Source organism: Pristiophorus japonicus, chromosome 29 (genome assembly GCF_044704955.1).
Source record: "Pristiophorus japonicus isolate sPriJap1 chromosome 29, sPriJap1.hap1, whole genome shotgun sequence".
Lineage (NCBI taxonomy): Eukaryota > Metazoa > Chordata > Chondrichthyes > Pristiophoridae > Pristiophorus > Pristiophorus japonicus.
This window is the reverse complement of record NC_092005.1, coordinates 1,139,093-1,283,271: the sequence shown is the minus strand read 5'-3', so window position 1 is coordinate 1,283,271 and position 144,179 is coordinate 1,139,093.

Genomic DNA, 144,179 nt, shown 5'->3' with positions numbered 1-144,179 from the left:
TTTCGAAGGATGAGAGGGTATCTCAAAGAAAAAGAAAACATTCTGACGGGACTGGACAGGTTAGATGCGGGAAGAATGTTCCCGTTGTTGGGGAAGTACAGAACCAGGGGTCACAGTCTAACGATAAGGGGTAAGCCATTGAGGACCGAGTTGAGGAGAAACCTCTTCACTCAGAGAGTTGTTAACCTGTGGAGTTCTCTACCGCAGAGAGTTGTTCATGCCAGTTCGTTAGATATATTCAAGAGTGGGTTAGATATGGCCCTTATGGCTAAAGGGATCAAGGCGTATGGAGAGAAAGCAAGAAAGGGGTACTGAGATGAATGATCAGCCATGAAATTATTGAATGGTGGTGCAGGCTTGAAGGGCCGAATGTCCTACTCCTGCACCTATTTTCTATGTTTCTTACTGACTCTTCCCCTCCTGACGCCTACAGGTTCTGAAACTGAAGCTTGAGGGCCCTCAGTCCCCACTCCCTGATTTGCCTCCCCTTCTCTCCTCCTCTTTCCCCCTTGGTTGTGTTCCACACTCTGGGCCTTGGTCCTTCCCCGGGGATTCTCAGTATGAAGAGGGGTCTGTGTGTTGAGACAGCATATCCCAGCTCTCCACCTTTAAAGGGACAAGGAGAGGAGCAGCTGGGCTGAATAACCCTGCTTTCTGACATCACTGCAGTGCCCAGCAACCAAACTCCCTGAGCCCTGCTCATTATGGGCTGGGTTGAGCTCATTGCTGTGACAGGAAGGAAACAGGAGCAGGATTCGAGCCGTGTGCAGCCCAGGATTAATGGGGAGAGGTACAGGATCAATGTTTACCTTATTGAGTGAGAAATGTCAGTGTCCCGGACACTCCCTGTCCCTCAGTATCTGTGTCGGGGAGCGACCGATGGGTTCACTCTGTATCTAACCCGCGCTGTGCCCGACTGGAGAATTTTTAATGCTGGTACGAGGTGCTCAGTTCGATAAGCACAACATTTAACCCAAAGATGATCAGATAACCCATTAGCTTCTCCCTGGGCACAGGTCCTGAACGACAGGAAATTTGTCTAATAATTTGGCTGGTGTCCTTGATCAAATTTAAACACCTCCGATCTTCTTTTAAAAATTGTTTATGGGTTGTGCGCGTCACCTCTCGCCTCTCCTTCTAAATGCTCGGGAATATAGGCCTGGTCTACTCAGTTTCTCAGGACAATCCCCCCATCCCAGGAATCAGTCTGGTGAACCTTCATTGCACTCCCTCTGCAGCAAGTTTATCTTTCCTTAGGTAAGGCGACCAAAACTGTACACATTGCTCCATGTGTGGTCTCACCAGGGCTCTGTATATTTGCAGTAAGACGTAAATACTCAAATCTTTTTGTACAATATAGCATTTGCTTTCTTAATTGCTTGCTGGACCTTCATATTAACTTTTAGCGATTTGTGTACAAGAACACCCAGGTCCCTCTGAACACCAACATTTCCCAATCTCTAACCGTTTAAAAAAATCTTATGCCTTTCTATCTTTACTATCAGTGTCCAACGTAACATTTCTTCACAATATGTTCCATTTGCCATGTACTTGCTCACTCACTGAGCCTGCATATATCCCCTTGAAACCTTTTTGATCCTCCTCCCAACTTGCATTACCAACGAGCTTTGCATCCTCAGCAAACGTCGTTATATTTAATTTGGTCAAAACATCCAAATTATTGATATCGTTTGTGAATAGCTGGGGCCCGAGCTCCGATGCTTGCAGCACCCCACGAGTTACAGGTCGCCAACCCAAGAGTGACCCGTTTATTCCTACTCTCTGTTTTCTGTCGATTTACCAATCCTTAACCCTTGCTCGTATATTACTTTCAATCCCATGATTCCTAATTTTGTTTAATAATCTCTTGTGTGGCACCTCATTGAATGCCGATTGTACATCTAAATACACCACATCCAGTGGTTCCCCCTTATCTATCCTACGAGTTACAACCTCAAAAAACACTAAGATATTTGTCAAGAACAATTTCCCTTTCATAAATCCGTGTTGATTCTGCCCAATCCTGTTATCACTTCCGAAGTGTCCTGTTACCACGTGCTTAATAATAGATTGTAGCATTTTCCCTACTAATGATGTAAGGACTACCGGTACTGGACGAGTTAGATACAAAGTAAATCTCACTCCAGCCTGTCCCAAACACTACCAGGTTTGATATAGAGTAAATCTCACTTACAATATCCCAAAAACATTCCCAGGGCGGGTACAGCACCGGTTAGATACAGCTTAAAGCTCCATCTTCACGGTCCCATCAAACACTCCCAGGGCAGGTACAGTACAGGTTAGACACGGGGTACATCTCCCTCTACCCTGTCCCAATCATTCCAGGGCAGGTACAGCATTTGTTAGATATAGAGTAAATCTCACTCTGCACAGTCCCATCAAACTCTCCCAAGGCAGCTACTCCATTGGTTAAATAATAAGTAAAGCTCCCTTTGTACTGGCCAAATAAACACTGCTAGATTAGCTACAGCATAATTTAGATAGAGGGTAATGCTCTCTCTAACCTCGCTCTACAATTGCACAGGACCTTGGTGAGACCGCACCTGGAGTACTGTGCACAGTTTTAACCTCTTTATCTGAGGAAGGATATACTTGAGTTGTTTTGATACAGAGTACAGCTTCCTCATCACTGTCCCACCAGACATTCCATGGGTAGGAGTTGGCCACCTGGCCCCTCGAGCCTGCTCCATCATTTAATAGGACCATGGCTGATTTGATCATCGACTCCGCTCCAGTTTCCTGCCCACTCCATATAAACCCTTATTCCCTTATCGCTCAAAAATCTGTCGATCTCCACCTTAAACATATTCAATGAATCAGACTCCACAGCGCTCTGGGCAGAGAATTCCATAGATTTACAAACATCTGATGGAAGAATTTCTTCCTCATCTCAATTTTCAATGGACAGCCTCTTATTCTGAAACTATATCTCCTTGTTTTAGTTTCCCTGATGAATGGAAATATCCTCTCTGCATCCAAATTTTCGAGCCCCCTCATTGTCTTATCTGTTTCGATAAGATCAGCTCTCATTCTTCTGAACTCCAATGGCTATAGGCCAACCTACTCAAACTATCTTCATCAGTCAACCCCCTCATTTCTGGAATCAACCTAGTTTACCTTCTCTGAGCAGCCTCCAATGCAAGTATATCCTTCCATAAATATGGAGACCAAAACTACACGCAGGACTCTAGGTATGGCCTCACCAACACACTGTACAGTTGTAGAGATACTTCTCTGCTTTTATACTCCACCCCCCTTGAAATAAAGGCTAATATTTAATTTGCCTTCCTGATTACCTGCTGTACCTGCATACTAACTTTTTGTGTTTCATGCACAAGTACCCCCAGGTCCCACTGTAATGCAGCACTTTGCAATTTTTCACCATTTAAACTGTAATTTGCTTTTCTATTTTTGCTGCCAAGGTGGATAACCTCACATTTTCCTACAATGGCCACCTTTTGAGAATTTTTTGCCAACTCACTTAGCCCGTCTATCACTTTGCACATTTTTTGTGACCTCCTCACAATTTGCTTTCTCACCCATCTTTGTATCATCAGCAAACTTGGATACATTACAGTTAGTCCCTTCATACAAGTCATTAACCTTGATTATAAATAGTTGAGAACCCTGCAACGATCCCTGCAGCTCTCCACTAGTCACTGTTTGTCAACAGAAAATTGACCCATTTATCCCGACGCAGATACACTGTCTACACAGCTCCATCAAACACTCCCAGGGCAGTTATAGTACAGGTTAGCTACAGCAATACGTTCTCTCTACACTGTCCCATCAAACACACCCAGAGCTGTAGGGCAAGCGTTAGATAAAGAGTAAAGCTGCCTCTACACTGTCCCATCAACCACTCCCAGGGCAGGTACAGCATAATATAGATTAAGGGTAACCCTCGCTCTAACTTCGTTCTACAATTGTACAGGGCTTTCATGAGACCACACCTGGAGTACTGTGCACAGTTTTGCTCTCCTTATCTAAGGAAGGATATATTTGCCTTGCTTAGATACAGAGTAAAGCTCCCTCAATACTTTCCCACCAGACATTCCAAGGGCAGGTACAACACAGGTTAGATACGGAGTATATCTTCCTCCCCTCTGTCCCAAGCATTCCAGAGTATATAGTGCATTGGTTAGATACAGAATAAAGCTCTCTATACAGTATCCCATCAAAAACCCCGAGGACAATTACAGCACGGATTACATACAAAATAAAGCTCCTTCTACACTGTCCCATCAATCACTACCAGGGCAGGGACAGCACGGGTTGGGACAGGGTAGAAGGAGAAGTGCTCCGTGTCTAACCTGTGCTATACTTGCCCTGGGAGTATTTGATGCGATAGTGTAAATGGAGATTTACTCGAAAGAAGAAAGCTCCCTCGACACTGTCCCTGCAAATCGCAGGTCAGGTGCAGCACGGGATAGATAGAGTTAAGCTCCCTTTACACTGTCGCATTAAATACTCCCAAGGCAGGTATAGCACGAGTTAGACACGGAGCACTTCTCCTTCTACGCTGTCCCAACCATTCCAAGGGCAGTTACAGTATTTGTTAGATATGGAGCAAATCTCCCTCTGCACTGTTTCATCGGACATTCCCAGGGCAGGTACAGCATGGGTTAGATACAGAGTAAAGCTCCATCAACACTGTCCCATGAAATATTCCCAGGTCAGGTACAGCACGGTTTAGACAGAGAATAACGCTCCCTCTGCATTGTCACATCAGACACTCCCACGGCAAGTACAGCTTGGGATAAATACAGAGTAATCTCTCCGTCTACACTGTCCCAACAACAATCCGAAGTCAGGTACAGCACAGGTTGGATAGAGCGTAAAGCTCTCTAAACTATCCGATCAAACACTCCCAGGGCAGCTACAGTACGGGTTAGATACAGAGTAAATGTCCCTCTACACTGCCCCAACAAACACTGCCAGGGCAGGGATTGCATTGTTTAGGTAATAATAAAGCTCGCTCTACACTTTACAAATCAACACTCCGAGGGCAGGTACAGCATAATTTAGCTTAAGTGTAACCATCTCTCTAACTTCTCTCTACAATTGTACAGTGCTTTTGGTGAGACTACACCTGGAGTATTGTGCAATGTTTTGCTCTCCTTTTCTAAGCAAGGATATATTTGCCTTGCTGAGATGCAGAATAAAGCTCTCTCATCACTGTCCCACCAGACATTACAAGGGCAGGCACAACACCGGGTAGATACGGAGTATACCTCCCTCTACCCTGTCCCAAGCATTCTAGAGTAGATACTGCATTGGTGAGATACAAAATAAAGTTCCCTCTACACTGTCCCATCAAATCACAGGGCAGGTACAGATGGGAGGAAAAGCAATCTGTGAGGATACAAAAAACCTGACAAAGGAAATAGATAGCCAAAAAGAATAGGCAAAACATTTCAGATGGAGTCTAATGTTGGAAATTGTGAGGTCATGCACTTTGTCAGAAACAAATCGAAGAGCTAATTATTGTTTAAATGGAGAAACATTGCACAGTACTGCAGTACAGCGGGATCTGGGGGTACTTGTGCAGGAAACACAAAAAGAGAGTATGGAGGTACAGCAAGGATCTGGAAGGCCATTGGCATCTTGGCATTTATTGCAAAGGAATGGAGTGTAAAAGCAGGGAAGTCTTGCTACGGCTACATAAGGTATTGCTGAGGCCACGCCTGGAATACTGCGTCAGTTTTCGTTCCATATTTATTAAAGGATATACTTTCTTTGGAGTCAGTACAGAGAAGGTTCACCAGGTTGACTCCGGGGATGAGGGGGTTGACTTATGAAGAAAGGTTGAGTAAGTTGGGCCTCTCTACGCATTGGAATTCAGAAGAATGAGAGGTGATCTTATAGAAACGTATATGATTATAATGGGACTTGACAGGGTGGATGCTTCCACTGATGGGGGAGACTAGAAATAGAGGGCACGATCTTAGAAAAAGGGGCCACCCATTTAAAACAGAGATGAAGAGAAATTTCTTCTCTCACTGGGTTATAAATTTCTGGATTTCGCTGCCCCAGTGAGCTATAGAAGCTGGGACATTTAATCAATTTAATGCAGAAATAGACAGTTTCTTAAACGATAAGTGGATAAGCAGTTATGGGGAGTGGGTAGGGAAGTGGAGCTGAATGCACGATCAGATCAGCCATGATTTTATTGAATGGCGGAGCAGGCTCGAGGGGCCATATGGCCTACTCCTGTTCTTATTTTCTTATGTTCTACTCTGCTTCATTCCCTCTGGTACCATCTCCCTGAACTCACTGATCATCACCCTGGGCATCCTGTCTCCCTGCTCTGCGCCATTCTCTCTGATACAATCTCCCTGAACTCACTAAAGATCACGCAGGGATCCACCAGTGACATACGCTCCCTGTTTCCCTGAACTTTGAGAACCCTGTCCTTCACCATCTGCACTTTCATTCGGAGCCACCCGACCATGGAACACTTACTGCGGTTTCTGGTCACACCCGAATTTCTTCCGGCAATTTCCATCTGATGCCACGCTGCTCTTCCTCTAAGCTCATTGGGTCCAGGCCTGAGGTCTCCTGTAGTGGAATAGTGCTTCGGGTTGGCGGGAGGTTAGAATTATCGGTGCTCCGGAAGAGGCTTGCAAGTTAATTTGGGAATGTGTTGAGTTGGGGACTCATGTTATATATCACCTATTGACAGATGTGAGAAGTTAGTATTGAGAAGCTTATTTTACACGTCATTAATTAATGAATGATAATTATGTTTGTAACTTCCTGTATATGCATGTATTGTCTGTAAAACTAGTTTATAAATGATAAAAAATGGCAGTAAAACATAAAATAGAGTTTAAAATGTCCAAAGGCTGAGAAGTAAAGCATCATGGTAAATTGAGCCATTATTATGTTATCCATTTTTTTAACTGCTGATACAGCTTCACTTAGAATTGCAAGGATCAATGCTAACGAAGATCGAAGCAGACAGATTAGCTGTCTCACCAAACAATTAGAGAAGTCATGGGGAGCAATGAGGGAGGCTTTGCATCGACCTCAAAGAGAGGAAGATGACCAACCTTGTCAGTCTACGATCCGACAGTTAAACAACTAGTTGGGAGCAAAAACATGCAGTTGTAGCCGCAGTAACGATGGACCATTCCTGCTCAGACCTTAATGAGAGACAGGCTCGTTCTGGTTGAAATTTGTATCCATTCCTCCTCGCTCCATTAATGCTAAATACCACATCATGTGGTAATAATGACACAACAATTATAAAGAATGAGAAAAAGACTACGCTGCAACCCCCGGCTATTGAAAACCAGTAAGTATCGTGAATTGAACTGATGTCACCTCAACGCAACACCAGATGACACTGCGGCAGATGCTGATTGAGTTGCAGCACCGGCACTCCCGTTTCGGAGGAGTTTATCAGCATTGTCAGCTGTCAAAAACTAAACTTAAAAAAGCCAGTTAGAAACCAGAAAACACCACACTCCTCTGCATATAGCATAGGAACTTGTGAAACAGGATAAACATGAAGTGCAGGAGAGAGAGTAGGAAGTTCTAAGAACTCAGCAAAGGAAGAAAAAAACAGGGAACTAGAAAATATGTTGCTGGAAAAAAACGAATCGAAAAAAAGTGAAAGTATGAATAAATTGAGCGTTAAAATATTCATTGTGTACTTAAAATTGAATTACATTTTAAGTTATAAACGCAGGTGCCTAGTTAGTTTAATTATGATTTATAAAGCGATGGGTTTGTAAAAAGGATGGGTTTGTTTAACAAAAGATAAAACTTAAGTCTTGAAGTTACAGTTGCTAAAAAAATGATTTGGAAGTTTTAATTAGATTATAGTAAAAAATAAATGCGTGATCTCATTTTAAATCAATACAGATTGTAACAAAGCACTGTCTTTAAAATTGTGTTATTAAAAGCTGAAAAATTCAGAGATGTTCACTTAATCAAAAGAAAACTTAAAAATTGATTATGTTGCTTTGAAAGATAAGTGCCTTTAAAAAACAATTCTGCATAAATTTCTCGAAGCCAGAAGCTAAGTGAAGATTCCCACTCTTTAGCCTTTTGTGTAAAATATGTTTGTGATATTTGTTCAATACAAAAACGAATGTTTCTCCAGTGACATTCAGAATTTTTCAAATTAACCTAATCAGCATAAAGTCGACGCCATTTGGACGCTTCCGTTGCCTGTGTCAAAGACAGCGCTGTGCTCCTTCTTGGGACTGATAGGATATCAAAGGAATTTAATTCTGCATTTTTCAAACAGAACCAAACCTCTGTATGAACAGTTGAAAAATGAGTATGAGGAAGATATACGGCCGGCCTGGGGAGATATCCAGAAAACACAGTAAAATGCTTTAAAACAAGCTATGATACAGGGTACTGCTCTTATCTCTCTAGATGGGATTCAGAGTGAACACCCACTCGTCTCAGCAAGCAGAATTGGGAACCATTATTCGATACAGTATCTGAAGCAAAAAGATTTGGTCCGACAGATGCAATGTATGCCATGCATTTATGGCCTTGCACCTATACCAAAAACTGCGTACTATTTGTTAGATGGTAAAATTCTATTACAATCTGGTCTCCTCCGTAAACTTTGGGAAGTGCTCCAGAAGCGACTCACCCTTGTCATACACGCCACCAGGAAGATTCCTCACCCCATAACAGTGGCAATAATGCAGCTGATCAGTTGGCTAAAGAATCCGCAATAATCGGATTAAATGTACCAGGATGCGTTTTTGAAACTCCCCAGATATCTGCTGTAGCGGCTGCCACTAAAACACAAGCCATCGACTTGCATAAACTCCAGTCCGAGCACGACACTACATGCGACGACGAGTAAGTCCATATGAGGCTGTGACTGGGAGACAAATGTGGATACCCATAGCCATAAACCTGGGGAATAACACACCACTCAAATGGATTGGTCCACATCAAATAAGTGATAAATTACATCCCGTTCTGTGCCTATTGAAACATACATAGAAGCATAGAAAATAAGTGCAGGAGTAAGCCACTCGGCTCTTCGAGCCTGCATTGCCATTAAATAAAGTCATGGCTGACCAAATGTCTTACCAAATGTGCTGCTATGACATTCTTAATACTTGATTCCATCATTTTACCCACGACTGAGGACAGGCTGACCGGTCTATAATTCCCTGTTTTCTCTCTCCATCCTTTTTTGAAAAGTGGAGTGACATTGGCTATCCTCCACTCCATAGGAACTGATCCAGAATCTATGGAATGTTGGAAAATGACTGTCAATGCATCCGCTATTTCCAAGGCCACCTCCTTAAGTACTCTGGGATGCAGATCATCAGGCCCTGGGTATTTATCGGCCTTAGATCCCATCAATTGTCCAAGCGCAATTTCCCGAATAATAAGGATTTCCCTCAGCATCTCCATATTACTAGACACTTTGACCCCTTTTATATCCGGAAGCTTGTTGTGTCCTCCATAATGAATACCGAACCAAAGTACTTGTTCCTTTCGTCAGCCATTTCTTTGTTCCCCGTAATGACTTCCCCTGATTCAGACTGCAGGAGACCTACGTTTGTCTTTACTAACCTTTTTCTCTTTACATATCTATAGAAGCTTGTGCAGTCCGTTTTAATATTCCCTGCAAGCTTCCTCTCGGACTCTATTTTCCCTGCCCAAATCAAACCCTTTGTCCTCCTTTGCTGAGTACTAAATTTCTCCCAGTCCCCGGGATCACTACCATTTCTGGCCAATTTGTGTGCCAGTTCCTTAGCTTTAAACCGATCCCTGATTTCCCTTGATAGCCACGGTTGAGCCACCTTTCCTTTTATATTTTTATGCCAAACAGGGATATACAATTGTTGTAGTTCATCCATGTGGTCTCTAATGTCTGCCATTGCCAATCCACTGTCAACCCCTTAAGTATCATTCGCCAATCTATCGTAGCTAATTCACGCCTCATACCTTCAACGTTACCCTTCTTTAAGTTCTGGACCATGGTCTTTGAATTAACTGTTTCGTTCTCCATCCTAATGTAAAATTCCACCATATTATGGTCACACTTCCCCAAAGGGGCATCGCACAGCGAGATTGATAATTAATCCTCTATCATTACAGAACACCCAGTCTAAGGTGGCCTCCCTCCTAGTTGGTTCCTCGACATATTGGTCGAGAAACCATCACTTATGCTCTGCAGGAAATCCTCCTCAAACCGTATTGCTTCCAGTTTGGTAAGCCCAATCTATGTGCATATTAAAGTTACCCTTGATAACTGCTGCACCTTTATTGCATGCACACCTAATTTTCTGTTTGATGCCCTCCCCAACATCACTACTGCTGTTTGGAGATCTGCAAACAACTCCCACTAAAGTTTTTTACCCTTTGGTGTTCTGCAGCTCTGCCCATATAGAGCTATGCGGAACGGAACTGAATCCACGATCAAATCGAATGGCAGAGCAGGATCATGTGTTTCAACAGTCTATTCCTGTTCCTATTAGTTATGGTAACCATAGTTGGCAGGATTCCAAACCTGCGCAGGCAAACCCAATGAATTTCTCGTCCATCGCCTGAACCACTCAGCCACGACTACTTGGTCTCTGACTCTATAAATGTGACTCAGGCAAAACTCAATCTTCCATCTCTCTGCAGCAGAAGGGCACATCTTCCTTAAACCTTCGGAACAGTCAATCACCTCTTGCTGTATTTGTTACTGTTCTATATTGCTCTTGAACATATTGACATAAATCTACACCAAGAATCAAACGTAAAATTCATTAGCTTAAAAATGTTTCATTCCCGTCAGGTAATTGAATTTGGGTCTCCCACGTGACAGGCAGGAATACTCACCACTAAACTAACGAGAAACTGATGGCGGCTAAATGTGTCAGAACAGTAATCGAGCTTCAAAGAGAACTGAGCACCGTGAGAAAGAGACAAACCGATTGAGAGACAGAGACAAACAGAGAACCAGCGAGAGGCAGAGAGCGAGATAGAGAGAACATGAGAGAAAGAGATCGACAAAGCGAGAGAGACAGAGCGAGATAGAGACAGACAGTCGAAGATTGACAAAGACTTAATGCTGGAGTTCTTTGAGGATGTCACGAGCAGGGTGGATAAGGGGTTAGCAGTAGATGCATAGTATTTAGAGTTGCAGAAGGTATTCGATATTGTGCCACATAAGAGGTTACCATGGAAGATAAAAACGCTCAGGTTTGGGGATAATATTTTAAAATTGATAGAGGATTGGTTAACTAACATGAAAACAGAGAGTCGAGATAAATGCGTAATTTTCCCATTGGCAAAGAGTGACGAGTGAGGTGCCACAAGGATCGGTGCTGGGTCCTCAACTATTTATCATCTATATCAATGACGTGGATGAAGGGACGGAGTGTAATGTGTCAACGTTTGCTGATCATACAAAGAATGGTTGGAAATCAAATTCTGAGGATACAAAAAATCTGCAAAGAAATTCAGACAGGCTAAGTGAGTGGGAAAAATTAGCCAGATTGATGATAATGTGGGAAAATGCGATGTTGTCCACTTTTGGCAGAAAATATAGAAAAGCACTTTACAATTTAAATGGTGAAACATTGCAAACATATTATCTATGGTTCGATGAATTGGTAGTATAGATTATTGAATGATATTAAAGGCTTGACGGCGGTTAGGCAATGACCAACATTTAAGGGTTACATGGATGAAATTCAACAATTGTACATCCTTTCTGGAGTAAAAATAAAACGTGGAACGTGTCCCAAGCGTGGTTAACAAGGAGATTTTACGATAGTGTTAAATCTATGGAAGAGGCATAAACACTGGCCAGAAAATGCAGCAACTATGAGGACTGGGAGAAATTTAGAATTCAGCAAAGGAGGGGAAAAGTTTTAATAAATAGGGGGGAAATAGAATATGACAGGAAGCTTGCTGGGAACATAAAAACGGACTGCAAAAACTTATATTGATATATGAAGAGAAAAAGATTGGTGAAGGAAATCCTAGGTCCCTTGCAGTCTGATTCTGTGAATTTATAATGAGGAAAGAGCAGACTAGTTGAACAGATACTTTGGTTCTGTCTTCACAAAAGCAGACACAAATAAACTTGCGGAAATACTAGAGGACCGAGGGTCTAGTGAGAAGGAGGAACTGAAGGGAATCCTTATATGGTCGGACATTATGTTCGGGAAATTGATGAGATTGATGGCCGATAAATCCCAGAGGCCTAATAGTCTGCATCCCAGAGTAATTAAGGAAGTGGCTCTAGAAATAGTGGATGCATTGGTGATCATTTTCCAACGGTGTATCGAGTCTGGATCAATTCCTACGGATTGGATTCTAGCTAATCGCACACGACATTTCAAAAAAGGAGGGAGATAGAAATCAGGTAATTAAATACCGGTTCGCCTGACATCAGTAGTGCGGAAAATGTTGGAATCAATTATTAAAGTTGAAATAGCAGCGCATTTGGATAGCAGTGATAGGATCGCTCTCAGTCAGCATGGGTTTATGAAAGAGAAACCATGCTTGATAAATCTTCTAGAATTTTTTGATAATTTAATTGGTAGAGTGGGCACGGGAGAACCAGTGGATGTGGTGTATTTGGACTTTCAAAAGGCTTTTGACAAGGTCCCACACAAGAGATTGTGTGCAAAATTAAAGCACATTGTATTAGCGGTAATGTATTGACGTGGAAACAGAACTGGTTGGCAGACAGGAAGCAGAGAGTTGGGATGAACGGTTCCTTTTCAGAATGGCAGACAGTGACTAGTGGATTGCCGCAGACCCCAGCTACTTACAATATACATTAATGATTTGATGAAGGAATTGAGTATTCTATCTCGACGTTTGCAGATGACACTAAGCTGAGTTGCGGTGTGAGCTGTGAGAAGGACGGTAAGGGGTTACAGGTTGACTTGGACAGGTTAGGTGAGTGGGCAAAAGCAAGGCAGATGCAGGAAAATGTTGATAAATGTGAGGTTATCCAATTTGGGATCAAACACACCAAGGCAGAATATTATCTGAATGGCGGCAGATTAGGAAAAGGGGACGTGCAACGAGACCTGTGTGTCATGGTACATCAGTCATTGAAATTGGCATGCAGGTACAGGTACAGCACACGTTGAATAAGATAAATGGCATATTGGCTTTCATAGCTAGTGGTTTTGAATACACGAGCATGGAGGTCTTACTGCAGTTTTACAGGGCATTAGTGAGGTCTCATCTGGAATAATGTGTTCAGTTTTTGTCTCCTATTCTGAGGAACGACATTCTTGCTATTGAGCGATTGCAGCGAAGTTTCATCAGACTGACTCCCGGGATGGCAGGACTGATATATTAGGAGACACTGGATCGACTGGGCTTGTGTTCACTGGAGCTTAGAAGAATGAAAGGGGATTTCATCGAAACATATACATTACTGACGGAACTGGACAGGTTCGATGCAGCAACTATGTTCCCGATGTTGGGGAAGTCCAGGAGCAGAGGACAGAGTCTTAGGATCAGGGCTAAGCCATTTAGGACCGAGATGAGGAGAAACCTCTTCACCCAGAGAGTGGTGAACCTGTGGAATTATCTACCACAGAAAGTTGTTGAATCAAATTCATTAAATATATTCAAAAATGAGTTAGATGTAGTCAATCCTAGTAGGGGGGTCAAGGGGTATGGCGGGAAAGCAGGAATGGGGTACTGAAGTTGCATGTTCAGCCATGAACTCATTGCATATCGGTGCAGGCTAGAAGAGCTTAAAAGCCTACTCCTGCACCTATTTTCTATGTTTCTATGTTTCTATATGTTCCCCTAAATTACCCAGTCCTCTAATTATAATTCTCACCTGTCACATAGAGTCAGAGAATGAGTTAGGCAGCATCTATCCAAAACTCACCTGTCACTTGGTATCAGAGAACAAGAGATGCAGTATCTATCCATCACTCACCTGTCACTTGTATCAGAGAATGAGAGAGGCAGTATCTATGCAACACTCAACTGTCACACAGTGTGAGAGAATGAGAGAGGCTGTAGCTATCCTAAATAAAATTGTCTCACAGTATCAGATAATGAGAGAGGCAGTATATATGCAACGCTCATCTGTCACATAGTGTCAGAGAATGAGATAGGCAGTATCTATCCTACACTCACCTGTCACATAGTGTCAGAAAATGAGGAAGGCTGTATCTATCGAACACTCACCTGTCACATAGTGTCAGAGAATGAGTGAGCCAGTATCTATCCAACACTCACCTGTCTCATAGTGTCAGAGAATGAGAGAGACAGTATGTATCCAACAGTCACCTGTCACATAGTGTCAGAGTATGAGGAAGGCAATATGTATCCAACACTCACCTGTCACATAGTGTCAGAGAATGAGAGAGGCAGTATTTATCCTACACTCACCTGTCACATAGTGTCAGAGAATGAGTGAGGCAGTATCTATCAAACACTCACCTGTCTCATAGTGTCAGAGAATGAGAGAGCGAGCATGTATCCAACACTCACCTGTCACATCGTATCAGAGAATGAGAGAGGCACTATCTATCCTACACTCACATGTCACATAGTTTCAGAGAATGAGAGAGGCAGTATCGATCCAACACTCACCTGCCACAGAGTGTCAGAGAATGAGAGAGGCAGTACTATCTAACACTCACCTGTCACATAGTATCAGAGAATGAGTTAGGCAGTATCTATCCAACACTCATCTGTCACTTGGTATCAGAGAATAAGAGAGGCAGTATCTCTCCAACAATCACCTGCCATTTGTATCAGATAATGAGAGAGGCAGTATCTATCCAACACTTACCTGTGACATAGTCTCAGAGAATATAAGACGCAGTATCTATCCAACACAAACCTGTCATATAGTGTCAGATAATGAGAGAGGCAGTATCTATCCAACACTCACCTTTCACTGAGTGTCAGAGAATGAGAGAGGCAGTATCTATCCTACACTCACCTGTCACATAGTGTCAGAGAATGAGAGAGGCAGTATCTATCCAACACTCAGCTGTCACATAGTGTCAGAGAATGAGAGAGGCTGTAGCTATCCTACACTCACCTGTCACATAGTGTGAGCGAATGACAGAGGCAGTATATATCCAACACTCACCTGTCACAAATTGTCAGAGAATGAGAGAGGCAGTATCTAACCAACACTCAGCTGTCACATAGTGTCAGAGAACCAACTAGGGGGGTGGCCATCTTAGAATGGGTGTTGTGTAATGAGAGAGGATTAATTAGCAATCTCATTGTGCGAGGCCCCTTGGGGTAGAGTGACCATAATATGGTGGAATTCTGCATTAGGATGGAGAATGAAACAGTTAATTCAGAGACCACGGTCCAGAACATAAAGAAGGGTAACTTTGAAGGTATGAGGCATGAATTGGCTAAGATAGATTGGCTAATGATACTTAAGGGGTTGACTGTGGATGGGCAATGGCAGACATTTAGAGTCCGCATGGATGAATTACAACAATTGTACATTCCTGTCTGGCGTAAAAATAAAAAAGGGAACGTGGCTCAACCGTGGCTATCTACGGAAATCAGGGATAGTATTAAAGCCAAGGAAATGGCATACAAATTGGCCAGAAATAGCAGCGAACCTGGGGACTGGGAGTAATTTAGAACTCAGCAGAGGAGGACAAAGGGTTTGATTAGGGCAGGGAAAATGGAGTACTAGAAGAAGCTTGCAGGGAACATTAAGGCGGATTGCAAAAGTTTCTATAGGTATGTAAAGAGAAAAAGGTTAGTAAAGACAAACGTAGGTCCCCTGCATTCAGAATCAGGGGAAGTCATAACGGGGAACAAAGAAATGGCAGACCAATTGAACAAGTACTTTGGTTCAGTATTCACTAAGGAGGACACAAACAACCTTCCGGATATAAAAGTGGTCAGAGGGTCTATTAAGGAGGAGGAACTGAGGGAAATCTTTACTAGTCGGGAAATTGTGTTGGGAAAATTGATGGGATTGAATGCCGATAAATCCCCAGGGCCTGATGGACTGCATCCCAGAGTACTTAAGGAGGTGGCCTTGGAAATAGCGGATGCATTGACAGTCATTTTCCAACATTCCATTGACTCTGGATCAGTTCCTATCGAGTGGAGGGTAGCCAATGTAACCCCACTTTTTAAAAAAGGAGTGGGAGAGAAAGCAGGGAATTATAGACCGGTCAGCCTGACCTCAGTAGTGGGTAAAATGATGTAATCAATTATTAAGGATGTCATAGCAGCGCATTTGGAAAATGGTGAATGATTGGTCCAAGTCAGCATGGATTTGTGAAAGGTAGATCATGCTTGACAAATTTTCTGGAATTTTTTGAGGATGTTTCCAATAAAGTGGACAAAGGAGTACCAGTTGATGTGGGATATTTGGACTTTCAGAAGGCTTTCGACAAGGTCCCACACAGGAGATTAATGTGCAAAGTTAAAGCACATGGGATTGGAGGTAGTGTGCTGACGTGGATTAAGAACTGGTTGTCAGACAGGAAGCAAAGAGTTGGAGTAAATGGGTACTTTTAGGAATTGCAGGCAGTGACTAGTGGGGTACCGCAGGGTTCTGTGCTGGGGCCCCAGCTTTTTACATTGTACTTTAATGATTTAGACGAGAGGATTAAGTGTAGTATCTACAAATTTGCGGATGACACTAAGTTGGGTGGCAGTGTGAGTTGCGAGGAGGATGCTATGAGTCTACAGAGTGACTTGGATAGGTTAGGTGAGTGGGCAAATGCGTGGCAGATGAAGTATAATGTGGATAAATGTGAGGTTATCCACTTTGGTGGTAAAAACAGAGAGACAGACTATTATCTGAATGGTGACAGATTAGGAAAATGGAAGGTGCAACGAGTCCTGGGTGTCATGGTACATCAGTCATTGAAGGTTGGCATGCAGGTACAGCAGGCGGTTAAGAAAGCAAATGGCATGTTGGCCTTCATAGCGAGGGGATTTGAGTACAGGGGCAGGGAGGTGTTGCTACAGTTGTACAGGGCCTTGGTGAGGCCACACCTGGAGTATTGTGTACAGTTTTGGTCTCCTAACTTGAGGAAGGACATTCTTGCTATTGAGGGAGTGCAGCGAAGATTCACCAGACTGATTCCCGGGATGGTGGGACTGACCTATCAAGAAAGACTGGATCAACTGGGCTTGTATTCACTGGAGTTCAGAAGAGTGAGAGGGGACCTCACAGAAACGTTTAAAATTCTGACGGGTTTGGACAGGTTGGATGCAGGAAGAATGTTCCCAATTTTGGGGAAGTCCAGAACCAGGGGTCACAGTCTAAGGATAAGGGCTAAGCCATTTAGGACCGGGATAAGGAGAAACTTCTTCACCCAGAGAGTGGTGAACCTGTGGAATTCTCTACCACAGGAAGTAGTTGAGGCCAATTCACTAAATATATTCAAAAGGGAGTTATATGAAGTCCTTACTACTCGGGGGATCAAGGGGTATGGCGTGACAGCAGGAAGTGGGTACTGAAGTTTCATGTTCAGCCATGAACTCATTGAATGGCGGTGCAGGCTAGAAGGGCTGAATGGCCGGCTCCTGCACCTATTTTCTATGTTTCTATGTTTCTTTGTCAGATCTTGACGTGATGTTTGGTTTGCGTTCCCCGCCTGCAAATCCTGCCCCCCGAATATCCTGGAAAAGGAGTTTACAAAAATCATTACTGCTAGTACAGGACAGAAATTCAGAACAGACAATTCTAGATTCTAGAGAACATTCTTTCCTCTCTTGTTCCAGAAAGCAGTAAATTTCCACTCCATACTCTCTTCCCCATTCCTGTCGTGAAATTCAGCTTGTCCTCTGCTCCCAATTTTCATCACCAAATCTGACTGGGTTCAGTTCTACACTCACTGTTTCCCCTCTCCTGAATGTGCTGACTCTGTCTCGGTTCAGTTCTACACTCACTGGTTCCCCTCCCGTGAAGGTGCTGTCTCTGTCTGGTTTCAATTCTACACTCACTGGTTCCCCTCCCCTGAAGGTGCTGACTCTGTCTGCGTTCAGTTCTACACTCACTGGATCCCCTCCCCTGAAGGTGCTGACACTGTCTGGGTTCAGTTCTACACTCACTGGTTCCCTCCCCTGACGGTGCTGACTCTGGCTGGGTTTACTTCTACACTCACTGGTTCCCCTCCCCTGAAGGTACTGACTCTGGCTGGGTACAGTTCTACACTCACTGGTTCCCCTCTCCTGAATGTACTGGCTCTGACTTGGTAAAGTTCTACACTCACTGGTGCCCCTCTCCTGAAGGTACTGACTCTGGCTGGGTAAAGTTCTACACTCACTGGTTCCCCTCTCCTGAAGGTACTGACTCTGGCTGGGTTAAGTTCTACACTCATTGGTTCCCCTCCCCTGAAGGTTCTGACTCTGGCTGGGTTCAGTTCCACACTCACTGGTTCCCCTCCCCTGAAGATGCGGACTCTGGCTGGGTTCAGTTCCACACTCACTGGTTCCCCTCCCCTGAATGTGCTGACCCTGGCTGGATGTGTTCAGTTCCACACTCACTGGTTCCCCTCCCCTGAAGATGCTGACTCTAGCTGGGTTCAGTTCTACACTCACTGGTTCCCCTCCCCTGAAGATGCTGACTCTGGCTAGGTTCAGTTCTACACTCACTGGTTCCCCTCCCCTGAAGGTGCTGACTCTGGCTGGGTTCAGTTCCACACTCACTGGTTCCCCTCCCCTGAAGGTACTGACACTGGCTGGGTTCAGTTCTACACTCACTGGTTCCCCTCCCCTGAAGATGCTGACTCTGGCTGGGTTCAGTTCTACACTCACTGGTTCCCCTCCCCTGAAGATGCTGACTCTGGCTGGGTTCAGTTCCACACTCACTGGTTCCCCTCCCCTGAAGATGCTGACTCTGGCTTTGTTCAGTTCTACACTCACTGGTTCCCCTCCCCGGAAGGTACTGACTCTGGCTAGGTTCAGTTCTACACTCACTGGTTCCCCTCCCCTGAAGGTGCTGACTCTGGCTTGGTTCAGTTCTGCATTCACTGTTTCCCCTCCCCTAAAGGCGCTGACACTGGCTGGATTCATAGAAATATAGAAAATAGGTGCAGGCGTAGTTCATTCGGCCCTTCGAGCCTGCACCACCATTCAATAAGATCATGGCTGATTATTCACCTCAGTACCCCTTTCCTGCATTCTCTCCATACCCCTTGATCCCTTTAGCCATAAGGGCCATATCTAACTCCCTCTTGAATATATCTAATGAACTGGCATCAACTGCTCTCTGCAGAAGAGAATTCCACAGGTTCACAACTCTCTGAATGAAGAAGTTTCTCCTGATCTAAGTGCTAAGTGGCTTCGCCCTTATCCTTAGACTGTGACCCCTGGTTCTGGACTTCCCCAACATCGGGAACATTCATCCTGCATCTAACCAGTCCAGTCCCGTCAGAATGTTATATGTTCTATGAGATACCCTCTCATCCTTCTAAACTCCAGTGAATACAGGCCCAGTTGATCCAATCTCTCCTCATATGTCAGTCCTGCCATCCCTGGCATCAGTCTGGTGAACCTTCGCTGCACTGCCTCAATAGCAAGGACATCCTTCCTCAGATGAGGAGACCAAAACTGAACACAATATTCTAGGTGAGGCCTCAGCAAAGCCTTGTACAACTGCAGTAAGGCCTCCCTGCTCCTATACTCAAATCCCCTCGCTATGAAGGCCAACATGCCTTTTGCCTTCTTCACCACCTGCGCCAACCTGTGTGCCAACCTTCAATGCCTGATGTACCTTGCCACCCAGATCTCGTTGCACCTCCCCTTTTCCTAATAAGCCGCCGTTCAGATAATATTCTGCCTTCATGTGTTTGCCACCGAAGTGGATAAGCTCACATTTATCGAAATTATACAGCATCTGCCATGCACTTGCCCATTCACCTAACCTGTCCAAGTCACCCTGCAGCCTCTTCGCATCCTCCTCACAGCTCACACCGCCACCCAGCTGTGTGTCATCTGCAAACCTGGGGATATTACTCTCGATTCCTTCCTCTTATTCATTGATGTATATTGTAAAGAGCTGGGGTCCCAGCACTGAGCCCTGCGGCACCCAACTAGTCTCTGCCTGCCATTCTGAAATGACACATTTATCCCGACTCTCTGCTTCCTGTCTGCGAACCAGTTCTCGATCCACGTCAAAACATTACCCCAAATACCATGTTCTACACGCACTGGTCCTGTGAAAAGGGATTGATATTGTTTCTGTCACTCAGTGGGACTATGGGGAAGTTTTAAATTGCTTGGTTCGGGTAGCCTAGACACTTTATGAGTCACTTTCTGGCACTGTGTGTCAGTGTGGGATTGACAGGTGTTTATAGGACAGACACTGCCACTCACTCTTTGGTACTTGTGTGTCAGTGTAGGATTGACAGGTATGTATAGGACAGAAACTGTCACTCACGCTCTGGTACTGTGTATCAAATTAGGATTGACAGGTGTGTATAAGACAGACACTGTCACTCACTCTCTGCTCCTGTGAGTCAATGTGAGATCGACAGCTGTGTATAGGACAGACACTGCCACTCACTCTCTGGTACTGTGTGTCAGTGTGTGATTGGCAGGTGTGTACAGGACAGACAGTGCCACACACTCTCTGGTACTGTGTGTCACTGTAGGATTGCCAGGTGTATATAGGATAGACACTGTCACTCACTCTCTGGTACTGTGTGTCAGTGTGTGATTGACATGTGTGTATAGGACAGACACTGTCACTCACTCTCTGGTACTGTGTGCCAGTCTGGGATTGACAGTTGTGTATAGCAAATAACTGCCACTCACTCTCTGGTCATACATATCAGTTTGGGTATTGTTGTTGACTATTGGATAGATAGTGCATCTGTCACTCTCTGTTACTTTGTGGCAGTGTTTGATTATCAGTGGAATACAATATGCAGATACTTTAACTCCCATCTGAAATACAGTGTGACCAAACTGATAAATATATTATTTTTCCAAAAACGACCTATGTTTTACTTTCTGAATAAATGCGTCAGTGTGGGATTGAGGGAGAATATACAAAATACCCTGTCACACACTCTCCGGTACTGTGTGTCAGTGTGAGATTGACAGGTGTGTATAGGACAGACACTGTCATTCACTCTTGGTACTGTGTGTCAGTGTGTGACAGGTGTGTATAAGACAGACACTGTCACTCACTCTCTGGTACATTATGTCATTGTAGGATAAACAGGTGTGTGTAAGTCAGACACCGTCACTCATTCTCTGGTATTGTGTGTCCGTGTGTGTTGGACATATAATGCCTCTCTCATTCTCTGACACTATGTGACAGGTGAGTGTTGGATAGATACTGCCTCTCTCACTCTCTGACATTGTGTGACAGGTGCGTTTTGGATAGATACTGCCTCTCTCATTCCCTAAATCTTTCTGACAGATGAGTGTTAGATAGACACTGCCTCTCTCAATCTCTGACACTATGTGACAGGAGAGGGTAGGATAGATACTGCCTCTCTCATTCTCTGACACCATGTGACAGATGAGTGTTGGAACGATACTGCCTCTCTCATTCTCTGACACTATGTGACATGTGAATGTAGAATAGATACTGCCTCTCTCGTTCTCTGACACTATGTCACAGGTGAGTGTTGAATATATATTGCTTCTGTCATTCTCTGATACTATGTGACAGGTGAGTGCTGGATAGATACTGCCTCTCCCATTCTCCGACACTCTGTGACAGGTGAATTTCGGATAGATACTGCCTCTCACATTCTCTGACACCATGTGAAAGGTGATTGTTGAATAGGTACAGCTTCTCTCATTCTCTGATACTATGTGACAGGTGAGTGCTGGATAGATATTGTCTCTCTCATTTTCTGACACTATGTGACCAGTGTGTGTTGGATAGATACGGCCTCTCTCATGCTCTGACACGATGTGACAGGTGAGTGTTGGATAGATACTGCCTCTCTCATTCCCTAAAACTTTCTGACACATGTGTGTTGGATAGATACTGCCTCTCACATTATCTGATACAAGTGACAGGTGAGTGTTGGATAGGTATTGCATCTCTCATTCTCTGATACTATGTGACAGTTGAGTGTTGGATAGATACTGCCTCTGTCATTCTCTGACTCGTAAGTGACAGGTGAGTGTAGGATAGATACTGCCTCTCTCATTCTCTGACACTGTGTGACAGGTGAGTGCTGGAAAGATACTGCCTCTCCCATTCTCCGACACTATGTGACAGGTGAGTGTTGGATAGACACTGCCTCTCTCATTCTCTGACACAATGTGACATCTGAGTTTTGGAGAGATACAGCCTCGGTCATTCTCTGACAATATGTGATAAGTGAGCGTTGGATAGACACTGTCTCTCTCATTCTCTGACAATATATGACATGTGAGTGCAGGAAAGATACTGCCTCTCGTTCTCTGACACTATGTCACAGATGAGTGCAGATAGATACTGCCTCTCTCATTCTCTGACACTATGTCACAGGAGAGTGTAGGATAGATACTGCCTCTCTCATTCTCTGACACTATGTGACAAATGACTGCAGGATAGATACAGCCTCTGTCATTCTCTGATACTATGTGCCAGGTGAGTGTTGGATAGATACTGCCTCTCTCATTCCCTGTCACTATGTGATAGGTGAGCGTTGGATCGATACTGACTTTCTCCTTCTCTGACTCCGAAGTGACAGGTGAGTGTAGGATAGTTACTGCCTCTCTCATTCTCTGACACGATGTGACAGGTGAATGATGGATTGATACTGCCTCTCTCATTCTCTGACACGATGTTTCAGGTGAGTGTTGGATAGATACTGCCTCTCTCATTCTCTGACACAATGTGACATCTGAGTTTTGTAGAGATACAGCCTCGGTCATTCTCTGACACTATGTGACAGGTGAGTGTTGGATAGATACTGCCTCTCATTCTCTAAAACTTTCTGACAGATGAGTGTTCGATAGATCCTGCCTCTCTCATTCTCTGACACCATGTGACAGATGAGTGTTGGAACGATACTGCCTCTCTCATTCTCTGACACCATGTGAAAGGTGATTGTTGGATAGGTACAGCCTCTCTCATTCTCTGATACTATGTGACAGGTGAGTGCTGGATAGATACTGCCTCTCTCATTTTCTGACACTATGTGACCAGTGTGTGTTGGATAGATACGGCCTCTCTCATGCTCTGACACGATGTGACAGGTGAGTGTTGGATAGATACTGCCTCTCTCATTCCCTAAATCTTTCTGACACATGTATGTTGGATAGATACTGCCTCTCACATTATCTGATACAAGTGACAGGTGAGTGTTGGATAGGTATTGCATCTCTCATTCTCTGATACTATGTGACAGTTGAGTGTTGGATAGATACAGCCTCTGTCATTCTCTGACTCGTAAGTGACAGGTGAGTGTAGGATAGATACTGCCTCTCTCATTCTCTGACACTGTGTGACAGGTGAGTGCTGGAAAGATACTGCCTCTCCCATTCTCCGACACTATGTGACAGGTGAGTGTTGGATAGACACTGCCTCTCTCATTCTCTGACACAATGTGACATCTGAGTTTTGGAGAGATACAGCCTCGGTCATTCTCTGACAATATGTGATAAGTGAGCGTTGGATAGACACTGTCTCTCTCATTCTCTGACAATATATGACATGTGAGTGCAGGAAAGATACTGCCTCTCGTTCTCTGACACTATGTCACAGATGAGTGCAGATAGATACTGCCTCTCTCATTCTCTGACACTATGTCACAGGAGAGTGTAGGATAGATACTGCCTCTCTCATTCTCTGACACTATGTGACAAATGAGTGCAGGATAGATACAGCCTCTGTCATTCTCTGATACTATGTGACAGGTGAGTGTTGGATAGATACTGCCTCTCTCATTCCCTGTCACTACGTGATAGGTGAGCGTTGGATCGATACTGACTTTCTCCTTCTCTGACTCCGAAGTGACAGGTGAGTGTAGGATAGTTACTGCCTCTCTCATTCTCTGACACGATGTGACAGGTGAATGATGGATTGATACTGCCTCTCTCATTCTCTGACACGATGTTTCAGGTGAGTGTTGGATAGATACTGCCTCTGTCATTCTCTGACACAATGTGACATCTGAGTTTTGTAGAGATACAGCCTCGGTCATTCTCTGACACTATGTGACAGGTGAGTGTTGGATAGATACTGCCTCTCATTCTCTAAAACTTTCTGACAGATGAGTGTTCGATAGATCCTGCCTCTCTCATTCTCTGACACCATGTGACAGATGAGTGTTGGAACGATACTGCCTCTCTCATTCTCTGACACCATGTGAAAGGTGATTGTTGGATAGGTACAGCCTCTCTCATTCTCTGATACTATGTGACAGGTGAGTGCTGGATAGATACTGCCTCTCTCATTCTCTGACACTATGTTTCAAGGGAGTGTTGGATAGATACTGCCTCTCACATTATCTGATACAAGTGACAGGTGAGTGTTGGATAGGTATTGCCTCTCTCATTCTCTGATACTATGTGACAGTTGAGTGTTGGATAGATACTGCCTCTGTCATTCTCTGACTCCTAAGTCACAGGTGAGTGAAGGATAGATACTGCCGCTCTCGTTATCTGACACTATGTGACAGGTGAGTGTAGGATAGATACTGCCTCTATCATTCTCTGAAAATAAGTGACAGGTGAGTGTTGGATAGATACTGCCTCTCTCATTCTCTGACAATATATGACATGTGAGTGCAGGAAAGATACTGCCTCTCTCGTTCTCTGACACAATGTCACAGATGAGTGCAGATAGATACTGCCTCTCTCATTCTCTGACACTATGTCACAGGTGAGTGTAGGATAGATACTGCCTCTCTCAGTCTCTGATACTATGTGACAGGTGAGTGCAGGATAGATACAGCCTCTGTCATTCTCTGATACTATGTGACAGGTGAGTGTTGGATAGATACTGCCTCTCTCATTCTCTGTCACTATGTGATAGGTGAGCATTGGATAGATACTGTCTCTCTCATTCTCTGACTCCGAAGTGACAGGTGAGTGTAGGATAGTTACTGCCTCTCTCATTCTCTGACACGATGTGACAGGTGAATGATGGATAGATACTGCCTCTCTCATTCTCTGACACGATGTTTCAGGTGAGTGTTGGATAGATACTGCCTCTCTCATTCTCTGACACAATGTGACATCTGAGTTTTGTAGAGATACAGCCTCGGTCATTCTCTGACACTATGTGACAGGTGAGTGTTGGATAGATACTGCCACTCATTCTCTAAAACTTTCTGACAGATGAGTGTTCGATAGATACTGCCTCTCTCATTCTCTGACACGATGTTTCAGGTGAGTGTTGGATAGATACTGCCTCTCTCATTCTCTGACACAATGTGACATCTGAGTTATGGAGAGATACAGCCTCGGTCAATCTCTGACACTATGTGACAGGTGAGTGTAGGATAGATACTGCCTCTCTCATTCTCTGACATTATGTGACAGGTGAGTGTAGGATAGATACTGCCTCTCTCATTCTCTGACACCATGTGACAGATGAGTGTTGGAATGATACTGCCTCTCTCATTCTCTGACACCATGTGAAAGGTGATTGTTGGATAGGTACAGCCTCTCTCATTCTCTGATACTATGTGACAGGTGAGTGCTGGATAGATACTGCCTCTCTCATTCTCTGACACTATGTTTCAAGGGAGTGTTGGATGGATACTGCCTCTCACATTATCTGATACAAGTGACAGGTGAGTGTTGGATAGGTACTGTCTCTCTCATTCTCTGACACTATGTGACAGGTGAGTGATGGATAGATACTGCATCTCTCATTCTCTGACACGATGTGACATGTGAGTGTTGGATAGATACTGCCTCTCTCATTCTCTGACACGATGTGACATCTGAGTTTTGGAGAGATAGAGCCTCTGTCATTCTTTGAAACTATGTGACAGGTGAGTGTTGGATAGGCACATCCGCTTTCATTCTCTGACACTATGTGATAGGTGAGCGTTGGATAGATACTGTCTCTCTCATTCTCTGACTCCGAAGTGACAGGTGAGTGTAGGATAGATATTGCCTCTCTCATTCTCTGACACTATCTGACAGGTGAGTGATGGATAGAGACTTCCTCTCTCATTCTCTGACACGATGTGACAGGTGAGTGTTGGATAGATACTGCCTCTCTCATTCTCTGGCACTATGTGACAATTGAGCTTTGGATATATACAGTCTCTGTCATTCTCTGATATATGTTACAGGCGAGTGTTGGATAGATTCATCTCACTCATTCTCGAACACTTTCTGGCAGATGAGTGTTAGATAGATACTGCCTCTCTCCATCTCTGACACAATGTGTCTGGTGAGTGTAGGATAGATACTGCCTCTCTCATTCTCTGACGTTATGTGACATGTGAGTGTAGGATAGATACTGCCTCTCTCATTCTCTGACACCATTTGACAGATGAGTATTGGAACGATACTGCCTCTCTCATTCTCTGACACTATGTGACATGTGAGTTTAGGATAGATACTGCCTCTCTCGTTCCCTGACACTATGTCACAGGTGAGTGTTGGATAGATATTGCTTCTATCATTCTCTGATACTATGTGACAGGTGAGTGCTGGATAGATACTGCATCTCCCATTCTCCGACACTATGTGACAGGTGAGTGTCGGATAGATACTGCCTCTCACATTATCTGACACCATGTGAAAAGTGATTGTTGGATATGTACAGCCTCTCTCATTCTCTGATACTATGTGACAGGTGAGTGCTGGATAGATACTGCGCTCTCATTCTCTGACACTATGTTTCAAGGGAGTGTTGGATAGATAGTGCCTCTCACATTATCTGATACAAGTGACAGGTGAGTGTTGGAAAGGTATTGCCTCTTTCATTCGCTGATACTACGTGACAGATGAGTGTTGGATAGATACTGCCTCTGTCATTCTCTGACTCCTAAGTGACAGGTGAATGTAGGATAAATACTGCCTCTCTCATTCTCTGAAACTATGTGACAGGTGAGTGTTGGATAGATACTGCCTCTCTCATTCTCGGACAATATATGACATGTGAGTGCAGGAAAGATACTGCCTCTCTCGTTCTCTGACACTATGTCACAGATGAGTGCAGATAGATTCAGCCTCTGTCATTCTCTGACAGTATGTGACAGGTGAGTGCTGGAAAGATACTGCCTCACCCATTCTCCGACACTATGTGACAGGTGAGTGTTGGATAGATACTGCCTCTCTCATTCTCTGACACAATGTCACAGCTGAGTTTTGGACAGATACAGCCTCTGTCATTCTCTGATACTATGAGACAGGTGAGTTTTGGATAGATACAGTCTCTGTCATTCTCTGATACTATGGGACAGGTGAGTTTTGGATAGATACTGCCTCTCTCATTCTCTGACAGTTTGTGATAGGTGAGTGTAGGATAGATACTGTCTCTCTCATTCTCTGACACGAAGTAAAAGGTGAGTGTTGGATAGATACTGCCTCTCTCATTCTCTGACACGATGTGACAGGTGAGTGTTGGATAGATAATGCCTCTCTCATTCTCTGACACAATGTGACAGCTGAGTTTTGTATAGATACAGCCTCTGTCATTCTCTGATACTATGTGACAGGTGAGTGTTGGATAGACACTGCCACTCTCATTTCTGACACTATGTGACAGGTGAGTTTTGGATAGATACTGCCTCTCTCATTCTCTGACACAATGTGACAGCTGAGTTTTGGATAGATACAGCCTCTGTCATTCTCTGATACTATGTGACAGGTGAGTGTTGGATAGATACAGCCTCTGTCATTTTCTGACACTATCTGACACGTGAGTATTGGATAGATACTGCTTCTCTCGTTCTCTGACACTATGTCACAGGTGAGTGTTGGATAGATATTGCCTCTGTCATTCTCTGACACGATGTTACAGGTTAGTGCTGGACAGATACTGCTTCTACCATTCCCCGACACGATGTGACAGATGAGTGTCAGATAGATACAGCCGCTCACATTCTCTGACACTATGTGAAAGGTGATTGTTGGATGTATACTGCCTCTCTCATTCTCTGATACTATGTGACAGGTGAATGCTGGATAGATACTGCCTCTCCCATTCTCCGACACTCTGTGACAGGTGAATTTCGGATTGATACTACCTCTCACATTCTCTGACACCATGTGAAAGATAATTGTTGAATAGGTACAGCCTCTCTCATTCTCTGATACTATGTGACAGGTGAGTGCTGGATAGATATTGACTCTCTCATTTTCTGACACTATGTTTCAAGGGAGTGTTGAATAGATACTGCCTCTCACATTATCTGATACAAGTGACAGGTGAGTGTTGGATAGGTATTGCCTCTCTCATTCTCTGATACTATGTGACAGTGGAGTGTTGGATAGATACTGCCTCTGTCATTCTCTAATACTTTCTGACACATGAGTGTTGGATAGATACTGCCTCTCACATTATCTGATACGAGTGACAGGTGACTGTTGGATAGGTATTGCCTCTCTCATTCTCTGATACTATGTGACATTTGAGTGTTGGATAGATACTGCCTCTGTCATTATCTGACTCCGAAGTGACAGGTGAGTGAAGGATAGATACTGCCTCTCTCATTCTCTGGTACTATGTGACAGGTGAGTGTAGGATAGATACTGCCTCTCTCATTCTTTGACACTAAGTGACAGGTGAGTGTTGGATAGATACTGCCTCTCTCATTCTCTGACAATATATGACAAGTGAGTGCAGGAACTATACTGCCTCTCTTGTTCTCTGACACTATGTCACAGATGAGTGCAGATAGATACTGCCTCTCTCATTCTCTGATACTATGTGACAGGTGAGTGCCGGATAGATATATCCTCTGTCATTCTCTGATACTATGTGACAGGTGAGTGTTGGATAGATACTGCCTCTCTCATTCTCTGACACGATGTGATAGGTGAGCGTTGGATAGATACTGTCTCTCACATTCTCTGACTCCGAAGTGACAGGTGAGTGTAGGATAGATACTGCCTCTCTCATTCTCTGACACTATGTGACAGGTGAGTGATGGATAGATACTGCCTCTCTCATTCGCTGACACGATGTGACAGGTGAGTGTTGGATAGATACTGCCCCTCTCATTCTCTGACACTATGTGACATCTGAGTTTTAGAGCGATATAGCGTCTGTCATTCTCTGAAACTATGTGACAGGTGAGTGTTGGATAGACACTGCCTCTTTCATTCTCTGACACTATGTGATAGGTGAGCGTTGGATAGATACTCTCTATCTCATTTTCTGACTCCTACGTGACAGGTGAGTGCAGGATAGATACTGCCTCTCTCATTCTCTGACACTATGTGACAGGTGAGTGTAGGATAGATAATGCCTCTCTCATTCTCTGACACTATGTGACAGGTGAGTGTTGGATAGATACTGCCTCTCTCATTCTCTGACAATATATGACAGGTGAGTGCAGGAAAGATACTGCCTCTCTCGTTCACTGACACTATGTCACAGATGAGTGCAGATAGATACAGCCTCTGTCATTCTCTGACACTATGTGACAGGTGAGTGCTGGAAAGATACTGCCTCTTCCATTCTCCGACACTATGTGACAGGTGAGTGTTGGACAGACACTGCCACTCTCATTTCAGACACTATGTGACAGGTGAGTTTTGGATAGATACAATCTCTGTCATTCTCTGACACTAAGTGAAAGGTGAGTGTTGGATAGATACTGCCTCTCTCATTCTCTGACACGATGTGACAGGTGAGTGTTGGATAGATAATGCCTCTCTCATTCTCCGGCACTATGTGACAGGTGAGTGTTGGATAGATACAGCCTCTGTCATTCTCTGACACTCTGTGACACGTGAGTATTGGATAGATACTGCCTCTCTCGTTCTCTGACACTATGTCACAGGTGAGTGTTGGATAGATATTGCCTCTGCCATTCTCTGACACGATGTTACAGGTTAATGCTGGATAGATACTGCTTCTCCCATTCCCCGACACGATATGACAGATGAGTGTCGGATAGATACTGCCTCTCACATTCTCTGACACTATGTGACAGGTGAGTGTTGGATAGATACTGCCTCTCTCATTTTCTGACACTATGTGACCGGTGAGTTTTGGGTAGATACTGCCTCTCTCATGCTCTGACACGATGTGACATGTTCGTGTTGGATAGATACTGCGTCTGTCATTCTCTGACTCCCAAGTGACAGGTGAGTGTAGGATAGATACTGCCTCTCTCATTCTCTGAAGCTATGTGACAGGTGAGTGCAAGATAGATACAGCCTCTGTCATTCTCTGATACTATATGACATGTGAGTGTTGGATAGATACTGCCTCTCTCATTCTCTGACACGATGTGACAGGTGAGTGTTGGATAGATATTGTCTCTCTCATTCTCTGACACTATTTGACAGGTGAGTGTAGGATAGATGCTGCCTATCTCATTCTCTGATACTATGTGACAGGTGAGTGTTGGATGTATACTGCCTCTCTCATTCTCTGACACTATGTGACAGATGATTGTTGGATAGATACTGCCTCTCTCATTCTCTGACAATATGTGACAGGTGATTGTTCGATAGATACTGCCTCTCTCATTATCTGATACTATGTGATAGGTAAGTGTTGGATAGATACTGCCTCTCTCAATCTGTGACACTATGTGACATGTGAGTGTTGGATAGATACTGCCTCTCTCATTCTCTAAAACTTTCTGACAGATGAGTGTTGGATTCTGCCTCTCTCCTACTCTCGCAATATATGACAGGTGATTGTTGGATAGATACTGCCTCTCTCGTTCTCTGACAATATATGACATGTGAGTGCAGGAGGGGTACCACCTCTCTCGTTCTCTGACACTATGTGACAGCTGAGTTTTGGATAGATACAGCCTCTGTCATTCTCTGATACTATGTGACAGGTGAGTGTTGGATAGATACTGCCTCGCTCATTCTCTGACACTATGTGATAGGTGAGTGTAGGATAGATACTCTCTCTCTCATTCGCTGACACTAAGTGAAAGGTGAGTGTTGGATAGATATTGCCTCTGTCATTCTCTGACACGATGTGACAGGTTAGTTCTGGATAGATACTGCCTCTCCCATTCTCCGATACGATGTGACAGGTGAGTGTTGGATAGATACTGCCTCTCACTTTCTCTGACAATATGTGAAAGGTGATAGTTGAATGTATCCTGCCTCTATCATTCTCTGATACTATGTGACAGGTGAGTGCTGGATAGATATTGCCTCTCACATTTTCTGACACTAAGTGACCGGTGAGTGTTGGATAGATACTGCCTCTCTCATGCTCTGATATTATGTGACAGGTGAGTGTTGGATAGATACTGCCACTTTCATTCTCTGAGTCCTAAGTGACAGGTGAGTGTCGGATAGATACTGCCTCTCTCATTCTCTGACACTATGTCACAGGTGAGTGTAGTATAGATTCTGCCACTCTCATTCTCTGACACGATGTGACAGGTGAGTGCAGGATAGTTACAGCCTCTGTCATTCCCTGATACCATGTGACAGGTGAGTGTTGGATAGATACTGCCTCTCTCATTCTCTGACACTATGTGATAGGTGAGCCTTGGATAGATACTGTCTCTCTCATTCTCCGACACTAAGTGACAGGTGAGTGTTGGATAGATAACGCCTCTCTCATTCTCCGGCACTACGTGACAGGTGAGTGTTGGATAGATACAGCCTCTATCATTCTCTGACTCCTAAGTGACAGGTGAGTGTAGGATAGATACTGCCTCTCTCATTCTCTGACACTATGTGACACGTGAGTATTGGATAGATACTGCCTCTGTCATTCTCTGACTCCTATGTGAAAGGAGAGTATAGGATAGATACTGCCTCTCTCATTCTCTGACACTATGTGACAGGTGAGTGTTGGATAGATAGTGTCTCTCTAATTCTCTGACACGATGTGACAGGAGAGTGTAACATCGTTACTGCCTCTCTCGTTCTCTGACACGACGTCACAGGTGAGTGTAGGGTAGATATTGCCTCTGTCATTCTCTGACACGATGTGACAGGTTAGTTCTGGACAGATACTGCTTCTCCCATTCTCCGATACGATGTGACAGGTGAGTGTCGGATAGATACTGCCTCTCACTTTCTCTGACACTATGTGAAAGGTGATTGTTGGATGTATCCATCCTCTATCATTCTCTGATACTATGTGACAGGTGAGTGCTGGATAGATATTGCCTCTCATATTTTCTGACACTATGTGACCGGTGAGTGTTGGATAGATACTGCCTCTCTCATGCTCTGATACTATGTGACAGGTGAGTGTTGGATAGATACTGCCTCTGTCATTCTCTGACTCCTAAGTGACAGGTGAGTGTAGGATAGACACTGCCTCTCTCATTCTCTGACACTATGTCACAGGTGAGTGTAGTATAGATACTGCCACTCTCATTCTCTGAAACTATGTGACAGGTGAGTGCAGGATAGATACAGCCTCTGTCATTCCCTGATACTAAGTGACAGGTGAGTATTGGATAGATACTGCCTCTCTCATGCTCTGACACCATGTGACAGGTGAGTGTTGGATAGATACTGCCTCTCTCATTCTCTCAAAATTTCTGACAGATGAGTGCTGGATAGATACTGCCTCTCACATTATCTGATACCAAGTGACAGGTGAGTGTTGGATAGGCACTGCCTCTCTCATTCTCAGATACTATGTGACAGGTGAGTGTTGGATAGATACTGCCTCTATCATTCTCTGACTCTAAGTGACAGGTGAGTGTAGGTTAGATAATGCCTCTCTCATTCTCTGAAACTATGTGACACGTGAGTGTAGGATATATACTGCCTCTTCATTCTTTGACACTATGTGACAGGTGAGTGTTGGATAGATACTGCCTGTCTCATTGTCTGACAATATATGACATGTGAGTGTAGGAAAGATACTGCCCCTCGCGTTCTCTGAAACTATGTCACCGATGACTGTTGGATAGATACTGCCTCTCTCGTTCTCTGACACTATGTGATAGGTGAGTTTAGGATAGATACTCTCTCTCTCATTCCCTGACACTAACTGACAGGTGAGTGTTGGATAGATACAGCCTATTGCATTCTCTGAGACGATGTGACAGTTAAGTGTTGGATAGATAATGCCTCTCTCATTCTCCGGCACTATGTGACAGGTGAGTGTTGGATAGATACAGCCTCTGTCATTCTCTGACACTATGTGACACGTGAGTATTGGATAGATACTGCCTCTGTCATTCTCTGATACTATGTGACAGGTGAGTGTTGGATAGATACTTCCTCTCTCATTCTCTGACACTATGTGACACGTGAGTGTAGGATAGATGCTGCCTCTCTCATTCTCTGATACTATGTGACAGGTGAGTCTTGGATAGATACTGCCTCTCTCATTCTCTGACAATATATGACATGTGAGTGCAGGAAAGATAGTGCCTCTCGCGTTCTCTGACACTATTTCACAGATGAGAGAAGATAGATATTGCCCCTGTCATTCTCTGACACGATGTGACAGGTGAGTGCTGGATAGATACTGCCTCTCTCATTCTCTGACACGATGTGACAGCTGAGTTTTGGATAGATACAGCCTCTGTCATTCTCTGATACTATGTGACAGGTGAGTGTAGGATAGATACTGTCTCTCTCATTCTCTGACACTACGTGACAGGTGAGTGTTGGAAAGATACTGCCTCTCTCATTCTCTGACACGATGTGACAGGTGAGTGTTGGATATATACTGTCTCTCTCATTCTTTGACACTTTGTGACAGGTGAGTGTAGGATAGATACTGCCTCTCTCATTCTCTGACACTATGTGACAGGTGAGTGTTGGAAAGATACAGCCTCACTCATTATCTAACACCATGACACAGGTGAGTGTTGGATAGAAACTGCCTCTCTCATTCTCTGACACTATGTGACAGGTGAGTGTTGGATAGATACTGCCTCTCTCATTCTCAGATACTATGTGACAGGTGAGTTTTGGATAGATACAGCCTTTGTCATTCGCTGATACTATGTGACAGGTGAGTGTTGGATATACTCTGCCACTCTCATTCTCTGACACGATGTAACAGGTGAGTGTTCGATAGATATGCCTCTGGCATTATCTGATTCCAAGTGACAGGTGGGTGTTGGATAGGTACAGCCTCTCTCATTCTCTGATATTATGTGACAGGTGAATGCTGAATAGATACTGCCTCTCTCATTTTCTGACACTTTGTGACCGGTGAGTGTTGGATAGATACTGCCTCTCTCATGCTCTGACACGATGTGACAGGTGACTGTTGGATAGATACTGCCTCTCTCATTCTCTCAATATTTCTGACAGATGAGTGCTGGATAGATACTGCCTCTCACATTATCTGATACCAAGTGACAGGTGAGTGTTGGATAGGTACTGCCTCTCTCATTCTCAGATACTATGTGACAGGTGAGTGTTGGATAGATACTGCCTCTATCATTCTCTGACTCCTAAGTGACAGGTGAGTGTAGGATAGATACTGACTCTCTCATTCTCTGACACTATGTGACACGTGAGTGTAGGGTAGATACTGCCTCTCTCATTCTCTGACACTATGTGACAGGTGAGTGTTGGATAGATACTGCCTCTCTCATTCTCTGACAATATAGGACATGTGAGTGTAGGAAAGATAGTTCCTCTCGCGTTCTCTGACACTATTTCACAGATGAGAGAAGATAGTTATTGCCCCTGTCATTCTCTGACACTATGTGACAGGTGAGTGCTGGATAGATACTGCCTCTCTCATTCTCTGACACGATGTGACAGCTGAGTTTTGGATAGATACAGCCTCTGTCTTTCTCTGATACTATGTGACAGGTGAGTGTTGGAAAGACACTGCCACTCTCATTCTCTGACACTATGTGACAGGTGAGTTTTTTATAGGTACAGCCTCTGTCATTCTCTGATACGATGTGATAGATGAGCGTTGGATAGATACTGTCTCTCTCATTCTCTGACACTAAGTGACAGGTGAGTGTTGGAAAGATACTGCCTCTCCCTTTCTCTGACACGATGTGACAGGTGAGTGTTGGATAGATACTGTCTCTCTCATTCTCTGACACTATGTGACAGGTGAGTGTAGGATAGATACTGCCTCTCTCATTCTCTGACACTATGTGACAGGTGAGTGTTGGAAAGATACAGCCTCACTCATTATCTAACACCATGACACAGGAGAGTGTTGGATAGAAACTGCCTCTCTCATTCTCTGACACTATGTGACAGGTGAGTGTTGGATAGATACTGCCTCTCTCATTCTCTGATACTATGTGACAGGTGAGTATTGTATAGATACTGCCTCTCTCATTCTCTGATACTATGTGACAGGTGAGTGTTGGATAGAAACTGTCTCTTTCATTCTCTGACACTATGTGTCAGGTGAGTGTTGGATAGATACTGCCTCGCTCATTCTCTGACACTATGTGACATGTGAGTGTTGGATAGATACTGCCTCTCTCATTCTCTAAAACTTTCTGACAGATGAGTGTTGGATTCTGCCTCTCTCCTACTCTCGCAATATATGACAGGTGATTGTTGGATAGATACTGCCTCTCTCGTTCTCTGACAATATATGACATGTGAGTGCAGGAAAGGTACTGCCTCTCTCGTTCTCTGACACTATGTGACAGCTGAGTTTTGGATAGATACAGCCTCTGTCATCCTCTGATACTATGTGACAGGTGAGTGTTGGATAGATACTGCCTCGCTCATTCTCTGACACTATGTGATAGGTGAGTGTAGGATAGATACTCTCTCTCTCATTCTCTGACACTAAGTGACAGGTGAGTGTTGGATAGATACAGCCTCTGTCATTCTCTGACACTATGTGACACGTGAGTATTGGATAGATACTGCCTCTGTCATTCTCTGACTCCTATGTGAAAGGAGTGTATAGGATAGATACTGCCTCTCTCATTCTCTGACACTATGTGACAGGTGAGTGTTGGATAGATAGTGTCTCTCTAACTCTCTGACACTATGTGACAGGAGAGTGTAGCATCGATACTGCCTCTCTCGTTCTCTGACACTATGTCACAGGTGAGTGTTGGATATATATTGCCTCTGTCATTCTCTGACACGATTTGACAGGTTAGTTCTGGATAGATACTGCCCCTCCCATTCGCCGATACGATGTGACAGGTGAGTGTCGGATAGATACTGCCTCTCACTTTCTCTGACACTATGTGAAAGGTGATTGTTGGATGTATCTTGCCTCTCTCATGCTCTGATACTATGTGACATGTATATGTTGGATAGATACTGCCTCTGCCATTCTCTGACTCCTAAGTGACAGGTGAGTGTAGGATAGATACTGCATCTCTCATTCTCTGACACTATGTCACAAGTGAGTGCAGTATAGATACTGGCAATCTCATTCTCTGACACTATGTGACAGGTGAGTGCAGGATAGATAAAGCCTCTGTCATTCCCTGATACTATGTGACAGGTGAGTGTTGGATAGATACTGCCTCTCTCATTCTCTGACACTATGTGATAGGTGAGCGTTGGATAGGTATTGTCTCTCTCATTCTCCGACACTAAGTGACAGGTGAGTGTTGGATAGATACTGCCTCTCTCATTCTCTGACACGATGTGACAGGTGAGTGTTGGATAGATACTGTCTCTCTCATTCTCTGACACTATGCGACAGGTGAGTGTAGGATAGATGCTGCCTCTCTCATTCTCTGATACTATGTGACAGGTGATTCTTGGAAAGATACAGCCTCTATCATTCTCTAACTCCATTTGATAGGTGAGTGTTGGATGTATACTGCCTCTCTCATTCTCTGACACTATGTGACAGGTGAGTGTTGGATAGATACTGCCTCTCTAATTCTCTGACATTATGTGACAAGTGATTGTTGGATAGATACTGGCGCTCTCATTCTCTGATACTATGTGACAGGTGAGTGTTGGATAGATACTACCTCTCTCATTCTCTGACACTATGTGACAGGTGAGTGTTGGATAGATACTGCCTCTATCATTCTCTAAAACTTCCTGTCAGATAAGTGTTGGATTCTGCCTCTCTCATACTCTCGCAATATATGACAGGTGAGTGTTGGTTAGATACTGCCTCTCTCGTTCTCTGACACTACGTCATTGATGAGTCTAGATAGATACTGCCTCTGTCATTCTCTGACACGATGTGACAGTTTATTGCTGGAAAGATACTGCCTCTCCTATTCTCCGACACTATGTGACAGGTGAGTGTTGCATAGATAGTGCCTCTCTCAATCTCTGACACGATGTGACAGCTGAGTTTTGGATAGATACAGCCTTTGTCATTCTCTGATATTTTGTGACAGGTGAGTGTTGGATAGACACTGCCACTCACATTCTCTGACACGATGTAACAGGTGAGTGTAGGATAGATACTGCCTCTCTCATTCTCTGACACTATGTGACAGATGAGTGTTCGATAGATATGCCTCTGGCATTATCTCATTCCAAGTGACAGGTGAGTGTTGGATAGGTACAGCCTCTCTCATTCTCTGATATTATGTGACAGGTGAATGCTGAATAGATACTGCCTCTCTCATTTACTTACACTTTGTGACCGGTGAGTGTTGGATAGATACTGCCTCTCTCATGCTCTGACACGATGTTACAGGTGAGTGTTGGATAGATACTGCCTCTCTCATTCTCTCAAAATTTCTGACAGATGAGTGCTGGATAGATACTGCCTCTCACATTATCTGATACCAAGTGACAGGTGAGTGTTGGATAGGTACTGCCTCTCTCATTCTCAGATACTATGTGACAGGTGAGTGTTGGATAGATACTGCCACTATCATTCTCTGAGTCCTAAGTGACAGTTGAGCGTAGGTTAGATACTGCCTCTCTCATTCGCTGAAACTATGTGACACGTGAGTGTAGGATAGATACTGCCTCTCTCATTCTTTGACACTATGTGACAGGTGAGTGTTGGATAGATACTGCCTGTCTCATTGTCTGACAATATATGACATGTGAGTGTAGGAAAGATACTGCCCCTCGCGTTCTCTGAAACTATGTCACAGATGAGTGTTGCTAGATATTGCCTCTGTCATTCTCTGACACAATGTGACAGGTGAGTGCTGGAAAGATACTGCCTCTCCCATTCTCCGACACTATGTGACAGGTGAGTGTTGGATAGATACTAGCTCTCTCTTTCTCTGACACGATGTGACAGCTGAGTTTTGGATAGATACAGCCTCCGTCTTTCTCTGATATTATGTGACAGCTGAGTGTTGGATAGACACTGCCACTCTCATTCTTTGAAACTATGTGACAGGTGAGTTTTGGATAGATACAGCCTCTGTCATTCTCTGATACTATGTGATATGTGAGTTTAGGATAGATACTGTCTCTCTCATTCCCTGACTCTAACTGACAGGTGAGTGTTGGATAGATACTGCCTCTCTCATTCTCTGAGACGATGTGACAGTTAATGCCTCTCTCATTCTCCGGCACTATGTGACAATTGAGTGTTGGATAGATACAGCCTCTGTCATTCTCTGACACTATGTGACACGTGAGTATTGGATAGATACTGCCTCTATCATTCTCTGACTCCTATATGAAAGGTGAGTGTAGGATACATGCTGCCACTCTCATTCTCTGACACTGTGTGACAGGTGAGTTTTGGATAGATACTGTCTCTCTCATTCTCTGACACAATGTGACAGGTGCGTGTCGGACAGATACTGCCTCTCTCATTCTCTGACACTATGTGACAGGTGAGTGTTGGAAAGATACAGCCTCTCTCATTCTCTGACAAAATGTGACATGTAAGTGTAGGATGGATAGTGCCTCTCTCATTCTCTGACAGTATGTGACAGATGAGTGTTGGATCAATACTGCCTCTCTCATTCTCTTAAGCTATGAGACAGGTGAATGTAGGATAGATACTGCCTCTCTAATTCTCTGATACTATGTCACAGGTGAGTGTTGGATAGATACTGCGTCTGGCATTATCTGATTCCAAGTGACAGGTGAGTGTTGGATAGGTACAGCCACTCTCATTCTCTGATACTATGTGACAGGTGAGTGTTGGATAGGTACTGCCTCTCTCATTCTCTGATACAATGTGACCGGTGAGTGTTGGATAGATACTGCCTCTCTCATGCTCTGACACGATGTGACAGGTGAGTGTTGGATAGATACTGCCTCTCTCATTCTCTCAAAATTTCTGACAGATGAGTGCTGGATAAATACTGCCTCTCACATTATCTGATACCAAGTGACAGGTGAGTGTTGGATAGGTACTGCATCTCTCATTCTCAGATACTATGTGACAGGTGAGTGTTGGATAGATACTGCCTCTCTCATTCTCTGATACTATGTGACAGGTGAGTGTTGGATAGATATTGCTTCTCTCATTCTCTGACACTATGTGATAGGTGAGTTTAGGATAGATACTGACTCTCTCATTCCCTGACACTAACTGACAGGTGAGTGTTGGATAGATACTGCCTCGCTCATTCTCTGACACTATGTCACAAGTGAGTGTAGTATAGATACTGGCACTCTCGTTCTCTGACACTATGTGACAGGTGAGTGCAGGATAGATCCAGCCTCTGTCATTCCCTGATACTATGTGACAGGTGAGTGTTGGATAGATACTGCCTCTCTCATTCTCTGACTCCTAAGTGACAGGTGAGTGTAGGATAGATACTGCCTCTCTCATTCTCTGACACTATGTGACACGTGAGTGTAGGATAGATACTGCCTCTGTCATTCTCTGACACAATGTGACAGGTGAGTGTTGGATAGATACTGCCTCTCTCATTCTCTGACAATATATGACATGTGAGTGTAGGAAAGATAGTTCCTCTCGCGTTCTCTGACACTATTTCACAGATGAGAGAAGATAGTTATTGCCCCTGTCATTCTCTGACACTATGTGACAGGTGAGTGCTGGATAGATACAGCCTCTCTCATTCTCTGACACGATGTGACAGCTGAGTTTTGGATAGATACAGCCTCTGTCTTTCTCTGATACTATGTGACAGGTGAGTGTTGGAAAGACACTGCCACTCTCATTCTCTGACACTATGTGACAGGTGAGTTTTTTATAGGTACAGCCTCTGTCATTCTCTGATACGATGTGATAGATGAGCGTTGGATAGATACTGTCTCTCTCATTCTCTGACACTAAGTGACAGGTGAGTGTTGGAAAGATACTGCCTCTCCCTTTCTCTGACACGATGTGACAGGTGAGTGTTGGATAGATACTGTCTCTCTCATTCTCTGACACTATGTGACAGGTGAGTGTAGGATAGATACTGCCTCTCTCATTCTCTGACACTATGTGACAGGTGAGTGTTGGAAAGATACAGCCTCACTCATTATCTAACACCATGACACAGGTGAGTGTTGGATAGAAACTGCCTCTCTCATTCTCTGACACTATGTGACAGGTGAGTGTTGGATAGATACTGCCTCTCTCATTCTCTGATACTATGTGACAGGTGAGTATTGTATAGATACTGCCTCTCTCATTCTCTGATACTATGTGACAGGTGAGTGTTGGATAGAAACTGTCTCTTTCATTCTCTGACACTATGTGTCAGGTGAGTGTTGGATAGATACTGCCTCGCTCATTCTCTGACACTATGTGACATGTGAGTGTTGGATAGATACTGCCTCTCTCATTCTCTAAAACTTTCTGACAGATGAGTGTTGGATTCTGCCTCTCTCCTACTCTCGCAATATATGACAGGTGATTGTTGGATAGATACTGCCTCTCTCGTTCTCTGACAATATATGACATGTGAGTGCAGGAAAGGTACTGCCTCTCTCGTTCTCTGACACTATGTGACAGCTGCGTTTTGGATAGATATAGCCTCTGTCATCCTCTGATACTATGTGACAGGTGAGTGTTGGATATATACTGCCTCGCTCATTCGCTGACACTATGTGATAGGTGAGTGTAGGATAGATATTCTCTCTCTCATTCTCTGACACTAAGTGACAGGTGAGTGTTGGATAGATACAGCCTCTGTCATTCTCTGACACTATGTGACACGTGAGTATTGGATAGATACTGCCTCTGTCATTCTCTGACTCCTATGTGAAAGGAGAGTATAGGATAGATACTGCCTCTCTCATTCTCTGACACTATGTGACAGGTGAGTGTTGGATAGATAGTGTCTCTCTAATTCTCTGACACTATGTGACAGGAGAGTGTAGCATCGATACTGCCTCTCTCGTTCTCTGACACTATGTCACAGGTGAGTGTTGGATATATATTGCCTCTGTCCTTCTCTGACACGATTTGACAGGTTAGTTCTGGATAGATACTGCCCCTCCCATTCGCCGATACGATGTGACAGGTGAGTGTCGGATAGATACTGCCTCTCACTTTCTCTGACACTATGTGAAAGGTGATTGTTGGATGTATCTTGCCTCTCTCATGCTCTGATACTATGTGACATGTATATGTTGGATAGATACTGCTTCTGCCATTCTCTGACTCCTAAGTGACAGGTGAGTGTAGGATAGATACTGCATCTCTCATTCTCTGACACTATGTCACAAGTGAGTGCAGTATAGATACTGGCAATCTCATTCTCTGACACTATGTGACAGGTGAGTGCAGGATAGATACAGCCTCTGTCATTCCCTGATACTATGTGACAGGTGAGTGTTGGATAGATACTGCCTCTCTCATTCTCTGACACTCTGTGATAGGAGAGCGTTGGATAGGTATTGTCTCTCTCATTCTCCGACACTAAGTGACAGGTGAGTGTTGGATAGATACTGCCTCTCTCATTCTCTGACACGATGTGACAGGTGAGTGTTGGATAGATACTGTCTCTCTCATTCTCTGACACTATGCGACAGGTGAGTGTAGGATAGATGCTGCCTCTCTCATTCTCTGATACTATGTGACAGGTGATTCTTGGAAAGATACAGCCTCTATCATTCTCTAACTCCATTTGATAGGTGAGTGTTGGATGTATACTGCCTCTCTCATTCTCTGACACTATGTGACAGGTGAGTGTTGGATAGATACTGCCTCTCTCATTCTCTGACATTATGTGACAAGTGATTGTTGGATAGATACTGGCGCTCTCATTCTCTGATACTATGTGACAGGTGAGTGTTGGATAGATACTACCTCTCTCATTCTCTGACACTATGTGACAGGTGAGTGTTGGATAGATACTGCCTCTATCATTCTCTAAAACTTCCTGTCAGATAAGTGTTGGATTCTGCCTCTCTCATACTCTCGCAATATATGACAGGTGAGTGTTGGTTAGATACTGCCTCTCTCGTTCTCTGACACTACGTCATTGATGAGTCTAGATAGATACTGCCTCTGTCATTCTCTGACACTATGTGACAGTTGAGTGCTGGAAAGATACTGCCTCTCCTATTCTCCGACACTATGTGACAGGTGAGTGTTGCATAGATAGTGCCTCTCTCATTCTCTGACACGATGTGACAGCTGAGTTTTGGATAGATACAGCCTTTGTCATTCTCTGATATTTTGTGACAGGTGAGTGTTGGATAGACACTGCCACTCTCATTCTCTGACACGATGTAACAGGTGAGTGTAGGATAGATACTGCCTCTCTCATTCTCTGACACTATGTGACAGATGAGTGTTCGATAGATATGCCTCTGGCATTATCTCATTCCAAGTGACAGGTGAGTGTTGGATAGGTACAGCCTCTCGCATTCTCTGATATTATGTGACAGGTGAATGCTGAATAGATACTGCCTCTCTCATTTACTTACACTTTGTGACCGGTGAGTGTTGGATAGATACTGCCTCTCTCATGCTCTGACACGATGTTACAGATGAGTGTTGGATAGATACTGCCTCTCTCATTCTCTCAAAATTTCTGACAGATGAGTGCTGGATAGATACTGCCTCTCACATTATCTGATACCAAGTGACAGGTGAGTGTTGGATAGGTACTGCCTCTCTCATTCTCAGATACTATGTGACAGGTGAGTGTTGGATAGATACTGCCACTATCATTCTCTGACTCCTAAGTGACAGGTGAGTGTAGGTTAGATACTGCCTCTCTCATTCGCTGAAACTATGTGACACGTGAGTGTAGGATAGATACTGCCTCTCTCATTCTTTGACACTATGTGACAGGTGAGTGTTGGATAGATACTGCCTGTCTCATTGTCTGACAATATATGACATGTGAGTGTAGGAAAGATACTGCCCCTCGCGTTCTCTGAAACTATGTCACAGATGAGTGTTGCTAGATATTGCCTCTGTCATTCTCTGACACAATGTGACAGGTGAGTGCTGGAAAGATACTGCCTCTCCCATTCTCCGACACTATGTGACAGGTGAGTGTTGGATAGATACTAGCTCTCTCTTTCTCTGACACGATGTGACAGCTGAGTTTTGGATAGATACAGCCTCCGTCTTTCTCTGATATTATGTGACAGCTGAGTGTTGGATAGACACTGCCACTCTCATTCTTTGAAACTATGTGACAGGTGAGTTTTGGATAGATACAGCCTCTGTCGTTCTCTGATATTATGTGACAGGTGACTGTTGGATAGATACTGCCTCTCTCATTCTCTGACACTATGTGATATGTGAGTTTAGGATAGATACTGTCTCTCTCATTCCCTGACTCTAACTGACAGGTGAGTGTTGGATAGATACTGCCTCTCTCATTCTCTGAGACGATGTGACAGTTAATGCCTCTCTCATTCTCCGGCACTATGTGACAATTGAGTGTTGGATAGATACAGCCTCTGTCATTCTCTGACACTATGTGACACGTGAGTATTGGATAGATACTGCCTCTATCATTCTCTGACTCCTATATGAAAAGTGAGTGTAGGATACATGCTGCCACTCTCATTCTCTGACACTGTGTGACAGGTGAGTTTTGGATAGATACTGTCTCTCTCATTCTCTGACACAATGTGACAGGTGCGTGTCGGACAGATACTGCCTCTCTCATTCTCTGACACTATGTGACAGGTGAGTGTTGGAAAGATACAGCCTCTCTCATTCTCTGACAAAATGTGACATGTAAGTGTAGGATGGACACTGCCTCTCTCATTCTCTGACAGTATGTGACAGATGAGTGTTGGATCAATACTGCCTCTCTCATTCTCTTAAGCTATGAGACAGGTGAATGTAGGATAGATACTGCCTCTCTAATTCTCTGATACTATGTCACAGGTGAGTGTTGGATAGATACTGCGTCTGGCATTATCTGATTCCAAGTGACAGGTGAGTGTTGGATAGGTACAGTCACTCTCATTCTCTGATACTATGTGACAGGTGAGTGTTGGATATGTACTGCCTCTCTCATTCTCTGATACTTTGTGACCGGTGAGTGTTGGATAGATACTGCCTCTCTCATGCTCTGACACGATGTGACAGGTGAGTGTTGGATAGATACTGCCTCTCTCATTCTCTCAAAATTTCTGACAGATGAGTGCTGGATAAATACTGCCTCTCACATTATCTGATACCAAGTGACAGGTGAGTGTTGGATAGGTACTGCATCTCTCATTCTCAGATACTATGTGACAGGTGAGTGTTGGATAGATACTGCCTCTCTCATTCTCTGATACTATGTGACAGGTGAGTGTTGGATAGATATTGCCTCTCTCATTCTCTGACACTATGTGATAGGTGAGTTTAGGATAGATACTGTCTCTCTCATTCCCTGACACTAACTGACAGGTGAGTGTTGGATAGATACTGCCTCGCTCATTCTCTGACACTATGTCACAATTGAGTGTAGTATAGATACTGGCACTCTCGTTCTCTGACACTATGTGACAGGTGAGTGCAGGATAGATCCAGCCTCTGTCATTCCCTGATACTATGTGACAGGTGAGTGTTGGATAGATACTGCCTCTCTCATTCTCTGACAATATGTGACAGGTGAGTGTTGGATAGATACTGCCTCTCTCATTCTCTGACAATCTGTGACAAGTGATTGTTGGATAGATACTGCCTCTCTCATTCTCTGATACTATGTGACAGGTGAGTGTTGGATAGATACTACCTCTCTCATTCTCTGACACTATGTGACAGATGAGTGTTGGATTGATACTGCCTCTATCATTCTCTAAAACTTCCTGTCAGATAAGTGTTGGATTCTGCCTCTCTCGTACTCTCGCAATATATGACAGGTGAGTGTTGGATATATACTGCCTCTCTCGTTCTCTGACACTATGTCATAGATGAGTCGAGATAGATACTGCCTCTGTCATTCTCTGACACTATGTGACAGGTGAGTGCTGGAAAGATACTGCCTCTCTTAATCTCCGTACACTATGTGACAGGTGAGTGTTGCATAGATAGTGCCTCTCTCATTCTCTGACACGATGTGACAGCTGAGTTTTGGATAGATACAGCCTTTGTCATTCTCTGATACTATGTGACAGGTGAGTTTGGATAGACACTGCCACTCTCATTCTCTGACACGATGTAACAGGTGAGTGTAGGATAGATACTGCCTCTCTCCTTCTCTGACACTATGTGACAGATGAGTGTTCGATAGATATGCCTCTGGCATTATCTGATTCCAAGTGACAGGTGAGTGTTGGATAGGTACAGCCTCTCTCATTGTCTGATATTATGTGACAGGTGAATGCTGAATAGATACTGCCTCTCTCATTTTCTGACACTTTGTGACCGGTGAGTGTTGGATAGATACTGCCTCTCTCATTCTCTCAAAATTTCTGACAGATGAGTGCTGGATAGATACTGCCTCTCACATTATCTGATACCAAGTGACAGGTGAGTGTTGGATAGGTACTGCCTCTCTCATTCTCAGATACTATGTGACAGGTGAGTGTTGGATAGATACTGCCTCTATCATTCTCTGACTCCTAAGTGACAGGTGAGTGTAGGTTAGATACTGCCTCTCTCATTCTCTGAAACTATGTGACAGGTGAGTGTTGGATAGATACTGCTTGTCTCATTGTCTGCCAATATATGACATGTGAGTGTAGGAAAGATACTGCCCCTCGCGTTCTCTGAAACTATGTCACAGATGAGTGTTGCTAGATATTGCCTCTGTCATTCTCTGACACTATGTGACTGGTGAGTGCTGGAAAGATACTGCCTCTCCCATTCTCCGACACTATGTGACAGGTGAGTGTTGGATAGATACTAGCTCTCTCTTTCTCTGACACGATGTGACAGCTGAGTTTTGGAGAGATATAGCCTCCGTCTTTCTCTGATATTATGTGACAGCTGAGTGTTGGATAGACACTGCCACTCTCATTCTCTGACACTATGTGACAGGTGCGTTTTGGATAGATACAGCCTCTGTCATTCTCTGATACTATGTGACAGGTGAGTGTTGGATAGATACTGCCTCTCTCATTCTCTGACACTATGTGATAGGTGAGTTTAGGATCGATACTGTCTCTCTCATTCCCTGACACTAACTGACAGGTGAGTGTTGGATAGATACTGCCTCTCTCATTCTCTGAGACGATGTGACAGTTATGTGTTGGATAGATAATGCCTCTCTCATTCTCCGGCACTATGTGACAGGTGAGTGTTGGAAAGATACAGCCTCTCTCATTCTCTGACAAAATGTGACAGGTAAGTGTAGGATGGATACTGCCTCTCTCATTCTCTGACATTATGTGACAGGTGAATGTAGGATAGATACTGCCTCTCTAATTCTCTGATACTATGTCACAGGTGAGTGTTTGATAGATACTGCGTCTGGCATTATCTGATACCAAGTGGCAGGTGTGTGTTGGATAGGTACAGCCACTCTCATTCTCTGATACTATGTGACAGGTGAGTGTTGGATAGGTACTGCCTCTCTCATTCTCTGATACTTTGTGACCGGTGAGTGTTTGATAGATACTGCCTCTCTCATGCTCTGACACGATGTGACAGGTGAGTGTTGGATAGATACTGCCTCTCTCATTCTCTCAAAATTTCTGACAGATGAGTGCTGGATAGATACTGCCTCTCACATTATCTGATACCAAGTGACAGGTGAGTGTTGGATAGGTACTGCCTCTCTCATTCTCAGATACTATGTGACAGGTGAGTGTTGGATAGATACTGCCTCTATCATTCTATGACTCCTAAGTGACAGGTGAGTGTAGGTTAGATACTGCCTCTCTCATTCTCTGAAACTATGTGACTCGTGAGTGCAGGATAGATACTGCCTCTCTCATTCTTTGACACTATGTGACAGGTGAGTGTTGGATAGATACTGCCTGTCTCATTGTCTGACAACATATGACATGTGAGTGTAGGAAAGATACTGCCCCTCGCGTTCTCTGAAACTATGTCACAGATGAGTGTTGCTAGATATTGCCTCTGTCATTCTCTGACACTATGTGACAGGTGAGTGCTGGAAAGATACTGCCTCTCCCATTCTCCGACACGATGTGACAGGTGAGTGTTGGATAGATACTAGCTCTCTCTTTCTCAGACACGATGTGACAGCTGAGTTTTGGATAGATACAGCCTCCGTCTTTCTCTGATATTATGTGACAGCTGAGTGTTGGATAGACACTGCCACTCTCATTCTCTGACACGATGTGACAGGTGAGTTTTGGATAGATACAGCCTCTGTCATTCTCTGATACTATGTGACAGGTGAGTGTTGGATAGATACTGCCTCTCTCATTCTCTGACACTATGTGATAGGTGCGTTTAGGATAGATACTGTCTCTCTCATTCCCTGACACTAACTGACAGGTGAGTGTTGGATAGATACTGCCTCTCTCATTCTCTGAGACGATGTGACAGTTAAGTGTTGGATAGATAATGCCTCTCTCATTCTCCGGCACTATGTGACAGGTGAGTGTTGGATAGATGCAGCCTCTGTCATTCTCTGACACTATGTGACACGTGAGTATTGGATAGATACTGCCTCTGTCATTCTCTGACTCCTATATGAAAGGTGAGTGTAGGATACATGCTGCCACTCTCATTCTCTGACACTGTGTGACAGGTAAGTGTAGGATGGATACTTTCTCTCTCATTCTCTGACAGTATGTGACAGATGCGTGTTGGATCGATACTGCCTCTCTCATTCTCTTAAACTATGTGACAGGTGAATGTAGGATAGATACTGCCTCTCTCATTCTCTGATACTATGTCACAGGTGAGTGGTGGATAGATACTGCGACTGGCATTATCTGATCCCAAGTGACAGGTGAGTGTTGGATAGGTACAGCCACTCTCATTGTCTGATACTATGTGACAGGTGAGTGTGGGATAGGTACTGCCTCTCTCATTCTCTGATACTATGTGACAGGTGAGTGTTGGATAGATACTGCCTCTCTCATTATCTGATACCAAGTAACAGGTGAGTGTTGGATAGGTACTGCCTCTCTCATTCTCAGATACTATGTGACAGGTGAGTGTTGGATAGATACTGCCTCTATCATTCTCTGACTCCTAAGTGACAGGTGAGTGTAGGTTAGATACTGCCTCTCTCATTGTCTGAAACTATGTGACACGTGAGTGTAGGATAGATACTGCCACTCTCATTCTCTGACACTATGTGACAGGTGAGTTTTGGATAGATACTGCCTGTCTCATTGTCTGACAATATAGGACAGGTGAGTGTTGGATAGATACTGCCTCTCTCATTCACTGAGACGATGTGACAGTTAAGTGTTGGATAGATAAAGCCTCTCTCATTCTCTGACACTATGTGACAGGTGCGTTTTGGATAGATACAGCCTCTGTCATTCTGTGACTCCTATATGAAAGGTGAGTGTAGGATACATGCTGCCACTCTCATTCTCTGACACTGTGTGACGAGGTGAGTTTTGGATAGATACTGTCTCTCTCATTCTCTGACACTATGTCACAAGTGAGTGTAGTATAGATACTGGCACTCCCATTCTCTGACACTATGTGACAGGTGAGTGCAGGATAGATACAGCCTCTGTCATTCCCTGATACTATGTGACAGGTGAGTGTTGGATAGATACTGCCTCTCTCATTCTCTGAAACTATGTGATAGGTGAGGGTTGGATAGTTATTGTCTCTCTCATTCTCCGACACTAAGTGACAGGTGAGTGTTGGATAGATACTGCCTCTCTCATTCTCTGACACGATGTGACAGGTGAGTGTTGTATAGATACTGTCTCTCTCATTCTCTGACACTATGCGACAGGTGAGTGCAGGAAAGATGATGCTTCTCTCATTCTCTGATACTATGTGACAGGTGAGTCTTGGAAAGATACAGCCTCTATCATTCTCTAACTCCATGTGATAGGTGAGTGTTGGATGTATACTGCCTATCTCATTCTCTAACACTATGTGACAGGTGAGTGTTGGATAGATACTGCCTCTCTCATTCTCTGACAATATGTGACAAGTGATTGTTGGATAGATACTGCCTCTCTCATTCTCTGATACCATGTGACAGGTGAGTGTTGGATAGATACTACCTCTCTCATTCTCTAAAACTTCCTGTCAGATAAGTGTTGGATTCTGCCTCTCTCAGACTCTCGCAATATATGACAGGTGAGTGTTGGATAGATACTGGCTCTCTCGTTCTCTGACACTATGTCATAGATGCGTCTAGATAGATACTGCCTCTGTCATTCTCTGACACTATGTGACAGGTGGGTGCTGGAAAGATACTGCCTCTCCTATTCTCCGACAGCATGTGACAGGTGAATGTTGCATAGATAGTGCCTCTCTCATTCTCTGACACGATGTGACAGCTGAGTTTTGGATAGATACAGCCTTTGTCATTCTCTGATACTATGTGACAGGTGAGTGTTGGATAGACACTGCCACTCTCATTCTCTGACACGATGTAACAGGTGAGTGTAGGATAGATACTGCCTCTCTCATTCTCTGACACTATGTGACAGATGAGTGTTCGATAGATATGCCTCTGGCATTATCTGATTCCAAGTGACAGGTGATTGTTGGATAGGTACAGCCTCTCTCATTCTCTGATATTATGTAACAGGTGAATGCTGAATAGATACTGCCTCTCTCATTTTCTGACAATTTGTGACCGGTGAGTGTTGGATAGATACTGCCTCTCTCATGCTCTGACACGATGTGACAGGTGAGTGTTGGATAGATACTGCCTCTCTCATTCTCTCAAAATTTCTGACAGATGAGTGCTGGATAGATACTGCCTCTCACATTATCTGATACCAAGTGACAGGTGAGTGTTGGATAGGTACTGCCTCTCTCATTCTCAGATACTATGTGACAGGTGAGTGTTGGATAGATACTGCCTGTATCATTCTCTGACTCCTAAGTGACAGGTGAGTGTAGGTTAGATAATGCCTCTCTCATTCTCTGAAACTATGTGACACGTGAGTGTAGGATAGATACTGCCTCTCTCATTCTTTGACACTATGTGACAGGTGAGTGTTGGATAGATACTGCCTGTCTCATTGTCTGACAATATATGACATGTGAGTGTAGGAAAGATACTGCCTCTCGCGTTCTCTGAAACTATGTCACAGATGAGTGTTGCTAGATATTGCCTCTGTCATTCTCTGACACTATGTGACAGGTGAGTGCTGAAAAGATACTGCCTCTCCCATTCTCCGACACTATGTGACTGGTGAGTGTTGGATAGATACTGTCTCTCTCATTCTCTGCCACAATGTGACAGGTGCGTGTAGGACAGATACTGCCTCTCTCATTCTCTGACACTATGTGACAGGTGAGTGTTGGAAAGATACAGCCTCTCTCATTCTCTGGCAAAATGTGACAGGTAAGTGTAGGATGGATACTGCCTCTCTCATTCTCTGACAGTATGTGACAGATGAGTGTTGGATCGATACTGCCTCTCTCATTCTCTTAAACTATGTGAAAGTTGAATGTAGGATAGATACTGCCTCTCTAATTCTCTGATACTATGTCACAGTTGAGTGTTGGATAGATACTGCGTCTGGCATTATCTGATACCAAGTGACAGGTGAGTGTTGGATAGGTACAGCCACTCTCATTCTCTGATACTATGTGACAGGTGAGTGTTGGATAGGTACTGCCTCTCTCATTCTCTGATACTTTGTGACCGGTGAGTGTTGGATAGATACGGCCTCTCTCATGCTCTGACACGATGTGACAGGTGAGTGTTGGATAGATACTGCCTCTCTCATTCTCTCAAAATTTCTGACAGATGAGTGCTGGATAGATATTGCCTCTCACATTATCTGATACCAAGTGACAGGTGAGTGTTGGATAGGTACTGCCTCTCTCATTCTCAGATACTATGTGACAGGTGAGTGTTGGATAGATACTGCCTCTATCATTCTCTGACTCCGAAGTGACAGGTGAGTGTAGGTTAGATACTGCCTCTCTCATTCTCTGAAACTATGTGACACGTGAGTGTAGGATAGATACTGCCTCTCCCATTCTCCGACACTATGTGACAGGTGAGTGTTGGATAGATACTGCTCTCTCTTTCTCTGACACGATGTGACAGCTGAGTTTTGAATAGATACAGTCTCCGTCTTTCTCTGATATTATGTGACAGCTGAGTGTTGGATAGACACTGCTACTCTCATTCTCTGACACTATGTGACAGGTGAGTTTTGGATAGATACAGCCTCTGTCATTCTCTGATACTATGTGACAGGTGAGTGTTGGATAGATACTGCCTCTCTCATTCTCTGACACTATGTGATAGGTGAGTTTAGGATAGATACTGTCTCTCTCATTCCCTGACACTAACTGACAGGTGAGTGTTGGATAGATACTGCCTCTCTCATTCTCTGAGACGATGTGACAGTTAAGTGTTGGATAGATAATGCCTCTCTCATTCTCCGGCACTATGTGACAGGTGAGTGTTGGATAGATACAGCCTCTGTCATTCTCTGACACTATGTGACACGTGAGTATTGGATAGATACTGCCTCTGTCATTCTCTGACTCCTATATGAAAGGTGAGTGTAGGATACATGCTGCCACTCTCATTCTCTGACACTGTGTGACAGGTGAGTTTTGGATAGATACTGTCTCTCTCATTCTCTGACACAATGTGACAGGTGCGTGTAGGACAGATACTGCCTCTCTCATTCTCTGACACTATGTGACAGGTGAGTGTTGGAAAGATACAGCCTCTCTCATTCTCTGACAAAATGTGACAGGTAAGTGTAGGATGGATACTGCCTCTCTCATTCTCTGACAGTATGTGACAGATGAGTGTTGGATCGATACTGCCTCTCTCATTCTCTTAAACTATGTGACAGGTGAATGTAGGATAGATACTGCCTCTCTCATTCTCTGATACTCTGTCACAGGTGAGTGTTGGATAGATACTGCGTCTGGCATTATCTGATACCAAGTGACAGGTGAGTGTTGGATAGATATTGCCTCTGTCATTCTCTGAATCCTAAGTGACAGGTGAGTGTAGGATAGATACTGCCTCTCTCAGTCCCTGACACTATGTGACACGTGAGTGTAGGATAGATACTGCCTCTCTCATTCTCTGACACTATGTGACAGGTGAGTGTTGGATAGATACTGCCTCTCTCATTCTCTGACAATATATGACATGTGAGTGTAGGAAAGATATTGCCTCTCGCGTTCTCTGACACTATTTCACAGATGAGAGAAGATAGATATTGCCCCTGTCATTCTCTGACACTATGTGACAGGTGAGTGCTGGATAGATACTGCCTCTCTCATTCTCTGACACGATGTGACAGCTGAGTTTTGGATAGATACAGCCTCTGTCATTCTCTGATACTATGTGACAGGTGAGTGTTGGATAGACACTGCCACTCTCATTCTCTGACACTATGTGACAGGTGAGTTTTGTATCGATACAGCCTCTGTCATTCTCTGATACAATGTGACAGGTGAGTGTTGGATAGATACTGTCTCTCTCATTCTCTGACACTATGTGACAGGTGAGTGTAGGATAGATACTGCCTCTCTCATTCTCTGACACTATGTGACAGGTGAGTGTTGGAAAGAATCAGCCTCACTCATTATCTAACACCATGACACAGGTGAGTGTTGGATAGAAACTGTCTCTCTCATTCTCTGACACGATGTGACAGGTGAGTGTTGGATAGATACTGCCTCTCTCATTCTCTGATACTATGTGACAGGTGAGTATTGTATAGATACTGCCTCTCTCATTCTCTGATACTATGTGACAGGTGAGTGGTGGATAGATACTGTCTCTCTCATTCTCTGACACGATGTGTCAGGTGAGTGTTGGATGGATACTGCCTCTCTCATTCTCTGATACTATGTGACAGGTGAGTGTTGGATAGATACTGCCTCTCTCATTCTCTGAAACTATGTGACAGGTGAATGTTGGATAGATACTGTCTCTCTCATTCTCTAACACTATGTGTCAGGTGAGTGTTGCATAGATAGTGCCTCTCTCATTCTCTGACACGATGTGACAGCTGAGTTTTGGATAGATACAGCCTTTGTCATTCTCTGATACTATGTGACAGGTGAGTGTTGGATAGACACTGCCACTCTCATTCTCTGACACGATGTAACAGGTGAGTGTAGGATAGATACTGCCTCTCTCATTCTCTGACACTATGTGACAGATGAGTGTTCGATAGATATGCCTCTGGCATTATCTGATTCCAAGTGACAGGTGATTGTTGGATAGGTACAGCCTCTCTCATTCTCTGATATTATGAGACAGGTGAATGCTGAATAGATACTGCCTCTCTCATTTTCTGACAATTTGTGACCGGTGAGTGTTGGATAGATACTGCCTCTCTCATGCTCTGACACGATGTGACAGGTGAGTGTTGGATAGATACTGCCTCTCTCATTCTCTCAAAATTTCTGACAGATGAGTGCTGGATAGATACTGCCTCTCACATTATCTGATACCAAGTGACAGGTGAGTGTTGGATAGGTACTGCCTCTCTCATTCTCAGATACTATGTGACAGGTGAGTGTTGGATAGATACTGCCTCTATCATTCTCTGACTCCTAAGTGACAGGTGAGTGTAGGTTAGATAATGCCTCTCTCATTCTCTGAAACTATGTGACACGTGAGTGTAGGATAAATACTGCCTCTCTCATTCTTTGACACTATGTGACAGGTGAGTGTTGGATAGATACTGCCTGTCTCATTGTCTGACAATATATGACATGTGAGTGTAGGAAAGATACTGCCTCTCGCGTTCTCTGAAACTATGTCACAGATGAGTGTTGCTCGATATTGCCTCTGTCTTTCTCTGACACTATGTGACAGGTGAGTGCTGGAAAGATACTGCCTCTCCCATTCTCCGACACTATGTGACAGGTGAGTGTTGGATAGATACAAGCTCTCTCTTTCTCTGACACGATGTGACAGCTGAGTTTTGGATAGATACAGCCTCCGTCTTTCTCTGATATTATGTGACAGCTGAGTGTTGGATAGACACTGCCACTCTCATTCTCTGACACTATGTGACAGGTGAGTTTTGGATAGATACAGCCTCTGTCATTGTCTGATACTATGTGACAGGTGAGTGTTGGATAGATACTGCCTCTCTCATTCTCTGATACTATGTGATATGTGAGTTTAGGATAGATACTGTCTCTCTCATTCCCTGACACTTACTGACAGGTGAGTGTTGGATAGATACTGCCTCTCTCATTCACTGAGACGATGTGACAGTTAAGTGTTGGATAGATAATGCCTCTCTGATTCTCCGGCACTATGTGACAGGTGAGTGTTGGATAGATACAGCCTCTGTCATTCTCTGACACTATGTGACACGTGAGTATTGGAGAGATACTGCCTCTGTCATTCTCTGACTCCTATATGAAAGGTGCGTGTAGGATACATGCTGCCACTCTCATTCTCTGACACTGTGTGACTAGGTGAGTTTTGGATAGATACTGTCTCTCTCATTCTCTGACACTATGTCACAAGTGAGTGTAGTATAGATACTGGCACTCCCATTCTCTGACACTATGTGACAGGTGAGTGCAGGATAGATACAGCCTCTGTCATTCCCTGATACTATGTGACAGGTGAGTGTTGGATAGATACTGCCTCTCTCATTCTCTGACACTATTTGATAGGTGAGGGTTGGATAGGTATTGTCTCTCTCATTCTCCGACACTAAGTGACAGGTGAGTGTTGGATAGATACTGCCTCTCTCATTCTCTGACACGATGTGACAGGTGAGTGTTGGATAGATACTGTCTCTTTCATTCTCTGACACTATGCGACAGGTGAGTATAGGAAAGATGTTGCCTCTCTCATTCTCTGATACTATGTGACAGGTGAGTCTTGGAAAGATACAGCCTCTATCATTCTCTAACTCCATGTGATAGGTGAGTGTTGGATGTATACTGCCTATCTCATTCTCTAACACTATGTGACAGGTGAGTGTTGGATAGATACTGCCTCTCTCATTCTCTGACAATATGTGACAAGTGATTGTTGGATAGATACTGCCTCTCTCATTCTCTGATACCATGTGACAGGTGAGTGTTGGATAGATACTACCTCTCTCATTCTCGAAAACTTCCTGTCAGATAAGTGTTGGATTCTGCCTCTCTCATACTCTCGCAATATATGACAGGTGAGTGTTGGATAGATACTGGCTCTCTCGTTCTCTGACACTATGTCATAGATGCGTCTAGATAGATACTGCCTCTGTCATTCTCTGACACTATGTGACAGGTGGGTGCTGGAAAGATACTGCCTCCCTATTCTCCGACAGCATGTGACAGGTGAGTGTTGCATAGATAGTGCCTCTCTCATTCTCTGACACGATGTGACAGCTGAGTTTTGGATAGATACAGCCTTTGTCATTCTCTGATACTATGTGACAGGTGAGTGTTGGATCGACACTGCCACTCTCATTCTCTGACACGATGTAACAGGTGAGTGTAGGATAGATACTGCCTCTCTCATTCTCTGACACTATGTGACAGATGAGTGTTCGATAGATATGCCTCTGGCATTATCTGATTCCAAGTGACAGGTGATTGTTGGATAGGTACAGCCTCTCTCATTCTCTGATATTATGTAACAGGTGAATGCTGAATAGATACTGCCTCTCTCATTTTCTGACAATTTGTGACCGGTGAGTGTTGGATAGATACTGCCTCTCTCATGCTCTGACACGATGTGACAGGTGAGTGTTGGATAGATACTGCCTCTCTCATTCTCTCAAAATTTCTGACAGATGAGTGCTGGATAGATACTGCCTCTCACATTATCTGATACCAAGTGACAGGTGAGTGTTGGATAGGTACTGCCTCTCTCATTCTCAGATACTATGTGACAGGTGAGTGTTGGATAGATACTGCCTCTATCATTCTCTGACTCCTAAGTGACAGGTGAGTGTAGGTTAGATAATGCCTCTCTCATTCTCTGAAACTATGATACACGTGAGTGTAGGATAGATACTGCCTCTCTCATTCTTTGACACTATGTGACAGGTGAGTGTTGGATAGATACTGCCTGTCTCATTGTCTGACAATATATGACATGTGAGTGTAGGAAAGATACTGCCTCTCGCGTTCTCTGAAACTATGTCACAGATGAGTGTTGCTAGATATTGCCTCTGTCATTCTCTGACACGATGTGACAGGTGAGTGCTGAAAAGATACTGCCTCTCCCATTCTCCGACACTATGTGACAGGTGAGTGTTGGATAGATACTGTCTCTCTCATTCTCTGCCACAATGTGACAGGTGCGTGTAGGACAGATACTGCCTCTCTCATTCTCTGACACTATGTGACAGGTGAGTGTTGGAAAGATACAGCCTCTCTCATTCTCTGGCAAAATGTGACAGGTAAGTGTAGGATGGATACTGCCTCTCTCATTCTCTGACAGTATGTGACAGATGAGTGTTGGATCGATACTGCCTCTCTCATTCTCTTAAACTATGTGAAAGGTGAATGTAGGATAGATACTGCCTCTCTAATTCTCTGATACTATGTCACAGGTGAGTGTTGTATAGATACTGCGTCTGGCATTATCTGATACCAAGTGACAGGTGAGTGTTGGATAGGTACAGCCACTCTCATTCTCTGATACTATGTGACAGGTGAGTGTTGGATAGGTACTGCCTCTCTCATTCTCTGATACTTTGTGACCGGTGAGTGTTGGATAGATACGGCCTCTCTCATGCTCTGACACGATGTGACAGGTGAGTGTTGGATAGATACTGCCTCTCTCATTCTCTCAAAATTTCTGACAGATGAGTGCTGGATAGATACTGCCTCTCACATTATCTGATACCAAGTGACAGGTGAGTGTTGGATAGGTACTGCCTCTCTCATTCTCAGATACTATGTGACAGGTGAGTGTTGGATAGATACTGCCTCTATCATTCTCTGACTCCTAAGTGACAGGTGAGTGTAGGTTAGATACTGCCTCTCTCATTCTCTGAAACTATGTGACACGTGAGTGTAGGATAGATACTGCTTCTCTCATTCTTTGACACTATGTGACAGGTGAGTTTTGGATAGATACTGCCTGTCTCATTGTCTGACAATATATGACATGTCAGTGTAGGAAAGATACTGCCCCTCGCGTTCTCTGAAACTATGTCACAGATGAGTGTTGCTCGATATTGCCTCTGTCATTCTCTGACACTATGTGACAGGTGAGTGCTGGAAAGATACTGCCTCTCCCATTCTCCGACACTATGTGACAGGTGAGTGTTGGATAGATACAAGCTCTCTCTTTCTCTGACACGATGTGACAGCTGAGTTTTGGATAGATACAGCCTCCGTCTTTCTCTGATATTATGTGACAGCTGAGTGGTGGATAGACACTGCCACTCTCATTCTCTGACACTATGTGACAGGTGAGTTTTGGATAGATACAGCCTCTGTCATTCTCTGATACTATGTGACAGGTGAGTGTTGGATAGATACTGCCTCTCTCATTCTCTGATACTATGTGATATGTGAGTTTAGGATAGATACTGTCTCTCTCATTCCCTGACACTTACTGACAGGTGAGTGTTGGATAGATACTGCCTCTCTCATTCACTGAGACGATGTGACAGTTCAGTGTTGGATAGATAATGCCTCTCTCATTCTCCGGCACTATGTGACAGGTGAGTGTTGGATAGATACAGCCTCTGTCATTCTCTGACACTATGTGACACGTGAGTATTGGAGAGATACTGCCTCTGTCATTCTCTGACTCCTATATGAAAGGTGCGTGTAGGATACATGCTGCCACTCTCATTCTCTGACACTGTGTGACTAGGTGAGTTTTGGATAGATACTGTCTCTCTCATTCTCTGAAACTATGTCACAAGTGAGTGTAGTATAGGTACTGGCACTCCCATTCTCTGACACTATGTGACAGGTGAGTGCAGGATAGATACAGCCTCTGTCATTCCCTCATACTATGTGACAGGTGAGTGTTGGATAGATACTGCCTCTCTCATTCTCTGACACTATGTGATAGGTGAGCGTTGGATAGGTATTGTCTCTCTCATTCTCCGACACTAAGTGACAGGTGAGTGTTGGATAGATACTGCCTCTCTCATTCTCTGACACGATGTGACAGGTGAGTGTTGGATAGATACTGTCTCTCTCATTCTCTGACACTATGCGACAGGTGAGTGTAGGAAAGATGTTGCCTCTCTCATTCTCTGATACTATGTGACAGGTGAGTCTTGGAAAGATACAGCCTCTATCATTCTCTAACTCCATGTGATAGGTGAGTGTTGGATGTATACTGCCTATCTCATTCTCTAACACTATGTGACAGGTGAGTGTTGGATAGATACTGCCTCTCTCATTCTCTGACAATATGTGACAAGTGATTGTTGGATAGATACTGCCTCTCTCATTCTCTGATACCATGTGACAGGTGAGTGCTGGATAGATACTACCTCTCTCATTCTCTAAAACTTCCTGTCAGATAAGTGTTGGATTCTGCCTCTCTCATACTCTCGCAATATATGACAGGTGAGTGTTGGATAGATACTGGCTCTCTCGTTCTCTGACACTATGTCATAGATGAGTCTAGATAGATACTGCCTCTGTCATTCTCTGACACTATGTGACAGGTGAGTGCTGGAAAGATACTACCTCTCCTATTCTCCGACAGCATGTGACAGGTGAGTGTTGCATAAATAGTGCCTCTCTCATTCTCTGACACGATGTGACAGCTGAGTTTTGGATAGATACAGCCTTTGTCATTCTCTGATACTATGTGACAGGTGAGTGTTGGATAGATACTGCCTCTCTCATTCTCTGACACTATGTGACAGATGAGTGTTCGATAGATATGCCTCTGGCATTATCTGATTCCAAGTGACAGGTGATTGTTGGATAGGTACAGCCTCTCTCATTCTCTGATATTATGTAACAGGTGAATGCTGAAAAGATACTGCCTCTCTCATTTTCTGACAATTTGTGAAAGGTGAGTGTTGGATAGATACTGCCTCTCTCATGCTCTGAAACTATGTGACAGGTGAGTGCTGGAAAGATACTACCTCTCCTATTCTCCGACAGCATGTGACAGGTGAGTGTTGCATAGATAGTGCCTCTCTCATTCTCTGACACGATGTGACAGCTGAGTTTTGGATAGATACAGCCTTTGTCATTCTCTGATACTATGTGACAGGTGAGTGTTGGATAGATACTGCCTCTCTCATGCTCTGACACGATGTGACAGGTGAGTGTTGGATAGATACTGCCTCTCTCATTCTCTCAAAATTTCTGACAGATGAGTGCTGGATAGATACTGCCTCTCACATTATCTGATACCAAGTGACAGGTGAGTGTTGGATAGGTACTGCCTCTCTCATTCTCAGATACTATGTGACAGGTGAGTGTTGGATAGATACTGCCTCTATCATTCTCTGACTCCTAAGTGACAGGTGAGTGTAGGTTAGATAATGCCTCTCTCATTCTCTGAAACTATGTGACACGTGAGTGTAGGATAGATACTGCCTCTCTCATTCTTTGACACTATGTGACAGGTGAGTGTTGGATAGATACTGCCTGTCTCATTGTCTGACAATATATGACATGTGAGTGTAGGAAAGATACTGCCTCTCGCGTTCTCTGAAACTATGTCACAGATGAGTGTTGCTAGATATTGCCTCTGTCATTCTCTGACACTATGTGACAGGTGAGTGCTGAAAAGATACTGCCTCTCCCATTCTCCGACACTATGTGACTGGTGAGTGTTGGATAGATACTGTCTCTCTCATTCTCTGCCACAATGTGACAGGTGCGTGTAGGACAGATACTGCCTCTCTCATTCTCTGACACTATGTGACAGGTGAGTGTTGGAAAGATACAGCCTCTCTCATTCTCTGGCAAAATGTGACAGGTAAGTGTAGGATGGATACTGCCTCTCTCATTCTCTGACAGTATGTGACAGATGAGTGTTGGATCGATACTGCCTCTCTCATTCTCTTAAACTATGTGAAAGGTGAATGTAGGATAGATACTGCCTCTCTAATTCTCTGATACTATGTCACAGTTGAGTGTTGGATAGATACTGCGTCTGGCATTATCTGATACCAAGTGACAGGTGAGTGTTGGATAGGTACAGCCACTCTCATTCTCTGATACTATGTGACAGGTGAGTGTTGGATAGGTACTGCCTCTCTCATTCTCTGATACTTTGTGACCGGTGAGTGTTGGATAGATACGGCCTCTCTCATATTCTGACACGATGTGACAGGTGAGTGTTGGATAGATACTGCCTCTCTCATTCTCTCAAAATTTCTGACAGATGAGTGCTGGATAGATATTGCCTCTCACATTATCTGATACCAAGTGACAGGTGAGTGTTGGATAGGTACTGCCTCTCTCATTCTCAGATACTATGTGACAGGTGAGTGTTGGATAGATACTGCCTCTATCATTCTCTGACTCCGAAGTGACAGGTGAGTGTAGGTTAGATACTGCCTCTCTCATTCTCTGAAACTATGTGACACGTGAGTGTAGGATAGATACTGCCTCTCCCATTCTCCGACACTATGTGACAGGTGAGTGTTGGATAGATACTAGCTCTCTCTTTCTCTGACACGATGTGACAGCTGAGTTTTGAATAGATACAGTCTCCGTCTTTCTCTGATATTATGTGACAGCTGAGTGTTGGATAGACACTGCTACTCTCATTCTCTGACACTATGTGACAGGTGAGTTTTGGATAGATACAGCCTCTGTCATTCTCTGATACTATGTGACAGGTGAGTGTTGGATAGATACTGCCTCTCTCATTCTCTGGCACTATGTGATAGGTGAGTTTAGGATAGATACTGTCTCTCTCATTCCCTGACACTAACTGACAGGTGAGTGTTGGATAGATACTGCCTCTCTCATTCTCTGAGACGATGTGACAGTTAAGTGTTGGATAGATAATGCCTCTCTCATTCTCCGGCACTATGTGACAGGTGAGTGTTGGATAGATACAGCCTCTGTCATTCTCTGACACTATGTGACACGTGAGTATTGGATAGATACTGCCTCTGTCATTCTCTGACTCCTATATGAAAGGTGAGTGTAGGATACATGCTGCCACTCTCATTCTCTGACACTGTGTGACAGGTGAGTTTTGGATAGATACTGTCTCTCTCATTCTCTGACACAATGTGACAGGTGCGTGTAGGACAGATACTGCCTCTCTCATTCTCTGACACTATGTGACAGGTGAGTGTTGGAAAGATACAGCCTCTCTCATTCTCTGACAAAATGTGACAGGTAAGTGTAGGATGGATACTGCCTCTCTCATTCTCTGACAGTATGTGACAGATGAGTGTTGGATCGATACTGCCTCTCTCATTCTCTTAAACTATGTGACAGGTGAATGTAGGATAGATACTGCCTCTCTCATTCTCTGATACTCTGTCACAGGTGAGTGTTGGATAGATACTGCGTCTGGCATTATCTGATACCAAGTGACAGGTGAGTGTTGGATAGATATTGCCTCTGTCATTCTCTGAATCCTAAGTGACAGGTGAGTGTAGGATAGATACTGCCTCTCTCATCCCTGACACTATGTGACACGTGAGTGTAGGATAGATACTGCCTCTCTCATTCTCTGACACTATGTGACAGGTGAGTGTTGGATAGATACTGCCTCTCTCATTCTCTGACAATATATGACATGTGAGTGTAGGAAAGATAGTGCCTCTCGCGTTCTCTGACACTATTTCACAGATGAGAGAAGATAGATATTGCCCCTGTCATTCTCTGACACTATGTGACAGGTGAGTGCTGGATAGATACTGCCTCTCTCATTCTCTGACACGATGTGACAGCTGAGTTTTGGATAGATACAGCCTCTGTCATTCTCTGATACTATGTGACAGGTGAGTGTTGGATAGACACTGCCACTCTCATTCTCTGACACTATGTGACAGGTGAGTTTTGTATCGATACAGCCTCTGTCATTCTCTGATACAATGTGACAGGTGAGTGTTGGATAGATACTGTCTCTCTCATTCTCTGACACTATGTGACAGGTGAGTGTAGGATAGATACTGCCTCTCTCATTCTCTGACACTATGTGACAGGTGAGTGTTGGAAAGAATCAGCCTCACTCATTATCTAACACCATGACACAGGTGAGTGTTGGATAGAAACTGTCTCTCTCATTCTCTGACACTATGTGACAGGTGAGTGTTGGATAGATACTGCCTCTCTCATTCTCTGATACTATGTGACAGGTGAGTATTGTATAGATACTGCCTCTCTCATTCTCTGATACTATGTGACAGGTGAGTGGTGGATAGATACTGTCTCTCTCATTCTCTGACACTATGTGTCAGGTGAGTGTTGGATGGATACTGCCTCTCTCATTCTCTGATACTATGTGACAGGTGACTGTTGGATAGATACTGCCTCTCTCATTCTCTGAAACTATGTGACAGGTGAATGTTGGATAGATACTGTCTCTCTCATTCTCTAACACTATGTGTCAGGTGAGTGTTGCATAGATAGTGCCTCTCTCATTCTCTGACACGATGTGACAGCTGAGTTTTGGATAGATACAGCCTTTGTCATTCTCTGATACTATGTGACAGGTGAGTGTTGGATAGACACTGCCACTCTCATTCTCTGACACGATGTAACAGGTGAGTGTAGGATAGATACTGCCTCTCTCATTCTCTGCCACAATGTGACAGGTGCGTGTAGGACAGATACTGCCTCTCTCATTCTCTGACACTATGTGACAGGTGAGTGTTGGAAAGATACAGCCTCTCTCATTCTCTGGCAAAATGTGACAGGTAAGTGTAGGATGGATACTGCCTCTCTCATTCTCTGACAGTATGTGACAGATGAGTGTTGGATCGATACTGCCTCTCTCATTCTCTTAAACTATGTGAAAGGTGAATGTAGGATAGATACTGCCTCTCTAATTCTCTGATACTATGTCACAGGTGAGTGTTGTATAGATACTGCGTCTGGCATTATCTGATACCAAGTGACAGGTGAGTGTTGGATAGGTACAGCCACTCTCATTCTCTGATACTATGTGACAGGTGAGTGTTGGATAGGTACTGCCTCTCTCATTCTCTGATACTTTGTGACCGGTGAGTGTTGGATAGATACGGCCTCTCTCATGCTCTGACACGATGTGACAGGTGAGTGTTGGATAGATACTGCCTCTCTCATTCTCTCAAAATTTCTGACAGATGAGTGCTGGATAGATACTGCCTCTCACATTATCTGATACCAAGTGACAGGTGAGTGTTGGATAGGTACTGCCTCTCTCATTCTCAGATACTATGTGACAGGTGAGTGTTGGATAGATACTGCCTCTATCATTCTCTGACTCCTAAGTGACAGGTGAGTGTAGGTTAGATACTGCCTCTCTCATTCTCTGAAACTATGTGACACGTGAGTGTAGGATAGATACTGCTTCTCTCATTCTTTGACACTATGTGACAGGTGAGTTTTGGATAGATACTGCCTGTCTCATTGTCTGACAATATATGACATGTCAGTGTAGGAAAGATACTGCCCCTCGCGTTCTCTGAAACTATGTCACAGATGAGTGTTGCTCGATATTGCCTCTGTCATTCTCTGACACTATGTGACAGGTGAGTGCTGGAAAGATACTGCCTCTCCCATTCTCCGACACTATGTGACAGGTGAGTGTTGGATAGATACAAGCTCTCTCTTTCTCTGACACGATGTGACAGCTGAGTTTTGGATAGATACAGCCTCCGTCTTTCTCTGATATTATGTGACAGCTGAGTGGTGAATAGACACTGCCACTCTCATTCTCTGACACTATGTGACAGGTGAGTTTTGGATAGATACAGCCTCTGTCATTCTCTGATACTATGTGACAGGTGAGTGTTGGATAGATACTGCTCTCTCATTCTCTGATACTATGTGATATGTGAGTTTAGGATAGATACTGTCTCTCTCATTCCCTGACACTTACTGACAGGTGAGTGTTGGATAGATACTGCCTCTCTCATTCACTGAGACGATGTGACAGTTAAGTGTTGGATAGATAATGCCTCTCTCATTCTCCGGCACTATGTGACAGGTGAGTGTTGGATAGATACAGCCTCTGTCATTCTCTGACACTATGTGACACGTGAGTATTGGAGAGATACTGCCTCTGTCATTCTCTGACTCCTATATGAAAGGTGCGTGTAGGATACATGCTGCCACTCTCATTCTCTGACACTGTGTGACTAGGTGAGTTTTGGATAGATACTGTCTCTCTCATTCTCTGACACTATGTCACAAGTGAGTGTAGTATAGGTACTGGCACTCCCATTCTCTGACACTATGTGACAGGTGAGTGCAGGATAGATACAGCCTCTGTCATTCCCTCATACTATGTGACAGGTGAGTGTTGGATAGATACTGCCTCTCTCATTCTCTGACACTATGTGATAGGTGAGCGTTGGATAGGTATTGTCTCTCTCATTCTCCGACACTAAGTGACAGGTGAGTGTTGGATAGATACTGCCTCTCTCATTCTCTGACACGATGTGACAGGTGAGTGTTGGATAGATACTGTCTCTCTCATTCTCTGACACTATGCGACAGGTGAGTGTAGGAAAGATGTTGCCTCTCTCATTCTCTGATACTATGTGACAGGTGAGTCTTGGAAAGATACAGCCTCTATCATTCTCTAACTCCATGTGATAGGTGAGTGTTGGATGTATACTGCCTATCTCATTCTCTAACACTATGTGACAGGTGAGTGTTGGATAGATACTGCCTCTCTCATTCTCTGACAATATGTGACAAGTGATTGTTGGATAGATACTGCCTCTCTCATTCTCTGATACCATGTGACAGGTGAGTGCTGGATAGATACTGCCTCTCTCATTCTCTAAAACTTCCTGTCAGATAAGTGTTGGATTCTGCCTCTCTCATACTCTCGCAATATATGACAGGTGAGTGTTGGATAGATACTGGCTCTCTCGTTCTCTGACACTATGTCATAGATGAGTCTAGATAGATACTGCCTCTGTCATTCTCTGACACTATGTGACAGGTGAGTGCTGGAAAGATACTACCTCTCCTATTCTCCGACAGCATGTGACAGGTGAGTGTTGCATAAATAGTGCCTCTCTCATTCTCTGACACGATGTGACAGCTGAGTTTTGGATAGATACAGCCTTTGTCATTCTCTGATACTATGTGACAGGTGAGTGTTGGATAGATACTGCCTCTCTCATTCTCTGACACTATGTGACAGATGAGTGTTCGATAGATATGCCTCTGGCATTATCTGATTCCAAGTGACAGGTGATTGTTGGATAGGTACAGCCTCTCTCATTCTCTGATATTATGTAACAGGTGAATGCTGAAAAGATACTGCCTCTCTCATTTTCTGACAATTTGTGAAAGGTGAGTGTTGGATAGATACTGCCTCTCTCATGCTCTGAAACTATGTGACAGGTGAGTGCTGGAAAGATACTACCTCTCCTATTCTCCGACAGCATGTGACAGGTGAGTGTTGCATAGATAGTGCCTCTCTCATTCTCTGACACGATGTGACAGCTGAGTTTTGGATAGATACAGCCTTTGTCATTCTCTGATACTATGTGACAGGTGAGTGTTGGATAGATACTGCCTCTCTCATGCTCTGACACGATGTGACAGGTGAGTGTTGGATAGATACTGCCTCTCTCATTCTCTCAAAATTTCTGACAGATGAGTGCTGGATAGATACTGCCTCTCACATTATCTGATACCAAGTGACAGGTGAGTGTTGGATAGGTACTGCCTCTCTCATTCTCAGATACTATGTGACAGGTGAGTGTTGGATAGATACTGCCTCTATCATTCTCTGACTCCTAAGTGACAGGTGAGTGTAGGTTAGATAATGCCTCTCTCATTCTCTGAAACTATGTGACACGTGAGTGTAGGATAGATACTGCCTCTCTCATTCTTTGACACTATGTGACAGGTGAGTGTTGGATAGATACTGCCTGTCTCATTGTCTGACAATATATGACATGTGAGTGTAGGAAAGATACTGCCTCTCGCGTTCTCTGAAACTATGTCACAGATGAGTGTTGCTAGATATTGCCTCTGTCATTCTCTGACACTATGTGACAGGTGAGTGCTGAAAAGATACTGCCTCTCCCATTCTCCGACACTATGTGACTGGTGAGTGTTGGATAGATACTGTCTCTCTCATTCTCTGCCACAATGTGACAGGTGCGTGTAGGACAGATACTGCCTCTCTCATTCTCTGACACTATGTGACAGGTGAGTGTTGGAAAGATACAGCCTCTCTCATTCTCTTAAACTATGTGAAAGGTGAATGTAGGATAGATACTGCCTCTCTAATTCTCTGATACTATGTCACAGTTGAGTGTTGGATAGATACTGCGTCTGGCATTATCTGATACCAAGTGACAGGTGAGTGTTGGATAGGTACAGCCACTCTCATTCTCTGATACTATGTGACAGGTGAGTGTTGGATAGGTACTGCCTCTCTCATTCTCTGATACTTTGTGACCGGTGAGTGTTGGATAGATACGGCCTCTCTCATATTCTGACACGATGTGACAGGTGAGTGTTGGATAGATACTGCCTCTCTCATTCTCTCAAAATTTCTGACAGATGAGTGCTGGATAGATATTGCCTCTCACATTATCTGATACCAAGTGACAGGTGAGTGTTGGATAGGTACTGCCTCTCTCATTCTCAGATACTATGTGACAGGTGAGTGTTGGATAGATACTGCCTCTATCATTCTCTGACTCCGAAGTGACAGGTGAGTGTAGGTTAGATACTGCCTCTCTCATTCTCTGAAACTATGTGACACGTGAGTGTAGGATAGATACTGCCTCTCCCATTCTCCGACACTATGTGACAGGTGAGTGTTGGATAGATACTAGCTCTCTCTTTCTCTGACACGATGTGACAGCTGAGTTTTGAATAGATACAGTCTCCGTCTTTCTCTGATATTATGTGACAGCTGAGTGTTGGATAGACACTGCTACTCTCATTCTCTGACACTATGTGACAGGTGAGTTTTGGATAGATACAGCCTCTGTCATTCTCTGATACTATGTGACAGGTGAGTGTTGGATAGATACTGCCTCTCTCATTCTCTGGCACTATGTGATAGGTGAGTTTAGGATAGATACTGTCTCTCTCATTCCCTGACACTAACTGACAGGTGAGTGTTGGATAGATACTGCCTCTCTCATTCTCTGAGACGATGTGACAGTTAAGTGTTGGATAGATAATGCCTCTCTCATTCTCCGGCACTATGTGACAGGTGAGTGTTGGATAGATACAGCCTCTGTCATTCTCTGACACTATGTGACACGTGAGTATTGGATAGATACTGCCTCTGTCATTCTCTGACTCCTATATGAAAGGTGAGTGTAGGATACATGCTGCCACTCTCATTCTCTGACACTGTGTGACAGGTGAGTTTTGGATAGATACTGTCTCTCTCATTCTCTGACACAATGTGACAGGTGCGTGTAGGACAGATACTGCCTCTCTCATTCTCTGACACTATGTGACAGGTGAGTGTTGGAAAGATACAGCCTCTCTCATTCTCTGACAAAATGTGACAGGTAAGTGTAGGATGGATACTGCCTCTCTCATTCTCTGACAGTATGTGACAGATGAGTGTTGGATCGATACTGCCTCTCTCATTCTCTTAAACTATGTGACAGGTGAATGTAGGATAGATACTGCCTCTCTCATTCTCTGATACTCTGTCACAGGTGAGTGTTGGATAGATACTGCTTCTGGCATTATCTGATACCAAGTGACAGGTGAGTGTTGGATAGATATTGCCTCTGTCATTCTCTGAATCCTAAGTGACAGGTGAGTGTAGGATAGATACTGCCTCTCTCATCCCTGACACTATGTGACACGTGAGTGTAGGATAGATACTGCCTCTCTCATTCTCTGACACTATGTGACAGGTGAGTGTTGGATAGATACTGCCTCTCTCATTCTCTGACAATATATGACATGTGAGTGTAGGAAAGATAGTGCCTCTCGCGTTCTCTGACACTATTTCACAGATGAGAGAAGATAGATATTGCCCCTGTCATTCTCTGACACTATGTGACAGGTGAGTGCTGGATAGATACTGCCTCTCTCATTCTCTGACACGATGTGACAGCTGAGTTTTGGATAGATACAGCCTCTGTCATTCTCTGATACTATGTGACAGGTGAGTGTTGGATAGACACTGCCACTCTCATTCTCTGACACTATGTGACAGGTGAGTTTTGTATCGATACAGCCTCTGTCATTCTCTGATACAATGTGACAGGTGAGTGTTGGATAGATACTGTCTCTCTCATTCTCTGACACTATGTGACAGGTGAGTGTAGGATAGATACTGCCTCTCTCATTCTCTGACACTATGTGACAGGTGAGTGTTGGAAAGAATCAGCCTCACTCATTATCTAACACCATGACACAGGTGAGTGTTGGATAGAAACTGTCTCTCTCATTCTCTGACACTATGTGACAGGTGAGTGTTGGATAGATACTGCCTCTCTCATTCTCTGATACTATGTGACAGGTGAGTATTGTATAGATACTGCCTCTCTCATTCTCTGATACTATGTGACAGGTGAGTGGTGGATAGATACTGTCTCTCTCATTCTCTGACACTATGTGTCAGGTGAGTGTTGGATGGATACTGCCTCTCTCATTCTCTGATACTATGTGACAGGTGACTGTTGGATAGATACTGCCTCTCTCATTCTCTGAAACTATGTGACAGGTGAATGTTGGATAGATACTGTCTCTCTCATTCTCTAACACTATGTGTCAGGTGAGTGTTGCATAGATAGTGCCTCTCTCATTCTCTGACACGATGTGACAGCTGAGTTTTGGATAGATACAGCCTTTGTCATTCTCTGATACTATGTGACAGGTGAGTGTTGGATAGACACTGCCACTCTCATTCTCTGACACGATGTAACAGGTGAGTGTAGGATAGATACTGCCTCTCTCATTCTCTGACACTATGTGACAGATGAGTGTTCGATAGATATGCCTCTGGCATTATCTGATTCCAAGTGACAGGTGATTGTTGGATAGGTACAGCCTCTCTCATTCTCTGATATTATGAGACAGGTGAATGCTGAATAGATACTGCCTCTCTCATTTTCTGACAATTTGTGACCGGTGAGTGTTGGATAGATACTGCCTCTCTCATGCTCTGACACGATGTGACAGGTGAGTGTTGGATAGATACTGCCTCTCTCATTCTCTCAAAATTTCTGACAGATGAGTGCTGGATAGATACTGCCTCTCACATTATCTGATACCAAGTGACAGGTGAGTGTTGGATAGGTACTGCCTCTCTCATTCTCAGATACTATGTGACAGGTGAGTGTTGGATAGATACTGCCTCTATCATTCTCTGACTCCTAAGTGACAGGTGAGTGTAGGTTAGATAATGCCTCTCTCATTCTCTGAAACTATGTGACACGTGAGTGTAGGATAGATACCGCCTCTCTCATTCTTTGACACTATGTGACAGGTGAGTGTTGGATAGATACTGCCTGTCTCATTGTCTGACAATATATGACATGTGAGTGTAGGAAAGATACTGCCTCTCGCGTTCTCTGAAACTATGTCACAGATGAGTGTTGCTAGATATTGCCTCTGTCATTCTCTGACACTATGTGACAGGTGAGTGCTGGAAAGATACTGCCTCTCCCATTCTCCGACACTATGTGACAGGTGAGTGTTGGGTAGATACTAGCTCTCTCTTTCTCTGACACGATGTGACAGCTGAGTTTTGGATAGATACAGCCTCCGTCTTTCTCTGATATTATGTGACAGCTGAGTGTTGGATAGACACTGCCACTCTCATTCTCTGACACTATGTGACAGGTGAGTTTTGGATAGATACAACCTCTGTCATTCTCTGATATTATGTGGCAGGTGAGTGTTGGATAGATACTGCCTCTCTCATTCTCTGACACTATGTGCTAGGTGAGTTTAGGATAGATACTGTCTCTCTCATTCCCTGTCACTAACTTACAGGTGAGTGTTGGATAGATACTGCCTCTCTCATTCTCTGAGACGATATGACAATTAAGTGTTGGATAGATAATGCCTCTCTCGTTCTCCGGCACTATGTGACAGGTGAGTGTTGGATAGATACAGCCTCTGTCATTCTCTGACACTATGTGACACGTGAGTATTGGATGGATACAGCCTCTGTCATTCTCTGACTCCTATATGAAAGGTGAGTGTAGGATACATGCTGCCACTCTCATTCTCTGACACTGTGTGACAGGTGAGTTTTGGATAGATACTGTCTCTCTCATTCTCTGACACAATGTGACAGGTGCGTGTAGGACAGATACTGCCTCTCTCATTCTCTGACACTATGTGATAGGTGAGTGTTGGAAAGATACAGCCTCTCTCATTCTCTGACAAAATGTGACAGGTAAGTGTAGGATGGATACTGCCTCTCTCATTCTCTGACAGTATGTGACAGATGAGTGTTGGATCGATACTGCCTCTCTCATTCTCTTAAACTATGTGACAGGTGAATGTAGGATAGATACTGCCTCTCTAATTCTCTGATGCTATGTCACAGGTGAGTGTTGGATAGATACTGCGTCTGGCATTATCTGATACCAAGTGACAGGTGAGTGTTGGATAGATACGGCCTCTCTCATGCTCTGACACGATGTGACAGGTGAGTGTTGGATAGATACTGCCTCTCTCATTCTCTCAAAATTTCTGACAGATGAGTGCTGGATAGATATTGCCTCTCACATTATCTGATACCAAGTGACAGGTGAGTGTTGGATAGGTACTGCCTCTCTCATTCTCAGATACTATGTGACAGGTGAGTGTTGGATAGATACTGCCTCTATCATTCTCTGACTCCGAAGTGACAGGTGAGTGTAGGTTAGATACTGCCTCTCTCATTCTCTGAAACTATGTGACACGTGAGTGTAGGATAGATACTGCCTCTCCCATTCTCCGACACTATGTGACAGGTGAGTGTTGGATAGATACTAGCTCTCTCTTTCTCTGACACGATGTGACAGCTGAGTTTTGGATAGATACAGCCTCCGTCTTTCTCTGATATTATGTGACAGCTGAGTGATGGATAGACACTGCCACTCTCATTCTCTGACACTATGTGACAGGTGAGTTTTGGTTAGATACAGCCTCTGTCATTCTCTGATACTATGTGACAGGTGAGTGTTGGATAGATACTGCCTCTCTCATTCTCTGACACTATGTGATAGGTGAGTTTAGGATAGATACTGTCTCTCTCATTCCCCGACACTAACTGACAGGTGAGTGTTGGACAGATACTGCCTCTCTCATTCTCTGATAATATGTCACAGGTGAGTGTTGGATAGATACTGCGTCTGGCATTATCTGATACCAAGTGACAGGTGAGTGTTGGATAGATATTGCCTCTGTCATTCTCTGAATCCTATGTGACAGGTGAGTGTAGGATAGATACTGCCTCTCTCATTCCCTGACACTATGTGACACATGAGTGTAGGATAGATACTGCCTCTCTCATTCTCTGACACTATGTGACAGGTGAGTGTTGGATAGATACTGCCTCTCTCATTCTCTGACAATATATGACATGTGAGTGTAGGAAAGATAGTGCCTCTCGCGTTCTCTGACACTATTTCACAGATGAGAGAAGATAGATATTGCCCCTGTCATTCTCTGACACTATGTGACAGGTGAGTGCTGGATAGATTCTGCCTCACTTATTCTCTGACACGATGTGACAGCTGAGTTTTGGATAGATACAGCCTCTGTCATTCTCTGATACTATGTGACAGGTGAGTGTTGGATAGACACTGCCACTCTCATTCTCTGACACTATGTGACAGGTGAGTTTTGTATCGATACAGTCTCTGTCATTCTCTGATACTATGTGACAGGTGAGTGTTGGATATATACTGTCTCTCTCATTCTCTGACACTATGTGACAGGTGAGTGTAGGATAGATACTGCCTCTCTCATTCTCTGACACTATGTGACAGGTGAGTGTTGGAAAGATACAGCCTCACTCATTATCTAACACCATGACACAGGTGAGTGTTGGATAGAAACTGTCTCTCTCATTCTCTGACACTATGTGACATGTGAGTGTTGGATAGATACTGCCTCTCTCATTCTCTGATACTATGTGACAGGTGAGTATTGTATAGATATTGCCTCTCTCATTCTCTGATACTATGTGACAGGTGAGTGGTGGATAGATACTGTCTCTCTCATTCTCTGACACTATGTGTCAGGTGAGTGTTGGATAGATACTGCCTCTCTCATTCTCTGATACTATGAGCCAGGTGAGTGTTGGATAGATACTGCCTCTCTCATTCTCTGAAACTATGTGACAGGTGAATGTTGGATAGATACTGTCTCTCTCATTCTCTAACACTATGTGTCAGGTGAGTGTTGGACAGATACTGGTTCTCTCATTCTCAGATACGATGTGACAGGTGAGTTTAGGATAGATACTGCCACCCTCATTCGCTGAAACTATGTGACAGTAAGTGTAGGATAGATGCTGTCTCTCTTATTCTCTGACACTATGTTTCAGGGGAGTGTTGGATCGATATTGCCTCTCTCATTATCTGATACCAAATGACAGGTGAGTGTTGGATAGATACTGCCTCTCTTATTCGCTAACACTATATGACATCTGAGTGCAGAATAGATACTGCCTCTCTCATTCTCTGATACAATGTGACAGGTGAGTGTTGGTGATATACTGCCTCTCTCATTCATTGATACTGTGTGACAGGTGAGTGTTGGATAGATACTGCCTGTCTCATTCTCTGACATTATGTGACAGGTGAGTTTTGGATAGATACAACCTCTGTCATTCTCTGATACTATGTGGCAGGTGAGTGTTGGATAGATACTGCCTCTCTCATTCTCTGACACTATGTGCTAGGTGAGTTTAGGATAGATACTGTCTCTCTCATTCCCTGTCACTAACTTACAGGTGAGTGTTGGATAGATACTGCCTCTCTCATTCTCTGAGACGATATGACAATTAAGTGTTGGATAGATAATGCCTCTCTCGTTCTCCGGCACTATGTGACAGGTGAGTGTTGGATAGATACAGCCTCTGTCATTCTCTGACACTATGTGACACGTGAGTATTCGATAGATACAGCCTCTGTCATTCTCTGACTCCTATATGAAAGGTGAGTGTAGGATACATGCTGCCACTCTCATTCTCCGACACTGTGTGACAGGTGAGTTTTGGATAGATACTGTCTCTCTCATTCTCTGACACAATGTGACAGGTGCGTGTAGGACAGATACTGCCTCTCTCATTCTCTGACACTATGTGACAGGTGAGTGTTGGAAAGATACAGCCTCTCTCATTCTCTGACAAAATGTGACAGGTAAGTGTAGGATGGATACTGCCTCTCTCATTCTCTGACAGTATGTGACAGATGAGTGTTGAATCGATACTGCCTCTCTCATTCTCTTAAACTATGTGACAGGTGAATGTAGGATAGATACTGCCTCTCTAATTCTCTGATGCTATGTCACAGGTGAGTGTTGGATAGATACTGCGTCTGGCATTATCTGATACCAAGTGACAGGTGAGTGTTGGATAGGTACAGCCACTCTCATTCTCTGATACTATGTGACAGGTGAGTGTTGGATAGGTACTGCCTCTCTCATTCTCTGATACTTTGTGACCGGTGAGTGTTGGATAGATACGGCCTCTCTCATGATCTGACACGATGTGACAGGTGAGTGTTGGATAGATACTGCCTCTCTCATTCTCTCAAAATTTCTGACAGATGAGTGCTGGATAGATATTGCCTCTCACATTATCTGATACCAAGTGACAGGTGAGTGTTGGATAGGTACTGCCTCTCTCATTCTCAGATACTATGTGACAGGTGAGTGTTGGATAGATACTGCCTCTATCATTCTCTGACTCCGAAGTGACAGGTGAGTGTAGGTTAGATACTGCCTCTCTCATTCTCTGAAACTATGTGACACGTGAGTGTAGGATAGATACTGCCTCTCCCATTCTCCGACACTATGTGACAGGTGAGTGTTGGATAGATACTAGCTCTCTCTTTCTCTGACACGATGTGACAGCTGAGTTTTGGATAGATACAGCCTCCGTCTTTCTCTGATATTATGTGACAGCTGAGTGTTGGATAGACACTGCCACTCTCATTCTCTGACACTATGTGACAGGTGAGTTTTGGTTAGATACAGCCTCTGTCATTCTCTGATACTATGTGACAGGTGAGTGTTGGATAGATACTGCCTCTCTCATTCTCTGACACTATGTGATAGGTGAGTTTAGGATAGATACTGTCTCTCTCATTCCCTGACACTAACTGACAGGTGAGTGTTGGACAGATACTGCCTCTCTCATTCTCTGATAATATGTCACAGGTGAGTGTTGGATAGATACTGCGTCTGGCATTATCTGATACCAAGTGACAGGTGAGTGTTGGATAGATATTGCCTCTGTCATTCTCTGAATCCTATGTGACAGGTGAGTGTAGGATAGATACTGCCTCTCTCATTCCCTGACACTATGTGACACGTGAGTGTAGGATAGATACTGCCTCTCTCATTCTCTGACACTATGTAACAGGTGAGTGTTGGATAGATACTGCCTCTCTCATTCTCTGACAATATATGACATGTGAGTGTAGGAAAGATAGTGCCTCTCGCGTTCTCTGACACTATTTCACAGATGAGAGAAGATAGATATTGCCCCTGTCATTCTCTGACACTATGTGACAGGTGAGTGCTGGATAGATACTGCCTCTCTCATTCTCTGACACGATGTGACAGCTGAGTTTTGGATAGATACAGCCTCTGTCATTCTCTGATACTATGTGACAGGTGAGTGTTGGATAGACACTGCCACTCTCATTCTCTGACACGATGTGACAGGTGAGTTTTGTATCGATACAGTCTCTGTCATTCTCTGATACTATGTGACAGGTGAGTGTTGGATAGATACTGTCTCTCTCATTCTCTGACACTATGTGACAGGTGAGTGTAGGATAGATACTGCCTCTCTCATTCTCTGACACTATGTGACAGGTGAGTGTAGGAAAGATACAGCCTCACTCATTATCTAACACCATGACACAGGTGAGTGTTGGATAGAAACTGTCTCTCTCATTCTCTGACACTATGTGACATGTGAGTGTTGGATAGATACTGCCTCTCTCATTCTCTGATACTATGTGACAGGTGAGTATTGTATAGATATTGCCTCTCTCATTCTCTGATACGATGTGACAGGTGAGTGGTGGATAGATACTGTCTCTCTCATTCTCTGACACTATGTGTCAGGTGAGTGTTGGATAGATACTGCCTCTCTCATTCTCAGTTACTATGAGCCAGGTGAGTGTTGGATAGATACTGCCTCTCTCATTCTCTGAAACTATGTGACAGGTGAATGTTGGATAGATACTGTCTCTCTCATTCTCTAACACTATGTGTCAGGTGAGTGTTGGACAGATACTGGTTATCTCATTCTCAGATACGATGTGACAGGTGAGTTTAGGATAGATACTGCCACCCTCATTCGCTGACACTATGTGACAGTAAGTGTAGGATAGATGCTGTCTCTCTTATTCTCTGACACTATGTTTCAGGGGAGTGTTGGATCGATATTGCCTCTCTCATTATCTGATACCAAATGACAGGTGAGTGTTGGATAGATACTGCCTCTCTTATTCGCTAACACTATATGACATCTGAGTGCAGAATAGATACTGCCTCTCTCATTGTCTGATACAATGTGACAGGTGAGTGTTGGTGATATACTGCCTCTCTCATTCATTGATACTGTGTGACAGGTGAGTGTTGGATAGATACTGCCTGTCTCATTCTCTGACATTATGTGACAGTTGACTGTTGGATAGATACTGCCTCTCTCATTCTTTGGAACTGTGCGACAAGTGAGTGTTGGATAGATACTGCCACTCTCATTCTCTGATACTATGTGACAGGTGAGTGTTGGATAGACACTGCCACTCTCATTCTCTGACACTATGTGACAGGTGAGTTTTGTATCGATACAGCCTCTGTCATTCTCTGATACAATGTGACAGGTGAGTGTTGGATAGATAATGTCTCTCTCATTCTCTGACACTATGTGACAGGTGAGTGTTGGAAAGAATCAGCCTCACTCATTATCTAACACCATGACACAGGTGAGTGTTGGATAGAAACTGTCTCTCTCATTCTCTGACACTATGTGACAGGTGAGTGTTGGATAGATACTGCCTCTCTCATTCTCTGATACTATGTGACAGGTGAGTATTGTATAGATACTGCCTCTCTCATTCTCTGATACTATGTGACAGGTGAGTGGTGGATAGATACTGTCTCTCTCATTCTCTGACACTATGTGTCAGGTGAGTGTTGGATAGATACTGCCTCTCTCATTCTCTGATACTATGTGACAGGTGAGTGTTGGATAGATACTGCCTCTCTCATTCTCTGAAACTATGTGACAGGTGAATGTTGGATAGATACTGTCTCTCTCATTCTCTAACACTATGTGTCAGGTGAGTGTTGCATAGATAGTGCCTCTCTCATTCTCTGACACGATGTGACAGCTGAGTTTTGGATAGATACAGCCTTTGTCATTCTCTGATACTATGTGACAGGTGAGTGTTGGATAGACACTGCCACTCTCATTCTCTGACACGATGTAACAGGTGAGTGTAGGATAGATACTGCCTCTCTCATTCTCTGACACTATGTGACAGATGAGTGTTCGATAGATATGCCTCTGGCATTACCTTATTCCAAGTGACAGGTGATTGTTGGATAGGTACAGCCTCTCTCATTCTCTGATATTATGTGACAGGTGAATGCTGAATAGATACTGCCTCTCTCATTTTCTGACAATTTGTGACCGGTGAGTGTTGGATAGATACTGCCTCTCTCATGCTCTGACACGATGTGACAGGTGAGTGTTGGATAGATACTGCCTCTCTCATTCTCTCAAAATTTCTGACAGATGAGTGCTGGATAGATACTGCCTCTCACATTATCTGATACCAAGTGACAGGTGAGTGTTGGATAGGTACTGCCTCTCTCATTCTCAGATACTATGTGACAGGTGAGTGTTGGATAGATACTGCCTCTATCATTCTCTGACTCCTAAGTGACAGGTGAGTGTAGGTTAGATAATGCCTCTCTCATTCTCTGAAACTATGTGACACGTGAGTGTAGGATAGATACTGCCTCTCTCATTCTTTGACACTATGTGACAGGTGAGTGTTGGATAGATACTGCCTGTCTCATTGTCTGACAATATATGACATGTGAGTGTAGGAAAGATACTGCCTCTCGCGTTCTTTGAAACTATGTCACAGATGAGTGTTGCTAGATATTGCCTCTGTCATTCTCTGACACTATGTGACAGGTGAGTGCTGGAAAGATACTGCCTCTCCCATTCTCCGACACTATGTGACAGGTGAGTGTTGGATAGATACTAGCTCTCTCTTTCTCTGACACGATGTGACAGCTGAGTTTTGGATAGATACAGCCTCCGTCTTTCTCTGATATTATGTGACAGCTGAGTGTTGGATAGACACTGCCACTCTCATTATCTGACACTATGTGACAGGTGAGTTTTGGATAGATACAACCTCTGTCATTCTCTGATACTATGTGGCAGGTGAGTGTTGGATAGATACTGCCTCTCTCATTCTCTGACACTATGTGCTAGGTGAGTTTAGGATAGATACTGTCTCTCTCATTCCCTGTCACTAACTTACAGGTGAGTGTTGGATAGATACTGCCTCTCTCGTTCTCCGGCACTATGTGACAGGTGAGTGTTGGATAGATACAGCCTCTGTCATTCTCTGACACTATGTGACACGTGAGTATTGGATAGATACAGCCTCTGTCATTCTCTGACTCCTATATGAAAGGTGAGTGTAGGATACATGCTGCCACTCTCATTCTCTGACACTGTGTGACAGGTGAGTTTTGGATAGATACTGTCTCTCTCATTCTCTGACACAATGTGACAGGTGCGTGTAGGACAGATACTGCCTCTCTCATTCTCTGACACTATGTGACAGGTGAGTGTTGGAAAGATACAGCCTCTCTCATTCTCTGACAAAATGTGACAGGTAAGTGTAGGATGGATACTGCCTCTCTCATTCTCTGACAGTATGTGACAGATGAGTGTTGGATCGATACTGCCTCTCTCATTCTCTTAAACTATGTGACAGGTGAATGTAGGATAGATACTGCCTCTCTAATTCTCTGATGCTATGTCACAGGAGAGTGTTGGTTAGATACTGCGTCTGGCATTATCTGATACCAAGTGACAGGTGAGTGTTGGATAGGTACAGCCACTCTCATTCTCTGATACTATGTGACAGGTGAGTGTTGGATAGGTACTGCCTCTCTCATTCTCTGATACTTTGTGACCGGTGAGTGTTGGATAGATACGGCCTCTCTCATGCTCTGACACGATGTGACAGGTGAGTGTTGGATAGATACTGCCTCTCTCATTCTCTCACAATTTCTGACAGATGAGTGCTGGATAGATATTGCCTCTCACATTATCTGATACCAAGTGACAGGTGAGTGTTGGATAGGTACTGCCTCTCTCATTCTCAGATACTATGTGACAGGTGAGTGTTGGATAGATACTGCCTCTATCATTCTCTGACTCCGAAGTGACAGGTGAGTGTAGGTTAGATACTGCCTCTCTCATTCTCTGAAACTATGTGACACGTGAGTGTAGGATAGATACTGCCTCTCCCATTCTCCGACACTATGTGACAGGTGAGTGTTGGATAGATACTAGCTCTCTCTTTCTCTGACACGATGTGACAGCTGAGTTTTGGATAGATACAGCCTCCGTCTTTCTCTGATATTATGTGACAGCTGAGTGTTGGATAGACACTGCCACTCTCATTCTCTGACACTCTGTGACAGGTGAGTTTTGGTTAGATACAGCCTCTGTCATTCTCTGATAATATGTGACAGGTGAGTGTTGGATAGATACTGCCTCTCTCATTCTCTGACACTATGTGATAGGTGAGTTTAGGATAGATACTGTCTCTCTCATTCCCCGACACTAACTGACAGGTGAGTGTTGGACAGATACTGCCTCTCTCATTCTCTGATAATATGTCACAGGTGAGTGTTGGATAGATACTGCGTCTGGCATTATCTGATACCAAGTGACAGGTGAGTGTTGGATAGATATTGCCTCCGTCATTCTCTGAATCCTATGTGACAGGTGAGTGTAGGATAGATACTGCCTCGCTCATTCCCTGACACTATGTGACACGTGAGTGTAGGATAGATACTGCCTCTCTCATTCTCTGACACTATGTGACAGGTGAGTGTTGGATAGATACTGCCTCTCTCATTCTCTGACAATATATGACATGTGAGTGTAGGAAAGATAGTGCCTCTCGCGTTCTCTGACACTATTTCACAGATGAGAGAAGATAGATATTGCCCCTGTCATTCTCTGACACTGTGTGACAGGTGAGTGCTGGATAGATTCTGCCTCACTTATTCTCTGACACGATGTGACAGCTGAGTTTTGGATAGATACAGCCTCTGTCATTCTCTGATACTATGTGACAGGTGAGTGTTGGATAGACACTGCCACTCTCATTCTCTGACACTATGTGACAGGTGAGTTTTGTATCGATACAGTCTCTGTCATTCTCTGATACTATGTGACAGGTGAGTGTTGGATATATACTGTCTCTCTCATTCTCTGACACTATGTGACAGGTGAGTGTAGGATAGATACTGTCTCTCTCATTCTCTGACACTATGTGACAGGTGAGTGTTGGAAAGATACAGCCTCACTCATTATCTAACACCATGACACAAGTGAGTGTTGGATAGAAACTGTCTCTCTCATTCTCTGACACTATGTGACATGTGAGTGTTGGATAGATACTGCCTCTCTCATTCTCTGATACTATGTGACAGGTGAGTATTGTATAGATATTGCCTCTCTCATTCTCTGATACTATGTGACAGGTGAGTGGTGGATAGATACTGTCTCTCTCATTCTCTGACACTATGTGTCAGGTGAGTGTTGGATAGATACTGCCTCTCTCATTCTCTGATACTATGAGCCAGGTGAGTGTTGGATAGATACTGCCTCTCTCATTCTCTGAAACTATGTGACAGGTGAATGTTGGATAGATACTGTCTCTCTCATTCTCTAACACTATGTGTCAGGTGAGTGTTGGACAGATACTGGTTCTCTCATTCTCAGATACGATGTGACAGGTGAGTTTAGGATAGATACTGCCACCCTCATTCGCTGACACTATGTGACAGTAAGTGTAGGATAGATGCTGTCTCTCTTATTCTCTGACACTATGTTTCAGGGGAGTGTTGGATCGATATTGCCTCTCTCATTATCTGATACCAAATGACAGGTGAGTGTTGGATAGATACTGCATCTCTTATTCGCTAACACTATATGACATCTGAGTGCAGAATAGATACTGCCTCTCTCATTCTCTGATACAATGTGACAGGTGAGTGTAGTGACATATTGCCTCTCTCATTCATTGATACTGTGTGACAGGTGAGTGTTGGATAGATACTGCCTGTCTCATTCTCTGACATTATGTGACAGTTGACTGTTGGATAGATACTGCCTCTCTCATTCTTTGGAACTGTGCGACAGGTGAGTGTTGGATAGATACTGCCACTCTCATTCTCTGATACGATGTGACAGGTGAGTGTTGGATAGATACTGCCTCTCTCATTCTCTGATACTATGTGACAGGTGAGTGTTGGATAGATACTGTCTCTCTCATTCTCTGACACTATGTATCAGGTGAGTGTTGGATAGATACTGCCTCTCTCATTCTCTGATACTATGTGACAGGTGAGTGTTGGATAGATACTGCCTCTCTCATTCTCTGAAACTATGTGACAGGTGAATGTTGGATAGATACTGCCTCTCTCATTCATTAAGACTTTCTGACAGATGAGTGTTGGATTCTGCCTCTCTCAATCTCTAATAATTATGACAGGTTAGTGTTGGTTAGATACTGCCTATCTCATTCTCTAAAACATTCTGATAGATGGATGTTGGATAGATACTGCCTCTCATATTATCTGATACTAATGTCAGGTGAGTGTTGAATAGGTACTGCCTCTCTCATTCTCTGATAGTATGTGACAGGTGAGTGTTGGATAGATACTGCCTCTGCCATTCTCTGACTCGAAGTGATAGGTGAGTGTAATGGAGATACTGCCTCACTCATTCTCTGAGACTATGTGACAGGTGAGTGTAGGATAGATACTGCCTCTCTCATTATCTGACACTATGAGACAGGTGAGTGTTGGATAGATGCTGCCTCTCTCATTCTCTGACAATATATGACATGTGAGTGTAGGAAAGATACTTCATCTCTCGTTCTCTGACACTATGTCACAGATGAGTGTCGATAGATACTGCCTCTATCATTCTCTGACACGAAGTGACAGGTGAGTGCTCGAAAGATACTGCCTCTCCCATTGTCCGACACTATGTGACAGGTGAGTGTTGGATAGATACTGCCTCTCTCATTCTCTGACACGATGTGACAGCTGAGTTTTGGATAGATACAGCCTCTGTCATTCTTGATAGTATGTGACAGGTGAGTGTTGGATAGATACTGCCTCTCTCATTCTCTGACTCCTATGTGACAGGTGAGTGTAGGATAGATACTGCCTCTCTCATTCTCTGAAATTATGTGACAGGTGAGTGCAGCATTGATACTGTCTCACTCATTCTCTGACACTATGTCACAGCTGAGTGTTGCTTAACACTGCCTCTCTTATTATCTGATACCAAGTGACAGATGAATGTTTAATAGATACTGCCTCTCTTATTCTCTGATACCAAGTAACAGGTGAGTGTTGAATAGATACTGCCTCTCTCATTCTCTGACACTATGTGACAGGTGAGTGCAGAATAGATATTGCCTCTCTCATTCTCTGACACTATGTGAAAGGTGAGTTTTGGATCGATACTGTCTCTCTCATTCTCTGAAACTATGTGACAGGTGAGTGTAGGATAGATACTGCCTCTCTCATTCATTGATACTATATGACATCTGAGTGCAGGATAGATACTGCCTCTCTCATTCTCTGATACAATGTGACAGGTGAGTGTTGGTGATATACTGCCTCTCTCATTCATTGATACTGTGTGACAGGTGAGTGTTGGATAGATACTGCCTCTCTCATTCTCTGACATTATGTGACAGGTGATTGTTGGATAGATACTGCCTCTCTCATTCTTTGGTGTTGGACAGATACTGGTTCTCTCATTCTCAGATACGATGTGACAGGTGAGTTTAGGATAGATACTGCCTCTCTCATTCGCTGACACTATGTGACAGTAAGTTGAGGATAGATGCTGTCTCTCTCATTCTCTGACACTATGTTTCCGGGGAATGTTGGATCGATATTGCCTCTCTCATTATCTGATACCAAATGACAGGTGAGTGTTGGATAGATACTGCCTCTCTTATTCTCTGACACTCTATGACATCTGGGTGCAGGATAGATACTGCCTCTCTCATTCTCTGATACAATGTGACAGGTGAGTGTTGGTGATATACTGCCTCTCTCATTCATTGATACTGTGTGACAGGTGAGTGTTGGATAGATACTGCCTGTCTCATTCTCTGACATTATGTGACAGGTGAGTTTTGGATAGATACAACCTCTGTCATTCTCTGATACTATGTGGCAGGTGAGTGTTGGATAGATACTGCCTCTCTCATTCTCTGACACTATGTGCTAGGTGAGTTTAGGATAGATACTGTCTCTCTCATTCCCTGTCACTAACTTACAGGTGAGTGTTGGATAGATACTGCCTCTCTCATTCTCTGAGACGATATGACAATTAAGTGTTGGATAGATAATGCCTCTCTCGTTCTCCGGCACTATGTGACAGGTGAGTGTTGGATAGATACAGCCTCTGTCATTCTCTGACACTATGTGACACGTGAGTATTGGATAGATACAGCCTCTGTCATTCTCTGACTCCTATATGAAAGGTGAGTGTAGGATACATGCTGCCACTCTCATTCTCCGACACTGTGTGACAGGTGAGTTTTGGATAGATACTGTCTCTCTCATTCTCTGACACAATGTGACAGGTGCGTTTAGGACAGATACTGCCTCTCTCATTCTCTGACACTATGTGACAGGTGAGTGTTGGAAAGATACAGCCTCTCTCATTCTCTGACAAAATGTGACAGGTAAGTGTAGGATGGATACTGCCTCTCTCATTCTCTGACAGTATGTGACAGATGAGTGTTGGATCGATACTGCCTCTCTCATTCTCTTAAACTATGTGACAGGTGAATGTAGGATAGATACTGCCTCTCTAATTCTCTGATGCTATGTCACAGGTGAGTGTTGGATAGATACTGCGTCTGGCATTATCTGATACCAAGTGACAGGTGAGTGTTGGATAGGTACAGCCACTCTCATTCTCTGATACTATGTGACAGGTGAGTGTTGGATAGGTACTGCCTCTCTCATTCTCTAATACTTTGTGACCGGTGAGTGTTGGATAGATACGGCCTCTCTCATGATCTGACACGATGTGACAGGTGAGTGTTGGATAGATACTGCCTCTCTCATTCTCTCAAAATTTCTGACAGATGAGTGCTGGATAGATATTGCCTCTCACATTATCTGATACCAAGTGACAGGTGAGTGTTGGATAGGTACTGCCTCTCTCATTCTCAGATACTATGTGACAGGTGAGTGTTGGATAGATACTGCCTCTATCATTCTCTGACTCCGAAGTGACAGGCGAGTGTAGGTTAGATACTGCCTCTCTCATTCTCTGAAACTATGTGACACGTGAGTGTAGGATAGATACTGCCTCTCCCATTCTCCGACACTATGTGACAGGTGAGTGTTGGATAGATACTAGCTCTCTCTTTCTCTGACACGATGTGACAGCTGAGTTTTGGATAGATACAGCCTCCGTCTTTCTCTGATATTATGTGACAGCTGAGTGTTGGATAGACACTGCCACTCTCATTCTCTGACACTATGTGACAGGTGAGTTTTGGTTAGATACAGCCTCTGTCATTCTCTGATACTATGTGACAGGTGAGTGTTGGATAGATACTGCCTCTCTCATTCTCTGACACTATGTGATAGGTGAGTTTAGGATAGATACTGTCTCTCTCATTCCCTGACACTAACTGACAGGTGAGTGTTGGACAGATACTGCCTCTCTCATTCTCTGATAATATGTCACAGGTGAGTGTTGGATAGATACTGCGTCTGGCATTATCTGATACCAAGTGACAGGTGAGTGTTGGATAGATATTGCCTCTGTCATTCTCTGAATCCTATGTGACAGGTGAGTGTAGGATAGATACTGCCTCTCTCATTCCCTGACACTATGTGACACGTGAGTGTAGGATAGATACTGCCTCTCTCATTCTCTGACACGATGTAACAGGTGAGTGTTGGATAGATACTGCCTCTCTCATTCTCTGACAATATATGACATGTGAGTGTAGGAAAGATAGTGCCTCTCGCGTTCTCTGACACTATTTCACAGATGAGAGAAGATAGATATTGCCCCTGTCATTCTCTGACACTATGTGACAGGTGAGTGCTGGATAGATACTGCCTCTCTCATTCTCTGACACGATGTGACAGCTGAGTTTTGGATAGATACAGCCTCTGTCATTCTCTGATACTATGTGACACGTGAGTGTAGGATAGATACTGCCTCTCCCATTCTCTGACTCCTATGTGACAGGTGAGTGTAGGATAGATACTGCCTCTCTCAGTCTCTGAAATTATGTGACAGGTGAGTGCAGCATTGATTCTGTCGCTCTCATTCTCTGACACTATGTCACAGGTGAGTGCTTCTTAATACTGCCTCTCTTATTATCTGATACCAAGTGACAGTTGAATGTTTAAAATATACTGCATCTCTTATTCTCTGATACCAAGTGACAGGTGAGTGTTGGATTGATACTGCCTCTCTCATTCTCTGAAACTATGTGACAGGTGAGTTTTGGATCGATACTGCCTCTCTCATTCTCTGAAACTATGTGACAGGTGAGTGTAGCATAGATACTGCCTCTCTCATTCATTGATACTGTGTGACAGGTAAGTGTTGGATAGATAACGCCTCTCTCATTCTCTGGTACCGTGTGCCAGGTGAGCATAGAATAGATAATGACTCTCTCATTCTCTCACAATATGTGACAGGTTGAGTGTTGGATAGATACTGCCTCTCTCATTCTCTGACACTATGTGACAGGTGAGTGTTGGACAGATACTGGTTCTCTCATTCTCTGACACTATGTTCCTGGTGAGTGCAGGATAAATGCTGCCTCTCACATTCTCTGACACTATGTTTCAGGGGAGTGTTGGATAGATATTGCCTCTCGCATTATCTGATACCAAATGACAGGTGAGTGTTGGATAGAAACTGCCTCTCTTATTCTCTGACACTATGTGACAGGTGAGAGTTGGATCGATATTGCCTCTCTCATTCTCTGATACTATGTGACAGGTGAGTGTTGGTGATATACTGCCTCTCTCATTCATTGACACGGTGTGACAGGTGAGTGTTGGATAGATACTGCCTCTCTCATTCTCTGACATTATGTGACGGGTGATTGTTGGATAGCGACTGCCTCTCTCATTCTTTCGTACTGTGTGACAGGTGAGTGTTGGATAGATACTGCCACTCTCATTCTCTGACACTATGTGACAGGTGAGTGTTGGATAGATACATCATCTCTCATTCTCTGACAATGTGTGACAGGTGAGTGTTGGATAGATATTGCCTCACTTATTCTGTGATACCAAGTGACAGGTGAGTTTTGGATCGATACATCCTCTCTCTTTAACTGATACTGTGTGACAGGGTGAGTGTAGGATAGATACTCCCTCTCTCATTCTCAGACACTATGTGACAGGTGAGTTTTGGATGGATACAGCTTCTCTCATTCTCTGACACTATGTGACATGTGAGTGTAGGATAGATACAGCCTCTCTCATTCTCTGACAATATGTGACAGGTGAGTGTAGGATAGATACGGCCTCACTCATTCATTGATACGGTGTGACTGGTGAGTGTTGGATAAATAATGCCTCTCTCATTCTCTGACAATATGTGACAGGTGAGAGTTGGATCGATATTGCCTCTCTCATTCTCTGATACTATGTGACAGGTGAGTGTTGGTGATATACTGCCTCTCTCATTCATTGCCACTGTGTGACAGGTGAGTGTTGGATAGATACTGCCTCTCTCATTCTCTGACATTATGTGACAGGTGATTGTTGGATAGCGACTGCCTCTCTCATTCTTTGGTACTGTGTGACAGGTGAGTGTTGGATAGATACTGCCACTCTCATTCTCTGACACTATGTGACAGGTGAGTGTTGGATAGATACTTCATCTCTCATTCTCTGACAATGTGTGACAGGTGAGCGTTGGATAGATATTGCCTCACTTATTCTGTGATACCAAGTGACAGGTGAGTTTTGGATCGATACATCCTCTCTCTTTAACTGATACTGTGTGACAGGGTGAGTGTAGGATAGATACTCCCTCTCTCATTCTCAGACACTATGTGACAGGTGAGTGTTGGATGGATACAGCTTCTCTCATTCTCTGACACTATGTGACATGTGAGTGTAGGATAGATACAGCCTCTCTCATTCTCCGACAATATGTGACAGGTGAGTGTAGGATAGATACGGCCTCACTCATTCATTGATACGGTGTGACAGGTGAGTGTTGGATAAATAATGCCTCTCTCATTCTCTGACAATATGTGACAGGTGAGTGTTGGATAGATATTGTATCTCTCATTATCTGATACTGTGTAACAGGTGCGTGTTGGATAGATTCTGCTTCTCTCTTTCTCTGACACTATGTGACAGATGAGTGTTGGATAGATACTGCTTCTCTCTTTCTCTGACACGATGTGACAGGTGAGTGTAGGATAGATACTGCCTCTCTCATTCGCTTACACTCAGTGACAGGTGAGTGTTGGATAGATACTGCCTCTCTCAATCTCTGACACTATGTGACAGGTGACTGTAGGATAGATGCTGCCTCACTCATTTTCTGACACAATGTGACAGGGGAGTGTTGGATAGATACTGCCACTCTTATACTCTGAGACCAAGTGACAGGTGAGTGTTGTATAGATACATCCTCTCTCATTCTCTGACACTATGTGACAGGTGAGTGTTGGATAGATACTGCCTCTCTCATTCTCTGACACTATTTGACAGGTGAGAGTTGGATCGATACTGCCACTCTAATTCTCTGACACTATAGGACAGGTGAGTGTTGGATAAATACTGCTCTCTCAATCTCTGACACTGTGTGACATGTGTGTATAGGATAGATCGTGCCTCTCTCATTTTTTGATACTATGTGACAGGTGAGTGCGAGGTAGATACTTCCTCTCTTATTCTCTGATACTATGTGACAGGTGAGTGTTGGATAGATACTGCCTCTCTCATTCTCTGACATTATGTGACAGGTGATTGTTGGATAGATACTGCCTCTCTCATTCACTAAAACTTTCTGACAGATGAATGTTGGATTCTGCCTCTCTCATCCTCTCGCAATATATGTCAGGTGAAAGTTGGATAGATACTGCCTCTCTCATTCTCTGACACGATGTGACACGTGAGTATTGGATCGATACTGCCTCTGTCATTCTCTGACTCCTATGTGAAAGGTGAGTGTAGGATAGATATTGCCTCTGTCATTCTCTGACACGAAATGACAGGTTTGTTCTGGATAGATACTGCCTCTCCCATTCTCCGATACGATGTGACAGGTGAGTGTTGTTTAGTTACTGCCTCTCTCATTCTCTGATACTATGTGACAGGTGAGTATTGTATAGATACTGCCTCTCACATTCTCTGATACTATGTGTCAGGTGAGTGTTGGATAGATACAGCATCTCTCATTCAATGATACTATGTGACATGTGAGTGTGGGATAGATACTGCCTCTCTCATTCTCTGACACTATGTGACAGGTAAGTGCAGGATAGATGCTGCCTCTCTCATTCTCTGACACTATGTTTCAGGGGAGTGTTGGATAGATACTGCCTCTCTCATTATCTGATGCCAAATGACAGGTGAGTGTTGGATAGATACTGCCTCTCTTATTCTCTGACATTATGTGACAGGTTAGAGTTGGATCGATACTGCATCTCTCATTCTGACACTATATGACATCTGAGTGCAGGATAGATACTGCCTCTCTCATTCTCCGATACTATGTGACAGGTGAGTGTTGGTGATATACTGCCTCTCTCATTCATTGACACTGTGTGACAGGTGATTGTTGGATAGCTACTACCTCTCTCATTCTTTGGTAGTGTGTGACAGGTGAGTGTTGGATAGATACTGCCTCTCTCTTTCTCTGACATTATGTGACAGGTGATTGTTGGATAGCTACTACCTCTCTCATTCAATGATACTCTGTGACATGTGAGTGTGGGATAGATACTGCCTCTCTCATTCTCTGACAATATGTGACAGGTGAGTGCAGGATAGGTGCTGCCTCTCTCATTCTCTGACACTATGTTTCAGGGGAGTTTTGGATAGAAACTTCAGCTCTCATTCTCTGATACTGTGTGACAGGTGAGTGTTGGATAGATATTGCCGCACTTATTCTGTGATACAAGGTGACAGGTGAGTGTTGGATCGATACATCCTCTCTCTTTCACTGACACTGTCTGACAGGATGAGTGTAGGATAGATACTCCCTCTCTCATTCTCTGACACAATGTGACAGGTGAGTGTTGGATCGATACAGCCTCTCACATTCTCTGACACGATGTGACATGTGAGTGTAGGATAGATACAGCCTCTCTCATTCTCTGACAATATGTGACAGGTGAGTGTAGGATAGATACTGCCTCACTCATTCATTGATGCGGTGTGACAGGTGAGTGTTGGATAGATAATGCCTCTCTCATTTTCTGATAATATGTGACAGGTGAGTGTTGGATAGACACTGCTTCTCTCTCTCTCTGACACTATGTGACAGATGAGTGTTGGATAGATACTGCTTTTCTCTTTCTATCACACGATGTGACAGGTGAGTGTAGGATAGATAGTGCCTCTCTCATTCGCTGACACTCAGAGACAGGTGAGTGTTGGATAGATACTGTCTCTCTCAATCTCTGACACTATGTGACAGGTGAGTGTAGGATAGATGCTGCCTCACTCATTTTCTGACACTATGTGACAGGGGAGTGTTGCATAGATACTGCCTCTCTCATTATCTGATGCCAAATGAAAGGTGACTGTTGGATAGATACTGCCTCTCTTATTCTCTGATATTGTGTGACAGGTGAGAGTTGGATCGATACTGCATCTCTCATTCTCTGACACGATATGACATCTGAGTGCAGGATAGATACTGCCTCTCTCATTCTCTGATACTATGTGACAGGTGAGTGTTGGTGATATACTGCCTCTCTCATTCATTGACACTGTGTGACAGGTGAGTGTTGGATAGATACTGCCTCTCTCATTCTCTGACATTATGTGAAAGGTGATTGTTGGATAGCTACTGCCTCTCTCATTCTTTGGTACTGTGTGACAGGTGAGTGTTGGAAAGATACTGCCACTCTCATTCTCTGACACTATGTGACAGGTGAGTGTTGGATAGATACTTCATCTCTCATTCTCTGATACTAAGTGACAGGTGAGTGTTGGATAGACACTGCATCTCTCATTCAATGATACTATGTGACATGTAAGTTTGGGATAGATACTGCCTCTCTCATTCTCTGACAATATGTGACAGGTGAGTGCAGGATAGGTGCTGCCTCTCTCATTCTCTGACACTATGTTTCAGGGGAGTTTTGGATAGATACTTCAGCTCTCATTCTCTGATACTGTGTGACAGGTGAGTGTTGGATAGATATTGCCTCAATTATTCTGTGATACAAGGTGACAGGTGAGTGTTGGATCGATACATCCTCTCTCTTTCACTGACACTGTCTGACAGGATGAGTGTAGGATAGATACTCCCTCTCTCATTCTCTGAGACTATGTGACAGGTGAGTGTTGTTTAGTTACTGCCTCTCTCATTCTCTTATACTATGTGACAGGTGAGTATTGTATAGATAATGCCTCTCTTATTCTCTGATACAATGTGACAGGTGAATGTTGGATAGATACTGCATCTCTCATTCAATGATCCTATGTGACATGTGAGTGTGGGATAGATACTGCCTCTCTCATTCTCTGATACTATGTGACAGGTGAGTGCAGGATAGGTGCTGCCTCTCTCATTCTCTGACACTATGTTTCAGGGGAGTGTTGGATAGATACTGACTCTCTCATTCTCTGACACTATGTGACAAGTGAGTGTTGGATAGATACTGCATCTCTCATTCTCTGACACTCTGTGACAGGTGAGTGTTGGATAGATACAGCATCTCTCATTCTCTGATACTATGTGACAGGTGAGTGTTGTTCAGTTACTGCCTCTCTCATTCTCTGACACTATGTTTCAGGGGAGTGTTGGATAGATACTGACTCTCTCATTCTCTGACACTATGTGACAAGTGAGTGTTGGATAGATACTGCATATCTCATTCTCTGATACTGTGTGACAGGTGAGTGTTGGACAGATATTGCCTCACTTATTCTGTGATACAAGGTGACAAGTGAGTGTTAGATAGATACATCCTCTCTCTTTCACTGACACTGTCTGACATGGTGAGTGTAGGATTGATACTCCCTCTCTCATTCTCTGACACTATGTGACAGGTGAGTGTTGGATCGATACAGCCTCTCTCATTCTCTGACACTATGTGACATGTGAGTGTAGGATAGATACAGCCTGTCTCATTCTCTGACAATATGTGACAGGTGAGTGTAGGATAGATACTGCCTCACTCATTCATTGATGCGGTGTGACAGGTGAGTGTTGGATAGATAATGCCTCTCTCATTTTCTGACAATATGTGACTGGTGAGTGTTGGATAGATACTGCTTCTCTCTGTCTCTGACACTATGTGACAGATGAGTGTTGGATAGATACTGCTTCTCTCTTTCTCTGACACGATGTGACAGGTGAGTGTAGGATAGATACTGCCTCTCTCATTCGCTGACACTCAGAGACTGGTGAGTGTTGGATAAATACTGTCTCTCTCAATCTCTGACACTATGTGACAGGGGAGTGTTGTATAGATACTGCCTCTCTCATTATCTGACACTAAACGACAGGCGAGTGTTGGATAGATACTGCCGCTCTTATACTCTGATACCAAGTGACAGGTGAGTGTTGGATCGATACAGCCTTTCTCATTCTCTGACACGATCTGACATGTGAGTGTAGGATAGATACAGCCTCTCTCATTCTCTGACAATATGTGACAGGTGAGTGTAGGATAGATACTGCCTCACTCATTCATTGATGCGGTGTGACAGGTGAGTGTTGGATAGATAATGCCTCTCTCATTTTCTGACAATATGTGACTGGTGAGTGTTGGATAGACACTGCTTCTCTCTGTCTCTGACACTATGTGACAGATGAGTGTTGGATAGATACTGCTTTTCTCTTTCTCTGACACGATGTGACAGGTGAGTGTAGGATAGATAGTGCCTCTCTCATTCGCTGACACTCAGAGACAGGTGAGTGTTGGATAGATACTGTCTATCTCAATCTCTGACACTATGTGACAGGTGAGTGTAGGATAGATGCTGCCTCACTCATTTTCTGACACTATGTGACAGGGGAGTGTTGTATAGATACTGCCTCTCTCATTATCTGATGCCAAATGAAAGGTGAGTGTTGGATAGATACTGCCTCTCTTATTTTCTGACATTATGTGACAGGTGAGAGTTGGATCGATACTGCATCTCTCATTCTCTGACACGATATGACATCTGAGTGCAGGATAGATACTGCCTCTCTCATTCTCTGATACTATGTGACAGGTGAGTGTTGGTGATATACTGCCTCTCTCATTCATTGACACTGTGTGACAGGTGAGTGTTGGATAGATACTGCCTCTCTCATTCTCTGACATTATGTGACAGGTGAGTGTTGGAACGATACTGCCACTCTCATTCTCTGACACTATGTGACAGGTGAGTGTTGGATAGATACTTCATCTCTCATTCTCTGAAACTGTGTGACAGGTGAATGTTGGATAGATAATGTCTCTCTCATTCTCTGACACTATGTGACAGGTGAGTGTGGGATAGATACTGCTTCTCTCATTCTCTGACACTCTGTGACAGGTGAGTGTTGGATAGATACAGCTTCTCTCATTCTCTGATACTATGTGACAGGTGAGTGTTGTTTAGTTACTGCCTCTCTCATTCTCTTATACTATGTGACAGGTGAGTATTGTTTAGATACTGCCTCTCTCATTCTCTGACACTATGTGACAGGTGAGTGCAGGATAGGTGCTGCCTCTCGCATTCTCTGACACTATGTTTCAGGGAAGTGTTGGATAGATACTGACTCTCTCATTCTCTGACACTATGTGACAAGTGAGTGTTGGATAGATACTGCATCTCTCATTCTCTGATACTGTGTGACAGGTGAGTGTTGGATAGATATTGCCTCACTTATTCTGTGATACAAGGTGACAAGTGAGTGTTAGATCGATACATCCTCTCTCTTTCACTGACACTGTCTGACATGGTGAGTGTAGGATAGATACTCCCTCTCTCATTCTCTGACACTATGTGACAGGTGAGTGTTGGATCAATACAGCCTCTCTCATTCTCTGACACTATGTGACATGTGAGTGTAGGATAGATACAGCCTGTCTCATTCTCTGACACTATGTGACAGGTGAGTGTAGGATAGATACTGCCTCACTCATTCATTGATGCGGTGTGACAGGTGAGTGTTGGATAGATAATGCCTCTCTCATTTTCTGACAATATGTGACTGGTGAGTGTTGGATAGATACTGCTTCTCTCTGTCTCTGACACTATGTCACAGATGAGTGTTGGATAGATACTGCTTCTCTCTTTCTCTGACACGATGTGACAGGTGAGTGTAGGATAGATACTGCCTCTCTCATTCGCTGACACTCAGAGACAGGTGAGTGTTGGATAAATACTGTCTCTCTCAATCTCTGACACTCTGTGACAGGTGAGTGTAGGATAGATGCTGCCTCACTCATTTTCTGACACTATGTGACAGGGGAGTGTTGTATAGATACTGCCTCTCTCATTATCTGACACTAAACGACAGGCGAGTGTTGGATAGATACTGCCTCTCTCATTATCTGACACTATGTGACAGGTAACTGTTGGATAGATACTGCGTCTCTCATTCTCTGAAGATATGTGACAGGAGAGTGTAGGATAGATACTGCCTCTCTCATTCTCTGACACAATGTGACAGGCGAGTGTTGGGGAGATACTGCCTCTCTCATTCGCTGACACAAAGTATCATGTGAGTGTCGGATAGATACTGCCTCTCTCATTCTCTGATACTATGTGACAGGTGAGTGTAGGATAGATGCTGCCTCACTCATTTTCTGATACTATGTGACAGGGGAGTGTTGTAAAGATACTGCCTCTCTCATTATCTGATACAAAATGACAAGTGAGTGTTGGATAGATACATCCTCTCTCATTCTCTGACACTATGTGACAGTTGAGTGTTGGATAGATACTGCCTCTCTCATTCTCTGACACTATTTGACAGGTGAGAGTTGGATCGATACTGCCACTCTCATTCTCTGACACTATATGACAGGTGAGTGTTGGATAGATTCTGCTCTCTCATTCTCTGACACTATGTGACATGTGAGTGCAGGATAGATAGTGCCTCTCTCATTCTTTGATGCTATGTGACAGGTGAGTGCTGGGTAGATACTTCCTCTCTCATTCTCTGATACTGTGTGACAGGTGAGTGTTGAATAGATACTGCCTCTCTCATTCTCTGACACTATGTGACAGGTGACTGTTGGATAGATACTGCCTCTCTCATTCTCTGACACTATGTGACAGGCGAGTGTTGGAGAGATACCGCCTCTCTCATTCGCTGACACGATGTAACAGATGAGTGTAGGATAGATACTGCCACTCTCATTCTGTGACACTATGTGACAGGTGAGTGCAGGACAGATGCTGCCTCTGTCATTCTCTGACACTATGTGACAGGTGAATGTTGGAAAGATACAGTCTCTCTCATTCTCTGACACTATGTGGCAGGTGAGTGTTGGAAAGATACTGCCCCCCTCATTCTCTGATACTATGTGACAGGTGAGTGTTGTAAAGATACTGCCTCTCTCATTCGCTGACAATATGTGACATCTGAGTGTAGGAAATATACTCCCTCTCTCATTCTCTGACACTATGTGACAGGAGAGTGTTGGATAGATACTGCCTCTCTCATTCTCTAAAACTTTCTGACAGATGAGTGTTAGACAGATACTGCCTCTCTCATTTTCGACAATATGTGACAGGTGAGTGCTGGATAGATACTGCCTCACGCATGCTCTGTCACAATGTGACAGGTGAGTGCAGGAGAGATACTGCCTCTGTCATTCTCTGACACTATGTGATAGGTGAGTGTTGGAAAGTATACTGCCTCTCTCATTCTCTGAATCTATGTGACAGGTGAGTGAAGGATAGATACTGCCTCTCTCATTCTCTGACACTATGTGACAGATGAGTGTTGGATCGATACTGCCTCTCTAATTTTCTGACACTAAGTGACCTGTGAGTGTGGGATAGATACAGCCTCTCTCATTCTCTGAAACTATGTGACAGGTGAGTGTTGGATAGATACTGCCTCTCTTATTCATTGATACTGTGTGACAGGTGAGTTTTGGATAGATACTGCCTCTCTCATTCTCTGACATTTTGTGACAGGTGAGTGTTGGATAGATACTGTCTCTCTCATTCTCTGGTACTGTGTGACAGGTGAGTGTAAGACATATAATGCCTCTCTCATTCTCTTACAATATGTGACAGGTTGTGTGTTGGATAGATATTGCCTCTCTCATTCTCTGACACTATGTGACAGGTGAGTGTTGGACAGATACTGGTTCTCTCATTCTCTGACACGATGTGACAGGTGAGTGTAGGATAGATACTGCCTCTCTCATTCGCTGACAATATGTGACAGGTGAGTGTTGGATAGATACTGCCTCTCTGATTCTCTGACACTATGTAACAGGTGAGTGTGGGATAGATGCTGCCTCTCTCATTCTCTGATACCAAGTGACAGGTGAGTGTTCGATAGATATTGCCTCCCTTATTCTCTGATACCAAGTGACAGGTGAGTGTTGGATCGAAACTTCCTCTCTAATTCACTGACACTGTGTGACAGGTGAGTATAGGATCGATACTGCCTCTCTCATTCTCTGATACTGTGTGACAGGTGAGTGTTGGATAGATATTGCCTCACTTATTCCGTGATACAAGGTGACAAGTGAGTGTTAGATCGATACATCCTCTCTCTTTCACTGACACTGTCTGACATGGTGAGTGTAGGATAGATACTCCCTCTCTCATTCTCTGACACTATGTGACAGGTGAGTGTTGGATCGATACAGCCTCTCTCATTCTCTGACACTATGTGACATGTGAGTGTAGGATAGATACAGCCTGTCTAATTTTCTGACAATATGTGACAGGTGAGTGCAGGATAGATACTGCCTCACTCATTCATTGATGCGGTGTGACAGGTGAGTGTTGGATAGATAATGCCTCTCTCATTTTCTGACAATATGTGACTGGTGAGTGTTGGATAGATACTGCTTCTCTCTTTCTCTGACACGATGTGACAGGTGAGTGTTGGATAGATACTGCCTCTCTCATTCGCTGACACTCTGTGACAGGTGAGTGTAGGATAGATGCTGCCTCACTCATTTTCTGACACTATGTGACAGGGGAGTGTTTTATAGATACTGCCTCTCTCATTATCTGACACTAAACGACAGGCGAGTGTTGGATAGATACTGCGGCTCTCATTCTCTGAAGAAATGTGACAGGAGAGTGTAGAATAGATACTGCCTCTCTCATTCTCTGACACAATGTGACAGGCGAGTTTTGGGGAGATACTGCCTCTCTCATTCGCTGACACAAAGTATCAGGTCAGTGCAGGATAGATACTGCCTCTCTCATTCTCTGATACTATGTGACAGGTGAGTGTAGGATAGATGCTGCCTCACTCATTTTCTGACACTATGTGACAGGGGAGTGTTGTATAGATACTGCCTCTCTCATTATCTGATACAAAATGACAGGTGAGTGTTGGATAGATACATCCTCTCACATTCTCTGACACTATGTGACAGTTGAGTGTTGGATAGATACTGCCTCTCTCATTCTCTGACACTATTTGACAGTTGAGAGTTGGATCGATACTGCCACTCTCATTCTCTGACACTATATGACAGGTGAGTGTTGGATAGATACTGCTCTCTCATTCTCTGACACTATGTGACATGTGAGTGCAGGATAGATAGTGCCTCTCTCATTCTTTGATGCTATGTGACAGGTGAGTGCTGGGTAGATACTTCCTCTCTCATTCTCTGATACTGTGTGACAGGTGAGTGTTGGATAGATACTGCCTCTCTCATTCTCTGACACTATGTGACAGGTGACTGTTGGATAGATACTGCCTCTCTCATTCTCTGACACTATGTGACAGGCGAGTGTTGGAGAGATACCGCCTCTCTCATTCGCTGACACGATGTAACAGATGAGTGTAGGATAGATACTGCCACTCTCATTCTGTGACACTATGTGACAGGTGAGTGCAGGACAGATGCTGCCTCTGTCATTCTCTGACACTATGTGACAGGTGAATGTTGGAAAGATACAGCCTCTCTCATTCTCTGACACTATGTGACAGGTGAGTGTTGGAAAGATACTGCACCTCTCATTCTCTGATACTATGTGACAGGTGAGTGTTGTATAGATACTGCCTCTCTCATTCTCTGATATTATGTGACAGGTGAGTGTTGTAAAGATACTGCCTCTCTCATTCGCTGACAATATGTGACATGTGAGTGTAGGAAAGATACTGCCTCTCTCATTCTCTGACACTATGTGACAGGAGAGTGTTGGATAGATACTGCCTCTCTCATTCTCTAAAACTTTCTGACAGATGAGTGTTAGACAGATACTGCCTCTCTCATTTTCGACAATATGTGACAGGTGAGTGCTGGATAGATACTGCCTCACTCATGCTCTGTCACAATGTGACAGGTGAGTGCAGAAGAGATACTGCCTCTGTCATTCTCTGACACTATGTGACAGGTGAGTGTTGGAAAGATACTGCCTCTCTCATTCTCTAACTCCATGTGACAGGTGATATTTGGATAGATACTGCCTATCTCATTCTCTGACACTATGTGACAGGTGAGTGTTGGATAGATACTGCCTCTCCCATTCTCTGACAATATGTGACAGGTGAGTGTTGGATATATCTGGCCTCTCTCATTCAGTGATACAATGTGACAGGTGAGTGTTGGATAGGTACTGCCTCTCTCATTCTCTGACACTATGTGACAGGTGAGTGTTGTATAGATACTGCCTCTCCCATTCCCTGACATTATGTCACAGGTGAGTGTTGCTTAATGCTGCCTCTCTCATTATCTGATACCAAGTGACAGGTGGATGTTTGATAGAAACTTCCTCTCTTATTCTCTGATACCAAGTGACAGGTGAGTGTTGAATAGAGACTGCCTCTATCATTCTCTGAATCTATGTGACAGGTGAGTGAAGGATTTATACTGCCTCTCTCATTCTCTGACACTATGTGACAGATGAGTGTTGGATCGATACTGCCTCTCTCATTTTCTGACACTATGTGACCTGTGAGTGTAGGATAGATACAGCCTCTCTCATTCTCTGAAACTATGTGACAGGTGAGTGTTGGATAGATACTGCCTCTCTTATTCATTGATACTGTGTGACAGGTGAGTTTTGGATAGATACTGCCTCTCTCATTCTCTGACATTTTGTGACAGGTGAGTGTTGGATAGATACTGTCTCTCTCATTCTCTGGTACTGTGTGACAGGTGAGTGTCGGACATATAATGCTTCTCTCATTCTCTTACAATATGTGACAGGTTGTGTGTTGGATAGATATTGCCTCTCTCATTCTCTGACACGATGTGACAGGTGAGTGTTGGACAGATACTGGTTCTCTCATTCTCTGACACGATGCTACAGGTGAGTGTTGGACAGATACTGGTTCTCTCATTCTCTGACACGATGTGACAGGTGAGTGTAGGATAGATACTGCCTCTCTCATTCGCTGACAATTTGTGACAGGTGAGTGTTGGATAGATACTGCCTCTCTGATTCTCTGACACTATGTAACAGGTGAGTGTGGGATAGATGCTGCCTCTCTCATTCTCTGATACCAAGTGACAGGTGAGTGTTGGATAGATATTGCCTCCCTTATTCTCTGATACCAAGTGACAGGTGTGTGTTGGATCGATACTTCCTCTCTAATTCACTGACACTGTGTGACAGGTGAGTATAGGATCGATACTGCCTCTCTCATTCTCTGACACTATGTGACAGGTGAGAGTTGGATCAATGCAGCCTCTCCCATTTTCTGACACTATGTGACATGTGAGTGTAGGATAGATACAGCCACTCTCATTCTCTGACAATATGTGACAGGTGAATGTAGGATAGATACTGCCTCACTCATTCTCTGATTATATGTGACACGTGAGTGTTGGATAGATAATGCCTCTCTCATTCTCTTATACTGTGTGACAGGTGAGTGTAGGATAGATACTGCCTCTCTCATTCGCTGACACTAAGTGACAGGAGAGTGTTGGAAAGATACTGCCTCTCTCAATGTCTGGCAATATGTGACAGGTGAATGTAGGATAGATGCTGCCTCTCTCATCCTCTGACACTCTGTGAAATGTGAGTGTTGGATAGATACTGTCTCTCTCATTCTCTGCCACAATGTGACAGGTGCGTGTAGGACAGATACTGCCTCTCTCATTCTCTGACACTATGTGACAGGTGAGTGTTGGAAAGATACAGCCTCTCTCATTCTCTGGCAAAATGTGACAGGTAAGTGTAGGATGGATACTGCCTCTCTCATTCTCTGACAGTATGTGACAGATGAGTGTTGGATCGATACTGCCTCTCTCATTCTCTTAAACTATGTGAAAGGTGAATGTAGGATAGATACTGCCTCTCTAATTCTCTGATACTATGTCACAGTTGAGTGTTGGACAGATACTGCGTCTGGCATTATCTGATACCAAGTGACAGGTGAGTGTTGGATAGGTACAGCCACTCTCATTCTCTGATACTATGTGACAGGTGAGTGTTGGATAGGTACTGCCTCTCTCATTCTCTGATACTTTGTGACCGGTGAGTGTTGGATAGATACGGCCTCTCTCATGCACTGACACGATGTGACAGGTGAGTGTTGGATAGATACTGCCTCTCTCATTCTCTCAAAATTTCTGACAGATGAGTGCTGGATAGATATTGCCTCTCACATTATCTGATACCAAGTGACAGGTGAGTGTTGGATAGGTACTGCCTCTCTCATTCTCAGATACTATGTGACAGGTGAGTGTTGGATAGATACTGCCTCTATCATTCTCTGACTCCGAAGTGACAGGTGAGTGTAGGTTAGATACTGCCTCTCTCATTCTCTGAAACTATGTGACACGTGAGTGTAGGATAGATACTGCCTCTCCCATTCTCCGACACTATGTGACAGGTGAGTGTTGGATAGATACTAGCTCTCTCTTTCTCTGACACGATGTGACAGCTGAGTTTTGAATAGATACAGTCTCCGTCTTTCTCTGATATTATGTGACAGCTGAGTGTTGGATAGACACTGCTACTCTCATTCTCTGACACTATGTGACAGGTGAGTTTTGGATAGATACAGCCTCTGTCATTCTCTGATACTATGTGACAGGTGAGTGTTGGATAGATACTGCCTCTCTCATTCTCTGACACTATGTGATAGGTGAGTTTAGGATAGATACTGTCTCTCTCATTCCCTGACACTAACTGACAGGTGAGTGTTGGATAGATACTGCCTCTCTCATTCTCTGAGACGATGTGACAGTTAAGTGTTGGATAGATAATGCCTCTCTCATTCTCCGGCACTATGTGACAGGTGAGTGTTGGATAGATACAGCCTCTGTCATTCTCTGACACTATGTGACACGTGAGTATTGGATAGATACTGCCTCTGTCATTCTCTGACTCCTATATGAAAGGTGAGTGTAGGATACATGCTGCCACTCTCATTCTCTGACACTGTGTGACAGGTGAGTTTTGGATAGATACTGTCTCTCTCATTCTCTGACACAATGTGACAGGTGCGTGTAGGACAGGTACTGCCTCTCTCATTCTCTGACACTATGTGACAGGTGAGTGTTGGAAAGATACAGCCTCTCTCATTCTCTGACAAAATGTGACAGGTAAGTGTAGGATGGATACTGCCTCTCGCATTCTCTGACAGTTTGTGACAGATGAGTGTTGGATCGATACTGCCTCTCTCATTCTCTTAAACCATGTGACAGGTGAATGTAGGATAGATACTGCCTCTCTCATTCTCTGATACTCTGTCACAGGTGAGTGTTGGATAGATACTGCGTCTGGCATTATCTGATACCAAGTGACAGGTGAGTGTTGGATAGATATTGCCTCTGTCATTCTCTGAATCCTAAGTGACAGGTGAGTGTAGGATAGATACTGCCTCTCTCAGTCCCTGACACTATGTGACACGTGAGTGTAGGATAGATACTGCCTCTCTCATTCTCTGACACTATGTGACAGGTGAGTGTTGGATAGATACTGCCTCTCTCATTCTCTGACAATATATGACATGTGAGTGTAGGAACGATAGTGCCTCTCGCGTTCTCTGACACTATTTCACAGATGAGAGAAGATAGATATTGCCCCTGTCATTCTCTGACACTATGTGACAGGTGAGTGCTGGATAGATACTGCCTCTCTCATTCTCTGACACGATGTGACAGCTGAGTTTTGGATAGATACAGCCTCTGTCATTCTCTGATACTATGTGACAGGTGAGTGTTGGATAGACACTGCCACTCTCATTCTCTGACACTATGTGACAGGTTAGTTTTGTATCGATACAGCCTCTGTCATTCTCTGATACAATGTGACAGGTGAGTGTTGGATAGATACTGTCTCTCTCATTCTCTGACACTATGTGACAGGTGAGTGTAGGATAGATACTGCCTCTCTCATTCTCTGACACTATGTGACAGGTGAGTGTTGGAAAGAATCAGCCTCACTCATTATCTAACACCATGACACAGGTGAGTGTTGGATAGAAACTGTCTCTCTCATTCTCTGACACTATGTGACAGGTGAGTGTTGGATAGATACTGCCTCTCTCATTCTCTGATACTATGTGACAGGTGAGTATTGTATAGATACTGCCTCTCTCATTCTCTGATACTATGTGACAGGTGAGTGGTGGATAGATACTGTCTCTCTCATTCTCTGACACTATGTGTCAGGTGAGTGTTGGATGGATACTGCCTCTCTCATTCTCTGATACTATGTGACAGGTGAGTGTTGGATAGATACTGCCTCTCTCATTCTCTGAAACTATGTGACAGGTGAATGTTGGATAGATACTGTCTCTCTCATTCTCTAACACTATGTGTCAGGTGAGTGTTGCATAGATAGTGCCTCTCTCATTCTCTGACACGATGTGACAGCTGAGTTTTGGATAGATACAGCCTTTGTCATTCTCTGATACTATGTGACAGGTGAGTGTTGGATAGACACTGCCACTCTCATTCTCTGACACGATGTAACAGATGAGTGTAGGATAGATACTGCCTCTCTCATTCTCTGACACTATGTGACAGATGAGTGTTCGATAGATATGCCTCTGGCATTATCTGATTCCAAGTGACAGGTGATTGTTGGATAGGTACAGCCTCTCTCATTCTCTGATATTATGAGACAGGTGAATGCTGAATAGATACTGCCTCTCTCATTTTCTGACAATTTGTGACCGGTGAGTGTTGGATAGATACTGCCTCTCTCATGCTCTGACACGATGTGACAGGTGAGTGTTGGATAGATACTGCCTCTCTCATTCTCTCAAAATTTCTGACAGATGAGTGCTGGATAGATACTGCCTCTCACATTATCTGATACCAAGTGACAGGTGAGTGTTGGATAGGTACTGCCTCTCTCATTCTCAGATACTATGTGACAGGTGAGTGTTGGATAGATACTGCCTCTATCATTCTCTGACTCCTAAGTGACAGGTGAGTGTCGGTTAGATAATGCCTCTCTCATTCTCTGAAACTATGTGACACGTGAGTGTAGGATAGATACTGCCTCTCTCATTCTTTGACACTATGTGACAGGTGAGTGTTGGATAGATACTGCCTGTCTCATTGTCTGACAATATATGACATGTGAGTGTAGGAAAGATACTGCCTCTCGCGTTCTCTGAAACTATGTCACAGATGAGTGTTGCTAGATATTGCCTCTGTCATTCTCTGACATTATGTGACAGGTGAGTGCTGGAAAGATACTGCCTCTCCCATTCTCCGACACTATGTGACAGGTGAGTGTTGGATAGATACTAGCTCTCTCTTTCTCTGACACGATGTGACAGCTGAGTTTTGGATAGATACAGCCTCCGTCTTTCTCTGATATTATGTGACAGCTGAGTGTTGGATAGACACTGCCACTCTCATTCTCTGACACTATGTGACAGGTGAGTTTTGGATAGATACAACCTCTGTCATTCTCTGATACTATGTGGCAGGTGAGTGTTGGATAGATACTGCCTCTGCCATTCTCTGACACTATGTGCTAGGTGAGTTTAGGATAGATACTGTCTCTCTCATTCCCTGTCACTAACTTACAGGTGAGTGTTGGATAGATACTGCCTCTCTCATTCTCTGAGACGATATGACAATTAAGTGTTGGATAGATAATGCCTCTCTCGTTCTCCGGCACTATGTGACAGGTGAGTGTTGGATAGATACAGCCTCTGTCATTCTCTGACACTATGTGACACGTGAGTATTGGATAGATACAGCCTCTGTCATTCTCTGACTCCTATATGAAAGGTGAGTGTAGGATACATGCTGCCACTCTCATTCTCTGACACTGTGTGACAGGTGAGTTTTGGATAGATACTGTCTCTCTCATTCTCTGACACAATGTGACAGGTGCGTGTAGGACAGATACTGCCTCTCTCATTCTCTGACACTATGTGACAGGTGAGTGTTGGAAAGATACAGCCTCTCTCATTCTCTGACAAAATGTGACAGGTAAGTGTAGGATGGATACTGCCTCTCTCATTCTCTGACAGTATGTGACAGATGAGTGTTGGATCGATACTGCCTCTCTCATTCTCTTAAACTATGTGACAGGTGAATGTAGGATAGATACTGCCTCTCTAATTCTCTGATGCTATGTCACAGGTGAGTGTTGGATAGATACTGCGTCTGGCATTATCTGATACCAAGTGACAGGTGAGTGTTGGATAGGTACAGCCACTCTCATTCTCTGATACTATGTGACAGGTGAGTGTTGGATAGGTACTGCCTCTCTCATTCTCTGATACTTTGTGACCGGTGAGTGTTGGATAGATACGGCCTCTCTCATGCTCTGACACGATGTGACAGGTGAGTGTTGGATAGATACTGCCTCTCTCATTCTCTCAAAATTTCTGACAGATGAGTGCTGGATAGATATTGCCTCTCACATTATCTGATACCAAGTGACAGGTGAGTGTTGGATAGGTACTGCCTCTCTCATTCTCAGATACTATGTGACAGGTGAGTGTTGGATAGATACTGCCTCTATCATTCTCTGACTCCGAAGTGACAGGTGAGTGTAGGTTAGATACTGCCTCTCTCATTCTCTGAAACTATGTGACACGTGAGTGTAGGATAGATACTGCCTCTCCCATTCTCCGACACTATGTGACAGGTGAGTGTTGGATAGATACTAGCTCTCTCTTTCTCTGACACGATGTGACAGCTGAGTTTTGGATAGATACAGCCTCCGTCTTTCTCTGATATTATGTGACAGCTGAGTGTTGGATAGACACTGCCACTCTCATTCTCTGACACTATGTGACAGGTGAGTTTTGGTTAGATACAGCCTCTGTCATTCTCTGATACTATGTGACAGGTGAGTGTTGGATAGATACTGCCTCTCTCATTCTCTGACACGATGTGATAGGTGAGTTTAGGATAGATACTGTCTCTCTCATTCCCCGACACTAACTGACAGGTGAGTGTTGGACAGATACTGCCTCTCTCATTCTCTGATAATATGTCACAGGTGAGTGTTGGATAGATACTGCGTCTGGCATTATCTGATACCAAGTGACAGGTGAGTGTTGGACAGATACTGGTTCTCTCATTCTCTGACACTATGTTCCTGGTGAGTGCAGGATAAATGCTGCCTCTCTCATTCTCTGACACTATGTTTCAGGGGAGTGTTGGATAGATATTGCCTCTCGCATTATCTGATACCAAATGACAGGTGAGTGTTGGAAAGATACTGCCTCTCTTATTCTCTGACACTATGTGACAGCTGAGTGTTGGATCGATACAGCCTCTCTCATTCTCTGACACTATGTGACAGGTGAGTGTAGGATAGATATTGCCTCTCTCATTCTCTGACACTATGTGACACATGAGTGTAGGATAGATACTGCCTCTCCCATTCCCTGACACTATGTTACAGGTGAGTGTAGGATAGATACTGCCTCTCTTTTCTCTGATACTATGTTACAGGTGAGGTCGTATAGATACTGCCTCTCTCAATCTCTGATACAATGTGACAGGTGAGTGTTGGATAGATACTGCCTCTCTCATTCTCTGAAACTATGTGACAGATGAGTGTTGGATTCTGCCACTCTCATTCTCTCGCAATATATGACAGGTGAGTGTTGGATAGATACTGCGTCACTCATTCTCTAAAACTTTCTGATAGATGAGTGTTGGATAGATATTGCCTATCACATTATCTGATACCAAGTGACAGGTGAGTGTTGGAGAGGTACTGCCTCTCTCATTCTCTGATACTATGTGCCAGGTGAGTGTTGGATAGATAATGCCTCTGTCATTCTCTGAGATTATGTGACAGGTGAGTGTAGTTTAAATACTGCCTCTCCCATTGTCCGACACTATGTGACAGGTGAGTGTTGGATAGATACTGCCTTCTCATTCTCTGACACGATGGTACAGCTGAGTTTTGGATAGATACAGCCTCTGTCATTCTCTGATACTCTGTGACAGGTGACTGTTGGATAGATACTGCCTCTCTCATTTTCGACACTATGTGATAGTTGAGCGTTGTACAGATAATGTCTCTCTCATGCTCTGACACGATGTGACACGTGAGTATTGGATAGAGACTGCCTCTGTCATTCTCTGACTCCTATGTGACAGGTGAGTGTAGTATAGATACTGCCTCTCTCATTCTCTGAAATTATGTGACAGGTGAGTGCAGGATTGATTCTGTCGCTCCCATTCTCTGACACTATGTCACAGGTGAGTGTTGCTTAATACTGCCTCTCTTATTATCTGATACCAAGTGACAGTTGAATGTTTAAAAGATACTGCCTCTCTTATTCTCTGATACCAATTGACAGGTGAGTGTTGGATTGATACTGCCTCTCTCATTCTCTGACACTATGTGACAGGTGAGTGCAGGATAGATACTGCCTCTCTCATTCTCTGAAACTATGTGACAGGTGAGTTTTGGATCGATACTGCCTCTCTCATTCTCTGCAACTATGTGACATGTGAGTGTAGCATAGATACTGCCTCTCTCATTCATTGATACTGTGTGACAGGTGAGTGTTGGATAGATAACGCCTCTCTCATTCTCTGGTACTGTGTGACAGGTGAGCATAGAATAGATAATGACTCTCTCATTCTCTCACAATATGTGACAGGTTGAGTGTTGGATAGATACTGCCTCTCTCATTCTCTGACACTATGTGACAGGTGAGTGTTGGACAGATACTGGTTCTCTCATTCTCTGACACTATGTTCCTGGTGAGTGCAGGATAAATGCTGCCTCTCTCATTCTCTGACACTATGTTTCAGGGGAGTGTTGGATAGATATTGCCTCTCGCATTATCTGATACCAAATGACAGGTGAGTGTTGGAAAGATACTGCCTCTCTTATTCTCTGACACTATGTGACAGGTGAGAGTTGGATCGATATTGCCTCTCTCATTCTCTGATACTATGTGACAGGTGAGTGTTGGTGATATACTGCCTCTCTCATTCATTGACACTGTGTGACAGGTGAGTATTGGATAGATACTGCCTCTCTCATTCTCTGACATTATGTGACAGGTGATTGTTGGATAGCGACTGCCTCTCTCATTCTTTGGTACTGTGTGACAGGTGATTGTTGGATAGATACTGCCACTCTCATTCTCTGACAATATGTGACAGGTGAGTGTTGGATAGATACTTCATCTCTCATTCTCTGACAATGTGTGACAGGTGAGTGTTGGATAGATATTGCCTCACTTATTCTGTGATACCAAGTGACAGGTGAGTGTTGGATCGATACATCCTCTCTCTTTAACTGATACTGTGTGACAGGGTGAGTGTAGGATAGATACTCCCTCTCTCATTCTCAGACACTATGTGACAGGTGAGTTTTGGATGGATACAGCTTCTCCCATTCTCTGACACTATGTGACATGTGAGTGTAGGATAGATACAGCCTCTCTCATTCTCTGACAATATGTGACAGGTGAGTGTAGGATAGATACGGCCTCACTCATTCATTGATACGGTGTGACAGGTGAGTGTTGGATAAATAATGCCTCTCTCATTCTCTGACAATATGTGACAGGTGAGTGTTGGATAGATATTGTATCTCTCATTATCTGATACTGTGTATCAGGTGCGTGTTGGATAGATACTGCTTCTCTCTTTCTCTGACACTATGTGACAGATGAGTGTTGGATAGATACTGCTTCTCTCTTTCTCTGACACGATGTGACAGGTGAGTGTAGGATAGATACTGCCTCTCTCATTCGATTACAATCAGTGACAGGTGAGTGTTGGATAGATACTGCCTCTCTCAATCTCTGACACTATGTGACAGGTGACTGTAGGATAGATGCTGCCTCACTCATTTTCTGACACAATGTGACAGGGGAGTTTTGGATAGATACTGCCACTTTTATACTCTGAGACCAAGTGACAGGTGAGTGTTGGATAGATACATCCTCTCTCATTCTCTGACACTATGTGACAGGTGAGTGTTGGATAGATACTGCCTCTCTCATTCTCTGACACTATTTGACAGGTGAGAGTTGGATCGATACTGCCACTCTAATTCTCTGACACTATAGGACAGGTGAGTGTTGGATAAATACTGCTCTCTCATTCTCTGACACTGTGTGACATGTGTGTATAGGATAGATCGTGCCTCTCTCATTTTTTGATACTATGTGACAGGTGAGTGCGAGGTAGATACTTCCTCTCTTATTCTCTGATACTGTGTGACAGGTGAGTGTTGGATAGATACTGCCTCTCTCATTCTCTGACATTATGTGACAGGTGATTGTTGGATAGATACTGCCTCTCTCATTCTTTGGTACTGTGCGACAGGTGAGTGTTGGATAGATACTGCCACTCTCATTCTCTGACACTATGTGATAGGTGAGTGTTGTATCGATACTTCATCTCTCATTCTCTGATACAGTGTGACAGGTGAGTGTTGGATAGATACTTGCTCTCTCATTCTCTGAAACTATGTGACAGGTGAGTGTTGGATAGATACTGTCTCTCTCATTCTCTGACACTATGTGTCAGGTGAGTGTTGGATAGATACTGCCTCTCACATTTTCTGATACTATGTGACAGGTGAGTGTTGGATAGATACTGCCTCTCTCATTCTCTGAAACTATGTGACAGGTGAATGTTGGATAGATACTGCCTCTCTCATTCATTAAGACTTTCTGACAGATGAGTGTTGGATTCTGCCTCTCTCATTCTCTCATAATTATGACAGGTGAGTGTTGGTTAGATACTGCCTATCTCATTCTCTAAAACATTCTGATAGATGAGTGTTGGATAGATACTGCCTCTCATATTATCTGATACCAAGTATCAGGTGAGTGTTGAATAGGTACTGCCTCTCTCATTCTCTGATACTATGTGACAGGTGAGTGTTGGATAGATACTGCCTCTGTCATTCTCTGACTCGAAGTGATAGGTGAGTGTAGTAGAGATACTGCCTCACTCATTCTCTGAGACTATGTGACAGCTGAGTGTAGGATAGATACTGCCTCTCTCATTATCTGACACTATGAGACAGGTGAGTGTTGGATAGATGCTGCCTCTCTCATTCTCTGACAATATATGACATGTGAGTGTAGGAAAGATACTTCATCTCTCGTTCTCTGACACTATGTCACAGATGAGTGTCGATAGATACTGCCACTAACTTTCTCTGACACGATGTGACAAGTGAGTGCTTGAAAGATACTGCCTCTCCCATTGTCCGACACTATGTGACAGGTGAGTGTTGGATAGATACTGCCTCTCTCATTCTCTGACACGATGTGACAGCTGAGTTTTGGATAGATACAGCCTCTGTCATTCTTGATAGTATGTGACAGGTGAGTGTTGGATAGATACTGCCTCTCTCATTCTCTGACTCCTATGTGACAGGTGAGTGTAGGATAGATACTGCCTCTCTCATTCTCTGATACTATGTGACAGGTGAGTGTAGGATAGATGCCTCGCTCATTTTCTGACACTATGTGACAGGGGAGTGTTGTATAGATACTCCATCTTTCATTATCTGATACTAAATGACAGGTGAGTGTTGGATAGATACTGCCTCTCTTACACTCTGATACCAAGTGACAGGTGAGTGTTGGATAGATACATCCTCTCTCTTTCTCTGACACTATGTGACAGGTGAGTGTTGGATAGATACTGCCTCTCTCATTCTCTGACATTATTTGACAGGTGAGAGTTGGATCGATACTGCCACTCTCATTCTCTGACAATATATGACAGGTGAGTGTTGGATAGATACTGCTCTCTCATTCTCTGACACTATGTGACATGTGAGTGTAGGATAGAGAGTGCCTCTCTCATTCTTTAATGCTATGTGACAGGTGAGTGCTGGGTAGATACTTTCTCTCTCATTCTCTGATACTGTGTGACAGGTGAGTGTTGGATAGATACTGCATCTCTCATTTTCTGACGCTGTGACAGGTGAGTGTTGGAGAGATACCGCCTCTCTCATTCGCTGACACTATGTAACAGGTGAGTGTAGGATAGATAATGCCTCTCTCATTCTGTGACACTATGTGACAGGTGAATGCTGGATAGATACTGCCTCTCTCATTCTCTGACACTATGTGACAGGAGAGTGGAGGATAGATACTGCCTCTGTCATTCTCTGACACTATGTGACAGGTGAATGTTGGAAAGATACAGCCTCTCACATTCTCTGACACTATGTGACAGGTGAGTGTTGGAAAGATACTGCCTGTGTCATTCTCTGACTCCTATGTGAAAGGTGAGTGTAGGATAGATACTGCCTCTCTCATTCTGTGACACTATGTGACAGGTGAATGCTGGATAGATACTGCCTCTCTCATTCTCTGACACTATGTGACAGGTGAGTGGTGGATAGATACTGCCTCTCTCATTCTCTGACACGATGTGACAGCTGAGTTTTGGATAGATACAGCCTCTGTCATTCTTGATAGTATGTGACAGGTGAGTGTTGGATAGATACTGCCTCTCTCATTCTCTGACTCCTATGTGACAGGTGAGTGTAGGATAGATACTGCCTCTCTCATTCTGTGACACTATGTGACAGGTGAATGCTGGATAGATACTGCCTCTCTCATTCTCTGACACTATGTGACAGGTGAGTGGTGGATAGATACTGCCTCTCTCATTCTCTGACACGATGTGACAGCTGAGTTTTGGATAGATACAGCCTCTGTCATTCTTGATAGTATGTGACAGGTGAGTGTTGGATAGATACTGCCTCTCTCATTCTCTGACTCCTATGTGACAGGTGAGTGTAGGATAGATACTGCCTCTCTCATTCTCTGAAATTATGTGACAGGTGAGTGCAGCATTGATACTGTCTCACTCATTCTCTGACACTATGTCACAGCTGAGTGTTGGTTAACACTGCCTCTCTTATTATCTGATACCAAGTGACAGATGAATGTTTGATCGATACTGCCTCTCTTATTCTCTGATACCAAGTGACAGGTGAGTGTTGAATAGATATTGCCTCTCTCATTCTTTGACACTATGTGACAGGTGAGTGCAGGATAGATATTGCCTCTCTCATTCTCTGACACTATGTGACAGGTGAGTTTTGGATCGATACTGCCTCTCTCATTCTCTGAAACTATGTGACAGGTGAGTGTAGGATAGATACTGCCTCTCTCATTCATTGATACTGTGTGACAGATGAGTGTTGGATAGATACCGCCTCACTCATTCTCTGTTACTTTGTGACAGGTGACTGTTGGACAGATACTGGTTCTCTCATTCTCTGACACGATGTGACAGGTGAGTGTAGGATAGATACTGCCTCTCTCATTCGCTGACACTATGTGACAGTAAGTGTAGGATAGATGCTGTCTCTCTCATTCTCTGACACTATGTTTCAGGGGAGTGTTGGATCGATATTGCCTCTCTCATTATCTGATACCAAATGACAGGTGAGTGTTGGATAGATACTGCCTCTCTTATTCTCTGACACTATATGACATCTGAGTGCAGGATAGATACTGCCTCTCTCATTCTCTGATAAAATGTGACAGGTGAGTGTTGGTGATATACTGCCTATCTCATTCATTGATACTGTGTGACAGGTGAGTGTTGGATAGATACTGCCTCTCTCATTCTCTGACATTATGTGACAGGTGATTGGTGGATAGATACTGCCTCTCTCATTCTTTGGTACTGTGCGATAGGTGTGTGTTGGATAGATACTGCCACTCTCTTTCTCTGACACTATGTGATAGGTGAGTGTTGGATCGACACTTCATCTCTCTTTCTCTGATACTGTGTGACAGGTGAGTGTTGGATAGATACTGGCTCTCTCATTATCTGATACTATGTGACAGGTGAGTGTTGGATAGATACTGCCTCTCTCATTCTCTGAAACTATGTGACAGGTGAATGTTGGATAGATACTGCCTCTCTCATTCATTAAGACTTTCTGACAGATGGGTGTTGTATTCTGCCTCTCTCAATCTCTAATAATTATGACAGGTTAGTGTTGGTTAGATACTGCCTATCTCATTCTCTAAAACATTCTGATAGATGGATGTTGGATAGATACTGCCTCTCATATTATCTGATACTAATATCAGGTGAGTGTTGAATAGGTACTGCCTCTCTCATTCTCTGATAGTATGTGACAGGTGAGTGTTGGATAGATACTGCCTCTGCCATTCTCTGACTCGAAGTGATAGGTGAGTGCAATGGAGATACTGCCTCACTCATTCTCTGAGACTATGTGACAGGTGAGTGTAGAATAGATACTGCCTCTCTCATTATCTGACACTATGAGACAGGTGAGTGTTGGATAGATGCTGCCTCTCTCATTCTCTGACAATATATGACATGTGAGTGTTGGAAAGATACTTCATCTCTCGTTCTCTGACACTATGTCACAGATGAGTGTCGATAGATACTGCCTCTATCATTCTCTGACACGAAGTGACAGGTGAGTGCTCGAAAGATACTGCCTCTCGCATTGTCCGACACTATGTGACAGGTGAGTGTTGGATAGATACTGCCTCTCTCATTCTCTGACACGATGTGACAGCTGAGTTTTGGATAGATACAGCCTCTGTCATTCTTGATAGTATGTGACAGGTGAGTGTTGGATAGATACTGCCTCTCTCATTCTCTGACTCCTATGTGACAGGTGAGTGTAGGATAGATACTGCCTCTCTCATTCTCTGAAATCATGTGACAGGTGAGTGCAGCATTGATACTGTCTCACTCATTCTCTGACACTATGTCACAGCTGAGTGTTGCTTAACACTGCCTCTCTTATTATCTGATACCAAGTGACAGATGAATGTTTAATAGATACTGCCTCTCTTATTCTCTGATACCAAGTAACAGGTGAGTGTTGAATAGATACTGCCTCTCTCATTCTCTGACACTATGTGACAGGTGAGTGCAGAATAGATATTGCCTCTCTCATTCTCTGACACTATGTGAAAGGTGAGTTTTGGATCGATACTGTCTCTCTCATTCTCTGAAACTATGTGACAGGTGAGTGTAGGATAGATACTGCCTCTCTCATTCATTGATACTATATGACATCTGAGTGCAGGATAGATACTGCCTCTCTCATTCTCTGATACAATGTGACAGGTGAGTGTTGGTGATATACTGCCTCTCTCATTCATTGATACTGTGTGACAGGTGAGTGTTGGATAGATACTGCCTCTCTCATTCTCTGACATTATGTGACAGGTGATTGTTGGATAGATACTGCCTCTCTCATTCTTTGGTGTTGGACAGATACTGGTTCTCTCATTCTCAGATACGATGTGACAGGTGAGTTTAGGATAGATACTGCCTCTCTCATTCGCTGACACTATGTGACAGTAAGTTGAGGATAGATGCTGTCTCTCTCATTCTCTGACACTATGTTTCCGGGGAATGTTGGATCGATATTGCCTCTCTCATTATCTGATACCAAATGACAGGTGAGTGTTGGATAGATACTGCCTCTCTTATTCTCTGACACTCTATGACATCTGGGTGCAGGATAGATTCTGCCTCTCTCATTCTCTGATACAATGTGACAGGTGAGTGTTGGTGATATACTGCCTCTCTCATTCATTGATACTGTGTGACAGGTGAGTGTTGGATAGATACTGCCTCTCTCATTCTCTGATACTATGTGACAGGTGAGTGTTGGATAGATCCTGCCTCACTTATTCTCTGACACTAAGTGACAGGTCAGTGTTGGATAGATACTGCATCTCTCATTCTCTGACACGATGTGACAGGTGAGTGTTGGAAAGATACAGCCTCTCTCATTCCCTAACTCCATGTGACAGGTGAGTGTTGGACGGAAATTGCCTCTCTCATTCGCTGATAATATGTGACAGGCGAGTGTTGGATAGGATAGATACTGCCTCTCTCATTCTCTGATACTATGTGACAGGTGAGTGTTGAATAGATACTGCCTCTCTCATTCTCTGGCACTATGTGACAGGTGAGTGCAGGATAGATATTGCCTCTCTCTTTCTCTGACACTATGTGAAAGGTGAGTTTTGGATCGATACTGCCTCTCTCATTCTCTGAAACTATGTGACAGGTGAGTGTAGGATAGACACTGCTTCTCTCATTCATTGATACTGTGTGACAGGTGAGGGTTGGATAGATACCGCCTCACTCATTCTCTGTTACTTTGTGACAGGTGACTGTTGGCTAGATACTGCCTCTCTCATTCTCTGACACTATGTGACAGGTGAGTGTTGGACAGATACTGGTTCTCTCATTCTCAGATACGATGTGACAGGTGAGTTTAGGATAGATACTGCCTCTCTCATTCGCTGACACTATGTGACAGTAAGTGTAGGATAGATACTGCCTCTCTCATTCTCTGACATTATGTGACAGGTAATTGTTGGATAGATACTGCCTCTCTCATTCTTTGGAACTGTGCGACAGGTGAGTGTTGGATAGATACTGCCACTCTCATTGTCTGACACTATGTGATAGGTGAGTGTTGGATCGATACTCCATCTCTCATTCTCTGATACAGTGTGACAGGTGAGTGTTGGATAGATACTTGCTCTCTCATTCTCTGACACTATGTGACAGGTGAGTGTAGGATAGATACTGTCTCTCTCATTCTCTGATACTATGTGTCAGGTGAGTGTTGGATAGATACTGCCTCTCTCATTCTCTGATACTATGTGACAGGTGAGTGTTGGATAGATACTGCCTCTCTCATTCTCTGAAACTATGTGACAGGTGAATGTTGGATAGATACTGCCTCTCTCATTCATTAAGACTTTCTGACAGATGAGTGTTGGATTCTGCCTCTCTCATTCTCTCATAATTATGACAGGTGAGTGTTGGTTAGATATTGCCTATCTCATTCTCTAATACATTCTGATAGATGAGTGTTGGATAGATACTGCCTCTCATATTATCTGATACCAAGTGTCAGGTGAGTGTTGAATAGGTACTGCCTCTCTCATTCTCTGATACTATGTGACAGGTGATTGTTGGATAGATACTGCCTCTCTCATTCTCTGACCCGAAGTGATAGGTGAGTGTAGTAGAGATACTGCCTCAGTCATTCTCTGAGACTATGTGACAGGTGAGTGTAGGATAGATACTGCCTCTCTCATTATCTGACACTATGAGACAGGTGAGAGTTGGATAGATGCTGCCTCTCTCATTCTCTGACAATATATGACATGTGAGTGTAGGAAAGATACTTCATCTCTCGTTCTCTGACACTATGTCACAGATGAGTGTCGATAGATACTGCCTCTATCATTCTCTGACACGATGTGACACGTGAGTGCTGGAAAGATACTGCCTCTGCCATTGTCCGACACTATGTGACAGGTGAGTGTTGGATAGATACTGCCTCTCTCATTCTCTGACACGATGTGACAGCTGAGTTTTGGATAGATGCAGCCTCTGTCATTGTTGATAGTATGTGACAGGTGAGTGTTGGATAGATACTGCCTCTCTCATTCTCTGACTCCTATGTGACAGGTGAGTGTAGGATAGATACTGCCTCTCTCAATCTCTGAAATTTTGTGACAGGTGAGTGCAACATTGATACTGTCTCACTCATTCTCTGACACTATGTCACAGCTGAGTGTTGGTTAACACTGCCTCTCTTATTATCTGATACCAAGTGACAGATGAAAGTTTGATAGATACTGCCTCTCTTATTCTCTGATACCAAGTGACAGGTGAGTGTTGAATAGATATTGCCTCTCTCATTCTCTGACACTATGTGACAGGTGAGTGCAGGATAGATATTGCCTCTCTCATTCTCTGACACTATGTGACAGGTGAGTTTTGGATCGATACTGCCTCTCTCATTCTCTGAAACTATGTGACAGGTGAGTGTAGGATAGATACTGCCTCTCTCATTCATTGATACTGTGTGACAGGTGAGTGTTGGATAGATACCGCCTCACTCATTCTCTGTTACTTTGTGACAGGTGACTGTTGGATAGATACTGCCTCTCTCATTCTCTGACACGATGTGACAGGTGAGTGCAGGATAGATACTGCCTCTCTCATTCGCTGACACTATGTGACAGTAAGTGTAGGATAGATGCTGTCTCTCTCATTCTCTGACACTATGTTTCAGGGGAGTGTTGGATCGATATTGCCTCTCTCATTATCTGATACCAAATGACAGGTGAGTGTTGGATAGATACTGCCTCTCTTATTCTCTGACACTATATGACATCTGAGTGCAGGATAGATACTGCCTCTCTCATTCTCTGATAAAATGTGACAGGTGAGTTTTGGTGATATACTGCCTATCTCATTCATTGATACTGTGTGACAGGTGAGTGTTGGATAGATACTGCCTCTCTCATTCTCTGACATTATGTGACAGGTGATTGTTGGATAGATACTGCCTCTCTCATTCTTTGGTACTGTGCGACAGGTGAGTGTTGGATAGATACTGCCACTCTCTTTCTCTGACACTATGTGATAGGTGAGTGTTGGATCGATACTTCATCTCTCATTCTCTGATACTGTGTGACAGGTGAGTGTTGGATCGATACTGCCTCTCTCATTATCTTTCACTTTGTGACAGGTGAGTGTAGGATAGATGCTGCGTCTCTCATTCTCCAATAATGTGTGACAGGTGACTTTTGGAAAGATAAAGCCGCTCTCATTCTCTGACACTATTTGATCGCTGAGTGTTGGATAGAGACTGCCTCTCTCATTCTCTGATACAAAGTGACAGGTGAGTGTTGGATAGATATTGCCTCACTTATTCTCTGATACCAAGTGACAGGTGAGTGTTGGATCGAAACTTCATCTCTCATTCACTGACACTGTGTGACAGGGTGAGTGTAGGATAGATACTGCCTCTCTCATTCTCTGACACTATGTGACAGCTGAGTGTTGGATCGATACAGCCTCTCTCATCCTCTGACACTATGTGACAGGTGAGTGTAGGATAGATATTGCCTCTCTCATTCTCTGACACTATGTGACACGTGAGTGTAGGATAGATACTGCCTCTCCCATTCCCTGACACTATGTTACAGGTGAGTGTAGGATAGATGCTGCCTCTCTTTTCTCTGATACTATGTTACAGGTGAGGTCGTATAGATACTGCCTCTCTCAATCTCTGATACAATGTGACAGGTGAGTGTTGGATAGATACTGCCTCTCTCATTCTCTGAAACTAAGTGACAGATGAGTGTTGGATTCTGCCACTCTCATTCTCTCGCAATATATGACAGGTGAGTGTTGGATAGATACTGCCTCACTCATTCTCTAAAACTTTCTGATCGATGAGTGTTGGATAGATACTGCCTATCACATTATCTGATACCAAGTGACAGGGGAGTGTTGGAGAGGTACTGCCTCTCTCATTCTCTGATACTATGTGACAGGTGAGTGTTGGATAGATAATGCCTCTGTCATTCTCTGAGACTATGTGACAGGTGAGTGTAGTTTAAATACTGCCTCTCTCATTCTCTGACACTATGTGACAGGTGAGTGTTGGATAGATGCTGCCTCTCTCATCCTCTGACACGATGTGACAGGTCAGTGCTGGAAAGATACTGCCTCTCCCATTGTCCGACACTATGTGACAGGTGAGTGTTGGATAGATACTGCCTTCTCATTCTCTGACACGATGGTACAGCTGAGTTTTGGATAGATACAGCCTCTGTCATTCTCTGATACTCTGTGACAGGTGAGTGTTGGATAGATACTGCCTCTCTCATTCTTCGACACTATGTGATAGGTGAGCGTTGTATAGATAATGTCTCTCTCATTCTCTGACACGATGTGACACGTGAGTATTGGATAGAGACTGCCTCTGTCATTCTCTGACTCTTATGTGACAGGTGAGTGTAGGATAGATACTGCCTCTCTCATTCTCTGAAATTATGTGACAGGTGAGTGCAGCATTGATTCTGTCGCTCTCATTCTCTGACACTATGTCACAGGTGAGTGTTGCTTAATACTGCCTCTCTTATTATCTGATACCAAGTGACAGTTGAATGTTTAAAAGATACTGCCTCTCTTATTCTCTGATACCAAGTGACAGGTGAGTGTTGGATTGATACTGCCTCTCTCATTCTCTGACACTATGTGACAGGTGAGTGCAGGATAGATACTGCCTCTCTCATTCTCTGAAACTATGTGACAGGTGAGTTTTGGATCGATACTGCCTCTCTCATTCTCTGAAACTATGTGACAGGTGAGTGTAGCATAGATACTGCCTCTCTCATTCATTGATACTGTGTGACAGGTGAGTGTTGGATAGATAACGCCTCTCTCATTCTCTGGTACTGTGTGACAGGTGAGCATAGAATAGATAATGACTCTCTCATTCTCTCACAATATGTGACAGGTTGAGTGTTGGATAGAAACTGCTTCTCTCATTCTCTGACACTATGTGACAGGTGAGTGTTGGACAGATACTGGTTCTCTCATTCTCTGACACTATGGTCCTGGTGAGTGCAGGATAAATGCTGCCTCTCTCATTCTCTGACACTATGTTTCAGGGGAGTGTTGGATAGATATTGCCTCTCGCATTATCTGATACCAAATGACAGGTGAGTGTTGGATAGATACTGCCTCTCTTATTCTCTGACACTATGTGACAGGTGAGTGTTGGATCGATGTTGCCTCTCTCATTCTCTGATACTATGTGACAGGCGAGTGTTGGTGATATACTGCCTCTCTCATTCATTGACACTGTGTGACAGGTGAATGTTGGATAGATACTGCCTCTCTCATTCTCTGACATTATGTGACAGGTGATTGTTGGATAGCGACTGCCTCTCTCATTCTTTGGTACTGTGTGACAGGTGACTGTTGGATAGACACTGCTATCTCATTCTCTGACACTATGTGACAGGTGAGTTTTGGATAGATACTTCCTCTCATTCTCTGACAATGTGTGACAGGTGAGTGTTGGATAGATATTGCCTCACTTATTCTGTGATACAAAGTGACAGGTGAGTGTTGGATCGATACATCCTCTCTGTTTAACTGATACTGTGTGACAGGGTGAGTGTAGGATAGATACTCCCTCTCTCATTCTCAGACACTATGTGACAGGTGAGTGTTGGATGGATACAGCTTCTCTCATTCTCTGACACTATGTGACATGTGAGTGTAGGACAGATACAGCCTCTCTCATTCTCTGACAATATGTGACAGGTGAGTGTTGGATAGATATTGTATCTCTCATTATCTGATACTGTGTAACAGTTGCGTGTTGGATAGATACTGCATCTCTCTTTCTCTGACACTATGTGACAGATAAGTTTTGGATAGATACTGCTTCTCTCTTTCTCTGACACGATGTGACAGGTGAGTGTAGGATAGATACTGCCTCTCTCATTCGCTTACAATCAGTGACAGGTGAGTGTTGGATAGATACTGCCTCTCTCAATCTCTGACACTATGTGACAGGTGACTGTAGGATAGATGCTGCCTCACTCATTTTCTGACACAATGTGACAGGGGAGTGTTGGATAGATACTGGCACTCTTATACTCTGACACCAAGTGACAGGTGTGTGTTGGATAGATACATCCTCTCTCATTCTCTGACACTATGTGACAGGTGAGTGTTGGATAGATACTGCCTCTCTCATTCTCTGACACTATTTGACAGGTGAGAGTTGGATCGATACTACCACTCTAATTCTCTGACACTATAGGACAGGTGAGTGTTGGATAAATACTGCTCTCTCATTCTCTGATACTGTGTGACATGTGTGTATAGGATAGATCGTGCCTCTCTCATTTTTTGATACTATGTGACAGGTGAGTGCTAGGTAGATACTTCCTCTCTTATTCTCTGATACTGTGTGACAGGTGATTGTTGGATAGATACTGCCTCTCTCATTCTTTGGTACTGTGCGACAGGTGAGTGTTGGATAGATACTGCCACTCTCATTCTCTGACACTATGTGATAGGTGAGTGTTGGATAGATACTGCCTCTCTCATTCTCTGAAACTATGTGACAGGTGAATGTTGGATAGATACTGCCTCTCTCATTCATTAAGTCTTTCTGACAGATGAGTGTTGGATTCTGCCTCTAATTCTCTCATAATTATGACAGGTGAATGTTGGTTAGATACTGCCTATCTCATTCTCTAAAACATTCTGATAGATGAGTGTTGGATAGATATTGCCTCTCATATTATCTGATACCAAGTGTCAGGTGAGTGTTGAATAGGTACTGCCTCTCTCATTCTCTGATACTATGTGACAGGTGAGTGTTGGATAGATACTGCCTCTGTCATTCTCTGACTCGAAGTGATAGGTGAGTGTAGTTGAGATACTGCCTCACTCATTCTCTGAGACTATGTGACAGGTGAGTGTAGGATAGATACTGCCTCTCTCATTATCTGACACTATGAGACAGGTGAGTGTTGGATAGATGCTGCCTCTCTCATTCTCTGACAATATATGACATGTGAGTGTAGGAAAGATACTTCATCTCTCGTTCTCTGACACTATGTCACAGATGAGTGTCGATAGATACTGCCTCTAACTTTCTCTGACACGATGTGACACGTGAGTGCTGGAAAGATACTGCCTCTCCCATTGTCCGACACTATGTGACAGGTGAGTGTTGGATAGATACTGCCTCTCTCATTCTCTGACACGATGTGACAACTGAGTTTTGGATAGATACAGCCTCTGTCATTCTTGATAGTATGTGACAGGTGAGTGTGGGATAGTTACTGCGTCTCTCATTCTCTGACTCCTATGTGACAGGTGAGTGTAGGATAGATACTGTCTCACTCATTCTATGACACTATGTCACAGCTGAGTGTTGGTTAACACTGCCTCTCTTATTATCTGCTACCAAGTGACAGATGAATGTTTGATAGATACCGCCTCTCTTATTCTCTGATACCAAGTGACAGGTGAGTGTTGAATAGATATTGCGTCTCTCATTCTCTGACACTATGTGACAGGTGAGTGCAGGATAGATATTGCCTCTCTCATTCTCTGAAACTATGTGACAGGTGAGTTTTGGATCGATACTGCCTCTCTCATTCTCTGAAACTATGTGACAGGTGAGTGTAGGATAGATACTGCCTCTCTCATTCATTGATACTGTGTGACAGGTGAGTGTTGGATAGATGCCGCCTCACTCATTCTCTGTTACTTTGTGACAGGTGACTGTTGGACAGATACTGGTTCTCTCATTCTCTGACACGATGTGACAGGTGAGTGTAGGATAGATACTGCCTCTCTCATTCGCTGACCCTATGTGACAGTAATTGTAGGATAGATGCTGTCTCTCTCATTCTCTGACACTATGTTTCAGGGGAGTGTTGGATCGATATTGCCTCTCTCATTATCTGATACCAAATGACAGGTGAGTGTTGGATAGATACTGCCTCTCTTATTCTCTGACACTATATGACATCTGAGTGCAGGATTGATACTGCCTCTCTCATTCTCTGATAAAATGTGACAGGTGAGTGTTGGTGATATACTGCCTATCTCATTCATTGATACTGTGTGACAGGTGAGTGTTGGATAGATACTGCCTCTCTCATTCTCTGACATTATGTGACAGGTGATTGTTGGATAGATACTGCCTCTCTCATTCTTTGGTACTGTGCGACAGGTGTGTGTTGGATAGATACTGCCACTCTCTTTCTCTGACACTATGTGATAGGTGAGTGTTGGATCGATACTTCATCTCTCATTCTCTGATACTGTGTGACAGGTGAGTTTTGGATAGATACTGGCTCTCTCATTATCTGACATTATGTGACAGGTGAGTGTTGGATAGATACTGCCTCTCTCATTATCTGTCACTTTGTGACAGGTTAGTGTAGGATAGATGCTGCGTCTCTCATTCTCCAATAATGTGTGACAGGTGACTTTTGGTAAGATAAAGCCGCTCTCATTCTCTGACACTATTTGATAGGTGAGTGTTGGATAGAGACTGCCTCTCTCATTCTCTGATACAAAGTGACAGGTGAGTGTTGGATAGATATTGCCTCACCTATTCTCTGATACCAAGTGACAGGTGAGTGTTGGATCGATACTTCATCTCTCATTCACTGACACTGTGTGACAGGGTGAGTGTAGGATAGATACTGCCTCTCTCATTCTCTGACACTATGTGACAGCTGAGTGTTGGATCGATACAGCCTCTCTCATTCTCTGACACTATGTGACAGGTGAGTGTAGGATAGATATTGCCTCTCTCATTCTCTGACACTATGTGACACATGAGTGTAGGATAGATACTGCCTCTCCCATTCCCTGACACTATGTTACAGGTGAGTGTAGGATAGATACTGCCTCTCTTTTCTCTGATACTATGTTACAGGTGAGGTCGTATAGATACTGCCTCTCTCAATCTCTGATACAATGTGACAGGTGAGTGTTGGATAGATACTGCCTCTCTCATTCTCTGAAACTATGTGACAGATGAGTGTTGGATTCTGCCACTCTCATTCTCTCGCAATATATGACAGGTGAGTGTTGGATAGATACTGCGTCACTCATTCTCTAAAACTTTCTGATAGATGAGTGTTGGATAGATATTGCCTATCACATTATCTGATACCAAGTGACCGGTGAGTGTTGGAGAGGTACTGCCTCTCTCATTCTCTGATACTATGTGCCAGGTGAGTGTTGGATAGATAATGCCTCTGTCATTCTCTGAGATTATGTGACAGGTGAGTGTAGTTTAAATACTGCCTCTCTCATTCTCTGACACTATGTGACAGGTGAGTGTTGGATAGATGCTGCCTCTCTCATTCTCTGACACGATGTGACAGGTGAGTGCTGGAAAGATACTGCCTCTCCCATTGTCCGACACTATGTGACAGGTGAGTGTTGGATAGATACTGCCTTCTCATTCTCTGACACGATGGTACAGCTGAGTTTTGGATAGATACAGCCTCTGTCATTCTCTGATACTCTGTGACAGGTGAGTGTTGGATAGATACTGCCTCTCTCATTTTCGACACTATGTGATAGGTGAGCGTTGTACAGATAATGTCTCTCTCATTCTCTGACACGATGTGACACGTGAGTATTGGATAGAGACTGCCTCTGTCATTCTCTGACTCCTATGTGACAGGTGAGTGTAGTATAGATACTGCCTCTCTCATTCTCTGAAATTATGTGACAGGTGAGTGCAGGATTGATTCTGTCGCTCCCATTCTCTGACACTATGTCACAGGTGAGTGTTGCTTAATACTGCCTCTCTTATTATCTGATACCAAGTGACAGTTGAATGTTTAAAAGATACTGCCTCTCTTATTCTCTGATACCAAGTGACAGGTGAGTGTTGGATTGATACTGCCTCTCTCCTTCTCTGACACTATGTGACAGGTGAGTGCAGGATAGATACTGCCTCTCTCATTCTCTGAAACTATGTGACAGGTGAGTTTTGGATCGATACTGCCTCTCTCATTCTCTGAAACTATGTGACATGTGAGTGTAGCATAGATACTGCCTCTCTCATTCATTGATACTGTGTGACAGGTGAGTGTTGGATAGATAACGCCTCTCTCATTCTCTGGTACTGTGTGACAGGTGAGCATAGAATAGATAATGACTCTCTCATTCTCTCACAATATGTGACAGGTTGAGTGTTGGATAGATACTGCCTCTCTCATTCTCTGACACTATGTGACAGGTGAGTGTTGGACAGATACTGGTTCTCTCATTCTCTGACACTATGTTCCTGGTGAGTGCAGGATAAATGCTGCCTCTCTCATTCTCTGAAACTATGTTTCAGGGGAGTGTTGGATAGATATTGCCTCTCGCATTATCTGATACCAAATGACAGGTGAGTGTTGGAAAGATACTGCCTCTCTTATTCTCTGACACTATGTGACAGCTGAGTGTTGGATCGATACAGCCTCTCTCATTCTCTGACACTATGTGACAGGTGAGTGTAGGATAGATATTGCTTCTCTCATTCTCTGACACTATGTGACACATGAGTGTAGGATAGATACTGCCTCTCCCATTCCCTGACACTATGTTACAGGTGAGTGTAGGATAGATACTTCTCTCTTTTCTCTGATACTATGTTGCAGGTGAGGTCGTATAGATACTGCCTCTCTCAATCTCTGATACAATGTGACAGGTGAGTGTTGGATAGATACTGCCTCTCTCATTCTCTGAAACTATGTGACAGATGAGTGTTGGATTCTGCCACTCTCATTCTCTCGCAATATATGACAGGTGAGTGTTGGATAGATACTGCGTCACTCATTCTCTAAAACTTTCTGATAGATGAGTGTTGGATAGATATTGCCTATCACATTATCTGATACCAAGTGACAGGTGAGTGTTGGAGAGGTACTGCCTCTCTCATTCTCTGATACTATGTGCCAGGTGAGTGTTGGATAGATAATGCCTCTGTCATTCTCTGAGATTATGTGACAGGTGAGTGTAGTTTAAATACTGCCTCTCCCATTGTCCGACACTATGTGACAGGTCAGTGTTGGATAGATACTGCCTTCTCATTCTCTGACACGATGGTACAGCTGAGTTTTGGATAGATACAGCCTCTGTCATTCTCTGATACTCTGTGACAGGTGAGTGTTGGATAGATACTGCCTCTCTCATTTTCGACACTATGTGATAGTTGAGCGTTGTACAGATAATGTCTCTCTCATTCTCTGACACGATGTGACACGTGAGTATTGGATAGAGACTGCCTCTGTCATTCTCTGACTCCTATGTGACAGGTGAGTGTAGTATAGATACTGCCTCTCTCATTCTCTGAAATTATGTGACAGGTGAGTGCAGGATTGATTCTGTCGCTCCCATTCTCTGACACTATGTCACAGGTGAGTGTTGCTTAATACTGCCTCTCTTATTATCTGATACCAAGTGACAGTTGAATGTTTAAAAGATACTGCCTCTCTTATTCTCTGATACCAATTGACAGGTGAGTGTTGGATTGATACTGCCTCTCTCATTCTCTGACACTATGTGACAGGTGAGTGCAGGATAGATACTGCCTCTCTCATTCTCTGAAACTATGTGACAGGTGAGTTTTGGATCGATACTGCCTCTCTCATTCTCTGCAACTATGTGACATGTGAGTGTAGCATAGATACTGCCTCTCTCATTCATTGATACTGTGTGACAGGTGAGTGTTGGATAGATAACGCCTCTCTCATTCTCTGGTATTGTGTGACAGGTGAGCATAGAATAGATAATGACTCTCTCATTCTCTCACAATATGTGACAGGTTGAGTGTTGGATAGATACTGCCTCTCTCATTCTCTGACACTATGTGACAGGTGAGTGTTGGACAGATACTGGTTCTCTCATTATCTGACACTATGTTCCTGGTGAGTGCAGGATAAATGCTGCCTCTCTCATTCTCTGACACTATGTTTCAGGGGAGTGTTGGATAGATATTGCCTCTCGCATTATCTGATACCAAATGACAGGTGAGTGTTGGAAAGATACTGCCTCTCTTATTCTCTGACACTATGTGACAGGTGAGAGTTGGATCGATATTGCCTCTCTCATTCTCTGATACTATGTGACAGGTGAGTGTTGGTGATATACTGCCTCTCTCATTCATTGACACTGTGTGACAGGTGAGTGTTGGATAGATACTGCCTCTCTCATTCTCTGACATTATGTGACAGGTGATTGTTGGATAGCGACTGCCTCTCTCATTCTTTGGTACTGTGTGACAGGTGATTGTTGGATAGATACTGCCACTCTCATTCGCTGACAATATGTGACAGGTGAGTGTTGGATAGATACTTCATCTCTCATTCTCTGACAATGTGTGACAGGTGAGTGTTGGATAGATATTGCCTCACTTATTCTGTGATACCAAGTGACAGGTGAGTGTTGGATCGATACATCCTCTCTCTTTAACTGATACTGTGTGACAGGGTGAGTGTAGGATAGATACTCCCTCTCTCATTCTCAGACACTATGTGACAGGTGAGTTTTGGATGGATACAGCTTCTCTCATTCTCTGACACTATGTGACATGTGAGTGTAGGATAGATACAGCCTCTCTCATTCTCTGACAATATGTGACAGGTGAGTGTAGGATAGATACGGCCTCACTCATTCATTGATACGGTGTGACAGGTGAGTGTTGGATAAATAATGCCTCTCTCATTCTCTGACAATATGTGACAGGTGAGTGTTGGATAGATATTGTATCTCTCATTATCTGATACTGTGTATCAGGTGCGTGTTGGATAGATACTGCTTCTCTCTTTCTCTGACACTATGTGACAGATGAGTGTTGGATAGATACTGCTTCTCTCTTTCTCTGACACGATGTGACAGGTGAGTGTAGGATAGATACTGCCTCTCTCATTCGATTACAATCAGTGACAGGTGAGTGTTGGATAGATACTGCCTCTCTCAATCTCTGACACTATGTGACAGGTGACTGTAGGATAGATGCTGCCTCACTCATTTTCTGACACAATGTGACAGGGGAGTTTTGGATAGATACTGCCACTTTTATACTCTGAGACCAAGTGACAGGTGAGTGTTGGATAGATACATCCTCTCTCATTCTCTGACACTATGTGACAGGTGAGTGTTGGATAGATACTGCCTCTCTCATTCTCTGACACTATTTGACAGGTGAGAGTTGGATCGATACTGCCACTCTAATTCTCTGACACTATAGGACAGGTGAGTGTTGGATAAATACTGCTCTCTCATTCTCTGACACTGTGTGACATGTGTGTATAGGATAGATCGTGCCTCTCTCATTTTTTGATACTATGTGACAGGTGAGTGCGAGGTAGATACTTCCTCTCTTATTCTCTGATACTGTGTGACAGGTGAGTGTTGGATAGATACTGCCTCTCTCATTCTCTGACATTATGTGACAGGTGATTGTTGGATAGATACTGCCTCTCTCATTCTTTGGTACTGTGCGACAGGTGAGTGTTGGATAGATACTGCCACTCTCATTCTCTGACACTATGTGATAGGTGAGTGATGGATCGATACTTCATCTCTCATTCTCTGATACAGTGTGACAGGTGAGTGTTGGATAGATACTTGCTCTCTCATTCTCTGAAACTATGTGACAGGTGAGTGTTGGATAGATACTGTCTCTCTCATTCTCTGACACTATGTGTCAGGTGAGTGTTGGATAGATACTGCCTCTCACATTTTCTGATACTATGTGACAGGTAAGTGTTGGATAGATACTGCCTCTCTCATTCTCTGAAATTTTGTGACAGGTGAATGTTGGATAGATACTGCCTCTCTCATTCATTAAGACTTTCTGACAGATGAGTTTTGGATTCTGCCTCTCTCATTCTCTCATAATTATGACAGGTGAGTGTTGGTTAGATACTGCCTATCTCATTCTCTAAAACATTCTGATAGATGAGTGTTGGATAGATACTGCCTCTCATATTATCTGATACCAAGTATCAGGTGAGTGTTGAATAGGTACTGCCTCTCTCATTCTCTGATACTATGTGACAGGTGAGTGTTGGATAGATACTGCCTCTGTCATTCTCTGACTCGAAGTGATAGGTGAGTGTAGTAGAGATACTGCCTCACTCATTCTCTGAGACTATGTGACAGCTGAGTGTAGGATAGATACTGCCTCTCTCATTATCTGACACTATGAGACAGGTGAGTGTTGGATAGATGCTGCCTCTCTCATTCTCTGACAATATATGACATGTGAGTGTAGGAAAGATACTTCATCTCTCGTTCTCTGACACTATGTCACAGATGAGTGTCGATAGATACTGCCACTAACTTTCTCTGACACGATGTGACAAGTGAGTGCTTGAAAGATACTGCCTCTCCCATTGTCCGACACTATGTGACAGGTGAGTGTTGGATAGATACTGCCTCTCTCATTCTCTGACACGATGTGACAGCTGAGTTTTGGATAGATACAGCCTCTGTCATTCTTGATAGTATGTGACAGGTGAGTGTTGGATAGATACTGCCTCTCTCATTCTCTAACTCCTATGTGACAGGTGAGTGTAGGATAGATACTGCCTCTCTCATTCTCTGATACTATGTGACAGGTGAGTGTAGGATAGATGCCTCGCTCATTTTCTGACACTATGTGACAGGGGAGTGTTGTATAGATACTCCATCTCTCATTATCTGATACTAAATGACAGGTGAGTGTTGGATAGATACTGCCTCTCTTACACTCTGATACCAAGTGACAGGTGAGTGTTGGATAGATACATCCTCTCTCTTTCTCTGACACTATGTGACAGGTGAGTGTTGGATAGATACTGCCTCTCTCATTCTCTGACATTATTTGACAGGTGAGAGTTGGATCGATACTGCCACTCTCATTCTCTGACAATATATGACAGGTGAGTGTTGGATAGATACTGCTCTCTCATTCTCTGACACTATTTGACATGTGAGTGTAGGATAGAGAGTGCCTCTCTCATTCATTAATGCTATGTGACAGGTGAGTGCTGGGTAGATACTTTCTCTCTCATTCTCTGATACTGTGTGACAGGTGAGTGTTGGATAGATGCTGCATCTCTCATTTTCTGACGCTGTGACAGGTGAGTGTTGGAGAGATACCGCCTCTCTCATTCGCTGACACTATGTAACAGGTGAGTGTTGGATAGATAATGCCTCTCTCATTCTGTGACACTATGTGACAGGTGAATGCTGGATAGATACTGCCTCTCTCATTCTCTGACACTATGTGACAGGAGAGTGGAGGATAGATACTGCCTCTGTCATTCTCTGACACTATGTGACTGGTGAATGTTGGAAAGATACAGCCTCTCACATTCTCTGACACTATGTGACAGGTGAGTGTTGGAAAGATACTGCCTGTGTCATTCTCTGACTCCTATGTGAAAGGTGAGTGTAGGATAGATACTGCCTCTCTCATTCTGTGACACTATGTGACAGGTGAATGCTGGATAGATACTGCCTCTCTCATTCTCTGACACGATGTGACAGCTGAGGTTTGGATAGATACAGCCTCTGTCATTCTTGATAGTATGTGACAGGTGAGTGTTGGATAGATACTGCCTCTCTCATTCTCTGACTCCTATGTGACAGGTGAGTGTAGGATAGATACTGCCTCTCTCATTCTGTGACACTATGTGACAGGTGAATGCTGGATAGATACTGCCTCTCTCATTCTCTGAAACTATGTGACAGGTGAGTGGTGGATAGATACTGCCTCTCTCATTCTCTGACACGATGTGACAGCTGAGTTTTGGATAGATACAGCCTCTGTCATTCTTGATAGTATGTGACAGGTGAGTGTTGGATAGATACTGCCTCTCTCATTCTCTGACTCCTATGTGACAGGTGAGTGTAGGATAGATACTGCCTCTCTCATTCTCTGAAATTATGTGACAGGTGAGTGCAGCATTGATACTGTCTCACTCATTCTCTGACACTATGTCACAGCTGAGTGTTGGTTAACACTGCCTCTCTTATTATCTGATACCAAGTGACAGATGAATGTTTGATAGATACTGCCTCTCTTATTCTCTGATACCAAGTGACAGGTGAGTGTTGAATAGATATTGCCTCTCTCATTCTCTGACACTATGTGACAGGTGAGTGCAGGATAGATATTGCCTCTCTCATTCTCTGACACTATGTGACAGGTGAGTGCAGGATCGATACTGCCTCTCTCATTCTCTGAAACTATGTGACAGGTGAGTGTAGGATAGATACTGCCTCTCTCATTCATTGATCCTGTGTGACAGGTGAGTGTTGGATAGATACCGCCTCACTCATTCTCTGTTACTTTGTGACAGGTGACTGTTGGACAGATACTGGTTCTCTCATTCTCTGACACGATGTGACAGGTGAGTGTAGGATAGATACTGCCTCTCTCATTCGCTGACACTATGTGACAGTAAGTGTAGGATAGATGCTGTCTCTCTCATTCTCTGACACTATGTTTCAGGGGAGTGTTGGATCGATATTGCCTCTCTCATTATCTGATACCAAATGACAGGTGAGTGTTGGATAGATACTGCCTCTCTTATTCTCTGACACTATATGACATCTGAGTGCAGGATAGATACTGCCTCTCTCATTCTCTGATAAAATGTGACAGGTGAGTGTTGGTGATATACTGCCTATCTCATTCATTGATACTGTGTGACAGGTGAGTGTTGGATAGATACTGCCTCTCTCATTCTCTGACATTATGTGACAGGTGATTGTTGGATAGATACTGCCTCTCTCATTCTTTGGTACTGTGCGACAGGTGTGTGTTGGATAGATACTGCCACTCTCTTTCTCTGACACTATGTGATAGGTGAGTGTTGGATCGACACTTCATCTCTCTTTCTCTGATACTGTGTGACAGGTGAGTGTTGGATAGATACTGGCTCTCTCATTATCTGACATTATGTGACAGGTGAGTGTTGGATAGATACTGCCTCTCTCATTATCTGTCACTTTGTGACAGGTGAGTGTAGGATAGATGCTGCGTCTCTCATTCTCCAATAATGTGTGACAGGTGACTTTTGGAAAGATAAAGCCGCTCTCATTCTCTGACACTATTTGATAGGTGAGTGTTGGATAGAGACTGCCTCTCTCATTCTCTGATACAAAGTGACAGGTGAGTGTTGGATAGATATTGCCTCACTTATTCTCTGATACCAAGTGACAGGTGAGTGTTGGATCGATACTTCATCTCTCATTCACTGACACTGTGTGACAGGGTAAGTGTAGGATAGATACTGCCTCTCTCATTCTCTGACACTATGTGACAGCTGAGTGTTGGATCGATACAGCCTCTCTCATTCTCTGACACTATGTGACAGGTGAGTGTAGGATAGATATTGCCTCTCTCATTCTCTGACACTATGTGACACGTGAGTGTAGGATAGATACTGAATCTCCCATTCCCTGACACTATGTTACAGGTGAGTGTAGGATAGATACTGCCTCTCTTTTCTCTGATACTATGTTACAGGTGAGGTCGTATAGATACTGCCTCTCTCAATCTCTGATACAATGTGACAGGTGTGTGTTGGATAGATACTGCCTCTCTCATTCTCTGAAACTATGTGACAGATGAGTGTTGGATTCTGCCACTCTCATTCTCTCGCAATATATAACAGGAGAGTGTTGGATAGATACTGCGTCTCTCATTCTCTAAAACTTTCTGATAGATGAGTGTTGGATAGATACAGCCTATCACATTATCTGATACCAAGTGACAGGTGAGTGTTGGAGAGGTACTGCCTCTCTCATTCTCTGATACTATGTGACAGGTGAGTGTTGGATAGATAATGCCTCTGTCATTCTCTGAGACTATGTGACAGGTGAGTGTAGTTTAAATACTGCCTCTCTCATTCTCTGACACTATGTGACAGGTGAGTGTTGGATAGATGCTGCCTCTCTCATTCTCTGACACGATGTGACAGGTGAGTGCTGGAAAGATACTGCCTCTCGCATTGTCCGACACTATGTGACAGGTGAGTGTTGGATAGATACTGCCTTTTCATTCTCTGACACGATGGTACAGCTGAGTTTTGGATAGATACAGCCTCTGTCATTCTCTGAAACTCTGTGACAGGTGAGTGTTGGATAGATACTGCCTCTCTCATTCTTCGACACTATGTGATAGGTGAGCGTTGTATCGATAATGTCTCCCTCATTCTCTGACACGATGTGACACGTGAGTATTGGATAGAGACTGCCTCTGTCATTCTCTGACTCCTATGTGACAGGTGAGTGTAGGATAGATACTGCCTCTCTCATTCTCTGAAATTATGTGACAGGTGAGTGCAGCATTGATTCTGTCGCTCTCATTCTCTGACACTATGTCACAGGTGAGTGCTTCTTAATACTGCCTCTCTTATTATCTGATACCAAGTGACAGTTGAATGTTTAAAAGATACTGCATCTCTTATTCTCTGATACCAAGTGACAGGTGAGTGTTGGATTGATACTGCCTCTCTCATTCTCTGAAACTATGTGACAGGTGAGTTTTGGATCGATACTGCCTCTCTCATTCTCTGAAACTATGTGACAGGTGAGTGTAGCATAGATACTGCCTCTCTCATTCATTGATACTGTGTGACAGGTGAGTGTTGGATAGATAACGCCTCTCTCATTCTCTGGTACCGTGTGCCAGGTGAGCATAGAATAGATAATGACTCTGTCATTCTCTCACAATATGTGACAGGTTGAGTGTTGGATAGATACTGCCTCTCTCATTCTCTGACACTATGTGACAGGTGAGTGTTGGACAGATACTGGTTCTCTCATTCTCTGACACTATGTTCCTGGTGAGTGCAGGATAAATGCTGCCTCTCTCATTCTCTGACACTATGTTTCAGGGGAGTGTTGGATAGATATTGCCTCTCGCATTATCTGATACCAAATGACAGGTGAGTGTTGGATAGAAACTGCCTCTCTTATTCTCTGACACTATGTGACAGGTGAGAGTTGGATCGATATTGCCTCTCTCATTCTCTGATACTGTGTGACAGGTGAGTGTTGGATAGATACTGCCTCTCTCATTCTCTGACATTATGTGATGGGTGATTGTTGGATAGCGACTGCCTCTCTCATTCTTTGGTACTGTGTGACAGGTGAGTGTTGGATAGATACTGCCACTCTCATTCTCTGACACTATGTGACAGGTGAGTGTTGGATAGATACTTCATCTCTCATTCTCTGACAATGTGTGACAGGTGAGTGTTGGATAGATATTGCCTCACTTATTCTGTGATACCAAGTGACAGGTGAGTTTTGGATCGATACATCCTCTCTCTTTAACTGATACTGTGTGACAGGGTGAGTGTAGGATAGATACTCCCTCTCTCATTCTCAGACACTATGTGACAGGTGAGTTTTGGATGGATACAGCTTCTCTCATTCTCTGACACTATGTGACATGTGAGTGTAGGATAGATACAGCCTCTCTCATTCTCTGACAATATGTGACAGGTGAGTGTAGGATAGATACGGCCTCACTCATTCATTGATACCGTGTGACTGGTGAGTGTTGGATAAATAATGCCTCTCTCATTCTCTGACAATATGTGACAGGTGAGAGTTGGATCGATATTGCCTCTCTCATTCTCTGATACTATGTGACAGGTGAGTGTTGGTGATATACTGCCTCTCTCATTCATTGACACTGTGTGACAGGTGAGTGTTGGATAGATACTGCCTCTCTCATTCTCTGACATTATGTGACAGGTGATTGTTGGATAGCGACTGCCTCTCTCATTCTTTGGTACTGTGTGACAGGTGAGTGTTGGATAGATACTGCCACTCTCATTCTCTGACACTATGTGACAGGTGAGTGTTGGATAGATACTTCATCTCTCATTCTCTGACAATGTGTGACAGGTGAGCGTTGGATAGATATTGCCTCACTTATTCTGTGATACCAAGTGACAGGTGAGTTTTGGATCGATACATCCTCTCTCTTTAACTGATACTGTGTGACAGGGTGAGTGTAGGATAGATACTCCCTCTCTCATTCTCAGACACTATGTGACAGGTGAGTGTTGGATGGATACAGCTTCTCTCATTCTCTGACACTATGTGACATGTGAGTGTAGGATAGATACAGCCTCTCTCATTCTCTGACAATATGTGACAGGTGAGTGTAGGATAGATACGGCCTCACTCATTCATTGATACGGTGTGACAGGTGAGTGTTGGATAAATAATGCCTCTCTCATTCTCTGACAATATGTGACAGGTGAGTGTTGGATAGATATTGTATCTCTCATTATCTGATACTGTGTAACAGGTGCGTGTTGGATAGATTCTGCTTCTCTCTTTCTCTGACACTATGTGACAGATGAGTGTTGGATAGATACTGCTTCTCTCTTTCTCTGACACGATGTGACAGGTGAGTGTAGGATAGATACTGCCTCTCTCATTCGCTTACACTCAGTGACAGGTGAGTGTTGGATAGATACTGCCTCTCTCAATCTCTGACACTATGTGACAGGTGACTGTAGGATAGATGCTGCCTCACTCATTTTCTGACACAATGTGACAGGGGAGTGTTGGATAGATACTGCCACTCTTATACTCTGAGACCAAGTGACAGGTGAGTGTTGTATAGATACATCCTCTCTCATTCTCTGACACTATGTGACAGGTGAGTGTTGGATAGATACTGCCTCTCTCATTCTCTGACACTATTTGACAGGTGAGAGTTGGATCGATACTGCCACTCTAATTCTCTGACACTATAGGACAGGTGAGTGTTGGATAAATACTGCTCTCTCAATCTCTGACACTGTGTGACATGTGTGTATAGGATAGATCGTGCCTCTCTCATTTTTTGATACTATGTGACAGGTGAGTGTTGGATAGATACTGCCTCTCTCATTCTCTGACATTATGTGACAGGTGATTGTTGGATAGATACTGCCTCTCTCATTCACTAAAACTTTCTGACAGATGAATGTTGGATTCTGCCTCTCTCATCCTCTCGCAATATATGTCAGGTGAAAGTTGGATAGATACTGCCTCTCTCATTCTCTGACACGATGTGACACGTGTGTATTGGATCGATACTGCCTCTGTCATTCTCTGACTCCTATGTGAAAGGTGAGTGTAGGATAGATATTGCCTCTGTCATTCTCTGACACGAAATGACAGGTTAGTTCTGGATAGATACTGCCTCTCCCATTCTCCGATACGATGTGACAGGTGAGTGTTGTTTAGTTACTGCCTCTCTCATTCTCTGATACTATGTGACAGGTGAGTATTGTATAGATACTGCCTCTCACATTCTCTGATACTATGTGTCAGGTGAGTGTTGGATAGATACAGCATCTCTCATTCAATGATACTATGTGACATGTGAGTGTGGGATAGATACTGCCTCTCTCATTCTCTGACACTATGTGACAGGTAAGTGCAGGATAGATGCTGCCTCTCTCATTCTCTGACACTATGTTTCAGGGGAGTGTTGGATAGATACTGCCTCCCTCATTATCTGATGCCAAATGACAGGTGAGTGTTGGATAGATACTGCCTCTCTTATTCTCTGACATTATGTGACAGGTTAGAGTTGGATCGATACTGCATCTCTCATTCTGACACTATATGACATCTGAGTGCAGGATAGATACTGCCTCTCTCATTCTCCGATACTATGTGACAGGTGAGTGTTGGTGATATACTGCCTCTCTCATTCATTGACACTGTGTGACAGGTGATTGTTGGATAGCTACTACCTCTCTCATTCTTTGGTAGTGTGTGACAGGTAAGTGTTGGATAGATACTGCCTCTCTCTTTCTCTGACATTATGTGACAGGTGATTGTTGGATAGCTACTACCTCTCTCATTCAATGATACTCTGTGACATGTGAGTGTGGGATAGATACTGCCTCTCTCATTCTCTGACAATATGTGACAGGTGAGTGCAGGATAGGTGCTGCCTCTCTCATTCTCTGACACTATGTTTCAGGGGAGTTTTGGATAGAAACTTCAGCTCTCATTCTCTGATACTGTGTGACAGGTGAGTGTTGGATAGATATTGCCGCACTTATTCTGTGATACAAGGTGACAGGTGAGTGTTGGATCGATACATCCTCTCTCTTTCACTGACACTGTCTGACAGGATGAGTGTAGGATAGATACTCCCTCTCTCATTCTCTGACACAATGTGACAGGTGAGTGTTGGATCGATACAGCCTCTCACATTCTCTGACACGATGTGACATGTGAGTGTAGGATAGATACAGCCTCTCTCATTCTCTGACAATATGTGACAGGTGAGTGTAGGATAGATACTGCCTCACTCATTCATTGATGCGGTGTGACAGGTGAGTGTTGGATAGATAATGCCTCTCTAATTTTCTGACAATATGTGACTGGTGAGTGTTGGATAGACACTGCTTCTCTCTCTCTCTGACACTATGTGACAGATGAGTGTTGGATAGATACTGCTTTTCTCTTTCTATCACACGATGTGACAGGTGAGTGTAGGATAGATAGTGCCTCTCGCATTCGCTGACACTCAGAGACAGGTGAGTGTTGGATAGATACTGTCTCTCTCAATCTCTGACACTATGTGACAGGTGAGTGTAGGATAGATGCTGCCTCACTCATTTTCTGACACTATGTGACAGGGGAGTGTTGCATAGATACTGCCTCTCTCATTATCTGATGCCAAATGAAAGGTGAGTGTTGGATAGATACTGCCTCTCTTATTCTCTGATATTATGTGACAGGTGAGAGTTGGATCGATACTGCATCTCTCATTCTCTGACACGATATGAGATCTGAGTGCAGGATAGATACTGCCTCTCTCATTCTCTGATACTATGTGACAGGTGAGTGTTGGTGATATACTGCCTCTCTCATTCATTGACACTGTGTGACAGGTGAGTGTTGGATAGATACTGCCTCTCTCATTCTCTGACATTATGTGAAAGGTGATTGTTGGATAGCTACTGCCTCTCTCATTCTTTGGTACTGTGTGACAGGTGAGTGTTGGATAGATACTTCATCTCTCATTCTCTGAAACTGTGTGACAGGTGAGTGTTGGATAGATAATGTCTCTCTCATTCTCTGACACTATGTGACAGGTGAGTGTGGGATAGATACTGCCTCTCTCATTCTCTGACACTCTGTGACAGGTGAGTGTTGGATAGATACAGCTTCTCTCATTCTCTGATACTATGTGACAGGTGAGTGTTGTTCAGTTACTGCCTCTCTCATTCTCTGATACTATGTGACAGGTGAGTATTGTATAGATACTGCCTCTCTCATTCTCTGATACTAAGTGACAGGTGAGTGTTGGATAGACACTGCATCTCTCATTCAATGATACTATGTGACATGTAAGTTTGGGATAGATACTGCCTCTCTCATTCTCTGACAATATGTGACAGGTGAGTGCAGGATAGGTGCTGCCTCTCTCATTCTCTGACACTATGTTTCAGGGGAGTTTTGGATAGATACTTCAGCTCTCATTCTCTGATACTGTGTGACAGGTGAGTGTTGGATAGATATTGCCTCAATTATTCTGTGATACAAGGTGACAGGTGAGTGTTGGATCGATACATCCTCTCTCTTTCACTGACACTGTCTGACAGGATGAGTGTAGAATAGATACTCCCTCTCTCATTCTCTGAGACTATGTGACAGGTGAGTGTTGGATCGATACAGCCTTTCTCATTCTCTGACAATATGTGACAGGTGAGTGTAGGATAGATACTGCCTCACTCATTCATTGATGCGGTGTGACAGGTGAGTGTTGGATAGATAATGCCTCTCTCATTTTCTGACAATATGTGACTGGTGAGTGTTGGATAGACACTGCTTCTCTCTGTCTCTGACACTGTGTGACAGATGAGTGTTGGATAGATACTGCTTTTCTCTTTCTCTGACACGATGTGACAGGTGAGTGTAGGATTGATAGTGCCTCTCTCATTCGCTGACACTCAGAGACAGATGAGTGTTGGATAGATACTGTCTCTCTCAATCTCTGACACTATGTGACAGGTGAGTGTAGGATAGATGCTGCCTCACTCATTTTCTGACACTATGTGACAGGGGAGTGTTGTATAGATACTGCCTCTCTCATTATATGATGCCAAATGAAAGGTGAATGTTGGATAGATACTGCCTCACTTATTCTCTGACATTATGTGACAGGTGAGAGTTGGATCGATACTGCATCTCTCATTCTCTGACACGATATGACATCTAAGTGCAGGATAGATACTGCCTCTCTCATTCTCTGATACTATGTGACAGGTGAGTGTTGGTGATATACTGCCTCTCTCATTCATTGACACTGTGTGACAGGTGAGTGTTGGATAGATACTGCCTCTCTCATTCTCTGACATTATGTGACAGGTGAGAGTTGGAAAGATACTGCCACTCTCATTCTCTGACACTATGTGACAGTTGAGTGTTGGATAGATACTTCATCTATCATTCTCTGAAACTGTGTGACAGGTGAGTGTTGGATAGATAATGTCTCTCTCATTCTCTGACACTATGTGACAGGTGAGTGTGGGATAGATACTGCCTCTCTCATTCTCTGACACTCTGTGACAGGTGAGTGTTGGATAGATACAGCTTCTCTCATTCTCTGATACGATGTGACAGGTGAGTGTTGATTAGTTACTGCCTCTCTCATTCTCTTATACTATGTGACAGGTGAGTATTGTATAGATAATGCCTCTCTTATTCTCTGATACTATGTGACAGGTGAATGTTGGATAGATACTGCATCTCTCATTCAATGATCCTATGTGACATGTGAGTGTGGGATAGATACTGCCTCTCTCATTCTCTGATACTATGTGACAGGTGAGTGCAGGATAGGTGCTGCCTCTCTCATTCTCTGACACTATGTTTCAGGGGAGTGTTGGATAGATACTGACTCTCTCATTCTCTGACACTATGTGACAAGTGAGTGTTGGATAGATACTGCATCTCTCATTCTCTGACACTCTGTGACAGGTGAGTGTTGGATAGATACAGCTTCTCTCATTCTCTGATACTATGTGACAGGTGAGTGTTGTTCAGTTACTGCCTCTCTCATTCTCTGACACTATGTTTCAGGGGAGTGTTGGATAGATACTAACTCTCTCATTCTCTGACACTATGTGACAAGTGAGTGTTGGATAGATACTGCATATCTCATTCTCTGATACTGTGTGACAGGTGAGTGTTGGACAGATATTGCCTCACTTATTCTGTGATACAAGGTGACAAGTGAGTGTTAGATAGATACATCCTCTCTCTTTCACTGACACTGTCTGACATGGTGAGTGTAGGATTGATACTCCCTCTCTCATTCTCTGACACTATGTGACAGGTGAGTGTTGGATCGATACAGCCTCTCTCATTCTCTGACACTATGTGACATGTGAGTGTAGGATAGATACAGCCTGTCTCATTCTCTGACAATATGTGACAGGTGAGTGTAGGATAGATACTGCCTCACTCATTCATTGATGCGGTGTGACAGGTGAGTGTTGGATAGATAATGCCTCTCTCATTTTCTGACAATATGTGACTGGTGAGTGTTGGATAGATACTGCTTCTCTCTGTCTCTGACACTATGTGACAGATGAGTGTTGGATAGATACTGCTTCTCTCTTTCTCTGACACGATGTGACAGGTGAGTGTAGGATAGATACTGCCTCTCTCATTCGCTGACACTCAGAGACAGGTGAGTGTTGGATAAATACTGTCTCTCTCAATCTCTGACACTATGTGACAGGGGAGTGTTGTATAGATACTGCCTCTCTCATTATCTGACACTAAACGACAGGCGAGTGTTGGATAGATACTGCCGCTCTTATACTCTGATACCAAGTGACAGGTGAGTGTTGGATCGATACAGCCTTTCTCATTCTCTGACACGATCTGACATGTGAGTGTAGGATAGATACAGCCTCTCTCATTCTCTGACAATATGTGACAGGTGAGTGTAGGATAGATACTGCCTCACTCATTCATTGATGCGGTGTGACAGGTGAGTGTTGGATAGATAATGCCTCTCTCATTTTCTGACAATATGTGACTGGTGAGTGTTGGATAGACACTGCTTCTCTCTGTCTCTGACACTATGTGACAGATGAGTGTTGGATAGATACTGCTTTTCTCTTTCTCTGACACGATGTGACAGGTGAGTGTAGGATAGATAGTGCCTCTCTCATTCGCTGACACTCAGAGACAGGTGAGTGTTGGATAGATACTGTCTATCTCAATCTCTGACACTATGTGACAGGTGAGTGTAGGATAGATGCTGCCTCACTCATTTTCTGACACTATGTGACAGGGGAGTGTTGTATAGATACTGCCTCTCTCATTATCTGATGCCAAATGAAAGGTGAGTGTTGGATAGATACTGCCTCTCTTATTTTCTGACATTATGTGACAGGTGAGAGTTGGATCGATACTGCATCTCTCATTCTCTGACACGATATGACATCTGAGTGCAGGATAGATACTGCCTCTCTCATTCTCTGATACTATGTGACAGGTGAGTGTTGGTGATATACTGCCTCTCTCATTCATTGACACTGTGTGACAGGTGAGTGTTGGATAGATACTGCCTCTCTCATTCTCTGACATTATGTGACAGGTGAGTGTTGGAAAGATACTGCCACTCTCATTCTCTGACACTATGTGACAGGTGAGTGTTGGATAGATACTTCATCTCTCATTCTCTGAAACTGTGTGACAGGTGAATGTTGGATAGATAATGTCTCTCTCATTCTCTGACACTATGTGACAGGTGAGTGTGGGATAGATACTGCTTCTCTCATTCTCTGACACTCTGTGACAGGTGAGTGTTGGATAGATACAGCTTCTCTCATTCTCTGATACTATGTGACAGGTGAGTGTTGTTTAGTTACTGCCTCTCTCATTCTCTTATACTATGTGACAGTTGAGTATTGTTTAGATACTGCCTCTCTCATTCTCTGACACTATGTGACAGGTGAGTGCAGGATAGGTGCTGCCTCTCGCATTCTCTGACACTATGTTTCAGGGAAGTGTTGGATAGATACTGACTCTCTCATTCTCTGACACTATGTGACAAGTGAGTGTTGGATAGATACTGCATCTCTCATTCTCTGATACTGTGTGACAGGTGAGTGTTGGATAGATATTGCCTCACTTATTCTGTGATACAAGGTGACAAGTGATTGTTAGATCGATACATCCTCTCTCTTTCACTGACACTGTCTGACATGGTGAGTGTAGGATAGATACTCCCTCTCTCATTCTCTGACACTATGTGACAGGTGAGTGTTGGATCAATACAGCCTCTCTCATTCTCTGACACTATGTGACATGTGAGTGTAGGATAGATACAGCCTGTCTCATTCTCTGACACTATGTGACAGGTGAGTGTAGGATAGATACTGCCTCACTCATTCATTGATGCGGTGTGACAGGTGAGTGTTGGATAGATAATGCCTCTCTCATTTTCTGACAATATGTGACTGGTGAGTGTTGGATAGATACTGCTTCTCTCTGTCTCTGACACTATGTCACAGATGAGTGTTGGATAGATACTGCTTCTCTCATTCTCTGACACGATGTGACAGGTGAGTGTAGGATAGATACTGCCTCTCTCATTCGCTGACACTCAGAGACAGGTGAGTGTTGGATAAATACTGTCTCTCTCAATCTCTGACACTCTGTGACAGGTGAGTGTAGGATAGATGCTGCCTCACTCATTTTCTGACACTATGTGACAGGGGAGTGTTGTATAGATACTGCCTCTCTCATTATCTGACACTAAACGACAGGCGAGTGTTGGATAGATACTGCCGCTCTTATACTCTGATACCAAGTGACAGGTGAGTGTTGGATAGATACATCTTCTCTCATTCTCTGACACTATGTGACAGGTGAGTGTTGGATAGATACTGCCTCTCTCATTCTCTGAAACTATTTGACAGGTGAGAGTTGGATCGATACTGCCACTCTAATTCTCTGACACTATATGACAGGTGAGTGTTGGATAGATACTGCTCTCTCATTCTCTGACACTGTGTGACATGTGAGTGTAGGATAGATAGTGCCTCTCTCATTTTTTGATACTATGTGACAGGTGAGTGCTGGGTAGATACTTCCTTTCTCATTCTCTGATACTGTGTGACAGGTGAGTGTTGGATAGATACTGCCTCTCTCATTATCTGACACTATGTGACAGGTAACTGTTGGATAGATACTGCGTCTCTCATTCTCTGAAGATATGTGACAGGAGAGTGTAGGATAGATACTGCCTCTCTCATTCTCTGACACAATGTGACAGGCGAGTGTTGGGGAGATACTGCCTCTCTCATTCGCTGACACAAAGTATCATGTGAGTGTCGGATAGATACTGCCTGTCTCATTCTCTGATACTATGTGACAGGTGAGTGTAGGATAGATGCTGCCTCACTCATTTTCTGATACTATGTGACAGGGGAGTGTTGTAAAGATACTGCCTCTCTCATTATCTGATACAAAATGACAGGTGAGTGTTGGATAGATACATCCTCTCTCATTCTCTGACACTATGTGACAGTTGAGTGTTGGATAGATACTGCCTCTCTCATTCTCTGACACTATTTGACAGGTGAGAGTTGGATCGATACTGCCACTCTCATTCTCTGACACTATATGACAGGTGAGTGTTGGATAGATTCTGCTCTCTCTTTCTCTGACACTATGTGACATGTGAGTGCAGGATAGATAGTGCCTCTCTCATTCTTTGATGCTATGTGACAGGTGAGTGCTGGGTAGATACTTCCTCTCTCATTCTCTGATACTGTGTGACAGGTGAGTGTTGAATAGATACTGCCTCTCTCATTCTCTGACACTATGTGACAGGTGACTGTTGGATAGATACTGCCTCTCTCATTCTCTGACACTATGTGACAGGCGAGTGTTGGAGAGATACCGCCTCTCTCATTCGCTGACACGATGTAACAGATGAGTGTAGGATAGATACTGCCACTCTCATTCTGTGACACTATGTGACAGGTGAGTGCAGGACAGATGCTGCCTCTGTCATTCTCTGACACTATGTGACAGGTGAATGTTGGAAAGATACAGTCTCTCTCATTCTCTGACACTATGTGGCAGGTGAGTGTTGGAAAGATACTGCCCCCCTCATTCTCTGATACTATGTGACAGGTGAGTGTTGTAAAGATACTGCCTCTCTCATTCGCTGACAATATGTGACATGTGAGTGTGGGAAATATACTCCCTCTCTCATTCTCTGACACTATGTGACAGGAGAGTGTTGGATAGATACTGCCTCTCTCATTCTCTAAAACTTTCTGACAGATGAGTGTTAGACAGATACTGCCTCTCTCATTTTCGACAATATGTGACAGGTGAGTGCTGGATAGATACTGCCTCACGCATGCTCTGTCACAATGTGACAGGTGAGTGCAGGAGAGATACTGCCTCTGTCATTCTCTGCACTATGTGATAGGTGAGTGTTGGAAAGTATACTGCCTCTCTCATTCTCTGAATCTATGTGACAGGTGAGTGAAGGATAGATACTGCCTCTCTCATTCTCTGACACTATGTGACAGATGAGTGTTGGATCGATACTGCCTCTCTAATTTTCTGACACTATGTGACCTGTGAGTGTGTGATAGATACAGCCTCTCTCATTCTCTGAAACTATGTGACAGGTGAGTGTTGGATAGATACTGCCTCACTTATTCATTGATACTGTGTGACAGGTGAGTTTTGGATAGATACTGCCTCTCTCATTCTCTGACATTTTGTGACAGGTGAGTGTTGGATAGATACTGTCTCTCTCATTCTCTGGTACTGTGTGACAGGTGAGTGTAGGACATATAATGCCTCTCTCATTCTCTTACAATATGTGACAGGTTGTGTGTTGGATAGATATTGCCTCTCTCATTCTCTGACACTATGTGACAGGTGAGTGTTGGACAGATACTGGTTCTCTCATTCTCTGACACGATGTGACAGGTGAGTGTAGGATAGATACTGCCTCTCTCATTCGCTGACAATATGTGACAGGTGAGTGTTGGATAGATACTGCCTCTCTGATTCTCTGACACTATGTAACAGGTGAGTGTGGGATAGATGCTGCCTCTCTCATTCTCTGATACCAAGTGACAGGTGAGTGTTCGATAGATATTGCCTCCCTTATTCTCTGATACCAAGTGACAGGTGAGTGTTGGATCGAAACGTCCTCTCTAATTCACTGACACTGTGTGACAGGTGAGTATAGGATCGATACTGCCTCTCTCATTCTCTGATACTGTGTGACAGGTGAGTGTTGGATAGATATTGCCTCACTTATTCCGTGATACAAGGTGACAAGTGAGTGTTAGATCGATACATCCTCTCTCTTTCACTGACACTGTCTGACATGGTGAGTGTTGGATCGATACAGCCTCTCTCATTCTCTGACACTATGTGACATGTGAGTGTAGGATAGATACAGCCTGTCTAATTTTCTGACAATATGTGACAGGTGAGTGCAGGATAGATACTGCCTCACTCATTCATTGATGCGGTGTGACAGGTGAGTGTTGGATAGATAATGCCTCTCTCATTTTCTGACAATATGTGACTGGTGAGTGTTGGATAGATACTGCTTCTCTCTTTCTCTGACACGATGTGACAGGTGAGTGTTGGATAGATACTGCCTCTCTCATTCGCTGACACTCAGAGACAGGTGAGTGTTGGATAAATACTGTCTCTCTCAATCTCTGACACTCTGTGACAGGTGAGTGTAGGATAGATGCTGCCTCACTCATTTTCTGACACTATGTGACAGGGGAGTGTTTTATAGATACTGCCTCTCTCATTATCTGACACTAAACGACAGGCGAGTATTGGATAGATACTGCGGCTCTCATTCTCTGAAGAAATGTGACAGGAGAGTGTAGAATAGATACTGCCTCTCTCATTCTCTGACACAATGTGACAGGCGAGTTTTGGGGAGATACTGCCTCTCTCATTCGCTGACACAAAGTATCAGGTCAGTGCAGGATCGATACTGCCTCTCTCATTCTCTGATACTATGTGACAGGTGAGTGTAGGATAGATGCTGCCTCACTCATTTTCTGACACTATGTGACAGGGGAGTGTTGTATAGATACTGCCTCTCTCATTATCTGATACAAAATGACAGGTGAGTG